The 144,179-nt window shown below is 46.7% G+C and overlaps 1 protein-coding gene and 1 long non-coding RNA gene across 4 annotated transcripts; one reads left to right on the top strand and one right to left on the bottom strand.

The window, feature by feature from the left end:
* The first annotated feature begins 49,457 nt into the window (after positions 1–49,457).
* On the top strand, positions 49,458–69,268 carry LOC130683659 (uncharacterized). Its single transcript, XR_008997554.1, has 3 exons — positions 49,458–49,564; positions 50,565–50,708; positions 68,126–69,268. It is a non-coding gene; the product is annotated as an uncharacterized LOC130683659 (long non-coding RNA).
* Positions 69,269–72,962: 3,694 nt separating this feature from the next.
* On the bottom strand, positions 72,963–133,595 carry SYT6 (synaptotagmin 6). 3 transcript variants are annotated; one of them, XR_008997082.1, is made up of 7 exons: positions 120,945–121,469; positions 118,980–119,538; positions 86,807–86,927; positions 82,270–82,441; positions 80,908–81,058; positions 77,285–77,353; positions 72,963–75,716 (listed from the first exon to the last, which is right to left on the bottom strand). XR_008997082.1 is itself a non-coding variant. In XM_036923383.2 (7 exons), exons 1-7 carry the CDS (start codon positions 132,621–132,623, stop codon positions 75,645–75,647), a joined length of 1,752 nt encoding a protein of 583 aa, XP_036779278.1. In that variant the 5' UTR covers positions 132,624–133,595; the 3' UTR covers positions 72,963–75,644. The 3 variants fall into 3 exon arrangements, 1 of the variants encoding a protein (XP_036779278.1); XR_008997083.1 differs by having other exon boundaries at positions 80,929–81,058; XM_036923383.2 differs by lacking the exon at positions 77,285–77,353 and adding an exon at positions 132,296–133,595 and having other exon boundaries at positions 120,945–121,293.
* Positions 133,596–144,179: the final 10,584 nt, after the last annotated feature.

Below are 144,179 nucleotides of genomic sequence, written 5' to 3'. Positions count from 1 at the left end.
TTCTATTAATGGTGTCCTTTGCTGCACAGAAGCTTTTCAGCTTGATATAGTCCCACTTGTTCACTTTTGCTTTTGTTTCCCTTGCCCATAGAGATTCATTCATGAAGAAGTTGCTCATGTTTATGTCCAAGAGATTTTTGCCTATGTTTTTTCTAAGAGTTTTATGGTTTTATGACTTACATTCAGATCTTTGATCCTTTTTGAATTTACTTTTGTGTATGGGGTTAGACAATGATCCAGTTTCATTCTCTTACATGTAGCTGTCCAGTTTTGCCAGCACCATCTGTTGAAGAGACTGTCATTTCCCCATTGTATGTCCATGACTCCTTTATCGAATATTAATTGACCATATATGTTTGGGTTAATATCTGGAGTCTCTATGCTGCTCCACTGGTCTGTGGGTCTGTTCTTGTGCCAGTACCAAATTGTCTTGATTGCTGTGGCTTTGTAGTAGAGCTTGAAGTTGGGAAATGAGATCCCGCCTGTTTTATTCTTCCTGCTCAGGACTGCTTTGGCTATTCGGGGTCTTTGGTGGTTCCATATGAATTTTTGAACTATTTGTTCCAGTTTGTTAAAGAATGCTATTGGTATTTTGATAGAAATTGCATTGAATCTGTATATTGCTTTAGGCAGGATGGCCATCTTGACAATATTAATCCTTCCCACCCAAGAGCATGGGATGAGATTCCATTTGTTAGTGTCCTCCTTAATTTCTTTTAAGAGTGTCTTATAGTTTTCAGGCTATAGGTCTTTCACTTCCTTGCTTAGGTTTATTCCTAGGTATTTTATTCTTTTTGAAAGCAATTGTGAATGGAATTGTTTTCCTGATTTCTCTTTCTGCTAGTTCATTGTTAGTGTACAGGAAAGCAACAGATTTCTGTGTATTAATTTTATATCCTGCAACTTCGCTGAATTCAGATTTTAGTTCTAGTAGTTTTGGAGTGGTAGGGTGTTTTATGTACAATATCATGTCATCTGCAAATAGTGACAGTTTGACTTCTTCCTTACCAATCTTGATGCACTTTATTTCTTTGTTTTGTCTGATTGCTGTGGCTAGGACCTCCAGTACTATGTTGAATAAAAGTGGGGAGAGTGGGCATCCCTGTCTTGTTCCTGATCTTAGGTGAAAAGCTTTCAGCTTCTCACTGTTCAGTATGATGTTGGCTGTGGGTTTGTCATATATGGCCTTTATTATGTTGATGTACTTGCCCTCTATACACATTTTGTTAAGAGTTTTTATCATGAATGGATGATGAACTCTGCTGAAAGCTTTTTCAGCATCTATGGAGGCGATCATGTGCTTTTTGTCCTTCTTTTTGTTGATGTGGTGGATGATGTTGATGGATTTTCCAATGTTGTACCACCCTTGCATCCCTGAGATGAATCCCACTTGATCATGGTGTGTGATCCTCTTGATGTATTTTTGAATTCAGTTTGCTAATATTTTGTTGAACATTTTTGCATCTATGTTCATCAGGGATATTGGTCTGTAATTTTTTTGTTGTTGTTGAGTCTGTGCCTTGTTTTTGTATTATAATGATGCTGGCTTCATAGAATGAGTTTGGAAGTATTCCCTTCTCTTCTATTTTTTGGAAAACTTTAGGGAGAATGGGTATTATATCTTCTCTAAATGACTGATGAAATTCAGTGGTGAATCCATCTGACCTGGGGGTTTTCTTCTTGGGTAGTTTTTTGATTACCAGTTCAATTTCATTGCTGGTAATTGGTCTGTTTAGAACTTCTGTTTCTTCCTTGGTCAGTTTTGGAAGGTTGTATTTTTCTAAAAAGTTGTCCATTTCTTCTGGATTATCCAGCTTGTTAGCATATAGATGTTCATAGTATTTTCTAATAATTTTTTGTATTTCTGTGGTGTCTGTCATAATTTTTCCTTTCTCATTTCTGATTCTGTTTATGTGTGTAGATTCTCTTTTTCTCTTAATAAGTCTGGCTAGGGGTTTATCTATTTTGTTTATTTTCTCAAAAACCAGCGCTTGGTTTCATAGATTTTTTTCTATTGTTTTATTCTTCTCAATTTTATTTATTTCTTCTCAGATCTTTGTTATGACCCTCCTGCTGACATTTGTTCTTATTTGTTCCAGTTTCAGTAATTGTGACTTTAGACTATTCGTTTGGGATTGTTCTTCCTTCTTTAAATAGGCCTGGATTGCTATATACTTTCCTCTTAGAACTGCCTTCTCTGCATCCTGCAGAAGTTGGGGCATTGCACTGTTGTTGTCATTTGTCTCCATATATTGCTTGATCTCTGTTTTAATTTGGTCATTGATCCACTGATTATTTAGGAGCATGTCGTTAAGCCTCCATGTGTTTGTGAGCCTTTTTGTTTTCTTTGTACAATTTATTTCTAGTTTTATACCTTTCTGATCTGAGAAGTTGGTTGGTACAATTTCAATCTTTTTGAATTTATTGAGGCTCTTTTTGTGGCCTAGTATGTGGTCTATTCTGGAAAATGTTCCATGTGCACTTGAGCAGAAAGTGTATCCTACTGCTTTTGGGTGTAGAGTTCTACAGATGTCTGTTAGGTCCATCTGTTCTGGTGTGTTGTTCAGTGCCTCTGTGTCCTTACTTATTTTCTGTCTGGTGGATCTGTCCTTTGGAGTGAATGGTGTGTTGAAGTCTCCTAAAATCAATGCATTGCATTCTGTTTCCTCCTTTAGTTCTGTTAGTAGTTGATTCACATATGCTGGTGCTCCTGTGTTGGGTGCATATATATTTATAATGGTTATATCCTCTTGTTGGACTGAGCCCTTTATCATTTTGTAATATCCTTCTTTATTTCTTGTTACTTTCTTTGTTTTGAAGTCTATTTTGTCTGATACTAGTACTGCAACATCTGCTTTTTTCTCCCTATTTGTTGCATGAAATATCTTTTTCTATCCCTTGACTTTTAGTCTGTGCATGTCTTTGGGTTTGAGGTGAGTCTCTTGTAAGCAGCATATAGATGAGTCTTGTTTTTTTATCCATTCAGTGACTCTATGTCTTTTGATTGGTGCATTCAGTCCATTTACATTTAGGGTGATTATCGATAGATATGTACTTATTGCCATTGCAAGCTTTGGATTCATGGTTACCAAAGGTTCCAGGGTAGCTTCTTTCCTATCTAACTGTCTAACTTTAACTCACTTATTATGCTATTATAAACACAGTGTGATGATTCTTTATTTCTCTCCCTTCATCTTCTTCCTTCTCCACTCTTTATATGTTAGGTGTTTTATTCTGTACTCTTTTGTGTTTCCTTTGACTGCTTTTGTGAATAGTTGATTTCATTTTTTGCCTTTAGTTAGTATTTGGTTGGTCTGCTTTCTTTGCTGTGATTTTATTTTCTCTGGTGACATCTATTTAGACTTAGGAGTGCTTCCATCTAGAGCAGTCCCTCTAAAATACCCTGTAGGAGTGGATTGTGCAAGGCAAATTCCCTCAATTTTTGCTTACCTGGAAATTGTTTAATCCCTCCTTCATATTTAAATGATAATCTTGCTGGATACAGTATTCTTGGTTCAAGGCCCTTCTGTTTCATTGCATTAAATATATCATGCCATTCTTTTCTGTAAGGTTTCTGTTGAGAAGTCTGATGATAGCCTGATGGGTTTTCCTTTGTAGGTGATCTTTTTTCTCTCTCTGGCTGTGTTTAATATCTTGTCCTTGTCTTTGATCTTTGCCATTTTAATTATTATATGTCTTGGTGTTGTCCTGCTTGAGTCTCTTGTGTTGGGAGATCTGTGGGTTTCCATCGTCTGAGAGACTATTTCCTTCCCCAGCTTGGGGAAGTTTTCAGCAATTATTTCTTCAAAGACACTTTCTATCCCTTTTTCTCTTCTACTTCTGGTATCCCTATAATGCGAATATTGTTCCATTTGGATTGGTCACACAGTTCTCTTAATATTCTTTCATTCCTAGAGATCCTTTTATCTTACTCTGCCTCAGCTTCACTGTATTCCTGTTCTCTGATTTCTATTCCATTAACAGTCTCTTGTCCCTCATCCAGTCTGCTCTTAAGTACTTCCATTGATTGTTTCATTTCTGTCATCTACCTGTGGACTTCATCCCTTAGCTCTTGTATATTTCTCTGCAGGTTCATCAACGTGGTTATGATTTTTATTTTGAATTCTTTTACAGGAAGATAGGTTATATCTATTTTGCCCAGCCCTCTCTCTGGTGTTGTTTCAGTGATTTTGGACTGGACCAGGTTCTTCTGCTTTTTCATGGTGATAGAAACGATCACCCGCAAGTGGCACATGTGTCGGCTGGGAGAACAAAGCCCCTTCCTGCTTGCTGGTTGCTTTGCCCTTCTCCGCTGCCTGTGCCGGTTACTCGCATACCAGGAACAGTCTGGGTTAATCCTCTGGGTGGGGTGGCTCTTGGGATAGCCTAGGGCACTGCGGGGGGTGGCAGTTGCACAGGGTGTGTTCTCCTGTGAGAACGGCACCCCTTCATGCCTTCTGGACCTTGCACCAACTTCCTCTGCCTGTGCCAGGTAACTTTGTGCTGGCAGCAGCTTCTGGGTCTGGCCTGGTTAGCTGAATGCTGGAAATAGACTCTGTGTGGTTGCTGTGGGTAGGGCTGCTCTCCAGCTGGTCCGCAGCCATGGTGGGTCAGCCAGTTTGCTTACAGTGCCAGCAAGGGGGAATGAATGGCAGGCTGCTTATTGCCATGAGGGGCTTTGGAGCTGCGTTGCCACCTAGGGGGTTAGGGCACCTGAAATTCCTCAAGATTCCAGGCTGTTGGGCTGAGTGTGCCAGGACAATTTTGTCCACCTGTTAAACCCTTGTCCTTTTCAGACTTTTAAAGTGCACACTTTTCTTTTGTCCCAAGGGAGCCAGCTATGGGGACCTGCTTGCAGTCTCCATCTCAGATTTTACTTTTCCGTTTCTCTAATATCCAGTACACCATGCAATGTGTGTCTGTGCTCCCAGTGCAGATTACTAAGTCTGGTTATTTAGCAGTCCTGTGCTTCCCCTCCCTCCCCACTCTGACTCTTTTCCTCCCGCCGGTGAGTTGGGGTGTGGGGAGTGCTCGGGTCCCTCCAGGTCGCGGCTTTGTATCTTACCCTTTCCATGAGATGATGAGTTCTCGCAGAAGTAGATGTAGCCTGGCTGTTGTACTGTATCTTCTGGTCTCTCTTTTAGGAGTAGTTGTATTTGCTGTATTTTCAAAATATATATGGTTTTGAGAGGAGATTTCCGCCACCCTACTCACACCGCCATCTTGAGCGCCACATTCCAGCAACTCTTTCTTTAAAAAGTAATTCTAATGTAACAAAACAGATTGAAGTTAAAATTTTACCTTTAGAGCAAACCAAAGGCTTAAATATATAGTAAGGATGCTTTCAGTGGCAGGTAACATAATAATAGCTGAATAAAAGTGGCTGATGCAGTAAGGCTTTGTCTTACTTAATAAGAATATCAGAGGGAGGCAATTCAGGGTTGCTTAACTTGGTAGTTCAGCAAGTTCAGAAGGCCTAAAGTGCCTTCTTGGGAATCGTGTTGACTTTGTCTTGCAGTCACAAGATGGCTCCAAGGCCAATTGCATTAATTATGCCTTTCTATTTCCTGATACATTGACTTCTTGGACCCTTGCTGACCCTGGAGAAACTGCCCCTCACAGGGCTACCTAATTGCTAAAGATAGTAAACTATTGGCCTACAAGCATGCCTTTCATAGGCAAGCCAACCAATCCAGATTCTATACCCCACACCCCAACCACCTCCTTTATCAGGCTTCACACTCTGGGCCACCATCCATCTCCCTAACCATCCCAGGGCCAGGTACCAGACAACTAGGGACTTCCCTATGCCCAGGGCCCACTGAAATTACTCGACTAGCCAATCTTGCTTATACTGCCTCACCTGTTCTATCCTACAGAAACTGGAAAAAGGCTCTTGTCCACATTTCCCTTGCTGCTTCTCCCTCCAGATAACCCTGGTGCTTCCCTATGTGGCCCCCTAGTGTGGTGTGGATGCTTCCTCCTGGGGAGCTGTGAGTAACAATCTTTTCAATGGCAATTGTCTCCTGATCTGTTGGCCTCAGCATACCTGAAAAACAATAAAACCTACCAAAGGGAAAATGAAAGTGCCTATGGTCAGGATCCTCACCTGAACCTAAACTACTTGATGATGTACTTGGCCTACTATGCAGGCTAATGCTTACACACCTGTGTTCCTATATTAAAGAGCTCCACCCAGTGCTCTGCTTGGCAACAGAGAAGATGGATTGCAAAGGCCCTAGAGGCAGATACGATTCCAGCACTTGACCTGCCACCATGGGAATATAACTTGGTATAAATCCTTTTACCCCTAACTTTCAGTTGTTATTTGGTCTCACTGAATCCAGAGTGAACTTGCCTGGGGACAATCCCCCTCAGGCAAGACACCTGTATTTTAAAACCAGTGATATCATCACATGATGAGTCCAAAAACATGACTGGACTGGGGAAGGAGCACCTGCCTTGAGCACAGGGAGGGTGAGAACTAATCTTGGTTCAGGTGACAAAGGCAGTGGAAGGGCCTTGGCTGTTGGGTAGCCAATCTACATTGTCTGTCACAGCCCTAAGGGAATGCAAGTAAGAGAAAAGGAAAATTTGTGTGGTTCTAATCAAGGAAAGTTTTCTTATGTGCAAGAGCTTCCAGTGCAATCTAAAAGTCCTAGATGGACTCAAGTGTATGTGGTGGTATAACTCTGCGGGGAAAATATGTTTCCAGCCTGGGACAAATACACATTTGGGGCCAAAATCAATCAAAGGCAAAAATAAAGTGAGAGAAACCCATTTATTGCTTACAAGAAGTCATCTACTCCTGCTCACCCATGTCTCTCATGACCTGGCTGTGAAGAAACCAAAAAAATACCTCTCTGGTCCAGCTGCCTGCTTGCTCTCCACCCCCACTGCAATCGGCTATTGGTATGGAGATGCACTAAGGCCAGGCGAGAGATTCTGCAAATATTACAATTTTACCTACAGCCCACTCCTCCAGAAATCTTGCCTCACAACCTACTTGCTCCACATCTTCCACAATGGCCCCTGTGTGAGAAAACCAGGACACTGTAACCAGACTAATAACATACAATAACAACAGAAATAAAATCATGCTAATCCTCAAGCTGGAGGATTCAGCTAGGTTCAAAGTCCTATGCAGTTAAGTCCATAGCTTGCCCATTCCACAAGAGGTCATTAGCTGAACCAGTAGGGTGTTCAGTGCACTCATCATGCGGCAGCTGCAGCCAAGGGGCAGTTCCGGGCCACAGGGACTGTGGAAGAAAGTAATCTTAAGAGCAATAAGATACATGTTTTAATGACACCAGCATGGGCAAATCTTGTCCACTAGGTAGGATGCATGTAAGAGAGTGGTCTTGTGATAGGACAGTGGTAGGAAAGGGGTCTCGCCCTGGTCTAGTAAATCTGGCTTTCACCTGCCTCCCTGTGGGAGTTACAGATGGGTCAATATATAGGGCTATGGGAGGTACATGCACTGGCTATAAAGACAAAACAAAACTGCCCCATAAGATGCTCTTACCTCTTGGATGTTTTGGGTACACTATCATGATTTGGGGGGGCCACTATGCTATTATTCCAGGAACACACAGGAGGCCAGCTTCCAGGCCTTTTCCGCAAGGTGCCAGAAGGGCCAGCCATCCCTGGCCAATTTGTCAAAATGTCCAGGGTCACATCCACTCAACAGTGTCTCCAGAGTTTAATGCAGTTGGGGCTGGCAGCAGGATGTTGCTCTGCTGCCCATATCCTGGCTTCAATGACTCCTCTTTGGTTTGCACATACAGTTGTATAGGAGAGGCAACAATGTGTGTGTGAGCATATCCACAGGACTCAAGGCTCCTTTTCAGAGCTTCTCATTCAGACGCCATAGCACTGTCCATAAGCAAACTGACCAGCCCCATAGACTATTGGTGTCTAACTTCAGGCCAGATTTCAACAAACCACTGTACCTCTCTATCATGCTTGCCCCAGTAGGGTTATATGGTACATGAAACTTCCACTTTATCCCTAATTGCTATACCCATTCTTGTAAAGCATGTCCAGTAAAGTGGGTGCCTTGATCAGTCTCATCACCTGTAGCTGACCATAGGCTGCAAAGAGACTCCTTAGGCACCTTTTGGTCATTTGCTGATCTGGATGACTTGCAGGAAAGCAATCAGAATTCCAGTAGCTGTGTCCACACAAGTCATGGCATACCAATACATTTTTGACATGGGCAAAGGCCCAATATAGTTTATCTGCCACCTGACAAGGGGTCTTGGCCCCTTTGCTATTTTCCCATGTTGCTGTGAGACTTGGTGTAAGTCCCTCTTAGAGCACACAAAGCATTCCTTTTGAGCTCTGATGACTTTTTCAAAGGTTAACGGCAAGCCCCACCAACGGGCTACAGCCCACATTGTCTTTTGCCCTGCATGCAACAAATGCTGGTAACCATTGGGCTACATCTGAGGCAGGGTTTCCTTCTAGCCAGCGCACCTGGGCCAGTGTATCTGCTTCATCATTCCCTGGGGATGCCAAAGGCAAGTGACCAGTCACAAGATAATGGTTAACTGTCTTAGTCTGACCAGAGGCCCACAGGTCTTGTCACAACTCTTGTCCCCAAAGGGGCCAGTGACCAACCATCCAGTTGGCATGGTATAATATCAGTAGCCACAGGGTCAAGCCCCAGTAGATGACCAAGCTGTTAGTGCAGACAACTATAGGGGAGGGCTCCTGGGCGATCACGAGCCATACTGCCTGCATCTCAGCCCATTGGCTGCTCTTCCTCTCTCTGTCTTCCATCCATATTGTCTCAGTCTTAGGATGGAAAGCCACATCCATCCCTTCCGGAGCTCCCCACGACTGGAACCATCTATATACCAAGCATCTTCAGGTATAGGGGCTTTCCCTTCCTGATAAGAACTCTTGGCTACCAATGGTTCAAAAGCAAGTTCTTCCACTTTCCACTGGTATATGTCACTGGTCCCAGTAAGTATTGGAGTTCACCACTTAAGGGGCTAATGGAGAAGGTACTACACTGCTGTAAATATGCACCCCATTTGGACAATGTTGGCACCTGTTCCATGCCACTCCTTAGCCTTTGGGTCCAGTCTTGTACCCACTCTGTGATGGTATAGGTGATTATTACCTTGATCGGAGCTGTTCTGGTGATGGGCTCCATAACCAGCAAAGCATGGTACATAGCAGCTGTTGCTTCTCTATCATAGTTTACTGGACCTCTGCTCCTTTCCATAGTTGCAACCAGAATCCAATAGGTTGGCAGGTCTGTTCAAGGCACTGCCAAAGGCCCGATCCATAGCCATCATTGGTTACATGAACATCTAGCTCACAGGGCCTTGATGAGTCCATTACACTCAAGGCCTATACAGCCTTGACTGCTTGATTAGCAGCAGTAAAAGCAGCTGCACATGTCTCATCCCAGTCCCACCTGATGCCCTTTCATACCAACTGGTGTAAGGACTTCAGAATTTGTGCCAAGTGCAGGATAAACACTCTCCAGTAGCCCAAAAGACCCCAAAACTCTTGTAATACTGTCACAGTGATAGGGGTAGGGAAAGCCTGGACCTTGTCTATGACTGCTTCTGGGATAACTTTAGTTTTACCTGACCAGACAACTGCCAAGAATTTTACAAACTAGTTCCCTGAACCTTGGTGCTGTCCACAGCCCATTCTTTCTCCTGTAGATGTTGCATTGGTATAGGAACTGCCCCTTCTAAATCTGAAAGAGAATCAGATGCGAGCATAATATCATCAATGTAGTGATACAGCCACATCATTTATGGTTTCTTCTATGTAGCCAAGTCCTGGGCTACAAGTCCATGACAAATGGTGGGACTGTGGAGGTATCCCTGTGGAAGGACAGTGAATGTCCATTGCCATCCTTCCCAAGTGAAGGCAAACTGATCCTGACTTTCCTGTGCTATGTCAATAGAGAAGAAAGCATTAGCCAGGTCTACTACATAATGATACGTTCCCAGTTCATGGCTGAGGGTGTCCATAAGGCCTGCTATAGAGGGGAGAACAACATGTAAAAAGGGTGTGACTCTATTTAATTCTCTGTAATCCATGGTCACACACCAGGAGCCATCTGGCCTTCTCACTGGCCACATCAGGGAATTAGAAGGACTATGAATGGGCTTTATGATGCCCACCTTCTCCAACTCCTGTGGTTTCTCCAATTTCCTTGTATCCCCTAAGCAATTTATATTGCTTAGTATTTGTCACCCACCAAGGTACAGGCAGAGCTACAGGCGGGTGCTTAGGATGTCCCCTCAGAACTGCCTTTACCACATGTACCCTCAGTCCAAACTCACCTGCAGTGGTCTGCAACCACAGGCTCTGCAGTATATCCACCCCAAAATACATGAAGGGATGGGAGAAATGTACACAGTATATCTCCTTTGCGGGTAAATGACCTATCCTCAATGGGATTTGGGCTTTCTGCACTCTAATTGCCCTACCCCCATAGCCATCTGTATCAGCAGGGCACCCAGGAAAATGCTCAGGGTTACCATAAATCAGAGAACACTCAGCTCCTGTGTCCACCAGTGCCAGGACATGTTGTACATTCACTGGGGGCCAATGAATTGCTAATTCTACATGCAGCCTCTGGTCCCCACCAGGTCCCCCAAGGTGGGGGCCTTGACCCCGTCCCCTCAGTCAAACTACAATGCCCAATTGTCCTCCTGTGGGGGTGAGAGCCCAGGAGGAGCCTGAGAACTGTCCCCCAGGAAGTCCTGCAGGACATAGTCTGGACATAGGGCTTTGTTTCCAGCTTATGTGTCCTGGACGTCAGTGGCTGGAACTGTTGCTCTGACTTTAATTGGTGTCACAGTTCTAACAAGATCCTATTGGGCTGCCCATCAAGTTTTTCTTTTACTACCCCTGCCTTTATCAAATCAACCCACATCTGGGTCCTCGACACTTTCACAGGGCCCTTTGCACCTCTCCTTTCAGTTGTAACCCATACTTCCTTCTAGGCTCTTATTGTTTCAACCTCCCCAGATCTGCTAAAGTACGAGTAGCCTTACTTATGGGTTGCCCTAGGTGGGGTCAAGAATAGTCACTAGGGACCCAAAGAGACATGGGGGAACTATACGGAGCACCAGATTTCTCATTCCTATGGTGAACAACTCCTCATTGGGGCCCTGGGGGTCCATATTATAGATGATATTTTTCATGCCCAGCTCCTGTAACACCTGCTGTAGCTCTGCATACATTTTCCAGCTAGTGGGTAAATATGGTAAATCACCCTAATTAGGCCAAACTGCCCTGATTGTTGTTGTCATCCAATCCAGAAGCACCTGATTCCCTGAAGTGTGACAGACACTTTGCAACCACTACTGGAGGGAAGGGGGAGTCATTAGGGAATCCAGTCTATCCATTTCAGAACCTGACGTAACAGTGTTTATCACCCCATATCCCAGAGATGCAAAAGCATAGGCAGAGGTTTTGATGGCTTCTGCTGAAACAGGACGCTCATGTCCACCAGCTCATCCTGGGTTTAGGAGTGGAACATGGAGTGCTCCACAACCTGGGGAGGGAGCGGCTCCTCCCCCTGAGGAACCTGCAGTCGTTGCATTTTTTCTTCTTCTTCTTCTTCTTTTTTTGTGTGGTATCATTAATATACACTTACATGAGCAATATTGTGGTTACTAGATTCCCCTCATTATCAAGTCCCCACCACATACCCCATTACAATCACTGTCTATCAGCGTAGTAAGTTGCTATAGAGTCACTACTTGTCTTCTTTGTGCTATTCTGCCTTCCCCGTGGCACCCTCTACATTATGTGTGCTAATCGTAATGCCCTCTTTTCCCCTTATCCCTCCCTTTCCCTTTGGTAACTCTTAGTCCATTCTTGGGTTCTGTGAGTCTGCTGCTGTTTTGTTCCTTCCATTTTTGCTTGGTTACATTATTATTATTATTATTATTTTCTTTTTTTTCATTTTTATTATTTAATTACAACCAGGTGGGCCTTTAATACAGGAAAGGCTGGTATCTCGGGAGGTGGCCTTGACAACAGGTCAGCCCTTGGCCCCACCCCCATCCCCTCCCAACATCCCCTCTACCATCTCTGGGGCTGAAGGCACCACTCTTCCCTTCCCATCCTCCACGGCCTCCTGCAACACAGCTTCTCCTGCTGCCTCCTCCCTCCCTAACTTATCTTCCAGGATCTTCCAAAGCTAACTTTGCTCCAGCAAGGTTAGCTTCTCAATAACTGCCTCTTTTTCTTAAGGGCATCCTATAGGTCATTACCTATCTCCTCCAAGTGATGGCAAAGTGTGTCTTTCTCCTCAATAACTCTTTCAAATATCTCAAGAAACAAAAATCATACAATCCTGGCCACTACATGGCCACTCAGGGCCTCTAAGCAGTCTTCTATCTCATGGGGGGGCTAATTCCACTGCTTCTGGTATCTCCACTTTTCCTAGTTCTGGGGAAGGCCCCACTTGTCTAGAAGGTGCTTTACTCTAGACCAATTCCTCACTAGGGCCTCCCCAGGTGGAAGCCCCATGGATGGGGAGTTCCTGGGGGAAGCTACACCATCCACTGCTGCTGGAGGGAAGCCACAGGGGCCTCCCACCATCTACAGAGATGTTTCCAGGTATCTCCCCATCATCCCTAGAGGCAGCCCACCCAAGTGTCAAACCCATGAAGACAGATTTTGGGTTCAGATGTCCTGCTGTCTACCATCAAGTGTAACTCTGGAGGGAAAATAAGTTCCCAGCCCAGGGCAAATAAACCTTTGAAGCTGAAATCAGTCAAAGGGAGAAATAAAGTGGGAGAAACGCATTTATTGCTTACAAGCAGTATCTACTCCTTCTCACCACGTTTCTCTCAACCCAGCTGTGAAGAAGCCATAAAACACCTCTCTGGTCCATGTGCCCAACCTCTCCACCAACCTCGTAATCACCTATTGATATGGAGATGGACTACTTCTCTCCACCCCTTGCAAACATGTACTGATATGGAGATGCACTAAGTTTAGGCAAGAGATTCTGGAAATATTGCAGTTTTACCCACAGGTGTGTGGAAATGAAAATGTAGTAGAGGCAGAGGAGAAACAGGAGACAAATGAGTTGTACCTTACTGACCATGGTAAACAGATGTACTTGTTGTGAGTAGAGAGGTAGCCTTAGCCAGGGATGTTTGTTTGAAGATCCTGGTCCTTCTCAACTTTAAATCGTTTGCCTTTGGAATGGAGGAGGATTGACAGCTCATCAAATGAACCAACCTGGCTGCAAGGAGTGGCCAAACCCATCCCCACTACTCAGGAATCCTGGTTAAAGATGCTGTAAGATGTCTGTGACAAGGAAGAGAGGGTTGTATGATCTATTTATGTCTGCTGCCTATTTGCAAGTCTCTGGCCCCCAACCACAAAGAATAGAAGACCACATCAATACTTTGCTCCAGCAAGGTCAGCTGTCTCTGAAGGGACAGACTGTCCTCTCTACCTGCTCACTGACTCTCTCTCCAGCTTTTGTGGCTCTGTCTTCCCCTCCTACTTTCCCACTTTATTTTTCCTTTTCTCCTTTTCCAAATAGCACTGCTCTGAAGCAACCCAGGCACGTGTCCTGGAGACAGCTCTGTTGGCTGCCCTGGGCATGGGAACAGGCCTGTGATTGCTTCCGATTAGCAGCTCCATTTGCAAGATGAGTATTGTGAACCTGAGTGCTGGCTCCTGTGGGCAGACTTCCATTTTGTAGCAGGTCAGCTTCCATTCCACCAGGAGGGTTTTGAATGCTAATAAGCATTTCTCTCCAGGTGCCCTTCTCCATTCTTTACAGAGCACTGCCTGTCTGGGAGGGACCTTCCATTGGAATCCTACAGAGAGACATTACTCTTCTCATTGTTTTCCTTACAAATTAGTTTCTGGATTTCATGGCTCTGGTTGCTGAGCAGACTTAGAAAATTGGGGCGGAGGGTGGGGTGAGCTGGAGCGCCCATTAAGGCTGCCTGGCACTAACTCTCATTGGTTTTTTGGAGCCTTAGGGAATAGGGATGGGCCTTCTCTCCCCCTGGAAGGAATTATGTTTGTTATTATTGTACGTTTAAGAATTTACAGAGTTTGTAGCACTGCAGTACAATAGATGCAGAAAGAGGATCTCAGGGGCATGTGGGGGAGTGTTGCTCAGCTGTGGGAAGATTTGGAATTAGAGACAACTGGGGATTGAGCTTCTCCTCAAGACTGTTTTGTTAATGCCACAAAGCACAAAAGGAAAAAAATCTGTGGATGCCCAGGTGCTAGGAATGTGGGAACAAATGCACACAGGGTGGGTAGACAGGGACAAAGTTGAGAACCACAGTTCCAGGAGGATGGGGATGGTATGGGGGTGCAGGGGTGACTGTGCGCCTGGCATGATCTCAGGGTCTGTGAGAAAACTGGCTGGAGCTGGTAACCTGAGTGATTCATCTTTGGGTTTAGAGTGAGTTAGTCATGTCTGTGGTGAGCTGGGACCAAGAGGTGCCCTTCAGGCTGAAACCTGCAGTTGAGTGGAAGTTCCCACAGGGAGCTGGAGCTTCAAAATAGGCAGATTGAAGTGGACAGTGGGATAAGCAGAAATGAAAATGGCAATTATTAAAAGGGAAATTTGGGACCAGAGGAACTGTACTAAGGAGATGGTGCCTTTAGTCTTCGATTTGAGAAGAAGCAATTTCAGTGGAGGGACACGTTTTGTAATAAAAACCAGGCCAGGAAGTGGGCAAATGGTTCTTTAGCATAATAAAGCCAGGGTAATTATTTCCCAAAGAGTAGGGTCAACGCTGTGTTAATGGGAAGAAAGGCACTCCTTCTGTACCCTACGCTGCAGTCTTTGGGAGAAAATTAATTGTTGTAGACAGGGGTGTTTGCTTTTAGGTCATTCAGGGAAAAGCAGACTACAGCATTTGCTCATGAGAGAAGCTGAAATGGAGTTGAAACACCCATGATCTGCTCACCAACCATCCCCCAAAGCACAGAGACAGTGTACATATAGTTTTCAGCAGACCACAGAGCACCAGGCAGAGGAACACCTGGCTGACATTCGCCTGAGGGGATGGCAGGCTCTGGAGGGGATGGGCTGAGTCTGGCCTCATCCTATGGGAGGGGAAGCATATCCCACAGAGGAAAGACTTAAAGGGAGACTGCTGTGAGGGGGGGAAGAAGTGGGATAAGGAAGAAAGTTAAGAGATGAGGTACATTCCACCTGGCCTTGCTTCCCCTTATGTGCAGACAATAGCTCCTCTCATTTATTTGAGGACCTAGTCTGTTCTAAGCTATTTTACATCTAAGCTATTTTACTCAGTGGTCTAAACTTAAACCTCACAACTGTCCTAAGAGAAGGAGGCACTGTCTCCATTTTATAGCTGATAAATCAAAGTCGAAGAGTTAAAGAACTCTTGTCCCAAGATGATTTCACTAGTGAGTGGTGGGACCAGGGCCCATCTCTGGTAGTGTGAGTCAGGAACTCAGCTCTCAACCCTGTACTATACTGATAATAAGGAGATCGAAGCAAAATGGTCACAATTCTAGTACTTGGGGTATTTCTAGCTTTGGATGCCTTTGATATGTAACTGCTTCAACTGCTGTCAGAAATGTGACTACGCAGTCTGGCATAGACCAGCCGTGTTGTACTAGGAAAGATAGAGTCCACACTCAGTGGTCATCTGACACCCAAATCTACAGTTTTGATTACCCAGGCAGAGACTGATGTTGGGGTTCTTGTTTGCAGAGTTGAAGAATGAACTTAGCAAACAGTCAAGGTAGGAGAGCAAGGTACAGGCTTTTATTTAGAAATAAAGTGAGAGGAAAGAGCTCCTGGCTCACACCAGGAGGGGACAAGAGAGCCCATGATGGTGCATTGTCTAGGGGTTTTATAGGCAATTGAGGATTTGGGGGAACATGAAAAAAAGGCTTAGAGGTGTGGCCTTGTACCACCTGCCCTGCTCTCAAGGTGGGCTGTGTTGTTGTGTGTTTGCTAGGGCTGTTTACAGTGAAGTCACGGGTTATGCTGAGATACCCTTGCAGAACACTAAAACATTCCAGGCCAAGTTGCTCCTGGCCTTATGACCTTTAGCTGATCTCACTGAAGATGTCTATATTCCTAGTCTGGTATCTTTACCCTAGAGAATTAGTGTGACCTTGACTTTGCATAATGCTGAACACAGAGTTTCGATAGTGACTTTACATTGTTACATTGCTTTGACTGTAAATAACTTGCCTTGATTTTTCCAGAGGCCCTCACCCTACTCTGTCTAAGCCCACAGTCTGTCTCAAGAGGATGACAAGATAGCAGGTGAATTCGTCTACTTAGAAATTTGGTGGTACCTGTTGCATGGATTATAGAGGTGGACCTAGCTGGTGATGGTGGTGCCAGTCTGCCATTACATGGCAGCTAATGAGACTCAGCTTTGATAGTGGCCCAGTGTAGCAAAGGTCACAGAGAAGCTGGCTCAACCTTAGCACACATACATTTACTAAGTCAGTGCTTTTCAGGTAGCTGCATGTGGCAGAAACAGGCTAGGGTCAAGGCAAAGCCTTCCAGAGAACAGAGAGAAGTACCGTTGGGCAGCTGTGTCTGGGGAGGTCTCCACCTGCCCACTAGGGGAAACTTCAACCTGAACAGGGGAGGGTTCTTGATTCTGAACAAGAAAGAATTCTCGAACAGTTCAGACAAGTGTAAGTAAGTAAGGAATTCATTAAAGTGAGTGATAGTGAATTGCAACAGCCATGCAGGCAGTAGTAAGCAAGGAAGAATAGAAGGAGGAAAGGGAAGTTCATTGGACTCCTGCTTGGCATAGGGCAAATCCCTTGCCATCTCCTAAAGCCAGGGTCATCTGGTGTCCAGTGTCTGCTTGAATCTGCACAGCATGGGAACTAAGCCCCTACCCCTCCAGGATTTGGGGGATCTGTGGAGCACTGGATGGAATGAGACTGTGTTCTGAGAACTTCCATTTCTCTACTGGTCTGAATAAAATAGGGAGAGAGAAAAGGATTGTGTTAACACTTGAAAGCTGAATGAAATAGCAAAGTGACAGTCATTTACCACCAGAGGTGGAGGTCGGTGAGTTCTTGTCTTTATTATTGTAACTCCGGGTGGAAAATCCCAGGGCAAAGTACCTTTGAAACTGAAATCAGTAAAAGGGAGAAATAAAGTTGGAGAAACCTGTTTATTTCTTACAAGAAGTCATCCATTTCTGTTCTCCCAATTCTCTCTCCTGGGACTGGCTGCAGAAGAAGAGGCCCCACCCAACCTCTGGGTTCCAGATAAGCCCTTGCTTGCCCTTGTAATTACCTATTGATATGGAGATGGACTACTTCTCTCCACCTATTGGATACACCTATTGATTTGGAGATGCACTAAGGCCAGGCAAGAGATTCTGGAAATATTCCAATTTTACCCACAATCATGGACAAGAGTTCAGAGACAAGTACAACGGGGTTATGCAATAAGAAAGCTTATTTGATATAAGGCAGAAGTGAGGATGACCTCAGAGAGGAGGCGCACTTAAGGGTTTAGGGCTTGGAGTTTATAGGGCCTTTGGGTGGGGATCAGCATAAGGCATGATGTATACAGGTGATTCATAATTCTTTTGAAGTTTTGTCTTAAGAATGGGATTATTTAGGTGACTATTGATCCAGATCTTGGCATTCTTATCCATATAGATTCATTTACACTTCAGAGGTCTATCTCCTGTCCTAGTTACAGTTACTTAATTGATTAAGGGGCTGGAAGAAGAGGAACAACAACATATAGATTAAGTTAAAGAATAAACTGGGCTTTTTGTAGGCTAAGTAGATTTTCAAATGTCATGGCCCTTGTCCCATTGTCCTGCTCTATCTCACAAGGACACCTGGAGGTGAATAGTGAAGGGACTCTGTTCATTAATTCAGTCAATCAGAAATGTTTGTTGGGGAGGAAGAAATTTCCTGTACCCTTGAAGTTCTTCTAGCTGGTCTAAGAATCAAATTGACAGGAGGGAGATTAACAGAGAAAAAAACCAATGTTTAATTGTTTGCATATGGGGAAGCCGTAGACATGGGTTCCAAAGATAGGCAGGGAGAATGAGGTTTACATGTCTTCCTGAGCCAGGAGGAAGCAGGTATGGGTCTGTGACTTCAAAGGAAAAGGGAAGTAATTCACAGGAATATGAACAGAGTAAATGTTTGATAAACAAAATACTTGATGGGCCACACAGAAACAGTGAGGGGGCCCAAAGAGGAATTTTAACAAACTTAGCCACATCCCTTCCTGGCTGCTACACCTGGTTTACATTATAATATAGCTATCTAAGGTGATAGCTGTTTTTGTAGAGCATGTCCTCCATCTAAATTCTTTTTATACAGTTGAGGGGTGGGAGGTCAAAGTTTCTTTCTGAGTCTTTTGGGCCTTGATGCTTTTCAGCTCAAAATAATCTGCATATCACACCAGCACATCTTGTGGTGGCTGCCCTTGGACCCTACATGTTCAGTGAGCAAGTACTATGGGCCTGACATTATGTTAGATGGTAAAGCTACGGGACCTGGTTTATGCCTTCAAGGTTTTAACAGTACTGGCATGGCAAACAAGCAAAATTGAGCATGAAAAGTGGGAGCAAGCCAAGGGTTCTAGCTTGGGGTGGGGTAAGCTCAGGCATAAGCTCCTAGAAGAGGTTATACTCAAGCTGACACCTCAAAGTGAATAGGAGTGAAGCAGGACTGGGGTGAGAGCAGCAATAGAAAAGGTGAACTTTCCAGGTAGAGCAAACAGAGTGTGAAAAGGACCACAGGTGAAACAGAACTTTCTGGTTGAAAGCTGATGTCAGTTGAGATGAACCAAAGCAATACCATGAATGACCTGTGGACTCTGGCAAGGTTTGTGGGTATAGGAAAAATGGAAGTTCCATGGCCAGGATCCTCACCTGATCCTAATATCCTCTCCCACTGTACATGTGCAATGATGTAATACTTGGCCTATTAAGCAGGTGCATGCTTGCATGCATGTTGGCAATAAGCCCTTGTTGCCTGTGTTGCTATAAAAAGAGCTCCGCCCAATGCTCAGCACAGAGCCTGGAGAGGAGGCAGAGATGGAGTGATGAACTTGCTGCAAGCAGACTTGCCAATGTGGATGTGATTCTTGCGCTCAAACTGCTATCACAAGAATAAAGCTTGATATAAGACTTTTTACCCCACAACATTCCGTTGTCATTATTCAGTCTCACCAAATCCAGAGTGAACTTGCCTGGAGCTGGGAACTCCCTCTAGCCTGGAGCTACAGAGAACTTTATCCTGTGGCCATGGGGAACCACTGAAGAGTTTCAAGAATGGGAGCAGTGACATCAGATATGCATGTAGTCACTCTGGCTAAGGTGTGGAGGGTAGTTTGGAGAGAGACCAGTTAAAGGGCTATTGAAGTTTCCTAAGCAAGGGATGATGGTATTCTGTAGGATACCCCTAAACTGGGGAAGAAATCTGTTGGCATGGTTTGGAGACAGACCTTCGTTTCCCAGTGTCCAGGGACAGGGCACAATCCACAAGCACCAGCACAGGCAGAGTTTATCAGCAGAACAGCTGAAGGCTAAAGGTGCCTACAGTAAGTGAGGAAATTTTGGAGAAGTTCTGGAAGATGCCAAAAACTTCATCAGATACAGAAAAGGTATCTAGATATTCTTGGGCTAAAGCAAAGTAGCTTAAGTGTACCATCCAACCAGACCGGAAGTGCAGGCTAATCCCCAGGATAAGAACTGACTCCTCTGTGGGCCCATCTAAGGGGGTCCAAGAGCCACAGAACTGAGAACAATGTGGTTGCAGGGAATCCTGAGGATAATAACCTCTTTATCAATTATTTACCAGATATGTGTTACTTTATAATTCCCTAGATCTGCCATTTTAAAATTCTGTTTACTTTAGTTTTCTTTAGGAACTAGAAAAAAACCTTCAAATGAAAAGGGTTATTACTTGTTTAGAGAAAGCTGGTAGGGATGAAATTGAGGAGACTGTATCCTACTGGAGGAAGTGAATTCTGTGGCAGGGAGTCTGACAGTAGGGGGTGGCAGCTGGAAAAACAAATCGATTTGGGGGCCTGAGGAAGGATCACAGTTGCTTTAAAATATGTCTACAAATTCTTTGACAAGTAGAGTCTAATTTTTGTCCTCTTGAATGTCGGCCAAACTGACTAGCTTGCTTCCAATGCCCAGAGTGCGGCCGAAGTGACTGTGTGACCTCCCAGGCTGGGTCATGAAGGCCTCCACTGCTTCTGCCCTGCTCTGTCTTAGAATCATTCGCTTGGGGGTAGCCAACTGCCAGGTCTTGAGGACATTCAAACAGTGCTGAGGAGAAGCTCATGTGGAGAAAATCTAACTTATCACAGCCACTGAGCGAGCTGCCTCGGAAGCAGACCCTCCCCCTCAGTCAAACCTGCAGATGATTTCAGGTCCCAGCTTGCAAGTCACCCATCCGAGACCCCAGATACTGTGGAGTGGAGACGCATCATTCCTGCTGTGCCTTGTCTAAATTCATGACACATAAAAACAGTGAGATAATGATGGTTGCTTTAAACCACTCAGTTATGGGCCAGTTTGTTAGGTAGTAACAGATAACTTACACAGGGATGAAAATAGATCTGACTTGGGACCAAGAGGTGACTCTCAAAGTTTAATTGAAGAGAGGATCTTTTGTTCCTTTACAGCAAACCTATCTACCTCAAAGCTTCATCTAATTATTCACTCACACACCCATCCATCTGTCCAACTCCTTGTCTGTCCATTCATTCATCCATCTTCCCACCCACCCACTTACCCATCCATTCATCCATTCAAGCAACACTGGGGGTGTAGGCCCCAAGATGGCAAGAACTCTGTCTGCCTTGTTCAAATTCATGTCTCCAGTGTCTAGAACAGTGCCTGGCACATAGTTGGTACTCAATGTATATTTGCTAAATGAATATAATGTTAAATGTTAAATGCTAAATGTTCCTCTTCTCAGAGATTTCTCAAGGTAATGGTACCAAATGAAAATATCAATAATTGGTACTCAAAAAATGCTAGACTAGAGATAAGGGTGGAGTGTTGTAGTGGAAAGTTCCAGGCAGTGGAAAGGCCTGGAACTCAGGATGATAGGAGTGCAGTGGAGTTTGGAGAGGCTCTAAAGTGTGAACTGAGTTTTAAAGCATGAAGAGAGCAGCCCTGGAAGTTGAGGCCAGGCTGGCATGAGAGGATGTGGAATATACAGAGAGGAGCAGAGGCCAGGGTGTTCTGGAACTACTTAGGCCTTTTACTGAAGGACTGAGGGGTGGTCAGAAGACACAGGCATGTGGAAGGCCCCTGACCTAGCCTCAGGAGCAGCAGATGCTGCCTCTTCAGGGTAATGCTGGGCCTTAAGGGGATTCGGTCTCTCTTTAGGTGTCTCCACCTCACTCATCACCACGGGCTTGCACCATTCTCATCCTCAATCACCTTTTCTTTACCTTATCTTTTATTTTCTCATCATCATGGTCAAATTTTAGTTCATTTTGTCTGCGTGGTTAACACATGGTCACCCTTTGAGATTCAGTTCAGGAATCATCTCTTTTAGGATAAATTTTCCTGACCAATGTGTCCCCTGGTAAAACTGACTTATTCTTATAGCCCCATCTTTACCTTTCATCCTGTTAGTTTCAACACCCACTGTGGCTGGATTCACTTGCTTGGCTTTTCCACTTCAGATTCCCCAGAAAAAGAACCCAACTGGCTGATCTTATCTAGTTACGGGTTATTAGCTGCTCTAAAGGTTGGCTGCCACTGGGACATGTTATGGACTGAATGTTTGTGTTCTCTCAAAATTCTCACCTTGAAGCCCTAACTTCCAGTGTGATGGTATCTGGAGGAGGGGTCTTTGGGAGGAGACTAGGTCTAGATGAGGTCTTGAGAGTGGGGCCTTCATGATGAAAGTAATGTCCTTTGTAAAAGGAGAAACCAGAGCTCGCTCTCTCTCTACCACGTGAAGACATTGTGAAAAGGCAGCCATGTACAAGTCAGGAAGACAGCACTCATCAGGAACCGAATTAGCCAGCACCTTGATCTTGGACTTTCCAGCCTCCAGAGACATGAGAAATAAATTTCTGTTGTTTAGGCTGTTCAGTCTGTGTATGGTATTTGTTATAGGGACAGGTGTCTGCCCTTGGTCCAATCAGCTGTGGCACAGGGAGGCAGGCAGGGCAATGAACTACAAAAAAAGCCCCATAAGGGTGGCATTTTTAGCAGAGTCTGATGGCAGGAAAAATTTCCTTTGAGGGGTTATGAGCTATGGGAGGAGAGATGGCAGGTGAAAGGTTTCGGACCTTGTAGCAGAGAGCTCTCGGTGCCTCGTGTCATGCACCCTTGGTCCACTTCTGATTTCAGTCGCTGCAGTTGTTTCTGTGCAGGCTTAGGCTCGCCCCTTAATGACAGGTTCCGCCTCAAGCTCGCACCACCTTCTGCCTCTGAATATCTCTGGGGCCACACAGACTGCTCCATTTGGAGATGGGTGGTTGGGTGATTAATTCACTCTGGGACTGCCTCATGCAGTGGAGGGGCTGGAGCTGGTGGGTCCCCGACCCAGGTCCTGCCTTTTAGGTGCACCATTCTGGGAGTGACCCAGTAAGCATCCCAGGGCTCTTTGCAGAACTGAGCCCTGTTGCTTTCAGCGGTAGTGTCCCTATTGTAACCCCACATTGGCTTGTTCTCTTTGTCTCTTTCGCTCCCTCACTCCTGCTTTGGGGACAGTTTCACAATCTATCTACATCTAAGTCTTCATCTTTGACTCTGCTTTCAGGAAACCCAACTGAAATTTATTTTGAAGGCGATAGGGGGCCCTCGAAACACTTTTTTCCTTTCTGATAATAATCCTTTAATAAACTCTAGGCAGTCTGCTGGGCAGAAAGGATGCAAGTATAACATGTCATAGTCCTTGAACTTCAGAAGCTTATAACTTCCTTCTTCTCAGTGCTTTTATTTCCACAATCTCCTTTGGCCCTCTCAGCAACCTTTCCAGGAGATAGGGCAAACATCATTATTCTCGCCTCATAGAAAAAGCAAAAGGAGATAAAGAAAGGTTAAAGCAGTTTTATAAGGTCATACAGCTAGCAAGAGGCCTTTTAAACAATGAAAATCTTTGGGCATATAAACTACCATAGTCACTCGAGAAAACAGTGTTGAAAGAGATGCGTTTGCTGTAACTTAATTATTCACTTGCCTTCATTTTATTTTCTTTGTGTTCTCCGTTTCTCCTCAACTTTTCAAATATTGTACCAGCCTTTAATCAGTGCCGTGTAATTTCTTCTGTGAAACTAGGTTAATGTACAACTTGTTAACATAACTTTCCTCTTACAGTTTAAACACCTAAGTAAACTTGAAACTTAGAAGAAGAAGAAAATTATTTGGTTGCCACTGCATAATTTTAAGCAGAATGACAAGACTGGATCTTCATTTGAAAATGACAAGTCCAAGTCTGAGGGCAGTGCGGAGGAGAAACTGGAAGGGCGACATTCTGCATTCCCTCCCTTGGTGGTTTCTCTCCCTTTCTATGGCTTTAAATAACATCTGTATGCTGATGACTCACGCATTTATATCTCTAGCCCCAAATTCTCTTCTGAGCTCCAGATTGGCATAACCAGCCCCCTAGCTGACAGCTCTACTTGGATGTCTCACAGGAGCTCAAACTCAACTTTTTCAGAATAAAATCCTGATTTCCACTCTTCTCCCATGCTGTCTCTCTGAGGTAGCCAAGCAGATGGGTCAGATAGCGGCTTGATTAATGGCATCACCACAGTCCAGCTGTTCAATCCAGAACCTGGAAGTCATTCCGGAGTCTTCTTTCTCACCCTCTGTATCTTATTTTCCAAATCTGTGTCAGACCCACCTACGTCTCCCCACCCTGGCCACCATCACCTCTTGCCTGGGCTATGGGTATAGCCTAACAGTTCTCCCCTTCTACTCTTCTTCCGATGGAGGTAGGAGTGGGGGATGGGGCATCATTGGCTTCATGTTCCCGTGTGGAGGCGCCTCCATCAGATGAATAGCCCTGGCCTCCCCCAGTGACCTGAGAGGTGAGTTTAGGAAATGGAAGAGCATTGCATGGCTTGGCTTTCTTTCAGAATGACTGTTTACCTCAGGAAGGCTGTATTAATTTTCTAATGCAGTGTAACAAATTATCCAGCTTAGCAGCTTAAAATAAACAAACTTAGCAGCTTAAAATAACACAACATGTATTATCTCACAGTTGCTGTGGGACAAGACCGTGGGCATGGTTTAGGTGGGTCTCTGTGCAACCAAGGTGTCAGCTGGACATTTTCATCTGGAGGCTCAACCAGGATAGAATCTGTTTCCAAGTTCATGTGGGTTGTTGACAGAATTCCTACTTGAAGTCATATGACTGAGAGTCTGGCTGCCAGCTGGAGACCACCCTCAGCTCCGAGGGGCCGCCTGTGGTGCTTTGCCGTGTGGGTTTCCTCAGCATGGGTGCTTGCTTCTTCAGACCACCAGGGACACGCTCTTGATCCAGCCTGCTATGACAGAGTCTGATGTAAGATGATGGAACCATGGAGTGACATGCTAACACCTTTGCCATGCAACATAACCTATCCCAGAGGGTGACAGCCCATCCATCACCTCTGCCATATTCTGCTGGTTAGAAGCAAGTCACAGGTTCCACCTGCATTCTGTGGGAAAGAATTACATGAAAACATGTTCAGCAGGAGGCAGGAAATCACTGGGGGTCCCCTCAGGGTTTGACTGCTAAAGGAACGTTCTGTGCTCTACTTTCCTAGCAAGAGGTTTGTAGTAATTCTGCCCCTTCCTCCCAGAGGACTCACTGTCATGCAGAACTGCCTATACCTGGGAGGTAAGGGCTTGGTTACTCTGTGTAATTCTGGAATAGAGTGTTAGAAAGCCTATTGTTGCCACACTTAAGCCACATTCTACAATCCAGCTTTAATCAGTAATAACAGATGCTATTCTGATTTCCTACTGTGTGAATGATTCTAGAGTCTTTCACATAATTCAGAACCCAGTTAGAAGATCGATAGATGTTATGTTTCTACCGCCTCAAACACAACATCCAACACCATTTTATTCTCCACAGAGTAGACAGAATTATCTCTTAAAAACATAAATTACAGATATTAGGAAGATAACAAGAGAATATTACAAACAACTTTATGCAATACATAAAAAATTGAGATGAAATGTACAAATTAAAGTCTTTCAAGGAGAAATAGGTAGTATTATATCTAAAAAATATATTGAATTTATAACTAAAAATCTTTCTACAAAGAAAACTCCAGACCCAAGTGGTTTCACTGGTGAATTATACCAAACATTTAAGAAAAAAATAATCCTAATTTTCTACAAATCTTCAATGAAATTGAAGGAAAGGGCAACTTCCCAACTCATTTATTTAAGGCCAGTTTTACCTTGATGCCAAAACCAGACAAAAACATTACAAGAAAAGAAAACCATAGCCCAATATCCCTCATGAACACATATGCAAAAATTCTTAAAATTGACTGGGGGCGGAAGATGGCGGCGTGAGTAGAGCAGCGGAAATCTCCTCCCAAAACAACATATATCTATGAAAATATAACAAAGACAACCCTTCCTAGAATAAAGACCAGAGGACACAGGACAATATCCAGACCACATCCGCACCTGACAGAACCCAGCAACTCGTGAAGGGGGTAAGATACAAGCCCCAGCCCGGCGGGAGCCGAGCGCCCATCCCCCCAACTCCCGGCCTGAGAAGAATAGGCAGAGCGGGAGGGAGACGGAGCCCAGGACTGCCGAACACCCAGCCCCAGCCATCCAGGCCAGAGTGCAGGGCCCGCGATACTAGGAAAACAGGGCAGCAAGAACAGTGAGCGGGCACTGGAGGCCGGGTGTCGGAGGACATAAGAAAAGCGCGCGACCATTTTTTTTTTTTTTTTGCTTTTTTGCTGTTTTGTTTTGGCGAGCGCTTTTTGGAAGTCTTAAAGGGATAGGGACCCCAATACTAGGGAAACAGGGCAGCAAGACCGGTGAGCAGCGGCCCGAGGCTGGCACCGGAGAATAAAGAAAAAACGAGTGACCACCTTTTTTCCTTAATTAAAAATTTTTTTTTTTTTAATTTAAAAATTGTTTTCTTTTTTTTTTTTTGGTGGTCGTTGTTTTGTTTTGGCAGGTGCTTTTTGGAAGTCTTAAAGGGGCAGGGCGGGACACTTAATCCAGAGGTAGGGAATCCGGGGATCTCTGGGCACCCTAACCCCTGGGCTGCAGGGAGCAGGGAGGCCCCTTACAGAGATAAATAGCCTCCCAGCAGCTCCTGCTCCAACGCGACTCCACCACTTTGGAGTAGCTGCCCGAGCTAGGCCACGCCCACAGCAACAGCGGAGATAAACTCCATAGCAGCCGGGCAGGAAGCAGAAACCCTGTCTGCGCGCAGCTGCGCAGCACAAGCCACTAGAGGCCGCTGTTCTCCCAGGAGAGGAGGGCCACAAACCAACAAGAAAGGAAGTCCTTCCAGCCGTCCCTCGTCCCAGCTCTGCAAACTATTCCTATCACCATGAAAAGGCAAAGCTACAGGCAGACAAAGATCACAGAGACAACACCAGAGAAGGAGACAGACCTAACTAGTCTTCCTGAAAAAGAATTCAAAATAAGAATCATAAACATGCTGACAGAGATGCAGAGAAATACGCAAGAGAAATGGGATGAAGTCCGGAGGGAGATCACAGATGCCAGAAAGGAGATCGCAGAAATGAAACAAACTCTGGAAGGGTTTATAAGCAGAATGGATAGAATGCAAGAGGCCATTGATGGAATTGAAATCAGAGAACAGGAACGCATAAAAGCTGACATAGAGAGAGACAAAAGGATCTCCGGGAATGAAACAATATTAAGAGAACTGTGTGACCAATCCAAAAGGAACAATATCCATATTATAGGGGTCCCAGAAGAAGAAGAGAGAGGAAAAGAGATGGAAAGTATCTTAGAAGAAATAATCGCTGAAAACTTCCCCAAACTGGGGGAGGAAATAATCGAACAGACCACGGAAATACACAGAAACCCCAACAGAAAGGATCCAAGAAGGACAACACCAAGACACATAATAATTAAAATGGCAAAGATCAAGGACAAGGAAAGAGTGTTAAAGGCAGCTAGAGAGAAAAAGTTCACCTATAAAGGGAAACCCATCAGGCTAACATCAGATTTCTTAACAGAAACCCTACAGACCAGAAGAGAATGGCATGATATATTTAATACAATGAAACAGAAGGGCCTCGAACCAAGGATACTGTATCCAGCACGACTATCATTCAAATATGACGGTGGGATTAAAAAATTCCCAGATAAACAAAAGCTGAGGGAATTTGCTTTCCACAAACCACCTCTACAGGACATCTTACAGGGACTGCTCTAGATGGGAGCACTCCTAGAAAGAGCACAGCACAAAACACCCAACATATGAAGAATCGAGGAGGAGGAACAAGAAGGGAGAGAAGAAAAGAATCTCCAGACAGTGTATATAACAGCTCAATAAGCAAGCTAAGTTAGGCAGTAAGATACTAAAGAGGCTAACCTTGAACCTCTGGTAACCACAAATTTAAAGCCTGCAATGGCAATAAGTACATATCTTTCAATAGTCACCCTAAATGTTAATGGGTTGAATGCACCAATCAAAAGACACAGAGTAATAGAATGGATAAAAAAGCAAGACCCATCTATATGCTGCTTACAAGAAAATCACCTCAAACCCAAAGACATGTACAGACTAAAAGTCAAGGGATGGAAAAACATATTTCAAGCAAACAACAGTGAGAAGAAAGCAGGGGTTGCAGTACTAATATCAGACAAAATAGACTTCAAAACAAAGAAAGTAACAAGAGATAGAGAAGGACACTACATAATGATAAAGGGCTCAGTCAAACAAGAGGATATAACCATTCTAAATATATATGTACCCAACACAGGAGCACCAGCATATGTGAAACAAATACTAACAGAACTAAAGGGGGATATAGACTGCAATGCATTCATTCTAGGAGACTTCAACACACCACTCACCCCAAAGGATAGATCCACTGGGCAGAAAATAAGTAAGGACATGGAAGCACTGAACAACACAGTAGAGCAGATGGACCTAATAGACATCTACAGAACTCTACATCCAAAAGCAACAGGATACACGTTCTTCTCAAGTGCACATGGAACATTCTCCAGAATAGACCACATACTAGGCCACAAAAAGAGTCTCAGAAAATTCCAAAAGATTGAAATCCTACCAACCAACTTTTCAGACCACAAAGGCATAAAACTAGAAATAAACTGTACAAAGAAAGCAAAGAGGCTCACAAACACATGGAGGCTAAACAACACGCTCCTAAATAATCAATGGATCAATGACCAAATCAAAATGGAGATTCAGCAATATATGGAAACAAACGACAACAACAACACAAAGCCCCAACTGCTGTGGGACACAGCAAAAGCAGTCTTAAGAGGAAAGTATATAGCAATCCAAGCATATTTAAAAAAGGAAGAGCAATCCCAAATGAATGGTCTAATGTCACAATTATCGAAATTGGAAAAAGAAGAACAGATGAGGCCTAAGGTCAGCAGAAGGAGGGACATAATAAAGATCAGAGAAGAAATAAATAAAATTGAGAAGAATTAAACAATAGCAAAAATCAATGAAACCAAGAGCTGGTTCTTCAAGAAAATAAACAAAATAGATAAGCCTCTAGCCAGACTTATTAAGAGGAAAAGAGAGTCAACACAAATCAACAGTATCAGAAATGAGAAAGGAAAAATCACTACAGACCCCACAGAGATACAAAGAATTATTAGGGAATACTATGAAAATCTATATGCTAACAAGCTGGGAAACCTAGGAGAAATGGACAACTTCCTAGAAAAATACAACCTTCCAAGATTGACCCAGGAAGAAACAGAAAATCTAAACAGACCAATTACCAGCAACGAAATTGAAGCGGTAATCAGAAAAATACCAAAGAACAAAACCCCCGGGCCAGATGGATTTACCTCAGAATTTTATCAGACATACAGGGAAGACATAATACCCATTCTCCTTAAAGTTTTCCAAAAAATAGAGGAGGAGGGGATACTCCCAAACTCATTCTATGAAGCTAACATCACCCTAATACCAAAACCAGGCAAAGACCCCACCAAAAAAGAAAACTACAGACCAATATCCCTGATGAACGTAGATGCAAAAATACTGAACAAAATATTAGCAAACCGAATTCAAAAATACATCAAAAGGATCATACACCATGACCAAGTGGGATTCATCCCAGGGATGCAAGGATGGTACAACATTCGAAAGTCCATCAACATCATCCACCACATCAACAAAAAGAAAGACAAAAACCACATGATCATCTCCATAGATGCTGAAAAAGCATTTGACAAAGTTCAACATCCATTCATGATAAAAACTCTCAGCAAAATGGGAATAGAGGGCAAGTACCTCAACATAATAAAGGCCATCTATGATAAACCCACAGCCAACATTATATTGAACAGCGAGAAGCTGAAAGCATTTCCTCTGAGATCGGGAACTAGACAGGGATGCCCACTCTCTCCACTGTTATTTAATGTAGTGGAGGTCCTAGCCACGGCAATCAGACAAAACAAAGAAATACAAGGAATCCAGATTGGTAAAGAAGAAGTTAAACTGTCACTATTTGCAGATGACATGATACTGTACATAAAAAACCCTAAAGACTCCAAACCAAAACTACTAGAACTGATATCGGAATACAGCAAAGTTGCAGGATACAAAATCAACACACAGAAATCTGTGGCTTTCCTATATACTAACAATGAACCAACAGAAAGAGAAATCAGGAAAACAACTCCATTCAGAATTGCATCAAAAAAAAATAAAATACCTAGGAATAAACCTAACCAAAGAAGTGAAAGACTTATACTCTGAAAACTACAAGTCACTCTTAAGAGAAATTAAAGGGGACACTAACAGATGGAAACTCATCCCATGCTCATGGCTAGGAAGAATTAATATCGTCAAAATGCCATCCTGCCCAAAGCAATATACAGATTTGATGCAATCTCTATGAAACTACCAGCAACATTCTTCAATGAACTGGAACAAATAATTCAAAAATTCATATGAAAACACCAAAGACCCCGAATAGCCAAAGCAATCCCTAGAAAGAAGAATAAAGTAGGGGGGATCTCACTCCCCAACTTCAAGCTCTACTATAAAGCCATAGTAATCAAGACAATTTGGTACTGGCACAAGAGCAGAGCCACAGACCAATGGAACAGACTAGAGAATCCAGACATTAACCCAGACATATATGGTCAATTAATATTTGATAAAGGAGCCATGGACATACAATGGCGAAATGACAGTCTCTTCAACAGGTGGTGCTGGCAAAACTGGACAGCTACATGTAGGAGAATGAAACTGGACCATTGTCTAACCCCATATACAAAAGTAAACTCAAAATGGATCAAAGACCTGAATGTAAGTCATGAAACCATTAAACTCTTGGAAGAAAACATAGGCAAAAACCTCTTAGACATAAACATGAGTGACCTCTTCTTGAACATATCTCCCCGGGCAAGGAAAACAACAGCAAAAATGAGTAAGTAGGACTATATTAAGCTGAAAAGCTTCTGTACAGCAAAAGACACCATCAATAGAACAAAAAGGATCCCTACAGTATGGGAGAATATATTTGAAAATGACACATTCGATAAAGGCTTGACGTCCAGAATATATAAGGAGCTCTCACGCCTCAACAAACAAAAAACAAATAACCCAATTAAAAAATGGGCAGAGGAACTGAACAGACAGTTCTCCAAAAAAGAAATACAGATGGCCAACAGACACATGAAAAGATGCTCCGCATCGCTAATTATCAGAGAAATGCAAATTAAAACTACAATGAGGTATCACCTCACACCAGTAAGGATGGCTGCCATCCAAAAGACAAACAACAACAAATATTGGCAAGGCTGTGGAGAAAGGGGAACCCTCCTACACTGCTGGTGGGAATGTAAGTTAGTTCAACCACTGTGGAAAGCAGTATGGAGGTACATCAAAATGCTCAAAACAGACTTACCATTTGACCCAGGAATTGCACTCCTAGGAATTTACCCTAAGAATGCAGCAATCAAGTATGAGAAAGATCAGTGCACCCCTATGTTTATCGAAGCACTATTTACAATAGCCAAGAATTGGAAGCAACCTAAATGTCCATCGATAGATGAATGGATAACGAAGATATGGTACATATACACAATGGAATACTACTCAGCCATAAGGAAAGGGCAAATCCAACCATTTGCAGCAACATGGATGAAGCTGGAGGGTATTATGCTCAGTGAAACAAGCCAAGCGGAGAAAGAGAAATACCAAATGATTTCACTCATCTGTGGAATATAAGAACAAAGGAAAAACTGAAGGAACAAAACAGCAGCAGAATCACAGAACTCAAGAATGGACTAACAGGTACCAAAGGGAAAGGGACTGGGGAGGATGGGTGGGTAGGGAGGGATAAGGGGGGGGAGAAGTAGGGGGGTATTAAGATTAACATGCATGGGGGGTAGGAGAAAAGGGAGGGCTGTACAACACAGAGAAGGCAAATAGTGATTCTACAACATTTTGCTATGCTGATGGACAGTGACTGTAAAGGGGTTTATAGGGGAGACCTGATATAGGGGAGAGCCTAGTAAACATAATATTCGTCATGTAAGTGTAGATTAGTGATACCAAAAACAAAACAAAACAAAAAAAAAGGACAGTTCCTGTGTGGTGACCTCCAATGAGTTCTACACAAGGGTATAAAGGGCATATACAAGTGTAGGCAAAGGGTCTGTTTGCGTTCATACAGAAATCAAAGCCTAATTGGGCTACCCCGAAAATGAACTAAGATACGATATGAAAGAGAACTTCCAACCTCAGCACTCTCTGGAAGACTCATGCCAGAAGATGATCATCAAGAAACCCCAACAAAGATCCACGCACTGCTACAGCTGTAGATGCACTCATCCCACCAGCTCCTGGACTTGCCATGGGAATGAAGGAGATATCTAAGCTGGCCTGTGCATACAGTAAAACAACAAATTGGACTGGATCTATACTGTTGGAACTCAACCAAGAATTAGGAGAAGTGCAAATTGTAGCACTCCAAAATCTTACAACTACAGACTATTTACTGTTAAAAGAACATAAGGGATGTGAACATTCCCCAGGAATGGGTTGTTTTAATTTGTCTGATTTCTCTCAGACTGTTCAAGTTCAGTTGGACAATATCCACCATATCATAAATAAGTTTTCACAAATGCCTAAGGTGCCTAACTGGTTTTCTTGGTTTCACTGGAGATGGCCGGTAATTACAGATATGCTTTGGTTATGTAACTATACTCCTATTATGTTAATGTGTGTGCGCAATTTAAGTAGTAGCTTAAAACCTATACATGCTGAAGTTACTCTACAAGAAGATAGGTCAAAGAAATAATCAAATCTTCCCATGTTTTCTTCCGCCTGCTACTTCTATAGCTTTTCTTCTTCCTTCCTAATTACAACCCTTAAATAGAATTCGTGCCTCATATCAAATTTTCCGAGTATCATAATTCTTCCAAGTGGTAAAGATACCTCAAGACAAATGCTGGGCATAGAAGCTGCAGGGCATAAATATGCAAAGAAATAAAAAGCTAACCATTTCAAACAATAAGGCTTCTCTCTCACTTACCAACATTACATTTCCCTGTATGGCCCTGGAAGATGACTGGTTAGCCAGAGATGGGTAAGATTCCTCAAGGGAGGAGCAACCAAAGACAGACACAGTCGCAGGGGGGTCATCAGGTGAGAAATTGGGGATCAACAGAGGTGAGGCTTAGAACCTCACCCCCCCATTCTGAGAGAAATCTTCTGCATACATGGATGTTTTATTGCCCTTGTCTAGCTTGGATTAACACATAGTCTACAGGCACACACCTGATCATCTACATTTGCTCTCTTACAACACTAAACTATGTTTTCTACCTTTATCTTGTATCTACCTACCACTTCAGCATTTTATTAAAAATAATAATAATAAAGAGAGAAATGTGGTATCCACATATAAATCAAGTATAAAAACCAAATGAGTATTCATATTTGAACTGACTGTTTATAGTTCATAATGCATGAGCAAAACCGAAAGTTTCTGTGATGACTGCCCTTGTACTGTTCACTGTGTAACTTATTCATTATGTAAGAATTTGTTCTCCATGTAAGAACTTGTTTGTTATGCCTCAGAAGATTGGAGACTGACGAAAATTAGGCTTGGGGTGGATTAATGATTGTGCATTGAGCATTGACTCCCCTATACAGAATTTTATTGTTATTAACAACCATTTGATCAATAAATATGAGAGATGCCCTCACACAAAAAAAAAGGACAGACTTCCAATGGTAAAATAAGTAAGTAACCGGGATGTAATGTATAGCATAAGGAATATAGTCAAGATATTGTAACAGCTTGGTAGGTTGATAGCTGGAACCTAGAATTATGTATATAAATGTTTTATCACTGTGTTGTACACTTGAAACTAATGTAATGTAATACTGTGCGTCAACTACCCTTCAATAAAAAATAATTATCTAAAAAAAAAATTCTTAAAATTGTGACAAATCAAATCCAACAATATGTAAAAATGATAGTATATACCATGACTAAATGTATTTTATCCCAGAAACATATGGTTAGTTTACAATTTAAAAAAAATTAATGTAATTCACTATATAAAAAACTGAAAAGAAAAACTATTTGTCAATATAAGGAAAACTCTCAAAAATAAGGAATAGAATAAAACTTTCTCAACTTGATAATGGTCATCTATGAAAAACCCAGGGCTATGATCATACCCAGTGTTGAAAATCCTAATGCTCTCCCACTAAGATCAGGCTATAGACAACACTATTAACTGACTTGACCTAACTACATTTATAGAATAGCACACTCCCACTCTCTCACACTTCTATTTAACATTGTACTAAAAGTTTTGGCCAGTGAAATCAGATAAAAATGTGAATAAAATGTGTGCAGATTGGAAAGTTAGAAGTGAAAATACCTTTATTCTCAGGTGACTTGATTGTCTATGTAGAAATTCTGATGGAATTACAGAATAGCTACTAGAACAGTAAGTGAGTTTAGCAAAGTTGTAAAATGCAAATGTGCAAAGATCAATTGTATCTATATATACCAGCAATTAACAATTGGAAAATGAAATTTATAAAAACAATATCATTCACAACAGCATCAAAAATATGAAATACTTAGGTATAAATCTGAGAAAAGACGTCAGAGACCTGTGCACTGAAAACTATAAAACAATGTTGAGAGAAATTAAAGGTCTAACAAATGACTTTTTCATGTATCAGAAAAGTTAATATGTACTACAAAGCCATAGTAATCAAGACAATTTGGTACTTGCACAAGAACAGACCCATAGGCCAGTGGAACAGAATAGAAAGGTCAATTAATATACAGTAAAGGAGTGATGGATATATAATGGGGAAATGACAGCCTCTTCAACAGCTGGTGTTGGCAAAACTGGACAGCTACATGTCAGAGAATGAAACTGGATTACTGTCTAACTCCATACACAAAAGTAAACTCGAAATGGATCAAAGACCTGAATGTTAAGTCATGAAACCATAAAACTCTGAGAAGACAACATAGGCAAAAATCTCTTGAATATAAACATGAACAACTTCTTCATGAAACATATCTCCATGGGCAAGGGAAACAAAAGCAAAAATGAACAAGTGGGACTGTATCAAACTAAAAAGCTTCTGTACAGCAAAGGACACCATCAGTAGAAAAAAAGGCATCCTACAGTATGGGAGAATATATTCACAAATGACATATCTGATAGGGGGTTGATATCCAAAATATACAAAGAGCTCATGCACCTCAACAAACAAAAGGCAAATAATCCAATTAAGAAATAGCAGAGGATCTGAACAGACACTTCTCCAAAGAAGACTTTCAGATGGCCAACAGGCACATGAAAGGATGCTCCACTTCGCTAATCATCAGAGAAATGTAAATTAAAACCACAATGAGATACCATCTCACACCAGTTAGGATGGCCACCATCCAAAAGACAAACAACAACAAATGCTGGTGAAGATGTGGAGAAAGGGGAACCCTCCTACACTGCTGGGAATGTAAATTAGTTCAACCATTGTGGAAAGCATATGGAGGTTTCTCAAAAAACTAAAAATAGAAATACCATTTGACCCAGGAATTCCACTCCTAGGAATTTACCCTAAGAATCCAGGAGCCCAGTTTGAAAAAGACATATGCACCCCTGTGTTTATCACAGCACTATTTACAATAGCCAAGAAATGGAAGAAACCTAAGTGTCCATCAGTAGATGGATGGATAAAGATTTAGTATATATACCCAATGGAATAATATTCAACCATAAACAAATCCTACCATTTGCAACAACATGGATGGAGCCAGAGGGTATTATGCTCAGTGAAATAAACCAAGTGGAGAAAGACAAGTACCAAATTACATCACTCATCTGTGGAGTATAAGAACAAAGAAAAACTGAAGGAATAAAACAGCAGCAGAATCACAGAACCCAAGAATGGACTAACAGTTACCAAAGGGAAAGGGACTGGGGAGGATGGGTGGGAAGGGAGGGATAAGGGGGAAAAAGGGGCATTATGATTAGCACACATAATGTAGGGGGTGCAGCACAGGGAAGGCAGTATAACACAGAGAAGATAAGTAGTGATTTTACAGCATCTTACTATGCTGATGGACAGTGACTGTAATGGGGTATGTGGTGGGGACTTGATCATGGGGGGAGTCTAGTAACTACAATGTTGCTCATGTAATTGTATATTAATGATACCAAAATAAGAAAAAAAACTTAATATGATTATAACAGCAATTCTCCCCAAATTGCTTCATAGATTCAATGCAATCCCAATCAAGATAAATTCCAGAAGTCTATGAACTGCTGAAATGAGGCAAAAACTGGAACAGCTCAAATGTCCATCAATAAATGAATGGATAAGCAAATGTGGTGTACCCATGTAATGGAATATTAGCAATAAAAAGGAGTGAACTGTTGATACTTAAAACATAGATGAATCTCAAAGTAATTATACTGGATGAAAGAAGCTAGATAGTGAAAGAATACATATTTTATGATTCCATTTATATACAACTTTAGAGAATGCAAACTAAACCACAGTGACGGCAGATCTGTGGTTGCCTGGGGAAGGCTGTGAAAGGGAGTGGTTTGGGAAGGATGGAAGGAAGAAATTATGAAGAGGCACAAGGAAACTTTCTGGGGTGATGGATATGTTCACTGTCTGTGGTGCTGGCTACATGAGTGTATGCATGTGATAAAATGGATGAAATTATATACTTTAAATATAGACAGTTAATTACATGTCAATTACTCTTCAATAAAGCTATTAAAGACAACTTTTCAAAGGCTCTCCACTTTATCTTGAATAGAATCCAAGATCCAGACTCCTGACCACACCCATAAATTTTACACACTCAGCTCCTGCCTGCCTCTCCAGCCTCATCTGGTTTTACTCCCTGTTTCTCTAGGCTTTAGTCACGCTCCTCTTTTTTTCAGTTTCTTAGATGCCCTGGAGGCCTCTGCACAGGCTGTCCCATCTGTCTGAATGCTCCCCTCCTGGCCTCTATGTCCTTTACATGACTGTCTCATTCTCGTGTTTAAGATCTCAGCTTAAGTGTCCCCTCCTGGAAGGATTTTGCTTACCACCCAATCTTTGTGGATCTTCCATTATTTTTTCTCATGAACCCTTTTGTGTCCTTCACAGCATTTAGCACAAGTTGTCATTTTTGTATTTGTATGTTTACTTATTTATTTTTTCCTCTTTTGCACAAGCTATGAGGTGCCCCAGGGCAAGGACTACACCTGGCGTGAGGGAGCTGCTCTGCATAGATTAATTCCGTGGATGAAAACAGGAGCATTAAGTCAAAGGCTTGTAGCTCTCAAAGGTGAGAAATGATGAGGGTCTGAAACAAAACAGAAGCAGGGGCAATGGGAGAAAGAAGAAGAATGGAGAGATGTTCTAAGAGTGAGAGACAATAGGTTTGAGAACAAAGAAGGAGAGTATGATGATTTCAAGATTTCCAAGTAGGGGTTCAGATCTGGACATTGTGGTAGATATCCATACAGGTTTCCCCCACTACCCAAAAGTAAAGAGTATGTATGGAGCCTTTTGTAAGTTGAAAGGACATAAAGTGAAGAAGCAGTTACCATTAATTTATGTAGAAAATTTTTTTAGCATTCCCAGATCTCAAAAGTAATTTCTCCTAGGGTTTTCTGATACCTTGGTGATGCTGGGGTTCTTGTTTGCAGAGTTGAAGAATAAACTTAGCAAACACCCAAGGTAGGAGAGCCAGGGAGAGGCTTTTATTGAGAGAGACAGTGAGAGGACAGAGCTCCTGGCTCAGGCCAGGAGGGGACAAGAGAGCCGGTGGTGGTGCATTGTCTAGGGGATTTACAGGTGGTCGAGAGATAAAGGGCTAGGAATGCATACCCGCCAGATGGTCCCAAAATGTTTATTTTTGAAGAGATACTAAGTTTCTTATCAGTGGGTTATTCTTCAAAGTTAGCTTAACACAAGAAATTTACTGCTTTGATTCTTTTCCAGGATATCGGCTTCTGTCTGGAAGCATATTAATCAAGACTGTCTGCTCAGCTTCCAAGGTGGGCTGGGTTAGTCTGTTATGTTAAGAAAACTATTTTTTCTTTTTGGGTTTTAAAATGCAATCTTATCTTTAAGATGGAATCTTTCTTGTTTTTACTATGTTGTTTGTGACTGGGCTCGCTTGCCATATTAATTGCCCAGGTTATTACTTGATTAGGGGCTAGAGGAGGAAAAGTAGCATCTGGGCAAAGTTAAAGACAAGAAGCTGCGCCTTTTAGCAGGCTAAAGTAAATTTTACAATAGCGTCCTTTAATTGACACAGTGAAGACATGGCTATGCTGAGGTACTTTCTTATCTGGGGGATGTTCAAACATTCCAGGCTAAGTTACTCCTGGCTTTTTAGTTTTAACTAATCTCACTGAAGAATGCTTATATTCCTAGTTTGATATTTTACTTTAGAGAATTAATGTGACTCTGACTTTGCTTAGTTGTTTAATACAGAGTTTTGGTAGGCGTCTTTTTCCAGAGGCCCTCACCCTACTCTGACTACACCCACGGCCCCTGTCTCATTGGGACACATCTTGCTAAAGGATGCACAAAATAAATCGAGATAGAGCACAGATGCTCACAGACACAGGTGAAAGCTTTGGTGGATTCATGCTGAGATGCTGAGTGTGGTTCCTGGGGAAGGAGCTTGATGGCACCACTCCAGCTGCTGGGAGTGTGAGCTGTTTCTACAAGGATTCCACTTGTTGCAACACAAACTCTGAGTGCAACTTTTGCTGTTTGCTTTTTGTTGTAAAAGCATAAAACTGCTTGGGATTTCTTTCGGTTAGGGAAAACAGGTTCTAATTTATGTCTTTCACAAAAGTGAAATAGTGTAACATGAACTTGCGAAAAGCAGGAAATACCTATATTTGCTTTCTCCCATATCCTTGCTTTTTCTTTCTGTCAGAACTCCGGTTTTCATTTGGAATCTATCCCTCACCCCCATTTAGTTACAGATCACCTTGGCCTAAACTGGTCAATGCTTCATAGTCCCCTGGCCATAGTAATTGACTCGAGGTTGGGCATATGGCCTTAGTTTGTCAAAATAGAATGAATATCACGATTTCTGAAGAGAATACCAGGACAAAGACCCTCTCCTTTTTCTGCTGTTTTTGATGGATTTGATGGTAGTGCAGGTTGGCACCCATTTTGCTATCAGGAATGGAAAGTCAGCACCAGAATGCATCCGACACACTGAGGAGAGAGAGAGAGAGAACTGAGTCCTGGTGACATCAACTGAGTACAAACTACCTATGACTGTTCCAATGAATTTCCTTTCCATTTAAACATTCTGGATTTTCTTTCATATGTAACCAAGAATATTCACTGATGTCAACATGTTTGGGGGCCAGCTTGGTGGAAGTATTAGGTGGCAAGCAGACACCATATATGTGGGTCAGAATCTCAGGACAATCTGAGCTGGAGACAAAAACTTAGGAGCCAGCAGCATTTGCGTAGGAGTTGAAGCCAGTGAAGTAGATGTATACCTAGGAAGGAATACAGACTGAGAGGAAGAAAAAGTGACAAGAGTGGATCTGAGGAACACCAGCTTCTGTGAGGTGAGTGAGGAAGAAGAATGGACCCTCCTGGAGGAGAATAAAGAGGGCCAGCCAGGGAGGCAGGAGCAGGGATTAGGGAAGTCCAGCGAGGAGAAAGTGTCAGGAAGGAGGACAGAGCAAGTCTCAGAGGTGGCAGGGATTTCCAGGAGGATTAAAACATGAGAAAGTCCATGAACTTAGCAACTAGGAGGTTGCAAGTGATTTTGGCAAAGAGGGTTTCAGTGGACTGAGGGAGCAGAGAGTGAAAGGGAAGGAAGGCAGTGGAGGCAGTAAGTGTAGATTCATTTTGCAAAAAGTTTGTGAAGTGAAAGAGAGGAAATAGTAATGTTGGGGGAGAAGCACAGTGTTATTTTCCTCGGTTCTTGTCCCCGCCGCGACAAAGAATTGAGGGGCAGAGACACAGTAGTGAAGCAGAGTAAAAGTTTTATTTAAAGCTATTTAAGAGAGAAAGTGCAGGTGACCTTAGAGAGAGAGGAAAGCCCTGAAAGGTTGGAGAGAAAGAGTTTAAGATTAAAAGGTTACACACTCAGAAAGTGCAGGCGACCTCAGAGAGAGGAACGCCCTGAAAGGTTGGAGAGAAAGAGTTTAAGATTAAAAGGTTACACACTTAGAAAGTGTGGGCGACCTCAGAGAGAGCAGCTCACTGAAAGGTTGGGGGTTCCCCCTTTTAAGGATTTTTCAGGAATGTGACAAAGGGTTAGGGGTGTGGGCTTGTTAAGTAGTCTCAAGTAGCTTTGATGAGACATTAAGTTTCTTATCAGTCCTCTAGGTAATTCTGCAAAGTTAGCTTAACACAAGAAATTTACTGCTTTCATCTCCTCCCAGGATAGCAGCTTCCTGGTTTGGGAGCTTATCAATCAAGACTGTCTGCCCTTCCTCCAAGGTGGGCTGAGTTATTTGTTTGCTAAAGAGTATATTAAGAATCTTTCTTCTTAAACTTCCTGGGTTTTTTTCAAAATGCAATTTTGGCTTTAAGGTGGGATCTCCCTGTGTTTATTATGGTGTTTATAGGTGGGCCTTTTAGCAGGCTAGAATAAATCTTACAATGATCTGACACAATGAAGACATGGGCTGTGACTCAGATAATTTTCCTTATCTGGGGAATATTCAAACATTCAAGGCTAAATTGCTCCTGACCTTTTTAGCTTTAACTGATTAACTCATCAACTCTGAGTCTTTTCTGGATTTCTAGTTTTAACTGGTTAACTGAGTCCTTTCTAGGGGGCTTTACTGACCTTGACCTCTTTCCACCCTGCTCATATATATTTTCCTGCCTAACAGTAAGAGAGGATGAAAAGAAAAGAGGGAATGCGAGCTCAACAGTCCAAGCAGGTTTATTGCTAAACCTGAGAGGAACCCCTCTGTTCTGGCCAGCAGAACAAAGAAGGCTTGTGGGTAAAACTGTAGTATTTCCAGAATATCTCACCTGGCTTTAGTACATCTGCATATCAACAGGCATTCAGAGGTGGAAAGAAGTATGGCTTTAGTGCATTTGCATCATTCCTCAGGGGTGGAGAGAAGTTCATCTCCATGTCAATGAGTAATTGCCTAGGCAACAGAGGGCATGTCTGAACCGGAAAGGTTAAGGGGAGGGGGCTGGCTTGCTTTCTGGCTTCCGGAGCAGAGGAGGGAGATGATCCCGGACTGCAGTTTGTAGGTGAGGGGGAAGGCCGGTTTTGCTTCTGCTGGAGCAGGAAAGAGAGAAATGCCCCAGACTGCAGTTTATGATTAATAAACGGATTTTAAACTTTATTTCTCCCTTTGACTGATTTTGGTTTTTAGAGGTATTTTGCCCCGGGATTTCCTCTCCCTGGACTTACATCTGGTGCAGTCGGTAGGAATCCTCTAAACCTGAAATCTGTCATAATGGGTGTGACCTTTGGGAGGCCCACCCATAGAAATGATGGGGAGAAGTGGTGCTCACACTGAGGGACATGTGTCTACACTCCTGTGGTCATAGAGGCACCATGACAGCTGCTGGCCATGCCAACCCCGGCCTGTGGCCTGAGCCTAAGGCTGCCGCTTCTGCCACTGCTGCTGCTCCTGCTGCCGGCTGGAGCCTGGTCACAACTATGGAAAGGAGCAGAGGTCCGGGTCACCTTGATAGAGAAGCAACTGGCTGCTGTGTACCACGCCTTGCTGGCTACAGAGCCCATCACTGGAAAAGCTCCGACCAAGGTAATAACCCCCTATCCCATTGTGGGGTGGGTGAGAGACTGGACCCAAAGGCCACAGAGTGGTATGGCATAGACACCTACTATACATCATGAGACTGGCCATTTACCTTTGGCATTCCCAGGGAATGATGAAGCAGACACATTGGTGCAGGTGTGCTGGCTAGAAGGAAAGTCTGCCTCTGATGTGGCCCAATGGCTTTATCAGCATTTGTTGCACATGGGGCAAAAGACAATGTGGGCTATAGCGCATCGGTGGGGCTTGCCATTGACCTTTGAAGAAGTCAGCTGAGCCCGGAAGGAGGGCCCTGCACATTGTGCAGATCAGCAAACCAAGAGGGGCCTAGAGTGTCTCTTTGGACCCTATGGCTGGTTGCTGGTGATTAAGAGCAATCAAGGCACCAACTTTATTGGACATGCATTGCAAGAATGGGTGCAGCAATTAGGAAGAAAATGGACATGGCTTTGGACATTTTGACACATGGACTTGCAATGGCTGGCTCTTCTGGCACCTTGGGGAAAAGGCCTGGAAGCTGGCCTCCTGTGTATTCCTGGAATAACAGCAAATTGGCCCCCCACAATCACAGTTATTTGCTTCTACAGTCCTTGTGTCCTGGATTCGCCCCCTGGCTACAGCTGCTGCCTGATGGCTGGAATGGACGAGCTTTGGACTTTTATCTGCATGGGACTTTGAACCTAGCTGAATGCTATGGCTTGAGAATTATCATGATTGTGTTGCTGTCAACAGCATAATTGCATTTTGGAAAAAAAATGAGAAGTTTAAAAAGAAAGATTCTTAACATACTCTTTAGCAAACAAATAACTCTGCCCACCTTTGAGGTAGGGCAGACAGTCTTGATTGATAAGCTCCCAAACTAGGAACCTTCTATCTTTGGAGGGGACCAGAGCAGTAAATTTCTTGTGTTAAGCTAACTTTGCAGAATTACCTAGAGGACTGTTAAGAAACTTATCTCATCAAAGATACGTGAGACCACTTAACAAGCACACACCCTAGCCCTTTGTCACATTCCTGAAAAATCCTTAAAAGGGGGAACCCCCAATCTTTCAGTGCACTCCTCTCTCTGAGGTTGCCCACACTTTCTAAGTGTGTAACTTTTAATCTTAAATTCTTTCTCTCCAACCATTCAGGGCTTTCCTCTCTCTGAGGTCACCTGCACTTTCTCTCTAAGTAGCTTTAAATAAAACTTTTACTCTGCTTCACTACTGTGTCTCTGCCCTTCAATTCTTTGTCGCGGTGGGGACAAAAACCAAGGAAAATACACAGCACCTCTCCCCCAACATACTCAGTAGAGGGAGAAAGCTGAAGACAGAGGGCTGAGAAGGACTGACTGACAGGGTCCTGTTCTTGAGGAGGGACGTGGGAGTAGGATGGAGGGAAATGTCAGGGCTGGCCTTGGACAGGTAGAGGAGTGTCACTTGTACTGACCTAGAGGGCAGGCAGTGGAGATGGAAATGCAGGAAGGGAAGTTGTTTGGGTGCTGCTGGAGGTGCAGGAAGTTAAACCTGATGGCTTCTGTGTTCTCTGTTGAGGAGGAAGTAAGGTTGTTTGATACCTGAGAGAAAAGTGATGACACACAGGGTGGAATACACATTTGTCATGTTATAATGCCCAGTTCCTTTTTTAAAGTTTCATTTTTATTTAAAAAATCTCACACAGAAAAGTTGCAAGTACAATTCAATAACTTTTTTTCTAAATCATTAGAGTAAGTTGCCAACGTGGTACCTCATCACCCTCAAATACTTTTTTGTGTATTTTCTACAAAAAAGAATATTCTCACATAACCACAACATAGCTGTCAAAATAGAGAAACTCTAGCAGCTGCATTGCAGTCCTGGGCCGACTCTCTTTCCTGCTACATCTAATTCTCAGACCCTATTCAGGTTTCACTGATTGTTCATTAGAACAAAAGGATGCAATTTATCATGTCTCTAGTCTCTTTTAACTTGTAAGAGTTTCCTTAGTTTTTCCTTGATATTCGTGATCTTGGTACTTTAGAAGATTACAGGCCAGTTATTTTTTAGAATATTCTTCAACCTGTTGTTTCTTCATGATTATGTTTAGGTTACTGTGGGTAAAATTGCAATATTTCCAGAGTTTCTCACCTGGCCTTAGTCCATCTCTATATCAATAGGTGATTACAAGGGGGTTGGAGAGCCAGCGCGGGGCACCTGGACCAGAGAGATATTTTTGGCTTCTTTGCAGCCAGGGCACGAGAGACACAGGCGAGCAGGAGTAGACAACTGCTTGTAAGCAATAAATGGGTGTCTCCCATTTTATTTCTCCCTTTGGCCGATTTCAGCTTTAAACGTTTGTTTGCCCTGGGCTGGGAACCTAATTTCCCCCTGGAGTTACAGTTATGAACCTTCAGTACAAATACCATATAGGAGTAATGCTGTGTTCTTATTGCATCTTATAGGTAGCACACAATTTCTATTTATATCACTACTGATCATGTTTGATCACTTAATTAAAATGATGTCTACCAGCCCTTTCCACAACAATGTTACTCTTTTTCCCTTTTATACTTTAATAAGTGGGAGGGTACTTAGAGACTATGGAAATATCCTCTTCCTTATCAAACTCTCCATTCTTTAATTTATTTATATCACAAGTGACTCATTGTTTTCTAGTTCATTAAACGGTTATACTATGTTTCTCTTATTTCTTTTCATGCTCAGTTTTTTCCAGATTTGGTCATTAGGATTCTTTTCAATCTGTCTTTTATATATTTTTTGACACATCACCATCATTCTCTCAGTATTAATGTAAGTCCAGGTAGAGGAAATCCTGGAGCAAAATACCTCTAAAAACCGAAATCAGTCAAAGGGAGAAATAAAGTTTAAAACCCGTTTATTGCTTACTAACTGCAGTCTGGCCCATCTCTCTCTCCTGCTCCAGCAGCGGCACCTCTGGGGTACAGATAAGCCCTCCATTGCCCAGGTAATTACCCATTAATATGGAGGTGAACTTCTCTCCACCCCTGAGGAATGATGCAAATGCCCTAAAGCCACACTTCTTCCCACCTCTGAATTCCTATTGATATGCAGATGTACTAAAGTCAGGCGAGATATTCTGGAAATATTACAATTTTACCCACAACTACTTTCTAAGTTTTTGGCTAAACAAGATGTTCCAGGCTCACCTTGAAGTTTCACTGCTAGCTGCTAGTTCTGTGCTGTGGACTGAATTGTGTCCCTCCAAAGTTTATATCCTGAAGCCTGAATCCCAATGGACGGTATTTGGAGATAGGGCCTATACAGAGGTAATTAAGGTTAAATGAGATCTAAAGGTGGTGTCTTGATCCTATAGGATCAGTGTTCTTTTGAGAAGAGACACCAGAGAGCTTCCTTTATTCTGCCATAAGGCCACAGCTCTCTGCAAAGCAAGAAGAAAGACTTCATCTGGAACCCAGTCAACTGAATCGGTATATAATAATTACTAAACTAATGTAAGTCTGGTGAGAGGAAATCCCAGGGCAAAATACCTCTAAAAACCAAAATCAGTCAAAGGGAGAAATAAAGTTTAAAATCCGTTTATTGCTCACAAGCTGCAGTTCCAGGCTGGCTCTCTTTCCTGCTCCAGCAGAAGCAAAACCCAGCCCTCCCCTCACCTCTCAGGTACAGATAAGCCCTCCTTTGCCCAGGTAATTACCCACTGATATGGAGATGAACTTCTCTCCACCCCTGAGGAATGGTGCAAATGCACTAAAAGCCATACTTCTCTCCACCCTTGAGTGCCTATTGATATGCTGATGTACTAAATCCAGGCAAGATATTCTGGAAATGTTACAATTTTACCCACAACTAATTATACCATTACTAATTAATTACTACTGATTAATATAGTTAATTGACAATTAGTGCACTACTTAATGTTAATTAATGCAGTAATTCTGCACTATTTTGACTTCACAAAGTCCTCTACTTTTTTAGACAATGTAGTAAACAAATATTTGTGAAGTCAAAGGAGTTTATCAACAGTCTGTTTAGACAAACAAATAAGAATTTATTTTACTGACACTTTACTGTGCCTAACACTCCAGCATGATAGGTAGAATATACAACACCACAGACTTACTGTGCCTAACACTCCAGCATGATAGGTAGAATATACAACACCACAGACACTGACATGTTCTTATGGAATATGCCACACTTTAATGTTTTAAACTCAGGAAGGAGTACCTATCAGTATCAGTCAGGAGCTGTGTTTTTCCCCTAAATGACTGAGTCTCTCCTAGGGAAATTCATATTTGGTAGGTTTGACTTGGGGCTTAGGAATCTGTACTTTTTGAAAGTGCTCCAATTGATTTTGATTTATCACCATGACGAGAACAACCGAACTAACAGGTCTTGGCCTCATGGTGCCACCTATTTCACAGGAATGGTGAAACAGGCACTCAGGTAACCAGCAGAAAAGTAGTCAGGCCATGGGGAAGAGGGAAGAGCACCTGACCAGGAGTTAGGCTCAGAGGCTACGCAGTTAGGTCTAGAAGTCAGATTAAAGGGTCTCGTGTCAGCTTAGCAGTGGTGAACAACCCTCTAAGAACTTGAAATTAAGATGGTGTGATATAATGAATAACAAGAAATACATATGACCAAATATATATATTTCCCAGGTATTATTAGCTCTTTTTAAATTAATATTTATTAATTTATTATAAATTAATACTACTACTACTACTACTAATTATTATTATTCATCCACAGTTCCTGAAACATTTCAGAGTCTTAAAGGTGTAATAGGTGTTTTGTCATGTGAATGACAGACTTTTAGATCCCCACCCAAGGTCAGGGGCTGGAGGTTGGATCAGCTGATGGCCAATGATTTAGTCAGTCATGACTATGCAATGAAGCCCTCACAAAAACCCTGGAGAAGAATTTACCTGCTGCCTGCGCTGCTTGTTTGTACCCTGCTTCTCGGTAGGAGAGATCCTCTGTTTGGGGAACCAGAACACCTCCATGTGCCCTTGAGCTAGGCCCCAAGCTCCACGAGGACAGAAGCTCCTTTATTTGGGACCTTGCCCTGTGTCTCTCTTCATCTGGCTGTTAACTTGTACCCTTTGTGGCATCCTTTATTACACTGGTAACCCTAAGTGTTTTCCTGAGTCTGTGAGCCTCTCTAGCAAATTAATCGAACCTAAGGGGGAGGTCGTGGGAACCTCCGATCTGTAACCAGTAGGTCAGAAGCACAGGTGACTGCCTGGGGCTAGTGACCAGGGTCTGGAGTCCGGGGTGGAGGGCAGTCCTGTAGGATGGAGCCCTTAGCCTGGGGTCTGGGGCTGTCTCCGGGCAGGTAGCGTCAGAATTGAGTTGTGTTCTCCAGCACCCTGCTGGTGTTAGAGAACTGCTTGGTGTATGTGTGGGTAGGCTCCCTCCCACGTATTTACACAGATTGGAATTGTATCTGGGTACATGAATGAAGATGTATTACTTTTTCTGCTGCATATAATTTTGTTACTGTTATACATATATGTAGGGAAAAAAATGCACCATTGCATTTGGTGTTGGACAAGTGGGAATCACAACAGGTGGCCTCAGAGATAAACTGATAAAAACAACTTTCAATGAATGTAATTGTGTGTCTATGAGACTAAATTAATAGAGTGTCTCTAACATGGAATTGAAGAATTTAGGAACACCCAAACTCCACGCAAGGTGTTATGGGAGGAATCTCAGGGAAGTAGGACTAAAATGTGATTGTAGTTTAGTGAGTAGTAACTTGGTGATTAAGTTCTAGTCTTTGCACCCATTTTAAGAAGAATCTGTCTATACTAAAAAGAATTGGTCAGGTTCAAACCTGATTACCACTGGCCCCTTTTGAGTGGTCTCTGCACACAGTAAAACTTCCTAAAAATCCTCATAATCCATATTTCTCTCCACTCATTGTGGCAGCTGCTCTTCACAGAACTCTCCTGGCTCTTCTTCCAGAACCTTCCGACCCATCTGGTTCCTCTGCATGCCTCTCTGCCTCCTCTTGCCTTCTGGGTCTCTATGCCCCTGGTGCCATGCCTCTAGTAACATCTCTGATTAGCTTTTACCTTCTCCATTCCATCCATACCTTAAAAAAAAAGAAAAAAAGCAGAGGAATTTTTCTTAGAATGCAGAGGGAGAAGGAAAAATTCTGAACACAATATCATTGTCCGTATTTAAAATATGACTTTATTAGTTAAGGTTCTTTTAATCCAAGTAACCCAAACTGACTCAAGCTAGTTTCAGTCAAAGTGAGAACTTACCATCTGCATTCATGGGTTCAAGAGAGGAGCTGACTAATGTAATGGTAAGAATAAGGGCAGCTCTGGGGTCTAACATCAGGTATTTGTGGGTCCTTCTCCAGAGGAAAGGTCTCAAATTTTTCACTGTGACTTACTGAAGAGGAGCAAAAGCCTTGAAACCTTTCAATTATTCCCAATTTCCTGAGGAAAAAATTCAGTATTACATGAACCATCACTGTACTGATAAAATCGCAAAGGGGAACACGCATGCATACACGTGTCTATAGGGGACTGATGATACTATTTTAATTACAATGGCACAGTTGTAAAGTCAAATTTTTGAAGCATGGTAGGGCCAAAAGATCACTACACACAACAAATACAATAAACTAAGCTGATAAGCTAAATAATCAAGAAGCTGAATTTACAGTAATTTATAATTAATGTAATTTATAATTAATGGTCAATGTAATTAAGCCATCAAAACCTATAGCCAATTCTAAACACCACTGATGAAGCACTCACTGTAAAGTGTCATTACCCCAATTGCAGGAAGTCCAGCTGTCTGTGAGCCGGCGCTGTGAGAGCATCACCTCATTGCCAACTTAGCTCCGCCGAGACCATCCTCAGCAGAACACTGAATTTGTCTTCAGAACACTCCGTAGCAATCACTTTAGTTTGTGAACTCTAAATTTTTGTAACTCATAATGACCCATTTAGTAGCTTATTAGAAAATAGTCTCTCATAACATAAAAATTTGTGGCATTGTATAGATAAGTCATTTGCAAATAAGAATAGAAGCAAGGACTTGAATTTTGGGTTGGTTTGAGGCTTGCCAGGGAGCTCTGGTAATTCTTTGGGAGTCACTGCTCTGGAAATCTGCCATGATTTCTAGCACCTAACAGCTCATCTTTCTCAGATCAAAATCTCCAAATCCCAAGGCAGAACTTCTACTTGGCCCACCTTGAGCCATGTGTCCACCTGGGGCCAATCATCCATGAGTTTGGGGTTTGGAGACCAGAGGGAGCAGGACCTCTGAACAGGAAGATGCCCTCCAGATGCAGAAGGTAACCTTGCAGAAGAGGGACTGACTCCACAGGTGATAGCATCTGTTAAAACACCAACAGCACCAATACATACTGAATCAGTGTTATATACCATGCCGTTTGGAGGGAATTAGAATCTTTATTTTGTTTCCAGCTTCTAGATGGCTGGGGGAAAAATCTAGATCTAGCCCAACCCAAGGCAACCATGTGAACAATATTCACTCTCTCTGTGTAAAAATGCTTGGTCTCCCAGGTTTTGGAGTCTTTCTTCCACTCCTCCCCACCCCCACCGCCCCTGGGGAATCATGGGGTGGTGTCTCTAGTCCTTGCAGTCTCCAGGGCTCCCTCCCGTCCCTGGTCCTGGCCACCGCTCGCCCTGCTAGAGCCGGCACTGAGGGGCATTTGTGGTGCGGTCCCTCAGCCTGGCTAACTCAGCCTCCCTTCAGAGGCCCTGGCTGGGTGGAGAGCCTTCTGGGTTTCTGTCATGTCCCCCAAGTGGCTCCCCGACCCTGGTGGTCTGCTCACAGTCTTCTCTAGACCCCCCTTCTGCCTGACATGCTGCTTGGCCCTCCTTATCTATGCTTTGCCACATGAGGTGTCTCTGTCTTTTGTGCTTTTCATTTTCTGGGTGTTTCAGAAGGTCAGTCTCAATAAGGGTGTACGTTTGGGGCAGGTGGGGGAGGGGGAGGTTTTCTCCTTTCTCTCCTCACCTCCTCTCCCCATTATCCCTCAGGACCCAAAAAAAAGGCTTTCATCACTTTCTCTGTGTTGTACCCCTCACCTACTACAGAGAAAGCTTCATGGCTTCATTGGTACTCTAAGAGCTGGTTCTTGATGAACTAAAGAGGAAGGTAAAGGAATTTTGAAAATGATAGCCTATGTTTATTGAATACTTAACTATGTTCCAGACAATTTCTAACTACTTCTAAGTGTTAAATGCTTCATATCCAGAAGTAATCCAATTTACTGAATTCATGCTTTATGTGTATTAACTTGTTAAATTATCAGAACAATCCTCTAAGGTAGACATTATTGTTACTCCCATTTTACAGATAAGGAGACTAAGTCAGAGAGAAATTCAGTAACTTTCTCAAGGTCATATAACTGGTAAATGGAAGAACCTGGATTTGAGCCCAGATTTTATGCCTCTGAGCCTGTCATTGTAGCCAGTCAGCAATTCTAATGCTCTCAAGACAATAACATGGATCTAAAAATTAATGTTTTGCTAAGAAACTCATTTTAAATGTCAACAGAAGAATATTAATTATTTATTTCTTTTTTTCATTCTTTGGTGACAATTTAATCTCTCCCCAGGTGGATGGATGCTTGGGGCTACCAAAGGAAAGGTCATATTCTCTGAAAGGCCAAAGAGAAAAACATTAATAATTTTTCAAAATACTGCCTTCTTCATAATGTAATAATAGCAATTTTAATGATTTAGAAGCATAAACAAAGGAATGTAACAGGGGCAAACATGGATAGTACCCATCTAAGCACTACTTTGGTAAAGGAGCTCTTGACCAAGCAGACTTACTGCTAAGATCTTCTTGACGAGGCTACTTCTGATGCCTTGAGAGGGCTTCAAGATACTCAGCTAAGAGAACTGTCCCTTGCAGTGACATCTCAGAACTGTCTATCTGGAGAAAGGAAAGAAAGCATTTATCATCAGCTCCCATCACTCTTTGGTCAGAGGTTAACTGGCCAAAAGTTAGCTGCCCAGTGCTTTCATGTGCCCTCCCACATAGGCCAAGAAGTCCTTCATTGGGCAGGACGCAAGACAATACCTCTCTGGTTTTCTTGTGGGGAAAAATTGGTGCACAGGAAATACTCAAGTGTGTCTCATCCCAACAGGCTCTGGAAGTGCAGACTGAACCCAGCCCAGCCCTGTGTATCCTGCTTTCCCAGGCTAACCACTTTGGCTTTCTCAAGTGAGAGTCAGGCACAAGTCCAACATCTGAGCCCTCTGCCCCTCTTGTCCAGTGGAGAGAACCCATGGTAAGCTCGCTAAGTGGTCTTTTAAGCCCCTCTCTCTCCTGGCTTGAAGCAGGTATCACTCTCTCCCTTCCCCCTTCCCGTGGGGTGGAAGGAGTAGGCTCTCTCAAGACAGCAGCAATTCCTTCCAAAGAAATCCTCTATAAATCCCTCCTTCATTCTCTTATCTCTTTTTTATATACCTGATCTGGCTGAGGGGACCAACAGTCATGAAATGTTCTTGACCATTTTCTTTGTAGGTTTTGCATATGACTACCTAGCTTAGAAATTTTACATCTATTGTCTCTTGGTGTTTTGTGGGACATTTGTTTTAATGTCCTGTTACAAGGTAAACAAATTGAAGAGAAGATAATTTCAAATGGCAATAAACCACATGAAGAGATGAAGATGGGTGATGCAGTAGACAGCCGACTGGGGAAGAAGAGCTGATTTAGAATGTGTGATCCCACAGGCGTCCATCTCTGAGGAGGTGGCAATGGGAGCTGGGACCTGAAGGACCAGGAGCAGGTTTTGCCAGATCTGGGTGTGTGTGTACTGGGGGAGGAGAAGGCACTTTAGGCAGTGGGAACAGCAGGCACCGCACCGCATCCCAGGTGGGAGCAGGTTTGGTGCTCCAGGAAGGCCCCTGAGGCTGGGTGGAACTGAGCAAGTGAGGAGACAACACTGAGCGGTGGGCAGGGCTGGCTGCTTGCAGAGCCTTGGGTGTGGTGAGGGTTTGGGTTTTATTCAAACTGTTGGAGGATTTTAAGCAGGAAATGACCTGATCTGATTTATATTTGAAGAGCTCAATCAATCGCCTGGAAACCAAGGAGTGAGGGACTATTATAGAATAAAAGAGCCTTACAGGGCACAACGGAACGCAAGTTTGGATCCTTATTCAAACAAATTAATTGTAAAAAGAGATCTTTGAGACAAACTAGGAAATTTGAATACAGACTTGGTATCAGAGGATATTAAATAATCATTGCTAATTTTGTTAAGTGTAAAAATAGCATGATCCTTAATTTAAAAGAAAGTCTGTATTAGTTTGAGATGCGTAATGCCCAGGCAATAGGCCTTAATATCTAAGATTTGCTTTAATATATTTCACACACACACACACACACACACACACACACACACACACACACACACACTAACCAGGGCTTCATTATACTATGTTGTCTACTTAGTTATGTTTTTAAAAATTCATATTAAAAGTTACAAAGAAAAGAATTTGGCCGTTGGGTGGAAAATGGATTGCAGGAGGCAAGAGTGAAAACAGAACCAGTTAGGAGGTCTTCACAGTAATCCAAAGAAAGGAGAGAGGAGATGGTGGCTCAGGGTAGGGGTGGCGGCAGGGGTGGATGGAACTGAAGAGCATGATGTTGGAGAAAGCCAACAGAGCTTGCAGGTCAGATGTGTGGAATATGGTAGTAGCCTGGGTGAGACGGATAAGAACCACAGGAAGCCTGGGAAGACTGAGCTTGGGAACAATGAAGGAGCCCCCTTTTCCCCAGGTTTTGTATTCTCAAATTAATCCCCAATAGAGTCGGGGTGGGAAAATGGGGAACTAAGACTCTCCAAATTATTTATCTCATGTCAAATTTATGTTCTGGGATTGGGGGGCTGAGCAGTGCCACTGTGGAGCTAACAAAGAAGCAGAGGGAACTGGAGGGCTGGCTTTAAAAGTTTGGAATAGCAGGAAATTCTGTAATTCTACAAAGTGAGCAACTGGAAGAAATCACTTCCCATTAGTTGTGGTCCTCAGTCTTCAAGTAAAACCCTTAGTTTATTCAGGGCTGGAGTAAATTGCTTTTCCACTCTAGGTCATACAAAAGTGTTTCAGCTGTGGAGCCCAGAAACAGATCTCCAATTTACTCTTGGTTAGATCAATTATGCAGACACCCATTTAGCTTCTAGAACCGCTACATCAGCATTTAGGGAGCTCTAATCCAGCTTTAATTCAGTCACAAATACTGATCCCAGCAAACTCCTGACTGCATGCGATCTGCCCAGAGGCAAAGCTGTTTGTTGGTAGCTCCTTCTTGTGTCACTCTTTTCTGTTCCTTTCTGTCCAGTGGGTAAGACAAAGGGAGATGTGCGTCTGTCACTGTGGATCTATCAGTGGCATGGGTTTTCTGCACATAATCTTGTTAATGGATCCAGGTCTTTTTTGCCTGGGTATTTTCCCTATTAGTGAAGCATTTTTTTGGTCGACAAAGTGCTCTGATGTCCTGGCACTAAAACACCTCCCCCCTCCCTGCACACAAACAAACCCAATCTTCCCCAACAAAAGAAAAATAAACAAAAAGGAAAAATAAACAAACCCAAAGGGCTCTTATTGATCATTAAGAAAGGAGGCTCTGAATGGTGCTTGTAGCACAGTCGGGATGGTGCTGTATGAGAGACAGACCTCATCCCTCATAAGCAGCACCTGCTTTGGCTGTTCTGTGCCCTACCATCCTCCCTGACCCTTCTTTCCCTGCCTCTGCTTGGCCTACGTTGTCCCGTGGTTCTCTAGAAAATCAAATCTCCCTATACCTAACCTTTCCCATCCAAAAACTTTTGGCCATTTATTGAGCCGGCTGTGTTGCACCTAGTCCTTGTTTCAGCCCAGCCATGTGTGCTGCCATTAGAGAACACCATAAACCATCCCTTAAGACCATAATATCCACTCTACTGGTTAAAACATAAAGCTTTCCTTCCCTCGTGTCCAAGTGGCAGCTGTAAGCTCCTGGAATAGGTTCTGCATTGTTCTCTCAACTTCGTATCTCCTGAGTTAGGGTCTCAAAGCTCACTACTCATAGCATATTTTTCCTTACAACATGTTTATTCATGTTCTTTCTTTGTTACCAGAGATTGGCACCTTGTCCCCAGCTATCACTTACAGATTTCTCTAGTAGGAACCACCCTACACACTCACCGTCAGGCAAATCACTTAATACACTTGAATCATATTTTCTTCTTAGGTAAATAAGAGTAACATTCCTCCCTTCCTTCTTTCTTGCTGTAACTCCAGAGGGAAAACATTTTCCCAGCCTAGGGAAAACATTTTCCCAGCCTAGGGAAAATTATCTTTGAAACCGAAATTAGTCAAAGGGAGAAATAAAGTGGGAGAAATCCGTTTATTGCTTACAAGCAGTTGTCCACTTCTGCTCGCCCATGTCTCTCACAATCCGGCTGCAAAAAGGCCTACCTATTGATAGGGACATGGACTACTTCTCTCCACCCCTTGGAAACACCTAGTGATATGCAGATGCCAGGTGAGAGATTCTGGAAATATTGCAATTTTACCCACTTGCCATTGTGCCAGGATAGGGGGTTTGCTGGGACAATCCAATGAGGCATGACTTGTGAATATCCTTTACAAACTATAAGAGCCTGCACAAAAGCTAGCAACCCTTGTAATAACAAAGAAATGTCTATAGGATTGGAAGGTATATACACAGTGACAGGTAAGTATGTCTTTTTTATTCAACAAACCTGTACTGAGTATGTGCTAAGCACAGTGATCAATAAGACAGTCCCTGCCTTTAAGGAGCTTAAGTCCTGTGGTGTAGAGATACAACAATTGGTGCTTACTATACAGAGTGATAAGAACTATAGTAATGCTAAGCTCCTGATGAGAATGCATAGAAAACACATCTAACCTAGACTAAGAGAGGTCAGAGAAGATCTCCTGGAAGAGGTGTTGGGCACATGCAAAACTAAGCCAAAGAGAGACTGGGACTATAAGTGGTTCCGTATGGCTCTAAATGTAAAGTCAAGCAGTAGGGCTGGAGAAGAAAGCAGTAGCTGGATTAGGGAGGGTTTGAGACATTGGGGCACTATTGAAAGGTTATGAGAGTGACATGATCAGATTTGTCTGAAAGTCATTTAGGGAATATTTGGGAAAGGAAAGACTGAGGAAGATGAGTTAGAAGGCTACTGGGATGCACTAGTTAAGAGATTACAATAGCATGATCTAAGGTAATGCTGGAGGGTTGAAGGAAAGTGGATGGAGTCAAGAGATATTTGGGAGGTAAAATCAATAAAATTTTTTTGTTTAAATAGATACAGTTATTAGAGTAGAAGAGACAGTGAAGGGTAACACCTTCATTTCTAGCTTAACTATATGGATGGTGGTGCCATTTATTCAGATCAGGATCATGGCAAGAGGAGGATTGCCATATATAAAGGTAATTCCCATTTGGGCTGTGCCTCGTTTTCAGGGTGTGTGGAGTCCATGTAGAGAATTACATAGTACTTGGATATTCTGCTCTTTGCTTCCTGATACTTGGCTGCTTGTAACTCCAGGAAGGGGCAGAATTGCAGGCTACATGGTTCTCACATGACTGCCAGTGCTAACTAGAAGTGGAATGGATGTCACACACCAAGGTAGTGAATACGCTGGCTGACCAGTAACTTCCTGTGTGTGGTCTGCCTCAAACAAATGAGTCACACCAATCATGTTTTGTCTCTGGAGAGTTTCAGCAAACACTGAGTACTGCCAGTCATTAAAGGACATTGGCGTCAGAAGGTCTTATAGAGTCAGGGGCCATGGTAGCAGCCTTTGGGGCCATGTGTAAGTTGCTGAGAGGGCAGTGAATTGGTCCTCCGTTGTCTTCCTGAAAGGCTGAAAATAAAAGAGGATGGAACCAATTCACATTGATGAAGAACTGGATGACCACGTCACCACCCCTAAGAGAGAAAGAGGCAGAGAAAGAGAAGATGCTTGGTTTACTTTCTAATTTTTACTTTTAGTTTCCTTGAGCCATATATATACATGCACACATATGCATACATACATATATAAATGCATTTATATATGTTTAAATACTACATGAACTTAAAGTAATTTTTTTACTTTAGGTATGTTAAGTGTTTAACTGGAAAAATGATAATCAGAATAGAAATTGTTACCAGGAGTAGAGTTTCAAATGATAGAGCATTAAAACATGAGTCTAGCTGTGGTACCACTGGAATGAGATATAATAAATAAATTTTCATTACAGCATAGGAAGTTTGTAGCTGTGATTTTTGCTAGAAACACAACTAAGTTGTCATCTATTATCCCTTGAAATCTAGCCCATACATACACCAAAGGTGAATCTTTGGGAGCTTGATGCCTGAATGCAAAGATAACGAAGTAGATTATTTATTGCTTTTAACCTTAGATGCACATTTCCCTTTGTCTTACCCACTGGACAGCAGCAAAGAGACAGTCTCCTGTCCAGAATGCCCACCTATGAGCAAGTAAGGAAAGCAGGGTGGTTATGGAACTCTGGTGCAGGAAGCCTATTTTGCCTGTAGCTGGAGCTCTCTGATTACTTAGAGCCAAGTCCAGAAACCAATGGGCCTTACCGAACGGCCTCATTGAGTTTGTAGTGCCAAAGTTAAAGCTCTGATTGACAAAGATGGATGCTCAGGCCAATGGAAAATAATTATTTGGGAGGAAAAGGAGTTGCTGGGGAACATGACACCCTCACAAGCTCCTTCCAGGCATTTCTCAATCTGCCTTCCCCACAAAATTAGAAGGACCTTCCTACTGAGAGGCAAGTCTCACAGCTAGGGTTGGAATATGGATAAAGAAATAAAGATTAGGAAAGACATAGCTGGTGCCTTTTAGCTACAGCCCTTCTGTACCATATGGAATCCACCATTAGGAGGACAGCCAGACTGAAGAAGCCGACCATGGGTTCTAAACTGAAGATTTGCAGGCTGGTCCTCAGGAGTCATTTGGGTTAAGAACAGGCAGCCTCCCAAGGATACTGGCCTGACTGTGCCAGCCAGGGGTCCCCTCTTTGGGATTTGGTATACGCTTGGAGCAGGAGCTACTGCATGGTTCTTATCCAGAGATCTTTTTCTTTCCTCTATTTTTCTAAGTAAATAATTTTCCCCCTGCTGTCATCCTGATTTTGCTCCTCTGGTGGATATGCCATGGGGAGATGGCAGAGGTTAAATTTACCATTTAGTTCATATACTGTAAGAAAGTGAGCAGTCATATTTTGGACAGGAGTTCACAGAACTCAAGGAGGATTGGATAGAAATGGAATATTGTGGATTCTGGGGCAAGCAAGCAACCTTTGAGATGGCCTCATGATACTCATGGACTGAATGAGGGACAGAAGGCGGCTTCACACTGTTTCTGGTGGGGAGATATATGATTTGTAGTTGTAAATGTGATCAAGTTAGATTAGAGCATCTTAGGAAATGTCTGGATAGGGAAAAGTTTATGTGTGCCAGGTAGGCAAGCAAAAGAATGAAATTTGCACACTTTCATTATTTGCCCTGTCCAGTGGTCGTGGAAGGGATGGCTATACATGCCACACAATCCCCTCTCTCTTTAGTGCCATCACTGTTGGACCTGCAGTGGATACCTAACCCAGGGCCATCCATCATGTGACTTCTGTTGTGTGGGTTGAATGGACTAGACTCATCCAAGCGGGCTCTGTCTCCCAGCATTTGAATAAAGGAGACAAGGTGCCTATTGCCATTTGGAGTGGGCTCTGGAGTTGGGCTCCTATGCACTTGGGGGATAATGAACAGGAAGAGGAAGCTGGTGGTGTGGGAGAGAACAAATCAGACCCCAGAGAGGCAGAGACAGAGTTGCTGCTTCTCTTAATGGGTTTCCCCTGAGTTCAGTCTAGATCCTCTCAGATTGGACAATGTTTTATTTTCTGTCCTTGGAGCTCATTAGATTTCTGATTTCTTACAATAAATCCTAAACTGTAGCAGAAATCTTGAGTTCAGAGGAGATCTGGGTGGATATATGGTTTGGGGGCCCATCTACATTTCTATGGAACCAAGACCCTGGGAGTGGATGAAATCACCCAGGGAGGGTGTAGAGGAAAGAGAAAACGTTGCTAGTCTGGGCATTATAACTACTTTACATTGCATACCTTAAAAGACACAAACTGCTTGTGTGTATATTTTGTTTACCCTTCTAAACTCTTCTACCTTTGTGAGGGAGCTATTATTACTATCCTAATTCTACAAATGAGGAAAGGTGATAGAAAGGGGTAATCGCTTTGCTAGGTCACAATAGCCTATAGCAACAGCAGTGATCATCCCTTTTTAAGGCCTCATTCTCCCCTTGAGGTGGCCACCACTTTGCAACTCTAAGAACTGTCATTGCCCCATACTAAAAAAAAAAAAAAAAAAAGTGACAGAAGTAAATGAGATGAGGGCTGTTTATCCCAGAGCCCCACCTTTCCCTTTGTGGGTTCCTCCTCCCTGGCCCCCCACACCCCATGACCAGCCTGCTGCTCTACAGTATCTCTCCCACACCACCACTGATGTCCTATCCTTGAAGTGGGGGGGCTGTGCTCCAAAGTTACCCCTCCCAAGGTCAGTTCCCAGTCTCTCAGTCTGTTTAGTACCCCCAAATTTTAGAGGGGTTTGGATAGTGGCAAGAAATGGTAAATGGTATTTTATGGAAAAAAGGTAACATAGTCAGATGTTCAGGAAATGCCGAGTTAAATAAACACAGAGACTTTTTTACTACAGTTCTTCACAGAGCATTAAATGTGTTAATAATGTGCATCTCCCCAAGGGGCATATTATGGGAAGAATTTCCCAAACTTATCTGACCATAGAATGTCATCGGAATGAGGTGGTGTTAAAGCAGTAATAGGGAGATATTGGGGGGCAAGGTGGGGCTGAGGGTTTGGAGAACAGCTCAAAGCCACTGGAAGGTTAGCAACCACCTACTATCACCTGGCCTTGGCTGCAGATCTGGACTGATGGGTGGGAGTGTGTGTGTGTGTGTGTGTGTGTATGGTGAGCAAGTGTGTGTGTGTCCATGCACCCACACACTTAGGCACAGTTCCTATCAGCTCAAAGGCAGGAGCCAGATTGACTTTTATCACATGGCTCTTAAGGTCTCTCATGCCCTAGTACTTGCTCAGGTCTCTCTGGGGACTCCCTGTTAAATAAGGCATAGCGCACCCCCCAGGGCTCTGATTGGTTGGGGTGGGGGGCCCCATTATCATTCCAGGAAGTCTAGGAAGGAGAAGAGGCCTGAAGGGCAGACAGCAGCCTGTGACAGGGGGTGGGGGGGTTGTAAGGGGGCACCTGTCTCTCTTTGGCCTGAGGACATGTTGGAGGAGCCTTTGCAGCCAACTTCTCTCAAATCGACACCCTCTGTTTATTTTTGCACCCCTAATTAGCTTTTCAACTTGCCCTTTATTTTTAGAGGTTTCCCATCCACCTCATTAACAGCTCGTAAAAGCTCCTGTCTCATATTTCTACCATTTATACCCTTAATTAAACACAGTGGCCTTTGTTATCTCTGAATAGTGGCCTTGTTAGAATTTAAATAGGATGACTCCAGCTCTTGCCTGATTTTTAAGCCTTCCTTCCCCCTCTTCCAGCCCTTTTGCGTGCCCCCTGTTGCCCAGGGCCCTGTCTCACCAGGGCGCTTTCTGTCCTCTTTTGGTTGTTTTTTTCATAATCAAGGGTTGATATGAATAGTAGAAGACCTGGGATTCAGGCTGCTCTGTTTTGTGTTTTGGTTCAGTTTGGTGGAGGTGGGGTTTTTCGGCATCCTTGGCCTACTTCCTCTACCCCCACCTGGAGTTTTGAAGGCTTGAGATTTTTTTTTCAAGCTCTGCCATTCAGTGTGTGAACAGAACAGCGACACTTAATTAAATGCACACCAGGACTCATCCCTGATCTTACACCTGCTGATCCTCCCACCTTGTCAGGAGCACTGCCTAATTACCTTTTCCTGATGGCCCAGTTTCTTTTCAAACCTTCTTAGTGGGACTGGCCAAAATATCCAAAGCATCCATGGGTGGAGGCACCAATCCCAGACACCACCTTGCAGAAGGAGGCAGGCTGGCAGGGGGCAGAAGAAGCACTTTCAAGCTGGTGACACTCAGGGCACAGGTCTCTAGGGCAGAAACAAAGGTGTTTCCTGGGCAGCGTAGAGGGGTCTGTGGAGGAACCTGCACTGCGGACAGGGCAGGGCAGTGGTCTGTCCTTCATGGCCTGGGCCCAGTGTGCCTTCTGGAGCTCACAGTCTCCCTGGTTAAGAGGAGCCCTGGGGCACAAGCTGAAGGGGCTCCCAGGCCTGCAGAAGTGGGATAGGGCAGTGAGGGTCAGACTCAGCTAGGTTTGAATCTTGGCCCTCCCCTTGGCTGTGGGCGAGTGACTTGACTTGACTTCTCTCACTTGTTTCCTCATCTATGTAATGAGTCGGTATTTATAGTACCTACTTCACAGGGTTGATGTCAGAACTAATCAGGTAATGCATGCATAGAACTTGGCATGGCAACTTGCACATCATAACCATTTAACAGATGAGAGCCATGCTTATTAATATTAGTATTGTTGGAAGATAGCCACTGTAGTCCTAAGTGGCCACTCTAGATCAAACCTAGAAAAGCTTCCAAATATGTATGCTCTGTACCTATTTCTCCCAGAAATGAGCCCATATTCTGTGAATAGCATAGGATAATTCTGGGTCACTGTAGTGATACTGATTTTAGCCTATAGGAGAAGACACCTACTCATTCATTCACATTCCAATTAATCCAACAGACATTGGCCAAGCATCTATTATGTGCAGCCACAGTGAGATTATCAGCTCTCAAGCAGTCTGCACTCTGACAGGGAAGACCCTAACTATAATGTACATCAGAAAGTAATGTGTTCTAGAAAAGAGATACAAACATTGGCCTTACAGGGACAGAGAAGAAGAAGCTATTAATTTTTGCCTGGGAGGTGCAGAACTCAGGGAAGATGAAGGAAGGACATTTGAGCAGGAACATGAAGGACAAGAAAGCTTTCAAGGGGCAAAGGAGGGATGGAAGAGCACTCCAGAACAAGGAACAGCATCAGCAAAGTCATGGTGAAGTGGGAATGCCTAGGTGTTTGGGAAATGCAGCCTGTGTGGAAAGGGGAGGTGAACACATGGGGCCAAATGGTGCTGGTCTTGAATGCCACAGTTAGGAATCTTAAGGAATGGGTGTGGAGGGAGGGGGAAAGGCAAGGAGAAGTGACATTACACCTTTGTTTCAGAGAGATAGCTACCTGGGACTATATGAGGATAGATTGTCCCCCAACCTTTCACTACCAGGAAATCCCTTTCATTAATTTACCCCACAGATCTCACAGTTTGATTTCAGCCCTTTTACAAAGCATATTTATTAATAGTACAGGAAGCTGTATTGAGGTAAATATAGTTTCTAGTAGTTCTTTTAAATATTGAAGATCACTAGACAATCTGGGACCCAAGGGGGTAGAGAAGTCGAAGAAGAGAGACATGCAGACCCTTCAGTAAGTACCCCCGACTTCCCTGGCCAGAAGGGAAGGGGGCCTGAGAGGTGGGAACAGGTATGGGACAATCTGTGCATAGAATGGACAGAATGTGATGAGTGATTGGGGCCAAGGAGAGGGAAGGATAGAAAGAAGATGATTCAGAGGCCTGGGGCCTGAGGATGAGAATATCAATGGTGCCATAATCAAGAGAGGGGCACAGGAGGTCTGGTGTCTGGGAAGGAGGAGAGTCCATTGAGAGGTTCTACAGTCACCTACATGGAGTTTCCCAGCAGGAAGTTGGGAGTTTGGGAGTCATCTCATGACATTTTCTCATGGGCAGAGAAACTGAGGCTCAGATGGCCTCCCATTCACAGACACAGTGCATAGGACTAGTGGGTGGAGCTAGTGCTCTCCTAGGCCTCCACCTTCCCTTTTGCCTTCTGCTCCAATCAGTCTCTGATCACAGTCTCCTTCCTAAAATTCCCCTTGGACCCAGGCAATGCTGCTTGACTCTAAGGAAGAAAAGACTGGGTTGGGGGTGGGGGCATAGGGGCTGGAAGAGGTGCTCAGGCCAGGGCAGCCCTCTGTCACCGACTTCTGTCCCCATCTGTGCCAGCCTGTGGTCAGCCTAGTTTGGAGCAGATGCTCTCAGTCATGATTAACTTGTCTGTCTTGGCTTTTGCTCTGTGGTGACGGAAGCAAGGGTACAGGAGTGGGAAGCACACGGCTTGCCCTACTGTAGTAGGGGTTGACTTGTAACATCATTGTTGGGGGGTGACCTTTACAGCACTGGGCGAGCTTCCAGACTGGGTGCCTTTAGTGCTGACACCCTCCTGTTCAGGTCAACAGTGTGCTGCCCAGGGGGTGCCAGACAGATATCCAGGGTGGGGAATAATCCCATCCCAAGAATGTCTGTGAACACAACCTTCCATGACTGCCTGCCATGTGGAATTACACAGAATCAGAACACGATCCCCCCAGTGAGTTCCAGGTCAGGGTTTTCAACTGTCCTACTCCAGGTAAAGCCCCATCTATGATTCTGGGACCAAGTGCTCCTCAATGTGTGGGTCTGGACTTTAGTGGCATTAGAATCCCCTGCCAACTTGCTGACAATACAGACTTTTAGTCTCCATACCAGGTCTAGTGCATCAGAATCTCTGTGGTAGCAATTTACATTTTTACAAGCTTTCCAGGTGATGCAAATGCAGAGTAAAATTTGAGAGTCACTGCTGGAGACTGTCTTTAGTTACCACTACACTTGGTTTTCTAGCAACTGTTTTCCAAACCACAAGCTTGGGATTCTGAACCTAGGTACTTGCCTCTGGTCCTCCCCCTCCCTGGCGGTAGGCACTTCGTCTCTGGCAGGCTCCCCACAATGGGGCAACTGAATATGCAAGGCAGTGGGAGGGAGCCAGATAAGAAAAGAGCTTTGTGCTTGGTTGCTGGTGGAGGACAGAAGTGTGTGCATGAAAAATAACGAGACAGACAATGCACACTGTCATCTAATAAGGGAGCATGTGCCAGCGACAGCTTCGGTAGTATGAGGGTCGCTGTCCCCTGCAGGGTTCTGGGGAGCCTTTTCCAGTTGCAAAGTCTGGAGTTAGGTCTTAAAGAATGGATGAGTTTAGATTTCCCAGGGGAGGGGAGGGCATCCTGACTTACAGAAGCAGTAAAGCCTGGTGGGAGGAAGGGTCGCATTTGCCTGTGGAAATGGGGGTGTGGACCCATGAAGTGTCCTGACACCAGATTGATCCATTGCCAGTTTCATGTAAGGCAAAGTCCTTTATAATTTAAAAAACTTCATGCAAATATTATTCCTTTCTCCCTATGGACAAAAGGGAAATCAGTAAAAGCTTTTGCTTAATAGTGGAATGCACACCAAAGGTATTACAGTGATGAAACTCCTAGGGATTTGAAGACCTAGTAGCTTTTTAGGGGTTGATTAGTAGTTGGCCAGGGGCCACATCTGGTTAGTTTGCCTAATGTTTTTTTAATTTGAATTTGTACCCTCCAGGGTGCACAACCTGCCACTTTACCTTTATTTTACATCCTCACAGATTCATGCCCCATGCTTAGCCACTAAGGTCTTCACTCCGTGGTCTTTCACTCCATGAATCTTCATTGAGGAGAGTCAGAAGTGGAAATCTTAAGTAGAGGAGACTTACAGCAGTGTATTTTTTCCTACACAAACACAACAATAATAGTATATTATACAGCAGTAATAGTACAAGGCCTTTTGGGTTCCTGGACCTGATTCCAATGTGTGCGTGCATTTGGGAGGGTGTCTTCCCCACCCCCGAGAACACTAAGCAATTCTTGGACACAAGCAGGGTGTCCGAGAACTCAGTTATGACCCTATCTGCTCGGAGACAGCACCAGATTGCCCAGGTTGAGGGCTCTATCCTGCAAGACTGCTCTCCACCCACCACTCCAGAGGCCGGTCACAAGCCCCAGGCAGTGACGTGTGCTTCTTACCTACTGGCTGCACATTGGAGGGTCCAACGACCTGCCCACTAGGTTCGATTATTTTGCTAGAGCTACTCACAGAACTCAGGAAAACACTTACATTTACCAGTTTAATAAAGGATACTACAAAGAATACAACAGCCTGATGAAGAGAGACACAGGGCAAGGACCCAATAAAGGAGCTTCTATACTCGTGGAGCTTGGGGCCTGGCTCAGTGGCATGTGGAAGTGTCCTGGTTCCCCAAGGGTAGAAACTCTTTCCGACAGAGAAGCAGGATCTGAAAGTGCAATATGCTCTTCTCCTGGGCTTTTGTGAGGGTTCCTTGCACATTCACGATTGGCTAAATCATTGGCCATTGGCTGATTCAACGTCCAGCCCTTGGGTGGGGCCCAAAAGTCTTACTAACATGCCAAGGCCCCCATCTCACCTTTAAGATTCTGCAGTGTTTTCAGGAACTGTGGATGAAAACCAAATATACCTGGGAAATCTATATTTGGTCATCTGAATCACCAAATATGTATGTCTTACAACTCATTATACTGCAAGCAGTAACCCAGGAAGGAAATAATGAGGATCCAGAGAAAAAAGTAGGGCAGTGAGACAACACAGGAAAACAAATAAATATAACTTAGCTGGACAGAGGAGGGGGTGAAGGGTATTAAGGATGAGACCAATGGAGCAATGCTACTGAAGCCTGCAGGCACCCTGGGGAGCCGGCTCCGAGAGGTCGCTGTGGGCAACACTGGGCTGAGGTTTCAGCAGGCTGACCAGGGCCTCATCTCGCAGGTGTGAGCTTTGGCCTGTGCCTGGGGAAGTGTGGCAGCCGTGGATCAGCTTCAGCAGGGAGGCAGAGGTGAGGTGGTGGAAGGAGTGGTGGGTGACATTGGCCAGGGAGAGGGTAAAGAGTTGGAGAGAGGACAAGGACTGGGCTTGGGGATCTTCTCATTGCTGGAGGTGTGTGGATGAGAGTTGGGGTGGCTGCCAAAATGGGTCCCATGAAGGAGACTAGAGTCAGGAGAGAACCTCAGGGTGGGAGGGCTGATCATGCCGGAGGCACTCTGGGAGCCATCAAGAGATGCACCAGGAATGCTTACTTTAGTAAGTCATTGGCTTGTGCACTGGTGAGAAGGCAGTGGGGTGCATGTTCAAGTGATTTGGCCCTGCTTCAAGTGAGGGGACACTTAGGTGGGGGAGTCATGCGTATTTGGCTTCCCCTCAGGGGTCAGCATGGAGTCCCTACACAACCTGGCTCTGAACTGGACAGTGGAAGGGTGGCCTCTCTTCTGCACACCACTGTGTACCCCCTGCATAGCTGGGCTGGGCCAAGGCTGAGCAGTTGGACGTGAGCTGCCTCACCAAGCCCCGCTCCCCAGGCAGCCTAGAACAGCCCTTCTGTGCACCTCAAGGCAGAACTGCACTCTGCTAAATGAGCTGGAGTTGCCTAACTTTTCAGTCTGCCTAGGCCACTTAAATTTCCAGGCTGGCTGAACACCAGCCAGTTTTCCATTTGGGTTTCAGTTGCTCTTCCTCCTCGCACCTCGGTGCCCAGCAAGGTTGAAGAGACCAGGTGGTTGGCTGCTGCTGAAAGTAGGGGAGCTCACTTTGGGGGCTGGGGTTAAAGTTCGGGATGAAAACTGTTCAGTGCTGCTTGGCTTCATGTTTTTCCCCAAAGTGAGACCCAGCTGGTTTGTTTCCCCGGTTTCTCTCTGAAGCAGTAGCCGGTATTTATAGAGGACTGAACCAAGGGCCGATTAGTTCAGAATGGAAATTCCTGAGTCTGGGGTTCTCTGGAACAAGTAGCTCTTGCCTTTCTCTCCTCAGAGTTCAGCCAAGATTTTCTCTTGAAAACTTCAAGCTCTGAGAAGTCTGAAGAGGCACAAATGGGGGATTTACATGAAAAACCTACTGATTGCCTTTCTCTTGGTGAGGACGCTTATTTTAGTGTTGATGGCAGGAAAGCAGGTGAGGGCCAGGAGAGCAGACCAGTTGGGGGCCCCGAGGAGCAGCTGCAGCTCCAGCTCTCCAGCGGTGAGGGGCATTGTCTCCTGTTCCTGCCCCCTCTAGGGGCCCTTGCTTCTGAAATCATGTGCCCCTGCTAACCTACTGAGCAGAAACTAAAACTGGCTGTTAGCACAACCCTTCCAGCTGCAAGGAAAAGGAACTGTGAGATATGTGACATTTAAAAAGACAGCTGGAATGAGTGAGATATTGACTGACACATTTATTAAATGTCACCACTTTTGTTTCTCTTCAACGTTCAGTGCCTTAAGTCATTCTAAATTAATTACACAGCCATTTGATTTATTCCTTACATTCGCCCTCCCTGCTCCCGCTCACCCTCTCCAGACTGACGGGTAGTGTTGCAGCTTATTCCTTTCATTCTCAAATTATGCAGTTGTGACAGGTGATCAGGCCATCAGGGCAAGAGGAAATGGTCTAGGTGGCTGTGCCGCATCATACACTCAGGCTGCCAGCCAGAAGTGGAGCCTGGCCACTGCCGCCGAAGTGACCACGCCTCTGTTTTACAGGTGAGGGGAAGGGGGCTTGGAGAGGTTAGAGGACCCACCCTGGGTGGAGTGTAGAGGTGTGAGGAGCCAGGACTTGACACACATCTTCTGGCTCCAGGCTCTGGAGTTTACCAAACGTATTGGCATCAGAGAGGTGAATCCATCCTCACACAGCAGGAACTGCCTTGTGTATCAGGTGTCCAGGGGGATTAAATAGACTGGAGAATATAGTTCTGTGCCACGCCCTGCCCCACAGCCGCTTCCTTGCCAAGGAGAGAGCAAGTGGCGAGCATCAGGGCAGCTACAGGTTTGGGACCAAGAGGCCCAGGAAGAACCTCTCTGCATAGGAAGTCAAGCATATCTGGACCATCTAGGAAAGAAAGGTATGGGTAATTTAAGGGAAACACTGTCTGAAGCTTGTCTGGTTCTTTGATTTCACAATTCATTCTAACTGCTGTGTGTCATTGTCAGTAATTTCTCCAGGGAGATGAAAGACCATGGTACAAAGGGCCATAGCCCTTTCAACTGTGATTAGCAAGTCCTCAGTCATCTCAGGGACTTGAGTTTCCAAAAAACATTTCCAGTTTCTAGCCATGGGTTTTCATTCCTTATTATCCCTGCCTGACAGGCCCCCCGTAAACCTGGCTGAGACACAGGCTGCAAGGTGGAGCCACAGAGAAAAAAAGGAAGAAATGCTACCTGTCTCAAGATGCCTGAGGTTCCTGCCCACACTGGTGCTCTGCATCTCTCTGGATAATCCCTGATGTGTCACCAAACTTCCCATCCAAGCTGCGCAGAAAAAAGAGTCACCTCAGGGCACAGAGAGTCACATACCTCCCCACTCCTCCCCCCGTAATTCACTGTCCTCAGCTGAGCTTCTGCAGGAGAACCGCCACTCTGGGACTGAAAGGAAAGAGAAGCAAGAAGGCAGGAGAGCTGAGCTGGCTTGTGGGAGTTCCTGGTTTGCAGGGGCCCTCTGAAACCTCCTAATTGTTCTGCCCTCCCTCCCCCATGGCAGCTCACCACTGATTTCCCTTTTCATCAAGTCTGGCGGCACAGGCTTTGTTTGGAACTGCACATTGTACAGTGATGAGCCCTCCTGCCTTTTCTGAGCCCAACTGCTTTCCAGTGGAGCTGCTAAGAGGCTGCAAGACTTCACTCTTCCTTGCACGGTCCGGCATACAGCACAACTACATCGTGACTGGCTGGGGTTGGGTATGCTGAGCGGACTTCACAACTCTTTAGCTGTTTCTAGAGATGTAACTGATGTAGGGGATCAAATTAGTATGTGTGACTGATGGTTCACAAAGAGGCCATGGCAGGGCCTTCTCCAGGAAGGAATGAGGCCGGGGTCTCAGAGAGTACATTTAGCATGCACCATGAAAGGTATTTGCATTGATGGCTGGTGTAGATAATCTTTCTCCAGAATGCCTTAAATCTCTGGTATATACCTGGCATTGTCCTTAACACATTATAGAGTAATTCTTTATTTATGTGTCTGTCTCCTCCTCTGTATTTTGTTATAAGGCAGCTTAGCATTATGCTTATGCATGTGAACTCTGGAATTTCACTATCTGTGTTCAGTGGCATGGCCTTGAGTTTCCTAACCTCTTAGGGTAAGAGGGAGAATTAAATGACATAATGGATGTAAAGCACTTAGAACAGTGCCTGGCATATAGGAAGTGTTTAGTGTTAGTTATTATTATTATTCATTTGTGTGCCCTCAGCCTTACATGTTATTTGATATATTACATTAGGTGATTAACACATGTTTAGTGGATAAATACTTACGTTCATGCAGAAAAAGAAATGAGTCTGCATTCATGGGGGTAAGTCTAGCTGAAGTGTCTGAGTATTCCGGGCTGAGCAGGGCATAAGAGGGCTGTTTTGCTGTGCAGTTGAGTTGGCTCAGTGGGTTGGGCCAAGACATTTGTAGCTGCTGGAGATGACTTTCCCAGGATATTGGCAAGAGTTGAATTTAGTGTGAAAGGTCTGGTTAGCTGGCTTGACCAACAGGACTGTGCTTGGTCCTGTACCAAGGATCACAACACATGTTTATCAGTAGGAAACCCAGAGGTGAGGATGAGTTTGTGGATAGAATGTCAGCAAATGGTGCCTTGTGGGTGATTATGGCTCAAGAGTTGGGTCCTTGTCAATACTACCCAAAACAATCCATAGACTCAATATAATCCCTATCAAAACACCAATATTTTTTGCAGTAGCCAGTTCATCCTGAAATTGACATGGAATGTCAAGGAACCCCAGAGAGCCAAAACAAGTTGGCAAAGAACAAAGTTGGAGGATTCACACTTTCTGATTTCAAAACTTACTAGAAAGCTACAGTAATCAAAACAATGTGGTATTGGTAAAAAGACAGAAATATAACTAGTAGAATGGAAAAAAAGATAAACCCCAGAAATAAACCGTCACATATATGGTCAAATGATTTTTAACAATGATCAATGCCAAGATCATTCAATGGGGAAAAGACAGTCTTTGCAACAAACGATATAGAAAAAACTGGATTTCCACACACAAAGGAATGAAGTTTTGTATACTTACAATACACCATATTCAAAAATTAACTCAAAATGGAGAAATCTTCTGTATCCGTGGATGTTTTGTTGCCCTTGTGTAGCTTGGATTAATACTTAGTCTATAGGCACACACCTGATCATCTACATTTGCTTTCTTACAGCACTAAACTATGTTTTCTACCTTTATCTTGCATCTACCTACCACTTCAGCATTTTATTAAAAAAAATAATAATAATAATAATAAGGGAGAAATGTGGGATTCACATATAAATCAAGTATAAAATCAAACGAATATTCATATTTGACCTGATTGTTTATAGTTCATAATGCGTGATCAAAACTGAAAGTTTCTGTGATGACTGCCCTTGTACTGTTCACCATGTAAGAACTTATTCACTATGTAAGAATTTGTTCACCATGTAAGAACTTGTTTGTTATGCTTCAGAAGATCGGAGACTGATGAGAATTAGGCTTGGGGTGGATTAATGATTGTGCATTGAGTCCCCTATACAGAATTTTATTGTTGTTAACAACCATTTGATCAATAAATATGAGAGATGCCCTCTCCAAAAAAAAAAAATTAACTCAAAATGGATCAATGACCTAAGTATAAGAGCTGAAACTACAAAACTCTTACAAGAAAACAGGGGGAAAGCATCACGGCCTTGGGTGTGGCAATGATTTCTTGGATATGACACCAAAGGCCCAGGTAACAAAAGAAAAAAATGGACAAATTGAACCTCATCAAAATAAAAAACATTTGTGCATCAACAGACATGATCAACAGAGTAAAAAGGCCACCGGCAGAATGGGAGACAGTATTTGCAAATGATATGTCTGATAGGGATTAATATCTAGAATATATAGAGGATTCCTAAAACTCAACAACAATAAAACCTAATTCAAAAATGAGGAAAGTACTTCAATGGCCATTTTTCTAAAGAAGATATACAAATAGACAATAAGTACATAAAAACATATGCAACATTGCGAATCATTAGGAAAATGCAAATCAAAACTACAATGGAGATACCACTTCATACCCATGAGGATATCTACCATCAAAAAACAAACAACCAAACAAACCCGAAAATGAGAAGTATTGGTGAGGATGTGGAGAAATTGGAACTTCTGTGTACTGCTTGTGGGAATGTAAAATGAGGCGACCACTATAGAAAACAATATGGTGGCTCCTTAAAGTATTAAAAATAGAATTACCATCTGAGCCAGCAATTCCTGTCTGCATATAATCCCAAAGGAATTGAAAGCAGGGACGTAAAAAGAGATTTGTACTCCTGTATTTACAGCAGCATTATTCACAGAACAGAGAAAGGTGGAAGCAACCCAGTGCTCAATGATGGATGAATGGAAAAAATGCAGACTGTACATACAATAGAATATTAGTCTTAAAAAGAAAGGAAATTCTAACACATATTACATGAATCTTGAAGACATTATGCTAAGTGAAATGATCCAGACATAAAAGGACAAATATCATATGATTCCACTTATATGAGGTACCTAGAATAGTCAAATTTATAGGGACAGAAAATAGAATGATGGTTGCCAGGTGCTACAGGGTGGAGGGAATGGGGAGCTTCGGTTTAATGGATACAAAGTGTCCGTTTTGCAAGATGAAGGAAGTTGTGTGGAAGGATGGTTGGTGGCGGCGGCTGCATAACAGTGTGAATATAGTTAAAGCCACTGAGCTGTACACTTAAATATGGTTCAAATGTTAAATTTTACGACATGCATATTTTACCACAATTTTTTAAAAAGGTAAGAGCATAATTGAGGGGGGAAGATAGAAGTGGGTCCTTGCAAATATGAGTGAAAATAGATTTGTGAATCAAGTTATGTTTAAGCACTTTGGATTAACTTGTTATGAACAATCATTTTATGAAGCTCTTGACTGATCTGTTTTTGTCCATGAGCATTTTCATCGATCAGCTTTGCTTGGGCACACCTGCATTATTATTCACATCACTTTCTTTTTCCTTGACCTCTGAATGCTGATGTTTCCTGAAGAAGCTTTCTTTGAGAGTCTCCTTGTCTACTTGTACCCACGTGGCAGTGTCAGCCTCCTGTCTCCACATCTCATTTCGGTGTGTAAGCTTTCTATAAATTAACATCTCCCAGCCAACCTCTGCCCAAGCTGCATGTTGAACAGCAGCTGTCTGCTACAAATCCCTCCAGCATCTCAGATTCGGTCTGGCCCAAATCAGACTCATCATTTTACCTTGTTCGGCTGAGTTCTGGTTTCTACTGAAGGCGCCATTCTTTTTCTGGTGCCTCAAGCATAAAAACATACAATACTTTGAATCCCTATCCCTTCTCCCTGTCTTCCAGGTGTGCTCAGCTGTCAGCCCCCTGTGTTTTCCAACTGTGGCCATGACGTCCTGCACAGGTGCCCTTGCTTCCCTGGCACTGCTTACGCCTAGCTGAGCCCTCCGTCACCTGCTTGGGTGGCCAGCTGCAGCTCCCCGCTGCTCTTTTCACCTCCAGACTCTCCTAGCAGGCTCACCACAGCTGTGCTGGGGAGAGGCCAGTCCTGATCCCTGTACTAGGGAATCAGACATCAGCACAGGGCTCACTTCGAAGAGGAGCGGGACACAGGACAAATCATGAAGTCCCTAGGAGCTGAGAAATAGCCCAAGGAGGTGAGGCTGGGTAAGTGGGTGAGATCTGGCAGCTAGATGGCTTTTCAAAATCACGCAAGTCTTGCCATTCCAGGTGATCAGCTCATTAGGGAGCAAAAGCCAAGCAAGCAAAGGAGAGAGAAGGGGCTGGAGACCCACTGCCCAGTGAGGAAGCTGGAATAACCAGGCAGGGGCCGGGCTACAGCCTATGGCGTGAGGTTCAGGGCAGGGTCCTGGACAGAAGGTGGCACACTGCCCGGGCAGGCTAGGCTGTTGTGCTCAAGGGGTTACTGAGCTCCCCTGGACTCAGAGGACTCAGCAGCCCTGGAAGCCACTCCACTCTGGGCCACTCCACACCTATTTGAGACTCCAGCCTAGAATGTGCCCCTCCTCATGAATTCCACATCCCCAAATTCTACACCTCCTTAAAAAGCAGAGATCAGACACCTGTTCTTTCTCGAAGCTGTTTCTCCTTCCACCAGACTCAGATACTCTTTCTTGGACTTTTGTAACCTTTTATTTCATCTCCCTTCCTGCACTTATCACTTTATACCTTGGATTATAGTTACTTATATTGCCAATTTACTTGACTAAAAGGCTTTTTTTGGTGGGCAAGATTCAAGCCTGAGGCTAGCTCAGTTGTGTGGCTCAATATGCAGTCCTTGACTTCATTCAACAATGAATAGACTAGTTTCTCCTTATTTGTTTCTCTGGACCAGCCATTGGGTAGCTGCCTGAATCTGCGGGTCTGCTAACTTTGCTGTGGTCTTCCCAAGTGCTGCTTACCAAATATCTACAGTTCCTATTCCCCTGCGCTTGAACCCCTCATGTTTTAGGGGTCCACTTGCACAGTTCTGGGCAGTGAACTGTGAAGGGAAGTGACTTGTGTTCCTCCTGGGCCAGAACACCGAGGCCAGCATGAGACCCTTCTGATTGCTCGCCTCCCTCAGGGATGACAACTAGTGATACACAAGATGTTGCCTGCTTTGGCACCCGGGTCCCCATGAACGAACCTGATGAGCAGAGCCTCCGTCCCCCAGCCCTTGCTGCCATGTGAAGGGCACCTAGCACAGATGAGAAATAGGCCTTTGTTGTCTTCAGCCACTGACCCCTGAAGGTTGTGACTGTGGCATAACCCAGTCCAGCCAGCCAGACACATTCACCCTGTTGGTCGATCTGCTCTAGATAGGACCAGGACATCACCGAATCCCGCTGGCTGATGGGTGACCCAGTGGGAGGCAGAAGCAAGGGGAAGCCACATCTTTAGGCAGCAGAGTGCTTCTCTCAGCAGTTCAGTTCCCTCAGAGGCATCTCACTGTGGAGTGCCAATAATTTAGATGCACATGTGCAAGACCCAATGGTATCTTGCACTTTGCTCTCTACGGGCTGCCTTCTAAATTAATTAAAAGCCAGGGGTGAGCATAGAGGATATTCTATTAAGTTAGAATGTTCTTTTTAAATCTTTGAATCTGCAACAAGATTTTCTCAGCACCTGGCCAAGTTATGTTTTATGAGAGTTAGCAGGATTCCCCTCCTGGTGGGCAGAAGCAACACACTTCCCAGATATGAGTGTGACCCACTTCCCTGGAGAAGCTTCAGCATCTGGAGGGGCTGCTTGTTGAGATGAACAGCTGAGGAAACAGCAGAGCCCTGCACACCTGAGCCACAGGCCTGACAAAACACGGGTGGATTCTAGCCTTCTGGGGTACGCAGGTATTCCATGGGCAGGCTAAATAACAGACAAGCCTTCTGCTGGACCTCTGATTGAAGGGAAGTGGCTATGTGAAGCAAAGATTAAAAATCAAAGCTTTGTAGTGTCTTCCTATGTGCATGCTGACTGCTCAACCTCAGGAACACACAATGACAAGAGAAACGGGCAAGAGACAAAGATTTAATTGCATAAAAACTCCAGGCTGTGACAGGGGTGGGAAGACACAGAGCAGTAATTAACATAATTTTTTAAATGATGATGTAATTAATTAACATCCTGAGTGTGCAAGGGGAGGTGGGGAGGCATCTTTCAGTCCAGAAACACTGCCAAATAAAGGAGAAGGGAACTTAGCATTTTTAAAAAACCATCTATATGCAAAAAAGCCTAGCTATGGTGACTTCAAGGCTCACACACCAACCGAAGAAAGACGTTCCTCATGGCAGAGGAAGCTAGCAAATGAATCAACCTGGTGTTTCATTTTGTTCTGAAACTTGTAATTCATTTTATTCTCCTCTGTGAGGGGGAGAAATTGGGCTAGGTAATGAAGTTGGCTGTCATTCAGGTTTCATTCATGCTGCAGGCTGAGAACTGTGTCCCCTGAGGATGCTGGGGGTGGGCTCCAGGAGCTGAAAGCACTCCTGGGAAGGTGGGGGGCTGGCTCCTGAGCATGTAGAAATTTACCAGGTCTGTTGTAGTGGGCTTGGTAGCAGTTGGTTAGGGCAGGCAGGGGGCTGACCATTATCTGCTCAGGAAATGATTTTGCACAACCATTGAGAGGCTCACTCATGTGAGATGGCTGCTTGGACATGAGGAATTTCTGAGACCGATGAGTATTCCATGATTTACACTGATCACACTCCTTCCCTGAAAGGTTAAGTGGCCATCCTCATCTGCCTACAGATTTGAAGATGACAGCTGGACATGCATTTTTTAGTTCATTTCTGGAAGGATCCGCTCACACTAATTTCTGGGCTCCTTATGACCCAGGAAACTCAACTGCTCCCTTCATAGTTGCAGGACCCCCTGCATCTGCTCAGTGATTGGGATGGCCATCTTGATGGGGTCATTCTAGAGTCAAGAATCAGAATGAAGTTTACAGCCTGCTGGGAGTCTTGTCATGACCTCTAGAGTGAAGGAGAGACCTTCGCTCTCGAGAACATCCAGTTGCAGGACTGCCTGACTAGGAAGGCCTATCAGTCACAAGACATTGGGGGAGAAAACTTATCTTTATACCAGTGATATATTTGCCCATAGCCAAAAGGCTCAGTACAGGAATTTGGGTTTCTAAGCTGAAAACTTCTTTGACCACAATATCCTGTACCTTATGCTCAATCTAGTCATTGTTAGGACCAGAAGACACCACCCAAAGTTATGTCAGCAGAGAAACCTAATAGTTTGGCTTACAATAGGGTTACTTTATTTAGTGCTGCTCCTAAAGTGTGACACATATGAAGAATAAGACACAAGGTGTGTGAACAGATTTTATGTTCTTGACCTACCATTTTTGAAAGATGGGATTCTTTCGAAGCAGATTTCCCTCTTTCAGGTCACACACAGAGATCTGGAAATCGGCATGGTGTAGTCACAGGCTGAAATGGAAACTCCCTTCCACACATTTTCCAGGGCTATACAGACTGAGATTGAGCAAATCAACTTAGCTATAGGGGGTTGGTGGGAAAGCCACTATTAACTCAACAGAAATGTACTATTACAATACAGAGTAGTTAAAACATTATTTTTCCTAAACTGAATTTGGCCTAAGGTAAAGATCTAAAGGAAAAAAACCTTCACTACCACTGAAACAAACAAATATTGAAGTACTTAGTAATTTTTGGAACTAAAGTTTAAGATGAATATTGTCCCAGAATCAAGGGGGCTAAAATAGGCTTACATTAACCTGGTTTCAATCAAGAGACTGTTCATAGAAAGATGGACTCGTGCTATTACTTGGATTTCATAACTGTCCATTCAGAAGACATTTTTATCTAGGTTTTTCTTTGATGTTCTTAGGCATTTTAAAGGGCTGCACAATACTCCATAGAATTTTAAAGCTATGTTTAACGCAGAAATCCTCCTGGAACATATGTGCCTACTTTTCTTTACAACGAAGGTTATTTCTGAGACCAAAGATCCTGTTTTCAAACAAACGTGGTCATTAACTGTGGTGTGCCAGAAAACATATGGCATGTTACTTTCAGCAGAATCATTCCTAAAGAGAGTGACTAAGATCCCATGAGGAAACAAGACATTTTCAATTCATGAGGAAGGGGAGCAAGGAGCTCTGCAGGACCAGCTGAAGGCTCACAGACACCTCAGAGTGGCCATAATTCCAACAGGCCCCCAAGAGTCTGCATCTCCATTTATGTCACACCAGCGAAGAGCTTCTAAGATTCAGAATTAACCTTGTAAGACTCTTCCACCAGTTTGCACCATTCCTGCAGGCCACTGAGAAAACAGCCACAGCTCACCCTCCCTCCTTCTTCTCCAGGGCTGTGGAGCTTGGTGGAGATACAAAATGAAACTCAAACCACCTCTCTGGAAAAGACGACTATTTTACACTGTTTTAGAGAACTCCCCTCTTCATTTTGTCCTACTTGTTTTTTCTTCTTTTCTTGGCAGCAGATCCATAAGAACTGAAAACCACAGAAAACATCACCTTGGGAGACAGAAAGACTACGACAGCTCTGACCACACAACAAGAGCCTGGGCCTTGACCTACAGGGGGCAGTTAAGACTCTGGAGTTGGAGACATGCTGTCACTGCCCCTGCCGCTGCACAGCACTGTGTAGACAGTTGAACAAGTGCAGAAAGAGCACTGCTGAGTCCCCTTTGCGTCGTGCGGCCATGAGCTCATGGTGTTGGAGGTGGTTTTGGAGATGGGCACGAGCTCTCGCTGTCAAAGCTGGCAGCTCGGCCCTGCCACTGTGGAGAGGAGACAAAGCCTGTTAGTGGTTGCTGAGGCTATTTACATTTCAACTTCCAAAACTTATCTGGCCATGCACTGAATTCACCTTTCCCAGCTTTTCATAAGCTTTCTTGAATTTTGCTGTCAGCCAGCATGCACAACATAAGGAAAACAGCTTTAGAGCTTCTTTGGAATACCTGTTTTTGAAAGAAGACCTACTGCAGAGATGATTAAAGCTTCCTCCACTGTGTGTGTGTTCATGAGGCGCTATGAGTGGACCGTTTCTGAGCGCTTCAGCCATTTTTCATACGGAGAATCAGATTATGGCAGCAGCCGAAGAGGCAGTCTGCAAAGGATGCCCTGACTGCCAAGAACCCAGGATCATGAATTATTAGCAATTTGTCTGGGAGCTGTTAGTACAGCTCAAAACCTGATATTGCTTTAGCTCTAGGCTCTCGTGTTCAGTCTTAATGCTTCCTATGGGCATTCCCTCCCAACAGGCAAAGAGGGAGGAGGCGGGGAGCTGGCAGCCCCTTTCCCTTTCTGACGCCTCTGCCCTCTCTCCCAGCTCTCCGTCTCAGGCTGCCTCCTCAGCCTGACCCTAACCCCTCTGTGAAAGGTGAGGTCAAGAGGCATGATGGAGTGGAGGAGAGAGCTGAGGGTGGAAGGACCCCTGCTTGGGCGGCTCAACCCTTCTTTAAACTGGAAAGCCAGTCATACCAGAGCAGTGTGTTCTGGGCAAGGATCTGACCCTGTGAGTGTGGACCCATCTGGGGGCTGTGTGACTTCAAAGTGAGTCAGCCTCCACCACTCACTCCATCCTGTTTGTGAGCTGAGGAGACCTCCTCAGTACTCTCCTGCATGCCTGTGGGATGAGGTGCCAGGGAGAGAGGTTAGGCAGGTGATCAAGATAGCCTTTCTGAGCTGAAGAGCAGCCCCTTCTGCTTCTCATGAACCCTAGGGGTCGCCATTGCAGAGTGATGGGGCCAGACAGGAGCTGCACAACGCATTGTGTGTGTATGGGGGTGGGATGGCAAAGGATGCAGTTCCCCTGCCAACACAGCCGTTTCCAGACAGAGCCGGGCCATGAGGAATAGACCATTGCCATCTAGCATCTCCTCTGGGAGACCCACAGTGCTATATAGCCCACCGAACACCTACCTGCTCCCCAGTCTAAGGAGAGCCTCTGGTATCCCTCTCCAGCCTTAGTTCTTCCTTACTGCTCCCTGACAGGCCAACCTGCAGACCTCTCTAACTAACCACAGGCCAGCCCAGCAGGTATATCACCATTCTGTCACCTGGACCTGTGCAACCGTAGCTTGCTGGACCTGCAGGCAGCCCTGGGGCATCCTCCACTCTGACTTTCTTATTCTTGCAGGTAAGTAGACCAAGACCCGGATGGGAAAGTCAGGACATAGCTAGTTAGGGGCAGAGCCAGGATCTGAAACCAGGTCTCCTAACGCCACCTCAGTGCTCTCCCACTCCATCCTGCTGCCATCTTGGCATCTGGCCACACCAGGGGAAGAAAGAGACACAACAGGGAAGAAGAAACCCTAACCTCGTTGGGTCCGCACCAGGTACTTACTCCTAACTCCAGGTGGCAGTCTCTCTGCTGGCAGCATCCACGTGAATGAAATCACAACCGAGGGTTTCCCTGGTGAAATATTTTGGATAAATAAATGCCTGGTTGTTGAGCCCATTATGACTTCTGACTCAAGTGTTTCTTAACCAGAAGGTGACATAAGATGATTACTAATGCTTTCATTTAACAGACCTTCATTTTAGGAGTTCTACTTTTTCTGTTAACAATCTTTCGTGTTGGTGAAAGGTACATTGTAATTACTGGCTTCTCCCCTGGGGTAAGCATGCCACTTAAACAGCCTGATTGATAGGCCAGTTCAGAGGAGAAAAAACTAAAGGGCCACACAGAGTACCTTTTTTCCCTTCACATAAAGCCAAAGAGAAGTCACACGGAGCATAATTGTTTATCCAGGACAAATGAAGAGAGCACACTGGCTTCCCTGCAAGTCCCTGATTTTTTCCTACGAAGATAAACAAAGGAAGGAGATGGGGTTCACGGACAATGGGAAGGCGAATGATTCCGGCAGGCTCATCATGCTGGCTCTGAAACAGCTGAGAGTTGGTCTTTGGCACACAGAAAGATGACCAGTCCAGGGTGGCTGTGTAAGAGTTTTTATTGTTCTAAAATGGGTCACGTTCCAGCAGAAATCTAAAATGTCTGGCACATGAGATGATCTAAGCATGGCCCTTCATAATGGAACGCCTTGGAGGAGGTCGCTGGTCGACCTGGGCTCTGAGAGTGGTGAAGGCAATGACACGCAGCACCGGGCAGGAGAGCTGAGCGGGAGGGGGCCCCCGCCGCTCCTGGGGAAGGATGCTGGCTCTGGCTTAATCAATTCTTACTCATGAAACAATCCCAGCAGGGAAAAATACCTTCTCAGCTAATTTGTTCTCCTCAACCTTATTTTACAACCCCAAACTAGTGAGCAAGTACGGTGCCCTCTGTTCTCATTAATAAAAAAGAAATGATCACAGCACTTGAAACTCCACTAAGAAAGGTGCAATATAAATAGAGAGTGCTTTACAGATATGATGTCATTTATCTTCCCGGGAGCTGGAGAGTATGATTTCTTTATGTATTGTACAAACGGGAGGAACAAGTTCCAGGAGCAAGACTCTTACTCAGTGTCCAGAAGACTAAAAGGCATGCAGGATGTGAGCTTTAAGCATGATTTAAATGTTCAAGTACAAATGACCAGTGCGAGGTTTATTTATTGTTTACCTAGTGGGTTTTTAAGTGCACTTTTATAAAGATACTTAAACTGTGGGTACTAAACATGTAGGTATAAATTTTTACTTGCGTTGATGAAACCCCACGTGACCAAGAGGAATGTCATTTTCTGCTTCTTCATACAGAGAAATGATCAGTTGAGCAGAAAATGGTAGGATAGTGAGTGAGGGAAGCAGCAGTCTCCAGAGCTTGGTGTGTGCGGTCAAAAAAAGTGGTAAACCCAAAGGATATATGAATCAATCTATTCTCTTGGTTTTCCATATACTGTTGCTTTTCCTTTACGGTCTCATCAAATATTCATTTTCGACGGCTTGATTCTACTTTATCTTTCTTTCCTTTGTTGTCTGGGCTAGTGAGTCAGACTTCTCAAAGAAACAGACTTGGAATCAATTATTGGGCTTAATTAGGTTGTATTCATCATGGAGAGTGATTCTGGGGCCGAGTCCCAGCACCTCCGCGCTGCCCCGCACCCCACCCCCAACACCAGCGGCAGCTGGGCGGTTACTTCCAGCTTGGGCGGGACAGACCAGCCTGGCCACAGCGCTGGGTTCTTGCAGATCAAAGATCAGAAAGGCGGTGCAAGATGCAGGCTCACCTACCATCACCGGTCATGCAAGCTCAGTTTCCTAGAAAAGTGGAGACCGGAAGAGCCCACCCCATCATTTCACCAATAGGAAACTGAAGACCAGAGGAGGGCAGTGAGGTGCCTGAGGCCCTGCAGCCCACCAGAGGCTTCTTAGCTCCCGTTCTGTGCCCCTGCCCTAAACCTCCATGAATATTTGAGTATACTTAGTCTATTCTTGAACATCTCCTAAAGATTTTGACAAGGGGAGGGGCCAAGGCGCCCTCCGTGGGTTAAATCAACTCTACCCTCAGGCAGGCGCCAGATGCCTCCAGACTATTTAGTTTTACCCAGTAGCTGCCTCCTATGTAGGTGGAGGCAGGTCTGGGTAAGTGACCCACACCCTGCAGAGAGGGCCTTCTGGAAAACAGGGGCCTGGAGCTCCCGGGGGTGGGGGGAGCCGAGCGCCGAGGGGCTGGCCTCACTCATTACAGCTCCATGGCTGTGGTAAAATCAAGGCAACCACAAGACAGGACCCGGACAGAACTCTGCGTCTGTGCCTTACTGCTCCCAGCAGGCCTCAAAGGCAAAGCAAAGCTCACACCTTCCTGGGGAGGTAAATCAATTAGCCTGGCTCCCTGGAGGCCTCTGAATTCCACGTGTCCAGTCCCCTCAGCTCTCTCCTGAGACACCTCACGCTGCTGCAAACAGGTGGAAACAGGTTTGCCCACCCTGAGGACAGGGAGCCATCAGATCCTCCGTTTGCTGCCCACACCTCTTCTGTGTCACAGAACATGAACATTACTTTGCTTTTAAGGAGACTCTGCTTTTAAGGACACTGCTTTTAAGCCAAGGGGCCATGTGGCATAAGGGTTAAAGCTTTATTTTTCTATTGTGTTATATTTTCCAATTTTATGCAGCTCTCTACACTTCCTGGGCTTAAAGCCTGTTAAAATGAGCGAATGATCACCTGGTTCTCTAGGATATGGATTAGGGTATGAGATATGCAAAATGAGACTTAACACTTGGCTGGCTACAGCGGTATCCCTAACCATTTGGGAAAAAGCAGGCCTGGGGGCCTCCAACAGGATAAACTGCAGAATTTTAAGGTGGTAAAGTTTGGTGGAGGTGGGGCAGGCTGTAAATATCACTGGAAGGGACATTTTCTTTGCAGTTGAGAGAGAAGTGACTGGCTCAAAATTATACCGGTCAGAAGGGGTCAAGATTGGAGCCCAAGTCTCGGTACTCCGGGCAGTGCTGTGTACATTACGTCTCAATTAGGACCCAGCCACAAAGGGTAACATCTTGAAGCCATACCCTTCCCCAACAATGGAGAGAACCAGCATTCAGGAGGGCAGAATCCTCTCAGGCGATATCCATCCACACAATGAAAACCGCCACAGGACGGCCTGGATAGAGCCTCAGGAAGCTTCCTGCTTTGACAGGGGCAGAATTTCTTGCCAGGTTCTGATCTCACCCCCTTGGGGCTTTCTGCTAAAGGACTGATTGGCCCAGGGGCTTTGTGAAAGCATTCTAGGCCTGACAAGGCGATGCTGCTGGGAAAGCTTCCTCCAGATTTTTCTTTTCCATTTAGAACTCAGTGTTGCTCTCATTATGCTGAACACCAGAGGCTTTTTGTAAGGCAGCTTTCCCCCCTCTTCCTCCCTTTCCTTCCTGCCTGTCACACACAGGGTGAGAAGCCCATGGCCCCCATCCCCCCATCCCCCAGGAAGGACCGATGAAGACGGCAAGGTCTCGCTGCAGCCGATTGCCATTCTCCAGCCCACGCTGCCATGCAGCAAACATGCCAAGGGACAAGCGCCACCTCACCCACCTCTTTGAAGGATTTCTTTACCTCCGCCAAGGAGTGCCAGTGGGCGATGGGCTTCCGTGGATACGCCAGCATCTCGTTCCAGTGGTCCCTGCCCAGGCCTTCGGCGTTGATCCCCACTCGACAGACCCCTATGATCTCGTTGTGGCCCACTCTGAGGGAGAGACATAGGCTCTGGTATTGGTGAGCAGACATGCACTCAGAAAGGGAGATCGGGGGGTCTGGAACCCTGCCCAGTGATTTCACTCAAGGCTGAGCTCTGAAAACAGATGCTGGGCAGGGCCTCAGGGGGCCAGCGGCAGTGAGACTTTGCCCAGCCTCCTTGCGTGGGCATTGGACACAGACAGATGAGCAAAGGTTATAAGCATGTTTGGAATCTCAGGAAATGGTGGTCAGATGGCCTGGCTTTGGGGAGTGGGAGAGTTTAAGTGTCTTCACTTCTTAGACTCAGCTGCCGCATCACACCCTTGCTTGAGACATCGCATTTGGTAATAAATCAACTTGCTCTGAGCATCATTTCTCCATACCCCCAGCGGTTGGGATGTGATTTATTCACTCAGCAAGAACATCCATCATCACCCAAGTATGTTCAGCAAGCACCTATTATGCCTGAGAACTTGTGCTAAAAATCCTGGATTGAGGCTTTACTGTGTGGGTGTTTTCTCCCTCAGCTAAGTGGTGACTGAAGAAGGAGTCTTGGTGGCTGGAGTAGTTGGAGAATATTTTTGAGCCAGCCTTGATGCAAGAGCAGGATCTGGATAAGTGGAAGAAAAGAAATACATCCCAAGAATGGGAAATCACATTGGATGTACTGCTGGGTCCAGATTACAGGAGGCCTTGGGAGTCCAGGGGAAGAGCCTAGATAACAGGAGCCACTGATGGTTCTTGAGAAGGGCAGGTCCAGGAAGAAAGTGGTCTTCTAGAGAGGTGTGCCTTTAGTATGTTGGCTGGACTAAGTGAGGCCAAGAATGATGGGGAAGATATCAGCTAGGAGGCTCACAGCCACCCCGAGTGGAGTAGTAGCAGTGGCAGAGATGGAGAGAAGAGAGAGTCATTTTAAAGGACGGATGATCAGACTTGATGCCAGACAGAGGAGCAGGAATAGTCAGGGGTGAATTCAGGGAAAATGATGGGTGGAGGAGCCTCTGATGGAAATGGGCTTGCTGGAAGCCAAAGCTTGAGCTTCTGCTTAGGGAGGCATCCCTGCTCTTCTCCCAACTCCTGCATCCTTTTTGGGTGGAGCCAGGTTTGAGGCCAGTGGGCTCCTGAGCCCTGAACCACATGGTTCAAAGTCAAGGAGCCCTGAGCTGTACTGGACTGGGGGTGAGGGACAGGGAATCACGGCCCTCTGGGATCCATACCTACCGATCATAATCCATAACCGAGATGAGCAAGCTGACTTGATCCATGTTTTCTGGGGGAATGTCAAAGATGATAGCCTCATTGTAGACAGGATTAAGAGTGTTCTTCTTTATAGTTGTTTTCTTCTTCTTCAGTCTCCGCCCATCACAAAGCAGGGACACTTTGACATATGGATCTGTGCCAATGGGGATAACAGGAAGGGAGCATATTAAGCAGATGCCCTTGAACATCATTTGCAGCAGAGAGATAGAAGCCCCAGACCTACTGTTGCTTATCAGTTGGTAACAGTTGGTTGTTAAGATAATTAAACCACCTTGTATTTATGTTGCACACCTGTCTCTGAGGACACTCCATGCTTAATAAACACAAAGTCTTTAGCAACCTCAGGATTCTTGGGAGCGTGCTTAATGGACTTTTACTAATGGGGAAGCTGGCCCCAAATCAGACCAGACACATATCAATGGGTATGCGGTTCATGGCCTTAAATCTTGGCTCCATGGTAGCCAGCTTGCTCTAAAAGGTGGTGCTGAACAAAGGCATTCTGTCCTTTTCACCTATGTGGAGTCCTTTCTCTGGGGGGGTCTTGTCAGCATTATTAACCAAAGGGTGAGGGAGGTAAAGATAGAACTTGGTAACACCCATGGGGTAGCAACCGGTCAGAGCAAGTGAGCAGCAACAATCACAATGCTGTGCATTTCCTTCCCACCTGACAACAGGATTACAGGCCTCATTGTCCCAACAAGATCACCTCCATCTGGCCTCAAGAAGGGGGAGTGGTGACCCTGCTCTCGGCTTCCTGGGAAGAAACACCTGGCCCACTTCTGGGCCGTGGAGGAGGAGGGAGCTGCGGCCTGGGGAGTGAGGGAGCCGGCCCCCACCTCCCCGATTTTCAGGCAGTGGCTGACGTTTCATTTCTCAGTGGGATCTTGGATTCTCTCCATCCCATGAGGAGGTGTCTTTTCAATGAACCTCCATGTGCCTCCCATCCTTGCCTCCTCTTTAGTTTTCTGAATGGGTATTTCATGGTCATCTTTCTACCCTGAAATTTTCTACTCATCCAGTGGAGGGACGCCTATTGTATCTCATAGCACAGGTGTTGCAGTCACTATCATAATCGTTATTTATGCTGCACAGCTCAAGAAACGGGAAGGCGACTCATAGGTAATAACAGCTTTTGAACACTGATGTGTTGAGACACCTTCCCACCCAGAAGCCAGAGCTCATGTGAATGTGTCGGGATGTGTGGGCCAAGCAGCTGCTCCCAGCTCTTTGGTCCACGGGCGTATGGCTCTATCTCCCAGGCACTGGAGCACCCACTAGGCCTCATGCTTCCAGCCATCGTTCCGGTGGCAGATGAGGCACAGGGCTTTGGGGAAGCTGGGGAGAACTGTGACACCTCATCAGAAACTCTCAGCCTTGACGGCGCTTCCGTAGACCCCGAGATGAGCTGCTGACTAACCAGTGTGACAGCCACAGCTATGCCTCAACCGTGGGGGCACCTGGGTTTATGGGGGGACTGAGGAGGCCATGAGGTGTTTAATCTACCTGCTTTAATACCTGTCCTTTTCTACCATTTGGAAGGGCCCTCTCAGGGAGCTTGTCAGTAAGAAGGAAGGAAGAGTTCCTAGAACCAGTGTGAGACAGCTTTCTGGTTTCCGAGGGCTCCTTTCTCGACAGCTATGCCTAGGACAGAGTGCAGGTCCAAGCACAGAGTGTAGAAAGCCAGCTCCAAGACCTGTCATGAACATGGCAAGTTCTACATTCCTGGACGGTGCACATTGCCTTTCAAAGTGTGTTCAGGCTGGAGGCTGCTCGACTTCTACCTCCCCACCCGCTGTGCCTATTCCCTTACATTCCCACAGCAGGGCACATTTCCATGCCACTAAGCTTAGAAAAACATGTCAGAGCCACCTGTCCCAAAGGTCACTAAGTAAAGGATTCTCAGCTTCCTTTCCCAACTCTATTCACCCCATTGGAGGTACATCCAGTTTGTAAAATTCAGTGGGTGCGTCACCATCAGTCTCACCATCGCCCAGCAATCTCACCATTGTCCAAGAGGCTAAGCAGAGAGATGATTGTTCCCTACGGTTCTGTAGTGCAAAAGCTATGGCTTCTAGTGGCATGCTGGTGACCTTTGGGATCCTGGCCTCTCAATAGCTTATGATGTTCTGGGCAGCTGAGGGAGGGGATACAAGGACCAGCAATGGTATTTCAGCTTCATTCTCATGAAAGCCATCATAATTCAGCATTTAATATGTGCCAGGCACTATGCTAAGAAATTTACATACATCATGTCATTTAAACTTCACATTGACTCTATCAAATATCTGTCATCATTATCCCCATTTTGTAGATAGGAAAACTGAGGTTAGAGAGATTAAGAAATTGCTTAAGATTTGAGCCTAGTTCTGTCTGGCTCAAAGTTCACATTTTTAACTTGACTCAAAGCAGTGCAGACCAGATGTAGCCGAGATGAGTGGATTTACTTATGCACCACTCCTTTGTGGCATACTGATTCTTCTAATTTTTATTGTCATGGTACCAGTAGATATGTTTAGAGAATTGACTGGCAACTATTTTAGATCAAGGAAAATAGGAAAACCGTTGATTTTAGGGACCAATGTCATGTATATCAAGAACAGGCAATTAATAAGCTCCATTCACTCCCTTACTTAGTCCCACAGCAAAGCACCCTTGGCTGACAGCAACCTTAACTCATCCTCACTGACAGGAGATGTTGGTGGAGAGGCCTCTGGCGTGCATGCGCCGACTCCATGACCCTCTGACACTGGTCCTCATTCATTTATTCATCATTCAGTAACTATTTACTCAATGCTCATCGTATTCCATGCTCTGTTCCAGACACTTGCTTATATAAGTGAACAAAACAGACAGAAATCCCTGACAGAAAGGGGACCCCTGAATTTTCAGGATCAAACCCAGGTAGAAAAGAGGGTCAATTGTGAGAAGGAGACTAGCACTTAGCATGAGAAAAAAATCTCTCCCCCAGCCCTCTGATGTGGAACAGCCTATGCCGTAAGCTTGCCATAATGAGCTCCCTCTCTAGCACATCAATTTAATTACACCAGAGAAGACAGTGTGGGGACTTGGGCAACAGGATCCTATTTCCCTGAGATTCCTTTGTGCATCTCTGTCCCTGGCATGCATTTATCTTGATATTAAAATGAATTCCACATTGGCTGTATTTTTGGAGGAAGTGGGCTTGCTGCTGCCTAGAGCTTTGCACCTGTTGGAAGAGGTTCTTTACACTCTTCCCCACATTCCATTGCGTGGCGGCAGCTTCAGTGGAAGGACAGGCATTAGGGTGGGTACTTTCCAGGGGAGCTTTTGGCCTGGAAGGTGTGAGCACTGCAGAGAGACAGTGGAGGCTGGGAGCAGAGGCTCTGAGGGATTCAAAGCTGCAACAAATATACATGACTTCTGCATTTCTGACTACTTTTCCCTGAAACCTCATTTTTCAAGGCCTAAAATCTCATTTTCTTCCAATTGCACCTGGGCCCAGATGTTTTCAGCGTGACTGTCACCTCTTTATGGCAACTGTGATTATACTCAGGAATTTTCCAGGAAATAAATAATTAATGAATAAAAAGAAATAATCTTCTATCTACTCCGGTCCAAGTTCAGGGGCACCTCTGGAGTGAAACAAACTGATAGCATGCCTCTTTTTGCTACTCTGAGCGCTGTAGCTCTGGGTGTCTCCTCCCCATTTCACTTCTCCAGCTAATTTGAGCCAATAAAGGGGAAAGAGGTTCCTGGGACTTGTGCTACTCCTCTGAGCAAAACTCAAATACTTTCCCCAACAACAACTTGCAGAATCATGCAAAAGGATCAAACCTCTGACACCACATTCAGCCTGCAGTCTGCAGTTGCTCCCAAATGTTCCCTAGAATGTTGCCAGAATAGGACTTATTTCTCCAGAACCTAGCAGCTCTGCAGGTGCTGAGGCTGAGGCCAGGAGCCCTGCAGGAAAAACTCAAATACAAAAGCACTTTGCTTTTCAGTGGCTTTGCTCATTTGACTCAGTCTGCAGGGCTGCCATAGGGCTGTGTGGACCTACAGATGTTTACCAACTCCTGCTCAGTGTAACCCTTCAAAGTGCCCGGGCCTCATGTAAGCTGGGGAGATCTTCCTTACATTTATTTTCTCCTATACGTTTACTTCTTATTCTCTTCTCTCTCGAAGAGAAAGAATGATGTGGGAATAGTTAATATTTTCGGAATGCGTCTTACGTGTCTGGCACAATTATGCTTCTTACATATCTGGCACAATTTATGTGATTTGAGTGCTTTATCCTTAAAGCAACCTGTATACATGATTTTTTCATTTTTGTGAAACCAGAGCATTACACAACAGGAAGTGACAGAGCTGGAATTCAAATCCAAGAAGTTTGCCTCCAGAGCTGGTGCTCTTCTTCTAAGAATACTGATAATTCTTCCTCCTTCCCTCTGAACATCTTTCCAAATCCTAACATCTGGGCTGCTGGGAAGCCATGTGTTTGGCCCTCGGGTCGCAGAGGTACCTGAATAGCCCGTGATGTCCATCGCCTTGAGGTTCCGACATTTGATCACGGTGAGGGTGAGTCTGCCTGCTGTGGGCAGGTAGCAGAGGGAGAACATGATCTCTCCCAAATCCACACTTTCCTGCAAAGAAGCAGACAAGAGGGCCAGATGAGGGGCACACGGCTCCCAGTGCAGCTGCTGCGGGCCCACTCCAGGGCCCAGGAGAAGGTTCTTTGAGGCAGAGACCGTGGCTTTGGGACCGGAGGGTCTGGCCCCCATGCTGGGAATAACTCAATAGAAAAGGCAATGATAACAATGTTGCTTCTTCAGTAGAATTTGTCTTGTTCAATATTCCCTCTCAGCTCTGACCAGATTCTGGTCCTGGTCCCCACCGTTCTGCTTTGGCCTCACCTGCTCTGTGTGGCCCTTAGCTGCCGCCTCTGGACCACCAGCGCCCCTGGGGGCCAGCCCTGTTCTCCTCCAGCCCAACCTTCTCAGTCACTGGTCCCCTTGATTCCCCACCATGCTGCCTGGTATGTGGTCAGGACAGTGTCCTGTACGAGACACAGCCCAGCCATTAGCTGCCCCTCTGCCAACAGGTCTACTTCTACCCTCAGCTCAGTCGTTCCACATCAGACTCTGCCTGGGCAGCTTCCTGGCCGCTACCGAGACACACGTAGCACTCTAGCTCCCAGGCCTCAGTGTGGATGCATCTTGGCCCACGCAGAACATGCTTCTGACCAGGGAGATGTACACTCACCACCCCATGCTTTTGTCAGGTCTTGGACGCACTTTGTCCTTTTTACTTAAATGTGGTCATCCTTCAAAAGTGAGCCCAGCACAGAGGACACGCTCTGTTCCTCCTGCCCCTAGAAGCATCCTGGCCAGGGATTCTCATCCTAGGAAGTTCCTGAGCAATAGGGAAAAGGAAAACTTCAAAGATGGTAAGCATGTCTGTCGGTTGAGTTAAACAGCATGCAGCTGGATTGCTTCCTCTTCCTGCTCCCCACTTGATGAAGGAGGGTGTTGTCACTCTGAAACTGCTGAAATCCCTCAGACTCTGATGCTTGCTTGGGGCTCCAAGACATGGAGGTGTTTCCTTAGGGTTCCCAGACCCAGGGTGGAGGATGAGGGCATGTATAGGGTAGCTCTGATTTCACATGGGGTCATCTATTCCTCCCTCCCTCCCTCCCTTCCTTCCTCCCTTCCTTCCTTCCATGAATCCATCAACAAATATTAGTTGAGCACCTGCTATGGCTAGGTGTTGCTCCAGGTGCTAGAGACAGGGAAAAGAGAAGAAAAAAAAGTAATACAGCTTACGTTTTCCTAGGGCAAAGGACAAGAAACATGGTAAATAAGTGAGATAGTTAAAAGCATCAAGGGGAAGAAAGTAAGGCAGAGAACAGGGATATGAAATACTTACGGGGGAGGCCATAGTTGTTGAAATTTTAGATAGGCTGGCTGGGAAGCCTTCCTGAGGAGGTGACTTCTGAGAAAGAGAGCAGTCAAGGGTGACACTGAGGTTTTCTTCCCTTTTCCTCACCAAGAGCCACCTTTGACTGGGGACTCCTAGAGGCACCTAACCCTTGGCCCACCTGAAGAATAGTTACGGGCACCCAGACTCCTCCCAGAGCATGTGGACCAATGCTCTCCTCGAGGTGGTGCTGATATCCACCCTTTCCCCAGCCCAAGATTCGTTTTTTTTCTACACTCCCCTACCCCCAGTCAAATCCCAGGAGTAGCAGGTGAGTCCTCACAGCTCTCCAGGAGGGGGTCTGGCTGGGGCAGAGCTGGACACGCACAGAGGCAGTCACCGCTCCAGCACACAGAAGCTGTGGCTCCACAGAGTCTGTGAGCCGAGAGCAACAGCCCTGAGCTCCTGCGCTCCTCGAAGTTCCTTGCGAACTGCAGTTCTACCTCTGAGGCTCACAGCACCTCATTGTGAGCTGCCATTATTCCCTCCATTCCATAGATGAGGAACTCGGCATTTAGACTCAGGGCTAAAAGCTCTGTCCAGGCTTACACAGTTGGACACCTGGTTCTGAGCAGAGGGCTCCCCTGCACTCCAAAATGAGGACCTTCCAGCTCAGCCAGGGAGCATCTCAAGATCACTGGGGCTTCTTTAGACCTCAGATCACAACTTCCTCCATTTGTTCAATTGTTGTGTAGTCATATTTACTGAGAACCTGCGAGAGGTACCAAGCTTTGTGGGGAGTATCCAGTCTCCTCGTCAACATGAACACAGTACGGGGGGTGTAACCAGTTAAAAGAATGCGCCAAGATCCATGTCTCCCAAGTCCCCCAGTCCACGGAGGGAGGCATAGGAAACAGCCCTGTGGCATCGTGTGGGAATGTGACCATCCCCTCATGCAGCAGGAAACGGGTTAGCAGGGCACCTGGCCCAATATTCCATCTCTGGCTGAGGGCCCGAGGTACAAGGAGGCCCCAGCCTCCTTTATTTCTCTTATAACCCTCCGAGGTTCAATCCTACCCAAAGAGAAACTCTTTCAGACCTGCTAACAGCAATAGGAACTGACTCGATCACTTGCCTATCATGTGCCAAGCCTTTTGCCACATTTCCTCCATGAGTCTTACCACAGCCCTACCAGGTAGGCACCCTTGTTACCCCCATTGCAAACAGGAGGAAGTGACAGTTTGGTGAGGTTAAGGACTTTGCCCAAGGTTGCATGACCAGTGAGGGCTCTGTTGGCAGATTTCCGTGGATCAATGCCGCAGCTCACTTTCAGTGGCTCCCCTTGTTGGGCTCTGGAATCAACACCATCTTTTTAGCTTGCATTCAGGACACACAATAGCTGGGGCCCATCTTTCCTCCTCACCTGATTACTTCTCTATTTCTCTGCCAACCCTCTGTCCCACATGGCTGGGACAGGCTTGGTTCCTTTTGCCAAAAATGCCTCTTCCTGTTACCTTTCCTGGACAATGTGCAGCATCTTGTGGGATCCAAGGCCATGTCCCTGGCAGGGATCCTTGTCTGGGCTGCAGCCTGCAGACAGCACCTCTCCTCCACCTCCCTGCAGCCCTTTCTGCCTTGAACCACTCATGGGCATTGCCAAATCCCCCTTTTGCTGCAGCTGTGCCCTCCCACTAGCGTCCATGACTGAGGCCCCTGTGGGGCAGAGCTTGCATTATACTTACTCACACCAACAGCATCTACACAAAGGCCCATAGAAGTGGGTGATTACACTGTAGCCAGAGGACCCCTCCAAGGAGTGATTCTCAGTATGTTATGATCAAGTTGAGGCCCTGGAAAGGAATCCGGAAGCTTTCTGATGGAGCTTCCCTCTGAGACGGAGTCGTTTCCCCACTATTTCCACCTACAGAAGCAGAGTGGCACTCTCAAAGGCTATCTTGTTTGGGGGGAGTCCAAATTAGTTTGTTTATGGACTTGGGAGACTTGCCTAGGGATGTGGGGGCTCTCTCCACGTAAGTGGAATCACCTGGGGCTCTCAGCGATGTTCCCCTCCAGAGGGAGCACCAACCCAGTAGGGCCCCCCTCTTTTCTGCAGGGGTGCTGTTTCTTGATAGGACTGTGGCAACTGGGGGGCATGTGGGGTGCTGCAGACCCCCAAGTCCCTCCATACAACAATGGACCCCACCCTCCATCACTGGGCCCAGATGAGCGAAGGAAGTGGACCAAGATCCCACCATGACTTGGAGGCAGAGAGGAAACAGCGGCCAGGGGGCCTGAAGCCTGGTGTCGGGACTGTCTGCTGTGGGTCATTAGGCCTCACTGGACCTGACAGCAAGTTGGCTGTCCTTGGCTCACTGGACAAGGGAGAGGCTATTTCCCTGCACACGCAGACATCAGAGAACTGGGTTATTTCATAAAGCGAAATGAATAGGTTACTTTTGAGTAAATAGAGACATAGGGCTAAGCAAACAGAGTCAGCACCTCCTGACAGCCACTGTCATCTCTGGAAAGCTGGGCTCAGCTGGGCCCTCGGGTACCCTTGCAGGTCATCTCTCTGTAACCCCTCCTTTCTCAGGAGGTTTCGGCCTCAGATCCTGTGTGCCTTGCCATCCTTTTATCCTCATTAGGGATGCTTGAGACTTTGGCTTTAATAAAACCAGGGGTGACCAAGACTACAGGCCAGCCAGCATGTTACAGCTTTTATCTTCATGTGCTTTCAGAGGAGACCGCCTCAGGGTTCCTGACTGCAAGGAGCTCCCTGGTGCTGGAGAGGTCACAGCTCTCACACCTCCAGAAAGCAGCAGAAACCAACTTGGCTCCCTTGACTGCTAACCTGGGGGGTTGTAGCAGCTGACTAAAAGTCTTGGCTAGTGCTCAGAGGGGTGGGTCAGCCGCCAGGGGAGGCATGAAAAACAAGGATTCAAACTGGAAAATCGGTCATGAGCCCTCACCACCTGAGATGGCCCAGGGTGTTGGCTCCTGGAGAAGTCTGTCCTTATGTACAACCTGTTCACCTGACATTGCTGCCCATTATAGTAGCATCTGCCCAGGCTGCAGTGCCCCGGTGTCCAGGCAGTAAGATTCTGAAAGGCCTACCCATTGCTCAGCATTCCTCTCACTGGTTCTTCAGCAGCCAGTCTGCCAGAGTTCATTAAAGCACTTCTCTCTCCGTGATGTACTCACTTAGCCTTAAGCATAGAAAAAAATTCCTATCTGCCCAAGAAAGAGCAGTGAACCACAAATCAAGGTGACTCAGGTGTTAGTCCCTCCACCACTAGCAGAGAGAAGTCATGTTGGTCATTTCACATCTCTGGACTTCAGTCTGTAAAATAAGGGAGCTGCACTAGATGGTCTAGCCTTACAATCCCTGCTAGCCATAAAAACTAAAGATTGAAACTGGAAAATCGGTCATGAGTCGTCACCAGCTGAGATGCTCAAGGATGCCTAACAGTAACTATTGCCCACCTCAATAATCTAGGAAGTTCATTTTGAAACCCAGATGCTCCCATTCCTTTAGTTCCCATTGTCCCCAGGAGTTCTGTTCTCCCCCAGGGCTAGCCTTCTTCCTCCTAAATAGGCAACGAGTGGCGTCAATGCCTCTGCCTCTTGGGAATGCAGGCTGAGCAAAGCAAGGATGATGCTTCCCCATCTCTCCAAGAACACTTCTAGTCTCTTAATCATTAAGTGGCTTGTCTGAATCTCTCATCATCAGCAGAGAAGCAACCCCTACACTTTCAGGAAAGCCATGGGAGACCTAAAAGGTTCTCTGAAGTACTGGATAGCAAGTGCTGTTAAGTTACACTGTGGCAAGAGTTCTGGAAGAGAGATGAGGTAGGAGCCAATTTGGCTCCATGGGTAAAGAAGCATCCAGTGTGCATCCCTTTGTGTTGGCCTGGTGCTTGGAACCAGAATTAGAAATGAGTCAGATGTGGAGGCTGGATGCCTGGGGCTGGGCAGATTTCTCTAGCATCTGCCCCCATGGCGCCACAGACCTCTCATAGCCCAAGCCGTGACCATGACTTTTACATTGATTCACACTGATTGTAGGGATTATATGATGAACACTGTGTTCTCATCAGATTGTGGGCTCACAGGACAGTGCTGGGGGCTGGTTTTACTCCTCATTATACCTCTCATGTCTTGCCTGTGCCTGATGCCTAGTAAGTGCTCAATAAATACTGGCTAACACATGAATGGTTGGGAATATCAGTTTAGAGCCAAGCAGCTCTGGGTCTGAGTTCCAGCTCTGATTTTTCTGAGTAGTGCAATTTACTTAATCTTTCATAGTCTTGGTTTCCGAATCTGTAAAATGGGGCTGATTACAGTACCTACTACCTCTTAGGGTTGTTGCAAAGATTGAATGAAGTAATTTGTGCAAAGTGCTTAGCATAGTGCCTGGCACAGAGTGAGCTCTCAGTAAGTATTAGCTGCTATTATAATTATTACTACTATAATTACAACTATTATAAAGCACTCATGGTCTTGGGGCAGGCACAGGGGAGAGATTGGCATATAAGTACGTAGCACTGCTTGGTTTGATCAGTGTCTTTAGAGAGGAGAGGACAAGATGTGGGAAAGCAGAGGAAGGAATAATATACTCTGCCAAGGATTTCCGGGTAGGCTTCCCAGGGGGAGTGGTATTCAATAGGATCTGGCAAGGTAAAAGGAGTGTGACTGCAGAGGAAAACAAGCACGGGCACGCCAGGCACAGGGATCAGTAGGTGCATAAAGGCAAAATGAGGGGCCCGGTGAGGTCCCATGTGGCGCAAGGGTGAGATGGTGGGGGGAGCCTGAGAGCAGCCCAGAAGAAGCTGGGCACAGGGCAGCGCCAGCCCTTGTCTGCCTCACAGCCCGTACTCAGGAGCATCCCCTTGACCCTGCAGATGGTGGGAGACAGTCTCTACATCTGCTCTTCCTCCTCTATTTCCCACTCAGTTCACAGTGCCATCTTCCACCCAGATACACCAGAGACCAATTTCATGTGTCACTCATTCATTACCCACCTCCTAAATGTTCTGAGTATGGGGAGACAGTAGTGATAAGACAAAGTACCCGCCCTCCAGGAGCTTGAATTATAGCGGAGGGAGACAAAAATAAACTAGGCAAGAGAGTATCTGAGGGCAAGTGGTGAGTGAACCAGTGACTTGATAGAGGGTAATGTTGGGGGACCTTTAGACAGAGTGGTCGGGAAGGTGGTCAGAACTAAAAGAGGGCCAGCCCAGAGGGAGAAGAGCACTGGCAGAAGGGACAGCGAGGCGCACCATGGGTCTGGCACACACACAGGGAAGGGAAATGTTATGCTGGAGGGCAGGGGAGGGGAGAGAGGAAGGGGGCGAGGGAGGTTCAGAGAGGTAGCGTTGCAAGACGCTGGGATTTTATTCCCTGTGAAAAGCAGAGCCATTGGAGGGCTCAGAGCAGTTTGGAGACATCAGCAGGTTGTGGAGAATGGATGGGGGCAGTGGAAGCAGGAAGTACCCTTGGTCTTTGACCCTCCTGCAGCCTACATACCCATTTACCAGCTGGGCTGCTCTGCCTCCTAAGCGTCCCCAGACCCTGAGGCCTTCTGCCAGCATCCCCTCTGCACTGCCTTAGCTGGGATCACATGGGCTCTGCCAGTCCTTCAATGGTGCCCCATTCCAACCTAGTTTTGCAGTTGGAACACCTCGTCTTCAAATGAAATACTATCTAGAAGCCCAAACAGACGAAGTGGCTCTGAGACAGGGCACCGGAGCTCCTGCCTCCTCAGCCTTCTCCTAGGAACCTCAAGGAGTCAGCTGGAGAAGGACCCAGCATCAGACGGCATTCAGGGCTCATCAGGATCGGGCCCTTGTCTTTCTTGCCAGCCGCTCTGCTGCAGGTGCCCTGTTACAGCCATTCCGCCCTCAGTGCTTATACATACTGAGCCATCCAATCTTCACAAAAGCCATATGAGATGGGTACTATTATTATCCATGTTTTCTACATGGGGACCCTGAAGTAGAGGAAGGCTATGCAGCTGGCCCAAGGACCCACCTAAGGGGCAGAGGTGGGATATCAACCCAGGCAGCCAGGCTTGAGAGCCCCCAGTTTTAGCCACTACACCACCCTGCCTCTCTCTGACTCCCCACTTCCCCAAACCCTCCAGGCTGTTTTGCGTGCCTTCGCCCTGCTCTTTCCACTGCCTGAAAGAACCTCTGACTGCCCTGGACAGCTCTCATCTTTCCAGGCCAGCTCTCCCGTTCCCTCCTCTTGGGTCATCTCTCTTCACAACCCGCTCTGACTTGGGGGCACACTCCCATTGCTTCTGGGTCTAAAGGCTGAGGGACAAGTATCACAAATGTCTCGAAGCAAAGGCCAGGCATATCTGAGACCAAAGCAGCAGGACCCGGTGACCCATTGCATAAGCAGGCTGTAGCCAAGGAGAGAAGAGACGGGTGCTTGGCCCTCTCTGCAGCCCAACAACTGGCTCAACATTCTGCTTGGAGAGGGGAGCCGAGGGGGTGGGTGCTTCTTCCCAGGGACCAAGACAGGGCTCCCGCTGTGAGCACCCGGCATGGCTGACTGATGTGGGTTGGTTCCCTGTTCCTCCTCAGGCCCAGCTTCCAGAGCTCCAGGGAGAATGCTGGGGTGGCTGAGGTGGCAGGGCGGGACATGTCTGTTGTCACTCTGGGCTCCCCGCTGGGTGCTGGGGCATGTTCTGTTTGTTCTGAGTTCCATGCCTGCTTTTTCTCTCAACTGCTTCTTGCCCCAAGGGCTTTGTGGCATTATGAATAAATGATCCGGCAGAATTGAGGCACCTTAAATAAATTCTATATACTCCACTCAGTGTCCACACTGCTGAGAGTGGCCGGCTGTGGAGAAGAGGGAGACCCTCCAGCTGGCATGGAGCAGGGAAGTGTAGGAGCAGGTGGGTGAGATCCTGGTGGCTGGGTTTGGTAGCAGGGGACCAGATGAAAGACTAAAGCACATCAGCAGGAGGCAAATGTTTCTGTATCTGAGCATCTTCAGGGAAACAGATGGTTTTATTTAGGAAACTTTTTCTCTGCCTCTCCTCCCTGAACCTGCCCTTGAAAAGAGGTTTAGTGTTTCACATGCACCATTACTTTTGGGCAAATATCTGTGAGTCAGAATCACACTGGGAGGTGCAGATCTCTTCTAATGACTTTTTTAAAAGGTGGGCGGAAAGGGAGAGGGGCTATGAGGGGGTGGAAGGTGCTTGGGGAGTGGAGTTTGGGGAGGTTCTGGAAAAGTTGGAGGATATGCCTGGCCACGCTGGAAAGTCTGCACCGTGGGTACTTGTCCATGAGAGGCCAGGACCTCCAACCTCACCTCCGCTCTCATCCTTCCACTGTCATCTTCACTAGTGACAGAGAGGAATAAATGGCACATTAATGAAGTTAACAGTAAGAATCTTCCCTCATTTCTTGCTTCAAACTGTCTTGCGGGGTGGCTGTCAAACAGCTGTCAATTTCCCCCCGAGGGTTGGGTGTGGGTTTGGGGTGGGCATCTCAGCAGCGGTTAATCTGGTCGCTGCCCCAAGCAGGGCTGCGGCAGCAGGGGCTCTCAGCAGCAGGAAAGGTGCCCTGGCCCCTCCCTGGGTGGCTGGGGTGGTCACCTGGGGCAGCAAGGGGCATTTCTGCAAACAGGTGCCCTGGGGGATGTCAAACAGGCAGGGCTTTTGTCTCAGCCAAGGGTACATGCTTGAACTGCCAGCAACAGGAGTTTTAGCTTTCATGGTTTTCTTGGCTGACCTGAAGGTTTAGATCTTTACCCAGCTCCTGCTCCAGGTATTCCAGAATCAATCTGTCAGCTGAGGCTGCTCAGTGAAGAGTCTCCTTACAGCCTTTCACAGGGTTGGCCATCCTGCTCTTGATACATCTGCCTCCTTCAGTTTTCCTCCCAATTCTCCAGCTACTCCTTCCCAGACTGCAGGATCCCCGCCGTCCTGCCCCTGGATAATGGGGCTCTGCACGCTCATTCTCTCCACCCTGCCTGCAGTGTTAACACCTATCTTTGTGCTCAGGACTCTGGGGTTTATGGTCTCTTGACAGACCTCTCTTCTAGATTCCAGATTCACATATTCAGCTTGACATCTCTCTCTCAATGTGGATGTCTCACAGAAATCTAAAACTCAGATGCTTAGAGGTGAACCTGGATCTCCCATTTACATTCTGCTCTTCCTTCCCCCAACTCGGGAAATGACCTCTCCCCCTCCCAGCTGCCCAAACCGGGACAGAGACATCATCACTGGTGCCTGCCTCCCTCTCACCTTTGCATCAGTTCACCGCCAAGCCCTGTCAAGTTTGTCTCCAAATTGGCCATGGAATCTACCCACTTCTCTCCATTTCCAGTACCACACAGAGGAAAGTGTCATGTCTTCCTCCCCATACGCATTTGCCTCCTGACGGGCCTCCCTGCCTCCTCTTCTCCTGCCTCATTTTCCACACAGCAGGAAGAGTGCTCTTTCAACTCTGTGAGATGGATCACATCACTCCTCTGTTTATAACCCTCCACTGGCTTCCCCTTGCACTAGGAATAAAAGCTCAAACGCTTCCCAAGACCTTTAGGGCCCTACATGATTAGACCCCACCCCCCTCACCCTTGCTCTGCCACAGCCCTCCTTACTCTGCTTTAGCTTCTCGGGCTTTCTGTCAGCCCCCAAAGTGCCCCAGGTTCGCCCTGCCCCCAGGACTTTGCACATTCTTCCCCCTCTGATGGCTATTCCTTCCCCAACTATTACTTGGCAGGGGTTCGCTCATCTTTCAGGCCTCATCCTCCAAGGCTACATACAACTCTGTGCTCTAGACTGCATGCTCCTGCGTGACAGGGACTGGGTCTGTTTTACCAGGGCCAGGACTTTACTAGGGTGAGGAAAGTAGGTGCTTGAGTGGAAAAGTGAAGGAGTCCCTCTCTCAGGGTCACATACACCTCCAAGCATGAATGCCTCCTTCAGTTTTGCCCCCTAGGTGCCTTGCTTACCTTACCCTAGTCTGTGCCCTGTGTTTGACTCACCACTGTATTCCCAGGATGAGCACAGAGCCTGGTATATAACATATCCTCAACAAATATTTGTTGAATTAATGAGCAACCCAGCTTTGTAACATGCACCTGGTCAAGAAGGTGGTGAAAGGGGCCCTTGCTTAGCCTGAGCCTCTGGTCTGTCCAGAAATGTCCTTGTGGCTTCAGGGTGAAGCCGCATAAGGGGCTCCTCAGGGTATGGGCTGAAAATCTGCATTGGACCCACTTGGGGAGGTGGGAACTTGACTCCTGAGCTGTACCCAAGATCTACTGAGTCAGAATCTGAAAGTGGGGCCTGGGTGTGTGAATGATTGACAAGCTTCCCAAGTGGCTCTTGTGTATCCTAATCACAGCATAAGCAAACAAGGGGATTCTGAGGTTGCCCTGGATCAGATCCTATTGGAATCTCTGTCACCTGGAACAAGTCCTCATGGAACATGACCAGAGTCATTGAATATCAGTGCCATCAAGCAAAAGTTAGGTCACCAAAGGGCCTCTTCTCCTTTGTTAGGTGCAAACAAGGATCAAAGCCATGCAGACTTGTTCATGATCACCCTTCACCTTTTCCTGATGCACCACAGGAACACTGGATAGCTCAACTTCAGCAAGAAGGAGCCTCACCCACATGTAGAGGGTTTAAGAAGTATCTGACACCATTCTGTAAATATTCCTTATTGCAGTGGTCCTCCAAGCGTGGTTCCCTGATCAGCAGCATCAGCACCGCTTGGAACTTGCCAGAAATGCAAATTACCAGGCCCCACCCTCACCAACGGGCGGGGGCCAATCATCTGTGTTTAACAAGCCCTCTAGAGAAGACTTAGGAACTGAGAACCATTGCCTTAGAATTAGCAGAACCAACTGAGCATGCACACGCTGGCCAGGATTTTGAAGTTTCTTCCACTTCTTTCAACCTACTTATTTTGGTGATCAAAACCAAAGTCGAAAGAGAAAGGCAACTCACAGATACGGAGCATTGCATCTACTAGTTTGTAGACACCATGTGTTGTACTTAATATATATTTAATTCATTTCATTCATACAACATTCCTCAGAGGGACCTGTAATTATGGCCATACTGAGCTTCATAGGAGTTAAGTAACTTGCCTAAGTTCTCAGACTGATCAACTAAGTCTGAATTTGGACTCCTGTCTGTTGGCTCTGAAGGCCTTGCTCTTCTCCACCATGCCACACAGCTTCCTCTGGAATTGCATATGGCCTGCCCCTCTCCGCCCTACCTTCTGCCTCTGGTTGTGGAGGATCAGGTGGGCTAAGGACCTGTGTGGGTTTTGAAGGTGAAATTTATTGGTGCTCTAGAAGCAAGAAGCACTATATGGTGGTGTCAGCCTGCATTACAGATTGTGAAGGGCGCCATCTCCTGCTCACTTAAACCAGCCAATGCTGGCTCGCTGGCCTCAACCTGTCACTCCCCATGGAAATGCACTCGTATACTTAGTCTTGCAAAGTGCCATGTTGCTCCAGTGGACACTGCCTGGTGGTAGAGGTTGGGACAGGAGGAAGCTGGGCCAGTGGTGGGCAGAATGCCTGCATCAGAAGCTTGTGTGCCCACGCACAGCTCAGTGGAAGGCCCCTGGGCTCTCTCCACAGGGATCCTCCCGCTGAGCTTCTCTGAGGTGCAGACACCTACACTGGGAGGAAGAAACCCTTATATGAAGAAGCCTGGGGCAGGTGAGGACTTTCCCTCTATCTCATGCAGTTATTTTCTTTCTTTCTCAGGTTTTGAGGTTGGGTAGGGGTTGGCTTGCAGTCCCTGTGGGCTTTCGGGGGCAACTGCAGCTGTCACATCTTGGAATTCATTCCCTTGGTGAGGGATCTTTGTGGATTTGAGCAAGAGGAACTCCAGTCCATCACATGTCCCTAGGCAGGGAGAGACCATGAGTGACTGGTCAACTCACCCAGTCCTGGCTTCCAAGCAGGACCACACTAAACTGAACAACTAAGTCCTCTTTTTAAAATATTTCACTCACACTTTTTCCAGTGTTCCATTATCCAGGAACTCAGGAAATTCCCATTGATGTCCAAGCTGTCCCAACCTTTACCACTAAGCAGTGCCCACTGGAGCAACTTAGCACTTTGTTCAACAAAAGTATGCAGAAATGCCCCATTGCCTCCTAGGGCATATAAGCCCTTCCTTCCTGTTTCCCACCATTTCATCATAACACAGACCTTATTCTTCAAAGTCTTGAAAACTATATCAATTTTCACTCTCTCTTCCCTTCTCCAAAGCTGAGGAACACATTGTCCTGGGCCTTCGAAAGTTTCCAGGCACGTTGGTGGTCCTCAGCTAGACCCACAATAGTTCATCAACAAAGAACTCTTAATTGGGGGTCTGGTGGGAAGCTAGGGTCCTGACTCTTCACCAACTAGAGGAGGGAATCACAAGTCAGCTACAAGGGAATTACAAACAGCCTCAGAAGGGGATGCATGGAGTCTCGGGCAGAACCGAGGGTTCAAATCCCTGCTCTACTGCTTTTCTGCTGTGTGATTGTAAAAGGCAATGAGATTTCCTGACCCTCTCTGGCATGTGCATCAGCCATCCTCAAGGTGGTTCCCTATTGGACAGTTGCTCTAATCCCCTGATCTGGAGGCATATTAGGAACCACGAGGAAGATTTTGCCAGGAGCTAGCAGAAAAATCAAGATTTATATGTAGCAAGCATACAATCTGTCTGTAAACCCCGCATTCGCCTGCCATGCTGGGGCAGGCAGTGTCCCTGGGTGTGGGGAACAAAGTCCACATGAGCTGAGGGCCAGGTACGCCCCGAGGATGTCTGAGTCGGCAAGGGAAGCAGAGGCAGCTGCCTCGGGTGTGTGTCTGGGTGGAGGGTGGGAATGAGGACATCTCCTAGCCTGGGTTTCAGAGGCCACAGCGCTTGGCATCAGGGCTCGTGGGAAGCTACACTGGTTCGTGGACTGCCTCTTTCTTCCTTCCCAGCCCTGAGCTTCCCCACCCATCAGCACCTGCATGTGGAGTTACGGAAGGCCTCTTGTGTGTCTTCTCAGGCTCTAGGCTCCAGATCAGGTGTCCCCAGCTACATGACAAACTTAGGGGTGACACTGGCCTTAGAGCCAGGAGGCCTGGGCTCCAATCCCAGCGCTGTTGCTCACCAGCAGAATGATCTAGAGCACTCTTCCTCTCCAAGCTGCAGTTCCCTCAGCTGTAAAATGAAAGCATTGTACAAGATGACCTCACCTTCTCATCAATAAAACAGAGTTAATCTGGAGGATGAATGGATCTGTGTGCCTAAACGCTTTGCATGGTATCTAGTACAAGGCAGACTCTTCACACATCTCCTCAAACTTTCAGGCCCCTTCCTGCTCTGACCTGTCGTAGAGCTGTGTCTGGCAGCTGACTGGGCCAACCCCGTGGCTTCCGCCATGTCTAAGCTGTATCCTGACAGTGCTTCACTGGAAGGAGAGCAAGTGGTGAGAGGAGGACAAGGAACGAGGGAGCACGGCTCCACACCCCTAACCATGCCCAAGGAGCTCTGTGCTGGGAGCTTGCTCTGAACCTGGCCCAGGCCTCCCCCCAACCCTCTGCTCACCCAGGAGCACAATGATGAAACACCAAATTAGCTGTTATTGTACGTCCTCCAAAAATTACAGGCTGCATGTCCTGCCAGAGCCAGCTAATGTCTCCCACTGGTAAGCAGGTGACACTAATGGTAATTTCCTCACTTCCAGGCACTGAGTTCAGTGGCAGAAACAGTGAGGCTCAGGCTGGAAGGCAGCCCTGGGGGTGCGGAGGAGAAGGATCCAGGGAGCCCAGGCTACTGTCACTCACTGTCCCAGAGCCATGGCTGGTTGGGTGCCTGAGCTCCACAGCAGTTCTTCAAGATCCTTCCTTCCCCTCCTAGAGCTACTGCCTCTTGGCACTGAATGAGCCTGGAGGCAAAGCCCCACCCTATGGCCACACCCCGGGCCCCGCCCACCCTCAGCCCCTCCAGCTGGGCTCCACTAGGGTCCTCGCTGTGTGTCCCCAGGGTTCCGGCCAGCCAGACGTCCTCCTGCTGACGGTGCTGCTGAGGAGGGGCCTACTGCTCCCCGGATCTCCCCACCTCTCAGGCTCCTTCCAGAGTTTCCTGCCCTCCCACAGAGCAGCCAGCATTTCCTCTCTCACCTCTTCCCCCTCCTACACCCCCACCTGCCTCTCCTCTCACATCACACTGAGCCATCTCTGTCTGTGTCAGCTGAGGCCACTCTTCCCCCAGGGGGTGGGTCCCAAACGACAGCGGAAGCCGCCTGTTCCCAGGGAGACCCATGCCCCTCCCTGCCAGGCTGGACAATGGGAAATCAGATTCCAGGACCTGGAAGGGTTCCTGCAAACCTGTGTTCCCTGCCACCCATACCAGCCACAGCTCTGCAAAGCACCCAGCAGAGTGCTGTTCCAGGCCACCCCCTTCTTGGAGACTTGGGTGGCTGGGTCTCTTCAAAGAATTCCCAGCTGAGCACCTCCTGCAGTTAGTAGTTTCAGAGTAAAGACCTCTCTGTGATAATCAATGCAAGTCCTCAAGGGTCCTTAGATATTACAAAGGTCTCTTCGCATTTTACAGATCAGGAAACCAATTTGAAAGGCTGTGTGGCTAGATGGAGTTTTCCAACTCCTAGACAACTGTGGGATCCCTGTCTCTCACTTTCCAACTTCATTCCACATGTTTAAATTGAATACCTACTAGTCCATCTAGTACCTACTAGGTGAGGGTTAGGGACTACAGGGGACATACAAATAAGTAAGACCAATGGGTGGCTGTGGAATGTTGAGAGCCTGCATTCCAGGCCTGCCCACCTCTACAATAAGGATGACTACAAGGAAGAACCTTCAGGATACTATACTTGTCACTAGCAGTCATCGTTGCTAAGACCTCTGGGTGTTCACAGAGTAGGGACTATTCTTACCCACTTTTACAGATAAGGAAGCAAGCTCAGAGATATTCACGGCAGTAACCAGCCCACTTTACTAAATAGGAAGGAAATGTGGCTCAAAGCCCTACAGCCAGACCCCAGGGCCCTCCCTCTTAACCACCAGGCCAAGCCAGTTTGCTGTTCCGAACATTGTCATAAGGATTGTATTCATTACACTACAATTACCCAATACTTTGATTTCCCCAATGCTTCTGGAGCCCTGATTAAGTAGTGCTTAATAGTAGAGCCCTGATTAAGACTGTGCTTTAGGTATCTCAGTTACTTGTTTCTGTATCTTTTTAAAAGAATCTCATTTGTCACAACAAATTTATAAACTAGATCTTATGATTACCCCCATTTTGCAAGTGAAGAAACTGTTAATAAAGTTTTAGAATTCAAAGACCACACTTTGAACTGTCCCCATGAGGTTGTTCATCCTTCCTCTTCTCCTAGGACCAGGAATAGCTTTGTTTTTCCTAAGGATATGGCTTGTATTTATGTCCTGGACACAGAATTCCATGAGTACATTTCCCTTTTTGCCTTAGCTGCTAGAATGCTTAAAGTCAAGTGTATCCCACTAGTCAGTGCTTGGACTGCAGGACATTCATTTTATGCAGTGGCCTCTCTGAACTCCATTTGACTTTTTTTCATGTTCCTTTTGCCACATTCGTATGATACTTTAAAATTATTTTCAGTTATGTTATAGGTCTTGTGGGTTAGTTAAATCATCTTGGAGCAACTGAAAGTGACAGACAAAAACAAATGGAAGTTTTTGTTACTTGCTGTGCAAACTTCACTTAGCCTCTTTAGCTTAATTTTCTCTATGTGCAAAATTAGGATAATGACCCCATAATGCTTGCTGGGGATTACAGGAGACAGTGTGTGCAAAAGGATCTGTAAACTCAATAGTGCTAAATAAAGCCAAGGTGGACTTGTTATTTATATTGTTATTAGTAGCGTGGTGGGGTCCCTGCCTCTGGAGCACCTACAGAATGAGTGGTCTGGGCCAGGACTGGCAAGGAGAGCCTGGCCAGCTGGGACCTGGTCCTGTACACTGGAAGATAACCAGAGCTGCTGATGGGTTTCGCAAAGTAGCCCAGAGCTGTGTTGACTGGTCATCAGAGCTGTGCCAGAACTCATACGTCCCACACCTGGGCCTTACTTGAAACTGTCACTGCTTCTCTGCCCACTGGGGAAGTGACTAGCTGCAAAGGGTTAGGCAATGGCCCCAGGGCCACTCCAGGCCCCCAGATCAGCAGCTCACTGTGAGGTTGTAGGACTCCCCAAAGAGTCTCCCAGGAGGTCTCAGCCTCATCACTGGGGAAGAGGAAGCCAGCTGCCCTTCTCCCAGGTCCCCCACTCCCCATGTCAGGGAACTCAGGGATTCACTGCCACTAGAGAAACAGCAGCTGTGGTCTGTGGCGAGAACCCATGAGTCACCTTCAATACCCACCTCTGGGCCTTGGCCCTGCACTCTTAACAATCCCTTCCTCCTGTTCCCCACTTACATTCTTCTCTTCTTTCCAGCATTCTTCCAGAATCACTTAATTCTGGAAATTTCCAGGCCTAACCTTGCCAACCCATCACCCCTCTCATTCTCCTGTGTGTTCCTGTCCCTCACTGCATTCATGTTTTTCCTAAGCAATGAGAGGACTCTAGATTTCATCAAAATGTTATCTCAGGATACTGGGCTTATGGTGAACAGTATTTCTTTGTGTGTGTGTGGCTTTCTGTATTTTACAAAATATCTAAAACAAAAGTGTAATACTTTGCCTCGAGGCAGGGAAGAGTAAAAAAACATCTAACAGCCATATAGCTTTTAAGGAAAATTATCTCAGCTTTGGTTCTGTTCTATCACTTTAAAACTGTGTGACTCTGGGAATTTCTTCAGTTTGCTTCATCTATAAAACTGAAATACTGATTTCTTACTGTGTTGAGAGGGTTAAATGAGAAAATATACTTGGAAAGTGCCTTACAAACATTAGGTATTATTGTTTTTAGAATCAGGAGCAATAAACTATGGCACGAATCTCTGAAGGCTCTTTATCATTGGTATTTTATTACATTCTCTCTTCAGCCTTGTGAAAACAGGTTATTTTCCACATTTTCCTAATGAGGAAACAGAAAGGCAATGTGATTTGTCTGAGGCCACCCAGCAGAGGCAGGATTCAAGCCCTGGTCTCTGACTCCAAGTCCTGCCCACCTGCCGGTTCCTGAGGGCCAGCCCCATGTCTGCCAAATGTACTGTAGAGGCTTACGGGTCCTGACTGACAGACCACAACTCACCGTGTGGCTGGAATAGTTTTGCTCCCTTAACAGTGCCTCAGCTTCCCTAGGAGTGAGATGAAGAGATGATCTTCATCATCCCTTTTCAACTCACGAGAGACCCAACCTGGAGCAGAAGCACTTGCTGGGCATATTACAGCCACCCATGTGGATATGTAATAAACTGCATAGTCTTTAAGACTCAAGGGTCTTCCCAAATTCTTCTTTCACAAATGCAGTTGCTTAGGACGACCTAAAGGTGTCCCACTCTGGGTGGCTGGTGCCCACCGGGGAGAGGAAGCGACTCTGCTGAGATCTCCTTTCCCATCTCATGCAAGATTGCTCAGCCAGAGTTTCTCTGGTAAACACTGTCCAAATAGGGTTGGGGGAATATTTTTCCTCAGGGAACACTCATTCCCTAAAGAGAGCTGGGAGTCTGCCCAGTCTGGATTAGATTTACTAATACCATAAAAAACCAAAAAACCCACTGTCAGCAGGAATTGGAATCAGAGGCCCTGGCTGCTTGCCTTTCCCCCTGGCTCTTTTTCTCCCCAAATCTACCAAAAGGCCCAGAAGCAGGACAGAAGTTTGGTCCCCGTGTTTCTCCCCTTAAAAGCCACCTCAGAGTCCTAAACCCCACCAACCCTGCTTCAAAATGCCTGTGGAGGTTCAGCCCTCCCAGGACAGCTTGCCAGCTCCATGATTCTCCCAAATTATACTTCCCTGTTGCCACTGCCTGGTGGGGACATCAAAACTTAGATGTTCATATACCTTCCTTCCTGCTTCGTCACTTCCGGCTCACTGTCTCAGTTAACCTGGTGTACCGATCTTGGGGAGATGGTAGATGTGGGTAAAATTGTAGCATTTCCAGAATATCTCACCTGGCTTTAGAACATCTGCATATCAATAGGTGTTCAAAGGTGGAAAGAAGTATGGTTTTAGTGCATTTGCATCATTCCTCAGGGGTGGAGAGAAGTTCATCTCCATATTAATGGATAATTACCTGGGCAATGGAGGGCTTATCTGTACCCAAGAGGTGAGAGAAGGGCTGGTTTTGCTGCTGCTGGAGCAGGAGAGAGAGATGGGCTGGACTGCAGTTTTGTAAGCAATAAATGGGTTTTAAACTTTATTTCTCGCTTTGACTGATTTCGGTTTTTAGAGGTATTTTGCCCCAGGGTTTCCTTTCCCTGGACTTACAGTAGGCAGGGCTCCTTAGAGTGACACTAGCAGGGCCCTTCGGGAGTGACTCAGCTGATGGTTTCTGACGATGTGGGGGAGGCATTTTGAAACAGGTGCCTCAAGTCGCCAAGCCAGCCTGTCCCTAACTTCTCAAGAAGAGAAATGCTTATCATGTTTTCATGACACACCATCAGAGTTGTTTTTCTCTGTAAGTTGGACTGTTCCTAGCACATGGCCCAATGTGTCACTACGGAGATATGAGTCACCCAACGGCTCCAGGACGGAGCAGACTCACTCAGTCCCCCAGGGAAGGAGCCCCACCCATGCCCTTCTAGGGGCTTGGGGGGAACAACCTCCCCCACCCAAAGGTGCAGCTCCCTTAGTCCTGGGGGCAGGAGAGAGGGGCTCCGGGGAGGTTGCCAGGCGGGGAGGGGCTCAAAGCAGTAGCTCCCTTCTTTCCCCACTGAGTTTCCCTTTTTTTCTTCTGGGTTTTCTCTGGTTCTAGCTGCCCATCATGTTCTGCTCCTGCACTGTCTTGAAAGCTCCAACCAAGTGTAGATCCAGCTCTGGTACTCCTGGTCCCCCCAGTATCCCTGAAACAGCCAGAACTTCTCTAAACACGGAGGGTGACCCAAAAGAAACAACCCTCAACAATGCAAATGGCACAGGCAGAATGCCTTTAGAGTCTCTAATCACTGTCCCCAAGGGCTGGGACAACTTCTCAGGCCCCTCCTGGGGTGTTTCCCCTGGCAGTTCTCTGCTCGTTTCTGGGAGTGGCATCCTCTTTTCTTGACATCCACCTGTGGTCTCCTAATAACCTGTTCCTTCTTGGCTGAGAACCCGTTCAACCCTTCTACCAGTCTGAGGCCTCCCTCTTAGGCCCCATTTTGGTGGGAAGGGTCGCTTCATTCTCAGCCCACTGGCCAAACTGGGAGGGTGAGAGGGAAAGTGACTTCCCACTTCCCCCATTCCCCTAAGGAGGAACTCTTCCCAAATACACGTGGATGGCCCTACATGTCCCTTTATGGACTCACAGAGTGCCAAAGGCCATAATAGTTCTTAGGTAACAGGAGAAAACAAACACCGTTTGAAACCCCAGTTGCTTTCTCTGGGGGGTGTGGCCTGGCAAAGGCAATATAGCAAATGGAGGGTTCTGTTGTTCCTGGAGAAGATGCCCCATTATTCAACTGAATACTTCCTTGGGTTTTGAATGTTCAAAGATGGGCCTGGAACTGGGCCCAGGCCTGGGGGCTGGAGAGAACTAATTGTCCAGGGCAATTTAAGGAGGAGTGTTGTTTGTTTATCTGTTTGTGCTTCAAGGGTTGGAGCTGGAGGAGGGTGGAGAGGGGTCAACAGGAAGGTGGGAACCGCACTCTGCAGGAGGCCTGGTAGGGACAACCCGCCAGCAGTCCCCTGAGCCCTGTGCGGCTGTCCCTGGGCAGCAGGTGTTAGACACCCAGTTCCTATGACAGCAAACCTCCAGCTGAAGCACTGCTATCACTTAGTGTTGCCTGGAGTGAGGCGAAGCTGGGCTTGGGTCCTGTGACTGGGTGAACAAAGGAACAGCCACTAGTGGCCCCAGAAGAGATTATTTCCAAAAAGGCAGAAAACTGCAGCCAGAGGGGACTGGAGGACATCTGCTTTCCCCATCCCAGGAAGAGGGAGGACCTTGGGGAGAGCCCCTCGTAGCCACCTCTTGAGAGGCAATAAAGAGCATTAGCAGCACATGCAGTGGAGCCAGCTCGCGTGGATTTGACTGTCTCTGCCTGGCTTTGTGACCTTGAGCAGGTTGCCCGTTTCCTCATCTGATAATAATGGTACCCACCTGCAGGGTGGTGGCAAGGATTAAACGTAAGCCATGGTACACAGAGCCTGGCACATGGGAAACAGATAAGCTCCAGCCGTTGCCCCACTTACACCTACGATTGGATTCTGCACATCGGCAGTAATCTGATGTGCAGATTACTGTCCATTCCCCATCTCACCACGACTCCCTCCACCCCATATGTATTCAGACCCGTAATTTCTGCTCTTAGTGTAAAACAGCTCCTGGAGAAACCAGTCTCACAGTCAGAGACGTCAGTGCCCTCCTCAACTCAAAGCTGTGCCAAGGCCAGACCATCAGCAGGGTAGAACTCTAACATGACCCAAGTCTTCTGAAGCAATCCCTGGTGTTTCTCAGGCCCCCACAACAGAGGGCAATGCCAGTCTGCGCTGGCCAGAGAGAGGTGAATGGTTAAACATCTTGCTCCTGCCCCTCCCTTCCAGGGCTGACTCCCTACTCTAGTTCCTCATCCCAAAGCCAAGTGGACTTCGTGGAAAACCCTCCATCCCAAGTTTCACTGCAGCCCTAGGGAGACCCTCAAGGTCTCAGACACTCTGTCCAGAAAGGAAGGCATCAAATATTCATGAAGAATGAGTAGGTGTCAATTCAGACAGAGAGGACAATGTGGCTACAGGGGATGACTGATGAGGATGAATGAGGACCAGATGGGCACAGGGCTGGCTGCCGGGCAGTGGGTGGGGGAGGCTGCCTGCTGGAGAGGCCACATTTCTCTACATTGCTGCTGACACTGAAACATCATAAAAGTATGCTAGCAACTGGACAAGTTGACCTAGACTCTACATCTAGCCTTGTCCCCTCCCTCCAAGGTACAAATATTTATGTGCAGCGGTGAGGCAAGGAAGACAGTGAGCAGAGCATAGGACTGGGACTCATGAGACCTGGGTTCAGGGTCCAGATTTGAACCCCAGACAACTATGACTCCCCTGGCTTAACCTGCTCATCTGTGGCAGGACGAGGATGAGCCACATCATCTAGAGGCCCTTCCCAGCCCTGACTTCCCTGAATCAATGAGAATGAGGAGTCACAGCACTGTGGTCTGTAGGGAATTAGAGACCCCTCAGAGAGGGCCCCGATTCTCCCAAGGTGGTTGCTATTCTGGTCATAGTAACACCCGGTGACCCTGTCTCTTTGAATTGCTGCTGATATAGGGGACCCAGTGTGGTCCCTTCTTCCTGAATGAATCCTGGTGCTCAAATGTCCTTGACAGTATCCAGAGGGGATGTTTGGCTGTTGCTTCCTTTGTGACTGAATAATCTCCCTCCAGGAGAAAATGTCACCATGGATTATCAAGTGACTGAAGCAAAGACAAGTGCATATGCTCTGCGCAGCGAGGTGGGGAAGCAGGTAAAGTGTGCCAGTGTTAGAGGAATTGGTTTTTGTTGATTCATGATTTGATTTGTTGCTTAATGATTTCCCACTCATTATCATGTAAGGGAAATATTAGATACTTATACCATTGAGATGCACAGCATACTAATGAGGAGGCATGGGGCAGGGGCCAGGGCAGGGCAAGGTGGACTCGCCCAGCCAGCTCAGAGCTGCGGTAAGCTGTGAGCAGAGGAGGAAAGCAGGACATGGCTGCGGTCTGCTTGCCAGCAGGAGCTGGGGTCTGCCGGAAGCTAGCCGGAGTGGGCAGTGGGCCTGTTGGGATGCTAGGGTAGGAATGGAATGGACTCCACTGTTCTGAGCTTCTGGCAATCTCTTAAGGCCATTTCCTCTGAAGCTACAGAGAAGGACCTATGGTGAAAGCCTGAGTTTAAAAACAATTTAGATAAGAATACCAAGGCCAGGGGAGCATCTCTGTTTACAGCCGGGTCAGAGCCCTGTCTGGACCAAATAGCAGTGTTTTCCTGAACCATAGGGGAAACCTTTAAGCCCGTGTACCCAAGAACACTCCTGGTCCCAGTGGGCCCAAGTGAGAGAGTGTGGGAAGATCAGTGCATACCCATGGCTCGCACAGAAGGGAGGGCCCACGAGGTGGAGCTCTGCTCAGGGCATGCCTCTGTGCGCACGTGCGCGTGTATGTCTGTGTGTGCACACAAGCGCCCCATCTCCCCTCCATGCAGCCTGTGGGGTGGAGCTTGGGCTCCACTTCCCGCTTTCTGGTTTCTTGGTGGATTTTCAGCAATCCTTTTCTGGAAGAGCCTTGGCCCTTTGGGTAGTCTAGAAAAGTCAAGATCCTGCTGGCTTTAGAACCTGGGGCCTGGCCAGGGTGAGCCACCTTCTTAGGACCTGAGCTCTGAGCAAGGAGGACCCCTTGGAGAACTCCCACCATGCTCCCCCCAGGCATTATAGGCACGAGTCCCAAGGGTAGGACTGCAGTTCTTCCGGAGCAGGCAAAGCTGCTTCTGGCTTCCATGTTCCCACGTGACCAAGACATCCTTCCTGGGAGGCAACCAGGCCCTTCTGCTCCTCCCCTCTTCAGGGAGGGCAGAGAGCTGCTCTCTGCACTAGCAGGGACTGAAGGAATAAACCGGATGGGGGCAGGGACCCCACATTTCTGCCCACCAGCCTGAGGGTGGGAGTGCAGGAGGGCAGCTTGGCAGGCAGCCCAGTCATGAGGATAATGAGGCCAGGCCGGAAGGAGTGTGGGACTAAATGAACATTAGCAAAGACAAGCAGGCTAAGAGGCAGCTCCCGCTGAGCTGCAGTAAACAAGGACTGGACCCCGGTGGCTTCTGACTCAGGCAGTGGGGTCAGGCAGCCTGGAGGGCCCAGCCAGCACTCACTCGGCTGGGCAGGGCGGGCAAGCTGGCCGGCTTCATACATTATTCAGAGCAGCTCTGGCTGAAGGGCTTGGGGAGCAGTGTTCACGGGTTTGGGCAGGCAGCCCAGGCCCTGCCTTGCTCCCTTCACACCTCCCAGGGTTTCTGCACGGCCCTGATCTGCCCTGCAGGCCTCTTTTGGAAGCTCCCCTTCTCTGCTTCTATGGGGCTGGTCTTGCCTGCAAGCGTTCCGACCCTCAGGAATTTAAGGCAGAATTCTAGGGCTACTGAGCGCTTGGTGAAATGCCTCAGTTTGTGTGTTGTTGGTCTGAGTTGCTAAGTGAGCTGAGGCTGCTCATTCCCTCCCCCACACCACCCACCCCACCTTTTCCCCAGGGCATGGCCCAAACAGGAAGCCAGCAGCAGGCACGGCCAAACCAGTGTCCTATTCCTTTAAACCTCATTTCAAGGCTGCCGACTTGAGCAGGTTTCCCTAAAACATACACCCCTTTCCCCAGTCATCCACAAATGATCTCTTCCCCAGCTGGGCTCCACCAAAGCCGCTCTTGTCAAGGCTGATGCTGAACAAACAGGTCCAGCCTCAGTCTGCATCTTACTGGATCCATCAGGGCATCTGATACAGCTGAGCTTGCCCTTCCTTGTCCTGGAAACACCTCTGTTTCCTGGGACATTGTGCTTTCCTGGTTCTCCTCCTGTTTCCGCAGCTGCCGGTGGCCCACCTCCTCTGCTGCTTTTCCTCGTGATCCCCACGTCTGAACATTAGAGGCCCACAGCTCAGTCTTGGTCCTTCTCACTTCTCTAAACTTGGGATCTCAACTAGTCTTAAGGCTTGTGACACCATTTATATGCTGACAGCTCCTAGATTTCTTTAGCCAAGGCCTCTCTCTAAGACATTAGAGATGTCCAAAGGTGTCTCAAACATTACATGTCCAAATCTGAGCCCCTGATCTTCCTCCCCAGTTGGGTTTTTCCTCCAGGATTCCCCAACTCAGTGAATGACAATTCCCTCTAGAGTTTCGCAGGCTGAAACCTTGATTCTTCTTTCTCTACCCCCAACATGTCAGCAAATACTGCCAGTTCTATTTTCAAAATATATCCAGAATCAAGCCACGTCTTACATCTCCACCACCATCTTTGTCCAAGCCACCCTGGTCTCTTTTTCATGACAATATCCTCCCAATTGATCTATTTCCCTCTTCACCCTGGTTGTATAGTCTACTCCCAACTGTCAGCTACAATGACCCTGTTAAACTTTCAACCGTAGAAGTGCATTAACCATAGAAGCCATCTCACTTCATCTTTTACTCTCCCCCACGCCAGTCCCCTTACTGTTCTGTGACCACACCAGGCATCCCCCCACCTCGGGGTCTTTGCCATTCGTTCTGCTGGGACCTCTGTTCTTGCAGATGCCTGCATGGCTCACTCTCTCTCATCTTTCAGGTCTACTCAAATGGCCCCTCTTGGGAAGGCTTTCCCTGAACACTGTTTTACCTGCAATCCTCTCCTCAAACCACTTTCTCAACCACACTTCCCCACTTTATTTTCTCCATGCCACTTATCACTCTCAGACATACTCTTCATCTCACTCACTCATTCATCTTCCCCTGCTAGAGTATAAGCTCCATGACAGCAGGGACTTTGATCAGTACTGCATCGCCAGTGCCTAGGTTTGTGCCTGGCACCTCACAGATGCTCAAACAGGTCACTGCTGAATGCATGGTTCCAAACTATCTATTCCTCCTTTAACTTCCTCAGTTCCCTTTGCTCTTGGATCTCCTCTTGCTGGGTACCCTTAGCTAGCCCATTGACCTCCTTCTTGACTGTGGGTGACCCCCAAAGTTCAGTTCTTGTTCCTGAATTCTCCTTCTGCATCTATATCCTATTCACTCTCTCAGCTTCAAAAATCACCTCTATCTCCCCCTTTTTCCTTTTACAGCAGTGTAAATAATTGTGTTCTTTTGGTTACATTTTTATTTGCTCTGAAACCTTCATCCAACTGTAAGCTCCTTGAAAGCAAGGGCTATGTGTACCCTTTCAATACCCCGATATTCTTGGACCCAGACAAGTTCTTTGAGTGATCACTGGAGACTTGTTGAGTGGATGAAGATTCATTATGCTTTCCTCTTGTTCCTGGCTGCCCTCTGGTCAGGATAAAACTGGGAACCTGAGATCCAAGGTGGGAACTCTGAAGGCGCTGCATCACACTGCTGGTCAACGAGCCTTTGGGAAGCTTCAGTCCAGCATGATTTAATGAGTCACAGTAGATCAGTTTAGCTGATTCTTTGGCTCTACTTGAAAAGACCTTTTGTGGCTATTGCAGGATCTCATTCAACTTGAGTATGTGGGCGTGAGAAGAGGACACAACTGAAGTCTTTTCTGGCAAGGGAGGCAATTTCATTCTGGGAGGCCAGCCTTCCCTCCACATGCTGGTGAGGACTGAACAGCAGAGCTGCTTTACAGCCTCCCCTGACAGCCTGTGAGGCTTTGAGGACAGGACTGGAGTTTATTATATTCCCAGTGCTAGCCTGATGTGTGTGCATAGTAATTACACCACAAGTAGCTATTTCATAAAGAAAAGAAACCCAGTCTTATGCAGGTTCTTTCTAGAGCCTTCCCCCGACCCAAAGAATATAGAGAGAATACTCCCCTACCTCTGCCCCCCACCCTTAGTGCTCTCTACCTTCACTGCCATCACAGCCTGGCCAAGGAACTCCTTTCGCAGAAACGTTCTCAGATCATTCTCATCTGACACTGATTTCTGTTCTCCATCTCTCAACACTTCTGCACATGGCTTGTAGGACAGCAGCTTGCATAGTTTTGTTATAAGCATCCTGAACTGGTCTGCTCCAAGTGTGTGCCTTGCATGCAAGGGATTTGGGGGCCACACATCCCATTAGCCTGGCCATTCTGAGGTGGCTGAGGTGGAGGGCTCTCTCTTCACGATCCTTCCCATATTGTAGCTCAAGCTTCTGTATCCAACAAGTGCTCAAAGATACAATTGACCAGCATATAGTTGACATTCAATAAAAGTTTGTTGCGTGAAAGAGGAATGAATGCCATACTCAGTGCCCACAAGAAGAATATGGGGGAGACGATAGAGGTCAGCACAAAACCTCCTTGAAATGAAAGGCACAAGAGCGCCCAACCAGGCCACAGGGAAAAACAAAACACAAAACTCTTCTGGATCCCCTGACAAGCGGCACAATTTCAGGAGCTGTCTTCTGTCCCAAGGAGCAGTGTGATCAACTCCCCTCTAGCCATGTAAGGACCACAGGCTCTGCTGAAGACCTAGATTTGAATCTTGGCTCACTACCTTTCTCTCTGAGCGATACTGGGTGAGTCACTTAACCTGAAATCTTCGTTTCTTTATTGACTTTAGGGGATGGTAATAAGGCTTGTGGCGATGGTGAATTGTGATAAAGTTGTGCTCTTGGCTCCTGGTAGGAGTTTAAGTTATTACCCATATATCCTCAGTAACTAGTGGGGGATCTGAAGGGAGACAGGTTGGGCAGGAGCTGAGCCCCAGCACAGGATTGTGCCTCCTGGGAAAAGGAGGAAGATGGCTTGTTGGTGGAATTTTCCTTATGGCAGGAACCCCCTAGAGGACATTTTCCAGGGGCTTGAAGAGAGGATTGATTCTTACTGACATTTAAGAGAGAAGGGTATATCTGGACCTTCTGCCCAATGGCCTATCAATTTGGGGTTTAGGCCTCTACTATGGAGACCACACTTCCAGAGACAGAGTAGCTCTGCTCTGAAAGCAAGAGAGCCAAGCACATCTATATAGGAGAAGAAAAGAATCTCAGAATCTCAGCACTTTGAAGCTGGTTTAATATTGAGGAAACCACAGCCCAGAGAGGGCAAGTCACTTTTCCAAGGTCACACAGAGAACACATGGTGTACAAAGACAAGAAATAAAATAGGGATAATAACCAACAACTTGTCAGAATAAGTGGTCTGGACCAAAGTGGGGAATGGTACAAATAGTGACCCACAGGCTGAGCTAGAAGGAAAGACTCTGTGAGAATGGGTCTCAGGAAAGCTGTTCTGCTTTGGTGCTGTTTTGGCACCTTATGTATTTTCTTTAATTTACTACTGCGATACCATTATGAACTATGCACCACTACAATCCCCGTTTTGTTGATGTGGAAACCTAGGAATGGTTTAGATAATGTCCTTGAGGTCTCAAAGCTAGAAAGCGCAGAAGATAGAACGCAACATAGGTTTGTCACCAAAGCCCAAGCTCTTCCACACAACCTTGCTCATTTACTAGTCCACCACCTATAGCCTCTCTTCCTCTCTGCAGACTGAGTCCAGACTCTCTGAAAATATACAGAGCACTCCATCACCCCCCCAAACAACACATAACATGCACACACACACACACACACACACACACATGCTTGGTCACTCTAGCCTGGTGGGGACCTGCTAAAGCAGGAAGATGGCTGAGTCTATGAACACCACCAAGCACAATACATATTTATGGCCCCAATTACAGCTTTCACCTCCCCAACACGGTGAAGGAGTGGGAATAGTGACAAGAATAGTTGTGTGCACTGGGGTCTGAGGCCTCTGTAGCAATAACTACATGATTACAGAGATGTTGGCAAACCCTGGTGTTGGCAGCTCTATTATAATGATAAATCTACAGCTTTATATAGAAATAATGAGACTGGGGGCAGAAGAGGGGAGAAGGGAAGAGCAGGGTGATTTCAGCCAATCAGAATTCTAGGAGGAAAGAAAATGGCAAGCCCTGGGGAATGCCCAGAAAACCAGGAGGGTACCGCAGTCAAGCCAGGCAGGAGTGGGGGCAAAAGGAGCAGCCAGGCTGCTCAGCCTGGGCCTGGAATGGATTTAAGAACCCCTGTGACCTGCTTCCTGCGCCTCAGCCTCTTGATTCAAGGGAACAGCAGAGGCCTCCTCCCACAGCTCTAGCACATGAGTTTGCCTGCTTCTCCCCCTCCAGCCTGGTGGGGAGCATATTGGCTGTGTTGCTGCCTAGGCTTTCCTCCAGAACAACCTGGGGGGCAGTAAGGAGAGTGTCCCTTGTGGCTTAAGATTTGCAATTAACAAAGAGCTAGACTCCCCGAACGTACACTTCCCCTTCACTAGTCTTAAATCTCCGTGTTCAGTGGTTGTGAGAAAACAGTATAAATGCTGCAGGCTTGGCTACCTAAAACCAACTTGAACACTGGCACCAGGGCCAAAACAAGGGGCACTCCTGGTCCCACCTGCTGGGGCTGAATCTGACTCTCTGACGCAAGCATGAGGGGCAATGAAGGCACAGCACTCGTGGACTCGTGTGACTTCAGAGCAGTCTCCTGAGCCCCCATTGTCACGATGCCTCTCCTTCTACCCAGCCTTATGGGTCCCTGATCTTCCACTTCAGTCCAGATTACCAGATCTGAATGGTTAATCTCTTTACTGCTTCAGACTCAAACCGGCTACATGAACCATACCTCTGAAGGAATGCACAGTCTGGGGCTCTATCCACCAAGCCTGGCTCTATCCATTTTCAAAATACTACTTGCCCTTCTCCTCCAGGAAGCCTTCCCAGATTAACTGCCCCCAAATCCTGTTGCTTCTTTAGTAATCCTTTCTTTGTGTACCAATACATAGCTTTAATTGAATGAACTGAGCCATTGATCATTCAACAAGAATGTGCTGAGTTCTTATGTTGACATTAAATGACATGCTCAGCCCTATGGGAAAATAAAAGAGAAAGCCAACTGTGGGACACAAGCCATTCCTGAGCCATCGGGAGGACTTTGCAAGACCAAATTTGATTTTGGATATAACTGAAGGACCCAGAGAATAAATCTGGAAGAATGACTGCTGTGAGAGCAGAGCTCAGGGAAGCTTTGAAAGGTAAATTGACTTGGGCAAGGCAGTGCAGTGGAGAAAGGCCTGCCTAATAGGGGACCCTGTGAGCCAAGGCAAGAGGCAGGAACGTCCGGCGAGTGCAGGGAATAGCCTGCAGACTGAGGTGCTGCAGGAGTTCTGTGCTCAGGCCTAACTGCAGCTCTAGGAAAGAAAGGAATTGGCTCACGGGACAGGAAGGATGGAGCTGGCTGTGCTCAGCTGGACTCCCCACCCTCTCCAGCCCTGACCCACACTGCGCTGGCTTCAGGGTTTCCTATCCACTCAGTGCTCAGTCATTCCCAGCAACTGTGACTTGGGTCTCTCTGGCCCCAGAATAATTATAATTTTAGACTCCACACCAAAAAACAGGTGAAAGCACCAGCCTTCTACTTTCCCTTTCCTCTCCTTTGCCTGATTTCTTACCCACCAGGATGAGGAGCCTGCTCCTGAGAGCCACCCACTGCAGAGGCTGTGGACTGGAGGGACCCAGGGGCCTCACCTGGGCAGAACACCCAGCTTAGACAGACCCCCAGCCAGACGGCGTGTGAACGCTGCCACCCACCCATCAGCTTCAGAAACCGCTGGGCCTGAACTCCCTCTGCTCCTGGCTAGAATGCTTCTCCTTTCTCTTTGCCTATCAGATAGTGTATACCAGTTCCTCCCCACCCAGCTTAATTCCCCCTTATTGGGGAAACATTCACTGGCTGTCCTAACTCTCAGGTCTTGCAACCTCACACAGTATTTAGTATTTGCTACTTAGCTTTGCAAGTTATTGCATGGACATTTCTTGTCTCCGTCTATTAGGTTATACATTTCTGCGGATTGGAGAGACTTGTCTTTTAACTCGCCACCCCACTCCCTAGTGCCTAGTGCCCAGTGTTCTGCTAAGGAAGAGATGGAGGGGAACTGTACCAGTATTGACTAAGGATGATGAGGTTGATGACAATTTGTCCAGTGCCTTTTGGATGATCTGCTTTTTTCTGAAGCTGGGCTGGAGAGAGGATGCTGGGACCAGAACAGGGACAGCCAGAGAGTTCTAGCATCTAAGAAGTTAGCATCCAAGTGAGGGGTGTGCTTGTGCATGAACTGCCTACTCCAGACTGGAGCTTCCATCAGGCTGGAGCTAACATCACAGGAGAAGAGGGGAAGACTTTGGGGGAGAAGAGAGGCTCTTCAGAGGGCTCTTGCAGCCCCTGGACCTCACCCCTCCTTCTCTCCAAGCTCCTGGGCCTTGACCTCAGTGGGGGGAGGGCTGAGCTGCCTTTCTGTACCTGTACAGTCACCATAGTGAAGCTGCTGCCTTATGAGGCCACAAGGGAGGAGCTGCACCAGATGTAAACTTCACAGTGATTTATAAGGCAGAGCTCCCGGGTTTGGGGCCAGCACACAGCTGCTGTTCCACCCTTGCCCATTTGGCCAGCCCTGTCTGCCGGCCTGCTGCTTGTGATGTTCCTGCAGATGACATTTCACCAAAGAAAAGGTAGGGAGGCATTGGGGCGTCAGACCAGACTGGTCAGTGTCAGCACCAGCTCTGAGAATGAGATGTCTCAGACAAACAGAGCCCACCGAGCTTTCTCTCCTTGAACAAATGAGCTTTCTTACCCTTTCCCCACCAGAGTAGAGCTGATGGCTCCAGCCTTTCTCCTCACTAATTCAGTACAGAGATACTGAGTATTGCCTGTCCAAAGGAAGTCCTGCAGGCTGAGTAGGGTCAACCCTGACACACAGAAATGGTGCAAGAAATATCCAGGGAGATACTCAACCAGTTAGCACTCAAGACTCCAGATGCAAGCCATTGGCACTTGGCGGAAATGCCCCTGCTGGGCTCTCAGTTGCCTGGGTGGGTTTAGAATGAGGCACACCACCTATGCCTGCGGGATGCCCAGCTTCCTCAACACTTACCCAGTGGAGGCTGGCATAAATGTCTCCAATGACCCGAAGGGCATAGATCTGCCTTCTTAATTCTCTGTGCCAAACCTATATGCCCTCTTAAAAGCCAGCTTGAGCCTCAGCCCCTTGAACCTTCCCTGGTTAATTCCCATTGACTGTGAGCAGCCAAGCACCCCCTCTCCCATAGGTGGGTGAGCTCCCTTCAGGCCGGCCTCCCAGCTCACAGCCTGGCCTGTGATGGCAGTGCAACAGGAGGGCCTGTGCTTCACAGTAGTCACTTCGGCCACTGAGTACCTCCAGTTCTTCTGAGCACATGGTGGGCTGCTGTGCCCTGCCCTCATGATATTAGGACTTGCCGTGTGTCTTGCTTTGGCTAATGAAATACTAGTGGAAGTGACATGTGTCACTTCCGCATGGAAGTTTTAAGGAATAGTGCATGATTTGCCACATCCTTCACCCGCTGATGTGGTAACTGTAGGAGCAGATGTCAAAATGAAACCTCTGTCGGCCTGGGGCCTTGGGTGGCCAGGTAGAGAAGGACTCTAAGATGCAACATGAGCAAGAACTAAACCTTGGTTGCTTTAAGCCACCAAATCCTGGGACAGTTTGTGGCTGCAACATCGTCTGGTTCATCCTGATAATAGGGCCTACTTCGAGGGCCTTTTCCAAGCTTCTAGTACATATCGGTGTCCTTGGTGGATCCTGCTGTCTAATTTAGTCTGTGGGCCTGGCCCAATTCTTGCCTATGATCAGAGAGAGATGACATCTCACAGGTGGGAGACCTGTGGCCTAGGAGATAAGAGGGATCCACCCCAGAACATATGATCAGAAGCAACAGATAAAAAGTCCTTTCCTTTCCACCTATATGGGGGCTCTGCTGCCCTCGCCCCAACCCGAGGCAGAGTACAACTCCCCCAGGGTGGGCTGGGCCACTGGTCAGTTTCTGGAGTCCACCCTGAAGGGCAAAGGCCCATTCGTCTCTAGGGATGAGGTGGAGGAGGCAGATGGGGACATGTCCCACTCAACCCAGAACTACAAACTCTCAAGGAGCCCAGGGGGCAGGGCTATACTTACACTTGTAGCATACTGGATGTCCTTCCAGATGGAGGTTTCTCGGGACAGGTCAGAGGCCTCAAACAGGTTTTCCAGGATGACCTCTCCAATCATGTCATGGCGAGAGAAGCGGTCAAAGTCGAAGACACTGAGGTGCAGTTTGCGGTCGGCCAGCTCCTCATAGGGCACAGGGAAATGGAAATTCTCATCAAAGGTGGGGTTCAGGGTCTTGCGGTGCACCCGGGTCTGCAGCTTGCATTTGCGATCAGGCAGGAGGTAGATCTTGACATAAGGGTCAGAGCTGCCACAAAAGTCCTTGGCAGGGAGGTCAAAGGCCTTCAGGATGCGCACAATCAGGGTCTCGCTCTCGTAGTCATATCGCAGGCTGAAGTTGATCTTCCCGCAGCTCTTGGTGGCCTCAGATTTGGCATCATCCCCATCCACTGACTTCTGTTTGTAGAGCTCAGGCTTGATTCGGCCAATGCTAGTGGGCTGCTCTGCTGCCAGAGGCAGCTCGTTGCCATAGTCCACACTGGAGACATGCATCTGCCGTGGCAGGTGGCGCTTGAAGGACGTGTGCCTGGAGGAGGTTGGAAGGGGACAGAGAGAGTGTGATTAGGGTTCAGAGGGAGGGGGCTGCAGGCAGACACACCCCTGTGGCCCCAGCTCATCCTACCCCTTGTGGGGTCCCCTTTTCCTCCAGCTTGTTGACCCCCTTTCCCTCTGCACACATTTTGTGGGTAGTAAGTGCAATTAATGTTAGCCTTTGTTGTAATTATCTTTTTCCCTGCCTTTCTGCTACCTGCTTTCTAGGTTTCTTTCCTAGCAGGTGTGACTCAGGTTTCCACATTAAAACATGAGATCTCTTAGGAGAAGGACCATCCCTTCATCACCATTATCACCACCACTACCACCACTGTAGTTAAAATCCACTGGGCTTTGGAGCCAGACTGCATAGGTTAATGTTGGCTCTGCCGCTTTCCAGCTTTGCGAACTTGCTCAAGTTATTTAACTTCTCTGTGCTATTAAATGAGGTTAATAAAGGCAGCAATTGCAGCAGACTGCTGTGAGGATGAAATGAATTAGTACATCCAAACTAGGGCCAGGTGTATAATAAGTGATACAGCATTAGCTCTCATTATCACGTGGACTCTGCCATTGGCTCCTTAGCCCTATTACTCATTAGTCTTCGCCTTAGTCATTAGCCCTATTTTAGAGTTGGAAGAAGTAAGTCTTAGGAAAAATGAGAAACTTGCCCAAGGTCAAATGATAAATTCTGTAAACGAGACCCCAGCACTCTCATTCCTAGCCTCCCACCTGAAGACCAGGCCTCCTTCCCTGCGACTGGTCCCCTGGGAGTCTGGGGCAACACTGCAAGGCCCCAGGAACCCACAAGAGCCCTAAGTTTTGAGTAAACACAATGCCTCCTAACTGTATGGACCACTTCTTTTAAAAGTGTTTCTGAATCTGGAGTGAATTTTTGTAATTATGTGGTGGTGGCTGTCTTTCTTTTTTCAGCTAAAGAACACCATGTACACAACTGCTGTCACGGAGGGAACTCTGTCAAAGGAATCCTCATTCTCAGAATGTTAGGAACCTCTGATTTCCCATGCCCTGCAGACTCCATCTACAAGGCTTTACTGACATACCCTGGACACACTGTGAACATTTATGCCTCTGGGCCTTTGCATATTCTCTTCCCTCTGCCTGAAGTCTTCCCTTCCCTCCAACTACCCAACACCTTCCACCCACACACATGCCAGTGCATACCACAGCTCCCCACTGCAGAGGCTGCCCTTCCCTGAAGTCTTTCCTGGTGCTCACCTCCTAGGTGGTCACCCACCACTGAGCACCTCACCTGATAGAGTCTCCAATCAAAGTAAGTGTGTCATTACTTTGGGTCTCTGACCCTCACAGGCTACAATCTCATTACTGTACTGAATAAGGAATGTGGAGGGCTAGGGAAGGGAGGGGTCCACCCCTCACCTGGTGGATGATGCTGGTTCTGTGGTCTGTCGCTGCAGCCGCGTGTGACGCATAATGTGCTCCTTGACCGACATCTGCACCTCAGCTGGGATGTCTGGGGACGTGTGGCTGATCTTCACAGCCGCCTCTAGGAAGCCCAGAGTGTTGGGGTCTTTCAGCTTGTCTGCCATGTTGCCTCTGGGGCTGGGGCTCTGGAGGGCCTCCAAGGGAGGATTAGCAGAAGAGGGGCTGGAGGCTTCCTTGTTCCTCCAGGGTATCCAGCACAGCTTCCAAAAGAGAAAGAGAAAAACTGCCACCAGGGCCACGCCACACACAATAACTACCACTGCAAGGAGGCTGACAGAGGTGCCTGCCCTCGGCATGCACCGGGCAGGGAGGCACAGAGACAGACAGAGGGCAGGAGCAGCAGGTAAGGGTGTTGGAAGGGGGGCACACACAGAAGGGACAAAGACGGAAGAAGAGAAAAGAATGGCCATGAGAAAGCTGCCCAGGCAGAGAAAGGATGGTTTTAGGGTTGACGCGCCACAGTCCACTTTGTGATATATCTGCAGCTCGTGTTCACTGCAGTCTGACTTCTCCAGCATGGCCCCCTCCTCCCCACTGCCAGCTTGGGGAGCACCTGGACTGCCTCTCCTACTGCCTACTGGCACGGGGAAGGGAAGGTAATTTAAGTAGCAGCCTAAGCAAATGTGCAAATCCATGAAGCGTCCACATTTGGAAGCTCTTTGAATTTCTATTCGAGCTGTTACTATGGCCAGACTAATAGCAGTCATTTTTGTATACAGCTCTCTTCCTCAACAGGCTGTGAGGCCTTGGTGACCAGAGGCTTGGCCAACTCATTCTCTTCCCTTAGCCCACCCCCACTTAGCCCAGAACAGGAGCTCAGTAAGCAGTTATTGAGTTGACTTGAAGTAAAAGAGATCGAGCATACTCTCGAGGCAGGGATTAGGTCTAATGCTGTTTCTGTATTCTCAGAGTTCTGCACATAGTAGGCTCAATAAATACTCACATTAAGTCAGAATTTGAGGTACACAGTTCATTCCAAAACTAAATACAAAAGATTCCTATAGCTGTCTTTCCCCATTCCTGCGGCCTTTTGAGAACTTTGTTGTAAAACTGGTATTTTTTAATGTCATGCTTGGTTCAGAGGCAGGTGTTCGCTGCCCCACCCCCAGCCCACGCCTGCCCCTAGCAGGTGCCCATTATCCCAGGAGAGCTGTGATGGAAGAAAGTATTAAGCAGGCCTCCTATCCCACCTTTAGGAATGCCCCCTTTGAGCCCAAGGCCTCTTCTTACTCTCAGCAGAGAGGTCAGAAAGTTCTGAACCAATGAGACTACTGGTAAGGTATGCACAAGGGTCACTTGTGGATAAGCCAGCAGAGGAGTCTTGTATGGCTTGCACAATGGTTGAAAAGTTGAGAAATTCCACCAACAGTGTCGTCACACTAGATTTCTGACCGCTAAGGAAGAGGCCAGGTGGCTTGGTGAGTGGACCTATGCTCCTGCGGGAGGAACATGCTCCTAAAGAGCACCCCTGGGAGGGGTGCAGCCTCACCAGTTCCACTCCCTATTACCTGCCCAGCCCTGCAGGCCTAGGAGTTTGCAGCCTCTGGCTTATCCTGTCCCAACCCCTATGAATCTTAGGGCTTAAGGTGAGGAATAACCCTGTAGGTACGGAGGCCAGGCTGTGCTTTTGCACAGGGGAGCAGTGGTCCAGTGGAGGGACTTGCCTGGGCTCACAGGTCAGACACAGAGCCTGGACGAGGATCAAGATAGGACTCTTTCCATTGTCCCAGCCTTTTTATCCCTGATTCAACTGAGGCTACAGTAACTCTTGTGTTTTTTAAATTTGTCTGACTTAGGGCATAGCACAGAAACTAGCACATGAGAATGAATGAGTGAAGCAATGAATGGCACCTAAAAGAGCTGCAATTATCTCTCAACCAATATTTCCTGAGGACTTGGTATGTGCCAGGTGCTTAGTAGGCTTGGAGAACAGAGATGCCAGCCCCCTTCTGGAGGAGCCCAGAGTACGCTCACAGCACACAGGCCCCAGGGAAAGCTGTCCCGTCTGGAGGGATCTGAAAGGAGGTGAGAACACCAGCTACCCTCTCTGGGGAGCACTGCCTTCAGACTCCCTGGATGTAGGGTGCTGGCCTTGATCAGCTATGAACACCTGCATGAATAAGGTCCAACAGCAGAGAATCCTCAAGTCCGTAGCCACCTACCCCAATTCCCAGGCCCCTGCACAGAGATACTGGAGGCTTTTCCCAGCCAGAGGACCTGGGGGGTTAGTTCTTCACCTAAAGACAGCCAGGGACCAGCAAAGCTGATTCTAAGTTAACTTCGGGACTAAAGGTCACCAATGTGGTATATATGCATCCCAGGGACACAAGAGAAAAAAATGTCAGATTGTTTTAATATTTCTTTTTTTTTTTTTTTCCTGGATAATTATTTTTTATTGAAGGGTAGTTGACACACAGTATTACATTAGTTTCAGGTGTACAACACAGTAATTCAACATTTATATACATGATAATTCTAGGTACCAGCTATCACATACCAAGTTGTTACAATATTTTGACTATATTCCTTATGCTACACATTACATCCCGGTTACTTATTTATTTTACAATTGGAAGTGTGTATATATATATATATATATATATATATATATATATATATATATTATTTTTTGTGTGTGTGTGAGGGCTTCTCTCATATTTATGTTTTAATATTTCTTTATCTTAAAAATAAAAAATTTTAATTATTCAGGTTGATAGTAATAGGAATGATAGCATTTTATTATTGGATTTAGTCAAGTTATTGACCATTACTACACCCAAGGCACAAAGTGCTTTTTATGTGTTACTCATTTAATACTCCCCAGTGAAATAGATATGATTATTATCCTCATTTTGCAAATGAGGAAACTGAGGCACAGAGGAGTAAGTAGATTACTCCTCTAATAAGTGGTGGGACTGGGATACAGCCCAGGCAGTTCAGCTCTGCAATTCCCCTTGGGAGATGTGTATATAACATGGGAACAAATAAACACATATTGGTGGTATTAAATCAAATAATTTTTGCTGCTATGAGTTCATTACCAAAATGGTTGGAGACTGTTTCTTTAGGCCCTGATGCCCCAGGAGTGTACTAGGAAAGCTACTGGATATACAAGCTCTTACTCTAAGTACCTGGCCACGTCCGGGCCCTTCACGTTTGCTGCCTGTCACAACCGCTCTGGACGCACTCTCTGCAATATGAGTCCCCTGAAAACAAAAGGCATTTCTAGGGCTTTGCTTTCCTTTGATCATACATTTTACTTGCTCTGATAATAATTAGAATTTTAATGAGAAAGGGGGAGAAATGGGGGGAATCCAGAGAGCATAGAATGCATTTAAATGTTCAGTCTAACAATAAAACTGAATTCATAAATGAAAAGAGAGGTGGGGGAAGGGGGCAGGCAGAAGGAATCAATTTTCCTCGGTGTGTTTGCCGTTTGAATGCTTCTCCATGTGACCCTTGGCTGTTGTTCCTTCAGAGCCGTGCTTAGGGAAAGCCGAGGGGTATGGATTACTGGGAATCAGCACCCAGTGCTCATTACTGGTCATGTAAGACCAGGAGATCCTTCCTCTGCCTGGAGAATCTTCTTCCAGGAAATCTCCCAGGCAGGTAATGTGAGGAGAATCGGACCCCGATATTGGGTAGGTTCACTCCCACAGGGGGTACAAGGTAGTGAGCAAGGCTTGGTAAGAGCAGAATTCAGCCAGGGCAGGGGGTGATTCTATAGGATTTAGCCCCTTTAAAATCGCTGTAATTGGCCTTGAACTCAGCCAGCCCTCATAGCCTGGTGAAAGGTGCATTGATGCTGGGAAGGGTTAACTCCTGTCAGGCCTAAGGCTGTGTGCAAAGGCCCAGATCACCTCAGACATGCACCTTCCTACCCAGTACCTGCTGGGGCCAACCCACCAGGATTTGTTGCTTTCTAATAAATTGCAGGTGCAGAAGTAGCCTTCAAAGCCTTTTTCCCCCGCTTACATCTTTGAACCTTAACACTGTAAGGCAGAGAGTATTTTGATGGGCCACTCAGCTACCTTTTGAGTCTCAGTCCAGTGTTCTTCTTACTTGTACCATGTACTGGCTTCACCCATGCACCATGCACCCTTCAGTAAAGGAGAAAGCCCGTACCACAGCACTGAAAGAGAGAAAAGATTTTCTAAATATCTGTGTTCTTCCTCCCTCTCTTCTTCCTTCTTTATTTCCCCCTGAGTCTGGAGAGAAAGAAGCACTGCCCTGGGGTCAGACTGGGCTCAAAGTTCATCTCCACTGGCTATAAACTGTGTGACTTTTTGGCAAGCGACTTAGTCTCTCTCAGCCTCAGTTTTCTCATATATAAAATAGGTATAATACTAGTATCTACCTGATAGGGCCACTGTGAGGTTAAATGAGATAGAAAGTATATCCAAAGTGCTGAGGACACAGCCTGTAATGTTTGCCAGCAATACAGTAATATTAGCTGTTTTATTGGAGTTATTTAGTCCTACCCAGTCCAGCTTTGAACATCCCCTTGTTTTGAAATTCCTTTAGTTGAAAGAACATTTGCCAGCTATGAACACTAATCAATAAAGATGGCTTTGACTTCATCATTACGGACCAGGAACATCTTGCTAACAGAAATAATGCAAGTATTTCTTATATAGCTTAATCTCTCTAGGTCTCAAGACATAATATGTGCTATATTAAAGATCTTACATCTCCAAATTTTTCTATCAATAATCATTTGCTTGCTACTTGTCCAGTTTTGTTATTACCATCACCAGCCAGCTGGTGAACAGGAGTGAGCTCCAAAAAGTAAAATAAAAATCATGGAAAGAAAATCAACAATCGAGGACATGCTATGCTCTTGCAAAGTGTTCTTGGAAATTGGGGAAAGAAGTCTTTACTCAATATTAAGCATGAAGCACCTTCATTCAGGTATCAGAGGAGTGCAGTATTCCATGGGCACCTGGTTTGGGAAACCACATTAGCTAATTACCCAGCAGCCTCTGGGTAGAGCAAAGAGTTATGGGTCTAGCTTTGGAAACATACCCAGTGGCTCTGTGCTGTGCAGGGGCATATGGCTTCTAGTCCTGGCTAAGGAAGCAGACTTCATTGCATGCTCAGACACCAAGTGGACATCTCAGGTGAGCACCAGTGCCAGAATGACCACAGAGTATCCATCCACATTTCTAATTGTGTGACCTTGAGCAGGCTACTTAACTTCTCCAAACCTTGGTTTCCCCTTTTATTTAATGGGGATTCTAATTACCCCTACTGCACAGAATCATTATGCATATTAAATAAATAACACTTTGAGCACAATGCCTGGTACATGGCTAATGGCTCCCCAAATGTAAACTGCTCTTATTCTTCATGTTTTGCTCTTTTGGTAGAAAATAATAATTTACTGCATACAGAAGAGACCCAAAGCTGGGTCCTCTGAGGCAGGGAAAGGGACACCGTATCAGAGGGCAAAGCTCTTGAGAGTCCTCAGGCCCTTCATCTCTGCTGGGAAGTTAAGATCTCCCTGAGGTCATCAGGAAGGACCTGCTTGTCACCTTAAGTGAGATTGTCGGATAGAAGGCTCATGGCTTTCTTCTCTCCCTGGAAAATGCTGGGTTATTAATAGGTAACCCAGGGCTTTCTTAGCTCCCCCACAGTCACTTCTTTCCCCAAAGACAGAGCCACAGTGCTCCCTCCCCTTCGCTCCACCCATAGTGTTAAGATTCATCAGCAATTCTTATCACCTGCTATTGTTCCCATTTTTCTGATGGGCTTCCAGGTCAGGAAAATCCATTTTGTAACATTAACCGGCATTCTTGCTAAGAGATTGTAATTGAAAAGATAAACTAGGGAGAGGAAGTGAAAAGAAAGGGCCATTTCCCTGCTCCCCCCAAAGCTGGAGAAGTGTTGCTTCTGGGCTTGGGTTTACTGGTGGACCCTCAGAAATGGTGAGTGCTGGGCTGTAAAGAGCAGGAACTGCATGGGCCAAGAAACTCTCATTCAGACACGACTGGAACGTGGACAAGGACTACCTGACACCAGACAGCAAGCAACACAGAGGCCCAAGAGCCCGGACAGAACTGCCTACTCTGGGAAGGGAAGACTCTGGGCAGAACTATCAATATCAATAATATTTGCTGGTACTATTGTTATTGTTCGTTCATGGTTAGCACTGCATCCTGGTGATAGTATCGCATTTAATTTTTACAGCCTCCTAAGAAATTAGCATTCACCTCTTAAAGATAAATTACCTAAGTTTAGAGGTATTAACTAAATAACTTGCTCAAGGGTACATTGTGTAAAGCAGAAGAGCTGGGATTTGAACCTGGGACGTTCTGATACCAAAGCCCAGGCTCTTGAGCCAGTCTTTGGGCACTGGAGGGCTGAGCTGAACAACTGTCAACAAGTCTGGGCAGAGAAGCTGGGGAGCCATTTCTTTATTGTAATCAGGAGAGGGTTGGGGGCGCGTTAGTCCCCATCTCTTTCATCTTCCCTGGAGAGTGCAGGCAGCCTCCAGGAAAATAACCAGTGGCCTCTGGAAAAGTCGCTTCCAGAGATTTTGGGGGGGGGAGAGAGAGAGAGAGAGAGAGGAGAGAGAGGAGAGAGAGGAGAGAGAGAGAGAGAGGAGAGAGAGAGAGAGAGAGAGAGAGAGAGAGAGAGAGAGAGAGAGAGAGAGAGAGAGAGAGAGAGAGAGAGAGAGAGAGAGGAGAGAGAGAGAGAGAGAGAGAGAGAGAGAGAGAGAGAGAGAGAGAGAGAGAGAGAGAGAGAGAGAGAGAGAGAGAGAGAGAGAGAGAGAACTATTTTGAGGCTCACAGATGTGGTCCATTAATATTAAGCTTTGCCATGGCTTGTAAATTTATTGAGAGAACCTGGTGTAATTAAATTCAGGGTTAGGGGGAGGGAGAGCAGAGAGCCTTTGCTTTCTTTCCTTCTTTCAGAGATCCAGGCCAATCTACCAATGGGGATAATTAGCAAAGTCCAAACAGAGAAGGAATTAATGCTCCTGAAAAAGCTGTGGTGAGGAGAGACGATGCTGGGCTAATTATGGCCACACCAAGCTTTATGACTGGGTGCCAGCTTACACCATCATTAAGAGATTCAGAGATAAATCGGACACTAATGTGGAATGTTATAACAGAGATATTCTGTTTGGGCATTAATTTAGCAATCATTAGTATTATTATTTTGGCAGATGGTAACTACACCTTCTGCCTGATTAGTCAGGGCATGTGGCCCCTCTCAATGTGGAGACCAAGGCTGGGGTGATGAAGGGGAGGAACAGACAAAGAGCCAGAAAGACTCTTTTCTCTCTGCCCCCCTCTTCCAGTTTATACCTGCACATAGTGAGAGGCAAGGTCTGCCTGGTTCAACATGGAGCAAGAAAGAGATCAGCAATAAAGAGAAGGGAGGGTTGAGGTTGTGCCATATAGCTGAGTGTCCACAGCTGGATGCCCTGCTCACCTCTACTGTCAAAAGTCCCTCTGATTCAAGTTCCTAAGTGTGGCTCAGTCCTTCCAGCCTTCGCAGCCTCTCTTCCTAAGCAGGAGCAGCACGGTGCCATCCAGCTCAGTCTGGATTCTCCTTTACCTGCTTTTCCCCACTCCAGACAGAGCCTACACAGACCCTAAAGAAACATGGCTTGACCCTGATGTCTCTATCTTGTCCCAATTATTTGCAGCCATATGTTATACCTCCAATGCCTTGGACAGGGAGGACACAGTAACATTAGAACTCTTAGAAGAGAACAACTTTTGTACAGAAGTTGGAGGAATGGAACATTCTGGATCCACCATCCCCACTCTTAAAGTTCCCACAATGAGAAGAAGAAGAGATCTTTTAGAACTGTAAATCCAAGGGCTCTACAACTCCTAGATACTGGACCCTGGCCCTAGAATTTTGATACTCAAGGCACACCTAGAGTCGGAATATCATCACTATGATTTCAAAGGATTGTGCACTGCACCCTTCCTCAAAGAAGTTAAAATTGCAGAATTCCTGCCTTCCAGCAAGGAGTGAGGTAGTGACTGGAGTATTCAGTTATAGAAAGAGGACTTTTGTTTTTTGATGAAATGCTGTGCATTTAATTTGCCATCACAAGCAGGAAAAATATTTTTGTGCTTGCAAAAGGCCAACTTCAAAGCCAGGTGGTTGAGTCACAGAACATCTCCAGAGTCATTAGAAAAGTGAACAAACATCACATCTCATGGCCATATGTAAGTAGAAGAACACCTGTTCCTGACTGCCAGCCTTTGTGGGGCCGGGCGGCTCAGGACCACCCCTCGGGTTCCTGGAACACCTCTGAACCTCTCAAACCCAGAGCCCATGCTACCCATACCTAACTCTCTGCAACCTGGCCTTTGTAAAAAACTCATTCACCTCCACAAGGCAAGGGACACAAAGGTGGAAAAATATCTGTCAGTGTCCACTGTGGGAGGTGGCAGGAGGAAATGTATTAGGGAAGAAAATGGACCCTTTACCTTTAGAGTTTTTAAAGAAAAAAAGGAACTTGCTTTTAGCTGGGATAATTTGTGTAGAGATGTTTCTAAGTCAGGGTCTGACGGACTGAGATTTTCTGTATAATTTCTAGCACCTACCCTGGTGATAGCAGAGGCTGAATCTCAATTGTTGAGTCTCAGGGTGTTACTAGAAATCCCATGAGCTAGATAGAGACTTAGAGCAGGAGGAAGGCGGGGGAAAACATACAATGAATGGTAAGGGGAACTGGGCATGCTCTGGCCACTTGCCTTCTTCATGAAACTGCAAATAAAAAGGTCCAGCATTTCTCTGACTGGGGAGTCTGGACCCAGGATGCAGGGAGTAGGTTGGGAGGAAGGACACCTGGGGACCTGATCCCAAATGCCACAGCATCTCCCCAGGCCCTGTGCTCATCTAAACCCCAAGATCCCAAAGCCACTCTCCACCACTTTCTTTCTTTTGCTATGATCAAGGGTCTCCTTCTGCCTCCCCCATCCCTTTCAGCCCCCTAGCTCAGCCGGGGCTTCCTGAGGCTTGTGACTCAGCAGTCAAAGTTAAAGTTCCCCAGAGCTGACAACTCAAATTCGCTTTCTGAAGCAGCCTGCTGGGAGGGCGCACTGATTCATCTGGGCATGTTGGCTCTCACTCCTCAGCCTTTTCTGAACCTCAGCCTGGCCATCCAGGTACCTGTCATTCCAGACTACGGGGTGTCCCTCTGAAGTCAGAACACCAGTGCCTTCCAGTATCATGATGTGTTATGCACATACCACCCCCTTTTCCCGCCCCTCTACCCAACATTTCTGCCCTGGACAGACAGGAGGGGCAGTCTCCATCCAAGGTGGAACTTGACAGGTGTGTTCTCACCTTGAATTTTTCCCTTTAGAGTGTGAAAGGTCAGGAGCAGCACTCAGGGCCCCTGGAGACGGATCATTGAAGGAAAAGGTGGAAGGGAGCTGGGAAGGCAGACAGGCAGGGACTCCCTGATTTGGGAAAAGTGTCCCTCTGAAGTCAGGTGGGTACAGGGAGTTGGGTGGTAGGAGGTGATGGCACCAGAGAACCAAAGCCTCTTAGTATTTGTGGGCCTAATCTGCTTGGAGATTCTTCACAAGGGAGAATCAACCCCTCCAGCCTCCATCACTGTACCACCCTCTAAACATTCTTTATGTCTAACCTCAGTCCCTTCTGCTGCAGTAATCGACCCATTGCTTAAACATTGCCAGGGCCAGTGAGAGGGAGGGCGCAGCGCCCCCTACAACCTACACAGAGCTGGGGTGGGCTCCACTCCTCCCAAGACTGGACACAACCTCTTCCCACACACAAGTATCATTTTGGCCCACTACCCTTCTCCCTCTCCTCTACCCCGCAGCGGCCCTGTTCCTACCTACATCCTAGGTAGGAACATCCTAGAACCTACCTACATCTCTGACCTTTAACCTCAAGTAAAAACAGAACCCTGGACCCTGCAGCCTCTTGGGTAGCTTACCCCACCTGTACGTGCTCCCGCAACCTCCATTCCACTCCCGGGCAGGTCCCAGGAGAAGCCTGTGGAGACGAAATTCCCGCCTCTTGCAGCCCCTTGCTCCCTTTTCAGCGCGCGTGGTGCGCAACTGCGGGGCGACCCCTGCATACCCCAAGGTCCGTGGGGTCAGTGTCAGGGGACAGGAGGGGTGGAGTCTGCGGAGCCAAAAGAACCCCGGCGCTTTGGCCCCTGCAGGATCTCCCCACCCCCACTCCGCATTCTCTCGAGGCCACGCGCTGGCCCCCAGACGCTCCCCCCGGAGGTAACGCGACTCGGCATCCCCTCCAGCCCAGGACCCTCCAGACGTCGGGATCCGGACAAAGAAGCCCGGCTGCAGCTGGCGAGCTTGGCCGAAAGGCGCTGCTGGTGCGGCAAGTAAAAACCCGGGGCCAATCGGCCGCCACGCTGCCCACCCTCCCCGGCTACGGCCGCCAGGGCGCGACACGCCATTCCCGCTGTCGCGACTCCCGGGAGACGCCGCAGCTGCGCGCAATGGGGCCCGGGCTCCGGACTCACCAGCTCCGGCGAGCTCGGCTCGGCTCGGGCTCCCGCCTGGGCTCGGCGGCCGCCTGAGTCCGCGTCCGGCGCAAGGTCCGCGCCGTTCGGGCAGGAGGAGCCCGCTTGCCAAAGTCGGCGAGAGGCAGCGGCTCAGTCGCACATCGGCCCCGAGTCCGAGTGAGTCAGAGAGAGACCGAGGGAGCGAGTTATAGGGGCGGGGGTGGTGGGGAGGATGCGAGACACCTTACCCCCCCTCCCCCGCCCCCCGCGGAGATGCAGAGAGCCACTCGCAGCCGGAGAGACACCAGGGAACAAAGACCTCGTGCCAAGTTTCTACCTGAGCAACCCAGGGCGCTCGGGCAGCGTTCCCCGAGAGAACAGACAAACGGACGGATAGCCCGCAGACGAACCTTGGGACCTCGACAGCCCCAGGAGACGAGTTACTTCCTTAGCTAGGATGTCCTTGTCTCTTGCTCCACGGACCCCTTCCCTGACAGATGGCCCGCAGGGCAAGCGGAGAGACGCGGGGAAACTGAGGCTCCGAAGGGCGCCAGGTCCCGCAGCCTGGCTTTCCGCGGGGACCCTGCAGTCTTACGGGAACAGGCAGGGGGATTCTCTCCGTGGTCCCCTTCGCATTTCTCTGCTTGCCCTGCTGGCGATGGGGCCAGGGTGCTGGCTGACACTGGTTCCGAATCCAGAATCCTGAACTGGAGTTCTCTCTCTAGTTCCGGGGCTCCCTGGGCCCGGGCTTCGGGGAGGAAGAACAGCCAGGGCGAGAATCCAGGGAGGGAGGGGGCCTCGGGTTTCCCGTTACCTGCGTCGGCCGCGCTCGGGCTCCAATCTGGGGGCTGCAGCTCGAAGCTCCGACAGGTCTCCACGTCCAGCCCGAGAGGGGGCGGCCGAGCCTGGCACAGAGAAGCCAGGACCGCGAGCGCCGCCTGGCACCGAGGCCCCCCGGTACCCCACACCCCGCTCATGCCCCGGACACCCCAGCCCTCTCCTAGCAGTTGCCCGAACCAGCGCCACGGCCGAACTGGGGCGGGGCAAGGCGGCCCCAGGAAGACCCTCCCCGCAGCGGCCCCCTGCGGTTCACTTCGGCTTTTAATCACTTCCCCGCAGGGTCTCCGCCCCTCACGTGGCATCCCGTGGCAGCTGGCAAGTCTGGCGCCTCACGGCCGCCCCCTCTACACCCAGGGACGGGTCTGAGTCCCGGCGGGTTCGAGGCAGCGGGGCCCGGTTGTCCCGCATCCTGGAGGGTGCAAGGCCTCGGAAAGAGCCTGGGATCTGGCCACCCATTCACTGCCTGGTGTGATCTCGGGCGGCTCTGAACCTCAATTTCCTTATCTGTAAAAGGGGTATAATGATTACTAGTGCTTCACGGGCTCCCTGGGGATTTACAGATAGTGTTTGTGAAAAGGCTGGGTAAATTGTGACATGACAAAAAAGTGGCAACAAAATAGATAAAAACTTTACAGAAAGAAGGATGACCCGCTGGGGGTGGGAGGATGTTGGCCACAGTTCCTGACTGGAGAAGTTAGTCAGACTTGCCTCAAGTCCCAGCTTCGGAGGCAGAAGACCCTCAGACTGCGGGGCGATGTGAACTGCAGCAAGACTTTCTGAGCCCCGCAATCCTGCGGTCCCTGGTACCCGCACGTTGCTATGGCGACGGAAGGCAGCGGCCGTCTCTCTCCATGGCAACCGGAGTGGAAAGTTTCTGGTGATTGGGAATGGGGGCTTTTCAAGAGTGCGGTCTGTTCCTGCCAGACCCACCTTCCTGCAATGTCCAACACCATCGGTGATAATGTAGCTGTCTGTTACGCATAGCAAGGGCCAGAAAGACCGAAAACCAAACCGCAGGAACGAGGCTAGACAGACTTAAGGCAGAAATGTGGCGTGAGGTCCAGGAGCAGGTTGGCCGACGGGCTCCAAAGCCCGTCACTCAGCCCTGGAGATCTATGGCCTCCACCCGGAGCGGCCTTGCGGGGGCTGTCACCGACGTCTCGTGTCCTCGGCTTGTCGGCAAGTGGGCCCGTTCCTGTGTGCGGCTTCCCCGAAGCTCCAAGCTCGGGTCCCTTCGACTTCCCAAAGCTGGGAAGGAAACTTCAGCTGGAGCTTCCGCAGGCCATGGGGCTGATGTGTACCCGGGTGGCGGGGGTTGGGGGGAGGAGGGTCTTTCCTCCTAATTAAGTCTCTAATTGGAAGTGGCTCGGGCGGTGACTCACGTTCCGGAGGGAGGAGATTCGGAGCCCCAGCTCCTGGCGGTCTCCATCTGTGCCAGCTGCGCTAAGCCGGCCCTTGGACTTGGGAGTCCTGGGCAGCCGGTTCCCCGGGGTTCAGAGGCCCAAGCCGAGGCCTGAGAGAACCCTGGCCTAACCTGGCGTTTTCCCCCTCGGGAAGCGATCTCTGGCCCTGTCCACTGTTCTGAAGGTCCAGTTGGTGCGACAGTCGCATGGGCAGACGGTTGGATGGGGGAGGCGGGGTGGGGGGAGGAAGTGGGGGTTGGGTATCAGTGGGTTCCCAGCTTCCACTCTGACCTTTGGAGCCTGCAATAGGAGAGGGGTAAGAACTCAGGCGGGATGGACTAAGCACAGATGAGCCCAGCGACCCTACGCAATCCAGGTCACCTTCCTGTGGGAGGTGCTCAGTTGCTGATCTAATAACAGGTAAGGCTGTGGAGTCCCCATTCTCCTCCAGCGCTTCTAGAACCCACCTGAGGAGCTCAGAGGTCCAGTCACCTTCCCCTCCCACCACCCAATGCAGAGCTTAGCATCTGGGACAGACAGGAGCTCAGAGGCCCCCCTTGTTACATGCTCATTAGCAGTTTCGAGGCGGCAGGTTTGTGTTTATGTAAAATACAAATGGAGAAGAACTGCTCTCTGCCCATGTTTGTGGCAACTATGCCACTCCACGGCGATTTCTCCCTCCTCCTCTTGATTTCCCGGGGAAATTCGCAGAACAAAGCGCCTTGTTTTGTCTTTGCAGATAATGAAAAAACACAGGACCGTTCCAAGGGCCCAGGCCTGTGATGCAGGGAAATCAATATTTTGCTTTACAAAGAGTGGGGAAATTTACATCTAAACTGAAGGCGATGGAGCCTGAGCAGGGCAGGTGGCAGGAGCCGAGAATTAGATAATTTCTCATTGTTCCCGATTCAGCCTCCACACTAGGCAGGCAGTTCTGCAGTGTCTCTGGCGCCCCGGCAGCACCAGACCTGACATTTCTCAACTGAACAGAGCGAAGGAGGTTCTGCTCTGACAGTGCTGAGGGGAGGGTCTGCGGGAAGGGGCAGCAGATCCCAGGTCAGTCAAGACCTATTGAATTTGGAGTGCCTGAGTGACAGACAGAGATGAAAGAGACAGAGAGAAACAGAAAGAGAGAGAGAGAGACAGAGAGGCAGAGGATGAGACAGATACATATGGAGACATATATAGGAGATACAGAGAGAAACAGAACAAAGAGGGACAGAAGGACAGAGACACATATGAAGGGACATCATTTAGAAAGAGAGATAAAAGAAAAATATTTTATTTTTCCTTGCAGTAAAAAAACTCTTTTCTAATTGTCATCTTCATGCCCTCTCCCTGCCCCTGGTTAATTGCCTGTGGTCACATAACTCACCACAAAGCAGAAAAAAAAAATTCTTATGTAAAGATGGTAACTTTTCTCTCTTTAACCCGTCTCCCCACAAGCCCCTTCCGAAACACATCTATGCTTCTTTCCACATGAAGAGACCAAATTCAGATTCCCAAGGTCCTACCTAGACCCAGGGTGGGAAGGAGGTGAAAAGAAGTGAAATTGTTGCCCCTCAATGGGCCCCAGAGAAAGGCCATTCTGAGTTTCGGTCTATGGGTGAGGTGGAGAGAGGGAGCAGAGACAGTCAGCATGGCACAGTGGCAAACAAGGGCTCTGGGCAGCGCTCCAGGAGGCTGGACTGCAGGCTGGCACACCAAATCAGCTACAGGGCAAGTGCATCCCCTGGCAGGGTGTTAGTTTCCTTATCTGCAAGACATAGAAGTTGGATGAGGGGCTCTTTGAGACTGTTTCCAGCACCAACCCTCTGGGATTTTACATGAGGGAAAAGGAGACTGAGCAGAGAAAGGAAAAGGGGGCTGACAAGCAGTTTTTCCTGGCTCTGAAGAAGAGGGTGGGGTTACAGATGTCCAGACTCATTTTGGGCTTCCCCTCCCCCATTGCTCTCATCTCATCTACAGCCATTACTGGGGTATCCTGAGTCTGCGCCCTCCCCTCCGCCCGGCTGCTCAGAAGCAGGGAGGGGGCCTGGAGGTGGGGTGGGAGGCAGAATGAGGGAAGGTTTGAGGCAGAAACCAGCAGCCTCCCACTCCCATGCCCTCCTCTCCTCAGACACAGCCAAAGCGCTCGTCCCCTGCCCCCCACCTCAAGTCTTAGGCAGTGGCCTGACTGCCCTTGGACAGTTTTCCACCTTGCTCTGAGCAGCAATGGCCTGTTCAGTTATGCTACAAATAAAATAAGTTAAAACAAAATAATGATTTCTTAAAAAAATTAAACCTTGGTAGGCAATTGCTAATGCTGTAGGCGGGAAGAATGAGCTCCTTTGACGTGAGCCGATGTGTCATATTGTCTTTCCATCTCAATGCAATTTCTAAATAGGGAGCCCTTTCCCCTATTCCCTCCGCCCCTCCAAGCCCCCAGCAGAGATGCAAAGGGAACAGTCTGATGTTCATAGCTGGATTGTGTGACACTCAGGGAGAGACACGGAGAAACAGACACAAGTGGACCCAGTGCTTTGCCAAGCAGACTGGAGCCAAGAGAGCTCTGACCCAACCTTGAGAGTCCTTGATCTCATCTCCCCCACCTCCTCTATCTCCTGCTTACTGGGGCATGTGGCCACTTCTACAAAAGTTTTAAATTTACGCTAAGAAAACAGACATCACTTGAGCATGTTCTACTGCTGGTGGAGAATTAAGGTGATGTGCTATATTGGGGAGTGGGAGTACCTTTATACCATTTGGAAGAAACACTGCTATGGAATCCCTATGGGATTTCTGCCAGAACAGCATTATTAGTGTTTCCAGCAAAAATCACCCTCTGCCCCCAAGCCCCCAGCCCCAATATAGCAACTTAAGCCAAACCTGGAAGACTTCCTCAAGCCCTTCCAATCCAAGCCACCATAACGAGTTTTCTGGAGTTCCTCTTTGCCTGAAAAGATGTGAAAGACATGACAGAGCCCTGATCAATCCACAGGTATTCTTGAGAGTCCAATCTTGCTTTTTATTCTAGGATAGACCCTCTATAATTCAAACCTCCTGAGCTAGGGGTATATTTGCCTCTTTCTTATTTCTTCCCCATTTCCAAGGTCTCCTCTCTGTCCTCTGCTCAGCTCAAGCATACAGTGTTCCAGGTCGGACTTGGGAATGCTGTACAGAGTTTGCTGGTTCTGGCAGGTTGGGGCCTGGGGAAGCAGAGACAGGTTCAATGTCAGAAGGGAACATCCTCCCTGAAAAGTTTTAGAGCTGGACCTAACCATGGTATGTCCAGACATACCAGCCCAGTAATGGCTGTAGATGAGATGAGAGCAATGGGGGAGGGGAAGCCAAAAGTGAGTCTGGACATCTGTTAACACCACCCGTGGTATATCCAGGGCTCTCTCTGTATTACTTGAGAAGTGAGAATGATATAGGAAGGGAGAGGCTAGGAAGGAAACAAGTGTACTCCTCTTCACACTGACTCTGTGTAGAAGGAAGAGCACAGGTTTTAGAGTCTACGAGCTGTGTCCAAATCCTGGCTCTATCACTCACCAACTGCATCATTTTAGGCACTATACTTTCACTCTGAACCTTAACTTCCTGATCTGTAAAATGGGACAGGTAAGGCCTGCTTCAGGTTTACGAGGATTATAAAGTTAGCTTAAATGTCTAATACTCTGTGACTGATTCATTGCAGGTGTTAAAGCAAATGACAGACCTTATCCCTTTCTTCTGTCTCTTAGATCACAAAGGGACACCCATTAGCCGCAATGTCCAGGGGTGACTCATACTCTTCCACTGGGCAAGTCCCTAAAGGTTGCCAAGAGGGAATTCATCTCATTTAATCCTGTGACCACCCAGAGAGGCAGAATGGGTAGATGCTACTAGTCCATTTGGTAAATGAGGAATTAAGTGACTGGTCCTGGTCATACAAGCTTAGGAGGTGGCAGAGAACTAGAATCTAGGCCTTCTGATCCCTGGTTAACACCCTTTCCTTCTACTGGGGAAGATGGTGAGGGTGTGAATAATATTTCTTCCTCTACAAGAAAGGCTATAATATTTTTTAATTGACTTTATACTAAATAGAAAATATTTGGAAATAAATTATAGAGCAGTGAAAGACTAACTCCTGTGTCTCTTTGCAAAGGTGTTGGCCCTCTGACCTTAACCATCCCAGTTGCCTCTTAGACCCAGTCACTGGCGTAGAGGAAAGACAGTGCCATTGATAAAACCCAGGGCTGGGCCAGGCAGCTTCGTGGCTCAGGACATGCATAGCTGCTTCACTCCTGACAGAGAAAGGACTCCTCAGAGGGCAGCCTGGGGAGTCTTTGGCATGCCTGGGTTGTATCCTGGAGTCAAATCCAGCTTCCAGGAAAGGTGCAAGCCAAGCTTCTTGTCAAACCAGGACCCCAAAGACTGGAATTCTCCCCAAGGAGCCTGGAGACAGTTTGCAATCTCAGGACTCAGGCTGCTCCCCTAATGAAAAGAAACCAAATAAAATGCCAAAACTAATTAAAGTGACAAAACCAAAAAGCCTCTGTCAAAACTGGGAAGTCTTTATTCTTGATTTCAATGGAACCAAGCAGGAAGAATCAACATATTTTGAGTCAGTGGGCCAGCAGCCCCTGTGGGACTGAGAGGCTGGAGCCCCTAGAGAGGACAAATCTGTCCCCCAAATTTTACCCTCCATCCATTGGGTATTTAGAATCCTTTTCTACCCCAGCCCCCAGACCTTATTTACATTTCTGCTCTTTGCTAGAGGTACAGTAAATGGTTTTAGTGAGTTAGCCTCCAACCTTTATTGATACTCCTGTACATTTGTAAAGCATGGTACAGTTTACACAACACTCTCACATATGTTCTCTTGTTTCATACCCACAACAACCCTGACAAGTGGATATTGTTATCCTCATTTTACTGGCAAGGTCTCCGAGAAGCTAAAAATAACTGATGGGATTACAGCTAGCAAGAAGCAGAGCCAGAATTAGAGCCTGCCTTTTCACGTCGTTCATTCATTCACTGAGCATTTCTCGAGGTCCTACTAAGAGCTAGTTCTGCAGCAGGCACATAAGACACAGTCCTCTTATTTCCCTTCCACACTGGCCTTCAGTCACACATAAGTTCTGTCCTGGGAGAGAACACATAATTGGTGGTGGAGAGAGGCCACACACGAGATTGGTTTAAAGTGAGTACTTTGACCTCTTCGCTGCAGAGTTGCCCACGCCCACATCAGCTGTGAAATTCTCTTCTGGGACATGATTCTCTCTGGATTTTTTTCCCTCCCTGATTCACTCACTCTCCTGTGCCGCCTCCCAACCTTTCCATTTTCTCCAGGGTTCAGCTCTCATCCCTTCTTCCTTCCATCTCTGCACATCCTCTCTGAGTGATCTCATCCACTCAGAGGACTTCAAACACTAAACAATAGTAATAATAATAATAGTAATAGTAATAGTAGTAGTAGTAGTAGTAATAGTAATAATACTAAACATTGATTGAGCACATATCTGTTTCAGGAACTCCCCTGTTGCTTGACACAGCTGGTATCATTTACCTCTCACAACAGTCCTCTATTATCTGCTGTCTACTGGTGTCAAGTGACAGAGCCATAATTTGAGCCCAGTCTGTCTCACTCCAGAGCCTGGACTCTAAGGACTCCTGATTCTCTAGCTCTTACTCATCTGTCTCTCCTTGGTCTTGCGTGTGTGTTTCTAAATTCCTGTTCTGAGTACCTTTGCCCCAGACCTCCTGAATCCCCTATGTCCAAGAAAGAATTCCTGTTTTGCTTTACAAGGCTGCTCCATATCCTTAAAGAAGTACAGAACTATACCAAACTAAGCCAAAGACCTCAGAGCCCTCCTTGATTCGTCCTTCCCTCTTGTCTGTCCACATTCAGTCGGTCACTGAGTCCTCTTCTGTTCGTCTCCAGTGTGTCTGGACCCCATCCTTTTTCCTCACCACCTTCACTGCCCAGCTCGGGCACTCTACCTGCCTCTTCTGGATCATGTTATGATCTAGTCACCTTATGGGACGATACAGTTATGTCACCTTCCCACTTAAAATCTTCCATGGACTTTCTGGGGCCTTCAGGATGCAGTTGACATTCTCTAGCATGGCATACAAGGTCCTTCCAGATCTGGCCTCTTTCCACCAATCTAGCTTCCTCCCCAGACACTCCTGTATCCCCAAAGGCTGCCTATGCTATGCTCACAGAATAATTCCCGTCTCTTTTCCCCATATCCCATCAAACTTTCCTTCTTTTTCTGTTTGGTTCTGCAGCTCCTCTTCTCCACTGTGCCATCTCTATAGGGTCTGGAATTTTGCAATTGCTTGCCCCTTCTGCCCTGAACCCTTTCCTCATCGCCCAGCTGGTTCCTAGAGGATGCAGTAGGGCATAGAAGTTGAGAGTATGGGCTTTGGAGTCAGGCTGCCTGGGTTCAAATCTTAGACCTGTCATGTAGTATCTGTGTGACTGTGGGCAAGTTACTAAACCTTTCTGTGCCTCAGTTTTCTTGTCCATAAATGGAGGTGATAATAGTAGTGCCACTCTCATCAGTTTACCGAGAGGTTTAAATGAGTTGATATACACAAAGCACTCAGAACGGCCCCCTCCTAATTTCCAAAGCTGTCTCAGGCATCCCCTTCTTGTCAGCCCATTGCACTCAGTGCTCACCTTTGTCAAAGAGTTTAGCAACAGCACACTGTTAACTGACACTAGACTGTGAGCTCCTTGAGCCAGGGTCTGTGTCTTATTCATCTTTATAACCTCAGGGCCTCACACCTAATCTGAAGGTCTGTCCTTTGAAGAGAGGGAATGTGGGAAGGTAACAGTGCAAAGTGAGTATGTGAGTGCTAGAAGAATCAGAGTTAAATGGGCCAAATCAGAGAAGACTTCCTGGAGGAATAGAGTTTTGAGTTTTTAGGCAAGTGAGACTGGAAGAACTGGGGGAACACATTCACTCCATGGGGCAGGCACAGACTGTGACAAGGCTTTCAGCAAAAAGCAGCACTTCACATGAGGGAGAGTGAGTGGATTTTCTTGACTGGAGCATCGATGAGAAACAGATGAGAGAAAGGACCACTCAGCCCTCATGCATCCCCATATTCACCTCCCATGCTCTCTCGCTCAGCTAGAGAGCCCTGGTTTTTCCAGCCAGTCAGAGGCAAGAGGAAGAAGCCCCCGTCCCTGCCTTTCAGAGATAATGACATAGCTACAGGAAGCTGGGGGAATCAGCCCCAAACTCCTCTGTCAATACACCAGAGTTGGGGTCATGAAAAGCTTCTTTATGAGAAGAAATTGCTCATTTTCCTCAAGTGTCAAGCCATCTCTGTGAAGGAAGTATGTGTCTGCTGGGGCAGCTGACTGTTTTCCAGGATAAATCTCTGATAATAACACAAAGTCATTACTGTGCAATTAGCACTGCTAATGGGGAATGCAAAGTTCCCTTCCCACTCCTTCCCTTCCCTCCCTCCCTCTCATTTTACCTTTCTCTACTCTTTTTCACCCCTGCATACATATTCTTCTCTGACCTCTCCCTCCCAACTACTGAGCTGGCTGTGGCAGAAGAGGGCCCAGGGTGGTGTTTTCAGAGGTTGGGTTTTGACTCCTAGGCCCCACTAAATTAGCAAAGTGCACACAGAGCTGGGAGGGAGGCAAAGAACAAAGAGATGAGGATGAAGGGGACGGAGAGGCTGGCCTCAGATGAGAATATTAGTTAAGTTAAAAAGGGAGGCACCCAGCAGCCTTCAAGGTATGTAGCAGCCATGCGCCACACTTAGGGACCCTGTGTCATGTCCCAGGAATAGGGAGATTTTCCGCAGCAGAGGGGACACAGCCCGGTGCCAAGGCCAGGGAACAGGGCTGTTGCGGGGGAATGCTGTGTTTGTTTAGGTTGCTGGCATGGACAGCTGTTTGGCTTGCTGGCAGTATGTTTTGTTTCATTCTTGGTAATTATTTATCCTACACACATATACATGTGCTTGCATACATACTCAGGCACTGGGACATACATGCGGACAGGCCACGTTCAGACATACCCTGCAGGGGGAGTTTTCAGCCATACTTCTGAAAGTACCTGACAGATCTTCTGACATGCTGTCCCTTCTGGGGGCTGTTGAGTTTTTAGGAAATCTCAGCAATTTTTGTATGATGGAGTGGAGCAAATTTTGAAACTACTGAGAAAATCATGGAAGGGAGGCCAGAGCCCACTGAGGTCTCCATTCCTAGGTGGGTCTCTTCATGGCGGGCCAGACAGTCGCCCAGGGACTGACCAGCACAAACCAACAGTGGCTGATGAAGCCCAAGCTTTCTGCCCAGGGGAGAGGTGGGCAGAAGTGGAAAGGAGAATAAGGAAGAAGGGTGGGGAGAAATGGCTAACCCTATGGACTAAGGAGGAGGAATCAGGGACAGCAGATTGTTGTGTGGCCTAGATTCAGGAGAAACTTCCAGATAGAGCAGGCGTGGGGACCACAGCCAGGCCACAGCACCACAGCCTGGGGGAAGCCACAGAGAGTGTGAGGGCCTCCAGCCCTAGCAAGAGGTCGATCCGATGGCCTGCCTTGACTCATATCCAATTCTTTATGAAAACTGCTGAAAACCAATTGCTTTCCTCACAGCTGTGCTCACCTGAAGTGGGGGTAAGGAGAAGGGTGGCAGGAGCTTTTCATTGTTCATTGGATTAACTTGTTAGAGCCAAACAGCAAAACAAAGGGGAGCCAGCCATTTTCTCCAAAAGCCATTCTGATTGTCAGCTGAGCTGGTGAGACATTGTCCTGGAGGCACACGATGGCTTCTTGCTGCCTTTGGGTTTGTGAGCTGCACTAAGGCAATGCTTTCCTCAGTCCCCTCTGGCTACCCTTGAACCCTGCTAAGTCCAAGAGAGCATCTCCAGGAGCCTCCCTCAGCTCTGACTGCCCTCATTTCCCCACAAGACCATGATGCAAACCTTGAGCTTTTCCTCATGTTCAGCATCTTCTTTGGGAGGAGGGTCCCACCTCCCTAATCTGAGTTAGACCCCTACAGCTCTCTATTTCTGCTGTCTTGACTGCCCTCAGCCCTTATGGTTAAATGAATTAACTGACATATGTGTTTCAAAACTGGTGGTGGTAAGGGTAGAGCTGTTTTTAATTTGATCAATTCTTCCTTGCCAGGGAAGAAAGGAATGAAAATGAAATGTCTAAAGGCAAAGGGAAGGTTTGCAGACCACAGAATGGGAGAGGTTCTCAATCTGTAATTCCTACAGATGGCCGCATGGTGAGAGCATCTGCTTTGAAGATCTACCAGGTAAAGCGTGAGATCTTCCCAGACAGCTGATACCTGGACTGGGCCGCAGGGCAGCCATCGGGGGGCCCTAGTCTCCCTTCTCTGATCTCACTGATGCTAGGTGCCTCCAGAGGAGAAGCTCAGGGCAGGAGGAAATCCTCTTTCTTGAATCAGGGGCCTCACTTCTTCCCCTCTCAGTTTCATTGAGCTGTTGCTGATTCCTGCTGTCATTGCCATGGTCTGCTTCCACTGGGGGCTGCTCCATCCCTAATGCCCCCACCCAAGTGAAGACAAAATCCTCCTCCTCGATTCTCCTCCACATGCAATCACAGGCCAGCAATTTGTAAAGGAACTTCAAAAACTACCAAGGAAGGAATTACAGATCGTGAGAAGAAGTTTTGAATAGTCAGATTCCCAAGCATAGCATCTGATTAGAGTCACCATGCTCCAGCCAGAAAGGGCAGGTGCATGTCACAGGCACCTCACCAGGCTCCTGGCCTGGGAAGGTTGAGCCTCTAGGGTAGGGCTAAAGCTGGGTTCCCAGAGATCATGAACTAAATGGCAGGAATGAGTAGGTCCTGATTCACCATAAGCTCTGCAGCCACTGCCAAGTGGTCCCTTGTGCAATATCAAAGCTAAAGGCCACCAGGATCAGAGGAGAGAGCTGAGATCCCAGCTGCAGACCCAGAATGTCAGAGGCCAGCAGGGGTGAGGTGAACCAAAGCAGGCTGCATCCATGGGCAAGTGCCACAAACCTTTGAACATTTGAAAAATGTTCAGAATTTGCCTTTAGACTCATAGACACTGAGAAGTGACTGGTAGTTACCATGAGGGTGGGGAAAGAGAGGGGGACAAAGGGGCTCAGAAATTCTCAATCATATACAAGTTGACCACAGAGATGGTAGTACAGCATGGAGAATATAATCACTGTTTCTGTAACATCTTCCTATGTTGACAGATAGTAACCACACTAGTGGGGGTGAGGATTTAATAATATGGATAAGTGTTGAACCACTGTGTTGTATACCTGAAACCAATATAAGACTGCATATCAACTGTACTTCAATTTAAAAATAATTTGCCTTTATGGGCTGTTGATGTGCTGTGCGGTTGAGTGACTGATTAAGATTAAAGAATTGGTGCAGAGTGGAAAGCTTCCCTTCCTTCTAGCCACTGCCAGTCTTCAAATGAACTGGTCAAGCCATGCCAACCTC

This window comes from Manis pentadactyla, chromosome 4, assembly GCF_030020395.1.
Source record: "Manis pentadactyla isolate mManPen7 chromosome 4, mManPen7.hap1, whole genome shotgun sequence".
Classification (NCBI taxonomy): domain Eukaryota; kingdom Metazoa; phylum Chordata; class Mammalia; order Pholidota; family Manidae; genus Manis; species Manis pentadactyla.
The sequence above is the reverse complement of the archived record's forward strand: the minus strand, read 5'-3'. Positions and strand labels throughout refer to the sequence as shown.

Coding starts and splice junctions, on each gene's coding strand:
- SYT6 (XM_036923383.2), bottom strand. CDS start 132,623: ATGCCACGTGAGGGGCGGAGACCCTGCGGGGAAGTGATTAAAAGCCGA. Junction 86,928..118,979: donor ACATCCAGTATGCTACAAGT/GTAAGTATAGCC, acceptor GCTTCTTTGCAG/GAAAGTGTGGATTTGGGAGA. Junction 82,442..86,806: donor GGACATCACGGGCTATTCAG/GTACCTCTGCGA, acceptor CCATTGGCACAG/ATCCATATGTCAAAGTGTCC.